At 39.7% G+C, this 124,066-nt stretch overlaps 2 protein-coding genes and 3 long non-coding RNA genes across 12 annotated transcripts in view; 2 read left to right on the top strand and 3 right to left on the bottom strand.

Moving 5' to 3' along the window:
- LOC127526746 (uncharacterized) overlaps positions 1-934 on the bottom strand; it is a 2,143-nt gene extending 1,209 nt beyond the window's left edge. The window contains exons 1-2 of the long non-coding RNA XR_007934177.1: positions 767-934; positions 1-76 (exon numbers count right to left, since the gene is read on the bottom strand). The exon at positions 1-76 is cut by the window's left edge and continues 94 nt beyond it. This is a non-coding gene — a long non-coding RNA (uncharacterized LOC127526746). The remainder of the gene's footprint in view (positions 77-766) is intronic.
- A 2,079-nt stretch (positions 935-3,013) lies between these two features.
- Positions 3,014-4,944, top strand: LOC114646062 (uncharacterized). Its single transcript, XR_003715256.2, has 3 exons — positions 3,014-3,203; positions 3,899-4,068; positions 4,514-4,944. It is a non-coding gene; the product is annotated as an uncharacterized LOC114646062 (long non-coding RNA).
- A 10,457-nt stretch (positions 4,945-15,401) lies between these two features.
- On the top strand, positions 15,402-27,491 carry LOC114646061 (uncharacterized). Its single transcript, XR_003715255.2, has 3 exons — positions 15,402-15,511; positions 22,637-22,712; positions 25,299-27,491. It is a non-coding gene; the product is annotated as an uncharacterized LOC114646061 (long non-coding RNA).
- Positions 15,502-67,193, bottom strand: si:dkey-92i15.4 (uncharacterized). 3 transcript variants are annotated; one of them, XM_051923271.1, is made up of 7 exons: positions 66,905-67,193; positions 40,699-43,639; positions 34,878-35,073; positions 29,243-29,341; positions 27,569-27,827; positions 25,333-25,458; positions 15,502-17,572 (listed from the first exon to the last, which is right to left on the bottom strand). In XM_051923271.1, exons 2-7 carry the CDS (start codon positions 42,996-42,998, stop codon positions 17,418-17,420), a joined length of 3,135 nt encoding a protein of 1,044 aa, XP_051779231.1. In that variant the 5' UTR covers positions 42,999-43,639; positions 66,905-67,193; the 3' UTR covers positions 15,502-17,417. The 3 variants fall into 3 exon arrangements, with proteins under 3 accessions (XP_051779231.1, XP_028649876.1, XP_028649877.1); XM_028794043.2 differs by having other exon boundaries at positions 25,333-25,461; positions 66,905-67,190; XM_028794044.2 differs by lacking the exon at positions 66,905-67,193 and adding an exon at positions 49,923-50,730 and having other exon boundaries at positions 25,333-25,461.
- A 15,741-nt stretch (positions 67,194-82,934) lies between these two features.
- The window catches only part of ubap2l (ubiquitin associated protein 2-like), a 298,828-nt gene continuing 257,696 nt past the window's right edge, over positions 82,935-124,066 (bottom strand). For 3 of the 6 annotated variants that reach the window (XM_051923264.1, XM_051923265.1, XM_051923267.1), the window contains 4 exons: positions 97,309-97,458; positions 95,679-95,746; positions 95,088-95,282; positions 82,935-83,849 (listed from right to left, as the gene is read on the bottom strand). In XM_051923264.1, coding sequence (XP_051779224.1) covers positions 83,754-83,849; positions 95,088-95,282; positions 95,679-95,746; positions 97,309-97,458 — 509 coding nt within the window. In that variant the 3' untranslated portion in view covers positions 82,935-83,753. The remainder of the gene's footprint in view (positions 83,850-95,087; positions 95,283-95,678; positions 95,747-97,308; positions 97,459-124,066) is intronic. The other 3 variants (XM_051923268.1, XM_051923269.1, XM_051923266.1) reach the window with 2 other exon arrangements.

Raw genomic sequence — 124,066 nt, 5'->3', positions numbered from 1 at the left:
CATGGCACACATCTCTCCATCCTTCATCTTTAACTGCTGCCCCATAACACGACCGGACTCTTCTACTTCACTGTAACTGTTAAAAACATAAACACAGTAGATACACAATGTTCACTCACGGAGTTCAAACATTAACAAAGTGTACCCTTACTTCTTGTTCTGCCACCTTTCTTGGTTCACCTGTAGATCAATTATTACCAAAGTAAACCATCATAATAGATAAAGTTCTGCTTAGAGTCTAACTAACAATATTATTTTTAATTACTGTGGTTTTTTTGTTGGATTTTGAAAGAACCCCAACTTAATTGTCCTTATATGTAGCATCATTTTTTTACTTTTACATTATGCATACAGTAGACATTGTGTTACAATCCCTGTATATCTGAACTTTTAATGTGCAGTGCTCAGGTATCATCACTTACATGAAAACATCTTCGTTTTTCTCTCCTGCCTTAGTTTTGTTTGAAGTTAAAATTAAGTCTTGGTTCTTTCAAAATCCAACAACAAAGCACAGTAGCTTAAGAAAATAAATGTTATTTTGCAAAACAGAACAACATCCCTGTTTAGTGACTGTTGGTACTGATGTGCCTCAGTCTCTGTGATTGCGAGGATTCACACTCTGAGGCTTTCCTGTCTAAAATTAAAAAGCCAAGTTATTTACTGGACAGAGTGAGCAGACGTAGAGGTCAGTATTCAAGGCAGCAAAATATTACAGATCAAATAATAAATATGGGGAGGCTTTGCAGGAATTATGCAGTAGTCTTACCTCTAGAAGTAGCAAATCTAACATGAACTGCACATCATCTCGAATTGGGAATCTTAAAAGCAGAAGAAAAGAACATCCAATTGTGTCTCAGAATTTGGGTACACTGGCATCTGTTGAGCCACAAGGTAGGCTGGTTTCCACTGGGCATCCTGTAGGGTCAAGAAAAAAATATATAATAAAGGGGCATTGTTTTTCTAACTACAGCAATAAGAAATGTTTTTTCTAAGGAGCAAGCCTTCTCCATTATATTCAGTTAAATGTATGTGTGTGTGTACTCCTCCTAAGCCAACAGCTTAAACGATAAGCTAATGACATGTGGCAACAGCAGGCGCCCAGCCTGTCACTGTGCCACATCAGACACACACCACAATACTCTGATGGCTTTGGACATAAATTTTAAAATTGCCTGTTTTGTGCCATAAAAGTTTTTTCTACCAAACAAGGTTAAAGAAATCCATTTCAAAATTATGATTAAATAGTAGCCAACTTACAGATTAATTCATAAGTATGACATTAATTTATCCCCGAAATGTAGTTTTTGTACAAATGAAGACAAATCACCTCTCACATTTCTTACTTCTGCTCCTATTCCAAAATATTTCATAAATATTTATTTCTGTTATAGTGTCTTGAATGACAAAACAATATCTCACTGTTTAATTCTTGTTCTTGTTCTGTTTACAATTTTGAAGACTAAATGTTAGAAAATGCAGTAACTGTGGTTTCCTTGCTTCGTAAACTTCCTATTCATAAGTGTAAAGTTCAGAATGTTATACCCTTTGTTACGTCTTTCTGTATGGACATTAATATGCTAGAAATAGCTTTAAAAATGGAAAACACACTAAAGCAATTAAAACGTGTAAGATTCTGAGCTGCTTCATTAACAATTTGTAATGCTATTATCTACATCTCTCTTTCTTGTAATAAGTTAGTTGTTGCTATTTTCCTATGTAATTTAGCCTTCATCGAAATACCCTTGTATTGATGTAATCTGATAACAACATAATAAAAAATACCGATGGCTTTGGAGGGCACACTTTACACCAGTCGAGTGTCAGTCGTGCACTCCTAATTCTATTCCTAATTCGACACCTCGATTACATTGTTTTGCTGATGTCATTTATTTCGTAACACCCAATTAGCATTTGGTGGTGTGTTTCTTTTAACATTTGTCCACATTTTTTTTACCTTAAAGAGTGAACGGCGTGCTAATTATTAAGAAAAACAATGTAATCGAGGTGTTGAATTAGGAGAGCACGTCTGACACTCAACTGGTGTAAATTGTGCCCTCCAAAGCCATCGGTATTTTTTATTATGTTGATATCAGATTACATCAATACAAGGGTATATCGATGAAGGCTAAATTACATACATAGATAGATAGATAGATAGATAGATAGATAGATAGATAGATAGATAGATAGATAGATAGATAGATAGATAGATAGATAGATAGATACTTTATTAATCCCAATGGGAAATAGCAAATAGGAGAATAGCAACAACTAACTTATTACAAGAAAGAGGGATGTAGATAAGAGCATTACAAATTGTTAATGAAGCAGCTCAGAATCTTACACGTTTTAATTGCTTTAGTGTGTTTTCCGTTTTTAAAGCTATTTCTAGCATATTAATGTCCATACAGAAAGATGTAACAGAGGGTCTAACATTCTGAACTTTACACTTATGAGTAGGAAATTTATGAAGCAAGGAAACCACAGTTACTGCATTTTCTAACATTTAGTCTTCAAAATTGTAAACAGAACAAGAACAAGAATTAAACAGTGAGATATTGTTTTGTCATTCAAGACACTATAACAGAAATAAATATTTATGAAATATTTTGGAATAGGAGCAGAAGTAAGAAATGTGAGAGGTGATTTGTCTTCATTTGTACAAAAACTACATTTCGGGGATAAATTAATGTCATACTTATGAATTAATCTGTAAGTTGGCTACTATTTAATCATAATTTTGAAATGGATTTCTTTAACCTTGTTTGATAGAAAAAACTTTTATGGCACAAAACAGGCAATTTTAAAATTTATGTCCAAAGCCATCAGAGTATTGTGGTGTGTGTCTGATGTGGCACAGTGACAGGCTGGGCACCTGCTGTTGCCACATGTCATTAGCTTATCGTTTAAGCTGTTGGTTTAGGAGGAGTACACACACACATACATTTAACCGAATATAATGGAGAAGGCTTGCTCCTTAGAAATAACATTTCTTATTGCTGTAGTTAGAAAAACAATGCCCCTTTATTATATATTTTTTTCTTGACCCTACAGGATGCCCAGTGGTAACCAGCCTTCCATGTGGCTAAACAGATGCCAGTGTACCCAAATTCTGAGACACAATTGGATGTTCTTTTCTTCTGCTTTTAAGATTCCCAATTCGAGATGATGTGCAGTTCATGTTAGATTTGCTATTTCTAGAGGTAAGACTACTGCATAATTCCTGCAAAGCCTCCCCATATTTAATAGTTGATCTGTAATATTTTGCTGCCTTGAATACTGACCTCTACGTCTGCTCACTCTGTCCAGTAAATAACTCGGCTTTTTAATTTTAGACAGGAAAGCCTCAGAGTGTGAATCCTCACAAACACAGAGACGGAGGCACATCAGTCCCAGCAGTCACTAAACAGGGATGTTGTTCCGTTTTGCAAAATAACATTTATTTTCTTAAGTTACTGTACTTTGTTGTTGGATTTTGAAAGAACCAAGAATTAATTTTAACCTAAAATAAAACTAAGGCAGGAGAGAAAAACGAAGATGTTTTCATGTAAGTAATGACACCTGAGCACATCACATTAGAAGTTCAGATATACAGGGATTGTAACTCAATGTCTACTGTATGCATAATGTAAAAGTAAAAAAAATGATGCTATATATAAGGACAATTAAGTTGGGGTTCCTTCAAAATCCAACAAAAGACAACACTAATTAAAAATAATATTGTTAGTTAGACTTTACTCTAAGCAAAACTTTATCTATTGTGATGGTTTTATTTGGTAATAATTGATCTACAGGTGTACCAAGAAAGGAGGCAGAACAAGAAGTAAGGGTACACTTTATTAATGTTTGAACTCCATGAGTGAACATTGTGTATCTACTGTGTTTATGTTTTTAACAGTTACAGTGAAGTAGAAGAGTCTGGTTGTGTTATGGGGCAGCAGTTAAAGATAAAGGATGGAGAGATGTGTGCCATGTTGAAGTATCGGCTGGCTCTCCTGCCCGCTCTTCTAGAATCCTCCATCTCAGTCTCTGGTCTGATTTGCTGTGCCTTTGCCAAGTGATCAGGAGGTATTGGCCTATTTTGTTTTTTTTTTCTTCTGAAAACTGTCTCGGTCTCATTACACTGGCCGCCTGTCTCATATAGAATTGATTTTAAGGTTCTATTAAATAAATAGAAGGCTTTGAGTATTTTAGACCCTGCCTGTATTTTGGAGTGTCTGCTCCCAACATTTCTTTTCTCAAATGTTACTTTGCTTTTTATTCCAAGATCAACCATAAAAACCAACAGCTTTCTGTACTCGTGCAACAAAATCTGGAATGCTTTGCCAATAGAGAAGTGCCAGGCTACAAATGTCAAGCATTTTGAAAAACTTCAGCAAGCCCACTTTTCTAATTTGGCTTTTTCTTAATTACTTGCATTGGTTGTAATAGATTAGAAATGGTACTGTGTACATTTTGTAAGCTCTGCACTGGGCACTAACTTCTGCTGTTTTTCTCTGTTGTTTTTTTCCAGTTTATTGCAGTGGTGCCCCCTTGCGTCTCCACCGTCTGTTACATCAACTCCAACTGCCTGTGACAGAAGAAAAGTTCACAAGACGTCCTGAAATGGAATTGTGATTGGAGTGAGACGGCCACAATCATGTATGCTGGTATGTGCAGAGGGGGCTGTTTGGGCTTTGGCTTGGGACCCCCAGAGGTTTATTATCTCCATTGTCCTTGAAAGCTGCAAGTTTGTCTTTGTCCCCAGCCATTTGACCAGGCAGTGTATTTATTACAAAGGACAAGGACTCCTCCATTTACTTCTTATTTACTTTTATAATATCTTCAGTTTTCTTTGTAACTGTATATTTTTGTGGAGCTTTTTGAGCAACACTTGTAAGCAAAGGTGATATAAAAATATTATCAGTGAACAAATATTAAAGGACAGATAAGGAAAAATGTCAGTTTAAATAAATATTAAAGGACAGATAAGGAAAAATGTCAGTTTAAATAAAACACATTTTTTATGGAATATTGCTGGATAACAACTCTTTGACTCTGAGTAGCATCTTGTTCATTAAGCTAAAATATCATTTTTCCTTTTTTGACAAATTTAATGATTCACTTTTATTGTGTTCAAAACCTTGACTAACATTTTTTTTTAAATACTAAGGTAAAAATCTGTAAATATATTTGTGTTCTCCTTCCCTAATAGTTTTTAACACCTCCCCTAGTTGGCCATTTTCATTGTAGTTGTGTTCTAGTTAAATGCATTTACCATTTATATATCTTTTATGATTACTGAATTTTCAATTCATAATATATATACAGTATATATACATATAAATATGGATGTGTGTATAATTATTTTTTTGAGAAACATTGTTCACAGATCTTTCACTTTATTTTTAAACATACCATTTATTTCTTCAATAAAAAATGTATGAATAAGTGTATTGTATTTCTTTTTTTTAAAGTTATAAAAATGAACTGGCTCTGTATCAGTATGTGTGAATAAAACCATTGACATGAGATGAGTCTGCACACAAACAGCGGTGTGTTATGTTGATTAAACTTGTAAGAAAGAATATCACTGCCCTCTGTCTACATGGTGTTCATCATAAACTGAACTATTTCATGCTGTTTAAATTCTGCTCAGTGGAGAATATTTTATTTTACAGCTGTCAAATTCAGTTTTATTATATTAATAGGTAAGTTGGTTTCTCAGCGGGTTTTACAGAGACACCTTGAAATAACATTAAAAACACATCACTAAGAACAAATGTATTACAAGTATGAACTATAGCAGCAAGCACTTACTGTAAAAAAAAACTAGATCACATGGATTGATTCAAGTGATAACAGCTCACTTCCTTAATTTAAGTCTGTGGATATAAAGTTAAACTTCTCTGTAAGACTAATAGCCATTGGAATAAATGAGGATTTGAACCAGTGGCTTTATATTCCTGATTTCTTCAGCATCTGACCTGATTGCACAACTGACAACGAATTAAAGAATTTTAACAAGTGGACAGTCACAGTTAACACTAAGGGGGACAGTCAGCACAATGCAATGCAACGCAACACAGTGTTAATTCTTTTCTTTTTTTGAAAAAGGACCATATATTTCTATAAAACTGGTTGGATACATTAGGTTTTGTAAACCTGACGTCTTAAGAAAAATGGCAATTGTATTAATAATAATTGATGTCTAAAGATATTTTTAAACAAACATAAGAGGGAAATTGCCACAATAGATCAAAACGGAAAGGAAATTTTATATGATTTATTACGTGAGTGGGAAAATAAAAACACTACATACTTTATATAACATAGATATAGTACCTGCCAAATAATACAAAGAGTGCACAGCATGTGTTTCAGTTGTGCACACCTAAGCTTCCTCTTACGGCGATTGAACATTGGACATCAACGTTACGATGCAAAGGGTGCTTCGTTTATTTTGCAGGATGAATATTTTCATTATGGTCAACTAATGTGAAACTAAAATGAATATACCGTAATGTCAAGTTGTACTGCATGCACAGTTCCGATCGGGCCGTGCCGTAAAGTGGATTTTTTTGTTTTTAACGTTTTTTTCATTTAGCGCATATGCCAAGATATCAAAGGAGTGGCTTCAGGACAACTCTGTGAATGTCCTTGAGTGGCCCAGCCAGAGTCCAGACTTGAATCCGATTGAACATCTCTGGAGAGATCTTAAAATGGCTTTGCACCGATGCTTCCCATCCAACCTGATGGAGCTTGAGAGGTGCTGCAAAGAGGAATGGGCGAAACTGGCCAAGGATAGGTGTGCCAAGCTTGTGGCATCATATTCAAAAAGACTTGAGGCTGTAATTGCTGCCAAAGGTGCATCGACAAAGTATTGAGCAAAGGCTGTGAATACTTACAGTGGTGTGAAAAACTATTTGCCCCCTTCCTGATTTCTTATTCTTTTGCATGTTTGTCACACAAAATGTTTCTGATCATCAAACACATTTAACCATTAGTCAAATATAACACAAGTAAACACAAAATGCAGTTTTTAAATGATGGTTTTTATTATTTAGGGAGAAAAAAAATCCAAACCTACATGGCCCTGTGTGAAAAAGTAATTGCCCCCTTGTTAAAAAATAACCTAACTGTGGTGTATCACACCTGAGTTCAATTTCCGTAGCCACCCCCAGGCCTGATTACTGCCACACCTGTTTCAATCAAGAAATCACTTAAATAGGAGCTGCCTGACACAGAGAAGTAGACCAAAAGCACCTCAAAAGCTAGACATCATGCCAAGATCCAAAGAAATTCAGGAACAAATGAAAACAGAAGTAATTGAGATCTATCAGTCTGGTAAAGGTTGTAAAGCCATTTCTAAAGCTTTGGGACTCCAGCGAACCACAGTGAGAGCCATTATCCACAAATGGCAAAAACATGGAACAGTGGTGAACCTTCCCAGGAGTGGCCGGCCGACCAAAATTACCCCAAGAGCGCAGAGACGACTCATCCGAGAGGTCACAAAAGACCCCAGGACAACGTCTAAAGAACTGCAGGCCTCACTTGCCTCAATTAAGGTCAGTGTTCACGACTCCACTATAAGAAAGAGACTGGGCAAAAACGGCCTGCATGGCAGATTTCCAAGACGCAAACCACTGTTAAGCAAAAAGAACATTAGGGCTCGTCTCAATTTTGCTAAGAAACATCTCAATGATTGCCAAGACTTTTGGGAAAATACCTTGTGGACTGATGAGACAAAAGTTGAACTTTTTGGAAGGCAAATGTCCCGTTACATCTGGCGTAAAAGGAACACAGCATTTCAGAAAAAGAACATCATACCAACAGTAAAATATGGTGGTGGTAGTGTGATGGTCTGGGGTTGTTTTGCTGCTTCAGGACCTGGAAGGCTTGCTGTGATAGATGGAACCATGAATTCTACTGTCTACCAAAAAATCCTGAAGGAGAATGTCCGGCCATCTGTTCGTCAACTCAAGCTGAAGCGATCTTGGGTGCTGCAACAGGACAATGACCCAAAACACACCAGCAAATCCACCTCTGAATGGCTGAAGAAAAACAAAATGAAGACTTTGGAGTGGCCTAGTCAAAGTCCTGACCTGAATCCAATTGAGATGCTATGGCATGACCTTAAAAAGGCGGTTCATGCTAGAAAACCCTCAAATAAAGCTGAATTACAACAATTTTGCAAAGATGAGTGGGCCAAAATTCCTCCAGAGCGCTGTAAAAGACTCATTGCAAGTTATCGCAAACGCTTGATTGCAGTTATTGCTGCTAAGGGTGGCCCAACCAGTTATTAGGTTCAGGGGGCAATTACTTTTTCACACAGGGCCATGTAGGTTTGGATTTTTTTTTCTCCCTAAATAATAAAAACCACCATTTACAAACTGCATTTTGTGTTTACTTGTGTTATATTTGACTAATGGTTAAATGTGTTTGATAATCAGAAACATTTTGTGTGACAAACATGCAAAAGAATAAGAAATCAGGAAGGGGGCAAATAGTTTTTCACACCACTGTATGTACGTGTGATTTCACAGTTTTTTTATTTTTAATAAATTTGCAAAAACCTCAAGTAAACTTTTTTCACGTTGTGATGGGGTGTTGTGTGTAGAATTCTGAGGAAAAAAATGAATTTAATCCATTTTGGAATAAGGCTGTAACATAACAAAATGTGGAAAAAGTTATGCGCTGTGAATACTTTCCGGATGCACTGTAAATCACCAAAGGCACATTATGAACAATAGCTGCTTGATTTATCATTAAATACTACACTAGTTATAACAAAATGTCAGCATCTTGGTATTGCAGCAGCAGGAATATGATCCATTTCATTTCTGTTTCAATCAAAGTGCAGAGTGTAGGGCATTTTTTGTCTTTGAGATCAAGAGTGTGCTGTGCAATGCGATGACACGCTGTAATGGCACCCAACAAATATAGTGTCTAGATGGCCAATGGAAAGACTGTGCAGGATAGTTTGGATGCATGAAACATATCAGGATGTCTGATTCCGCTTCACTCTTGTCACAAATCACACCAGTCCATTTTTCATCATCCATGCACCCAACATAGCCTTCAATAGGGCACTGGTCTAATGTCAGGGACACATCTGATCCATTAGGAGTGTGATTGGGAGAGGGCAGGATCTCAGCTACTGCTTCAGTAGTGAATACTTGGACAGTCAATTGACTGTCTTCACCAGACACCTGGCCATCTTCTTTAGGGATGTAACAGTGGTATTCTCGAGTACCAGGTACTCTTTTGGCTGTGGAGAATCACATTCTCTGCTCAGCAACATGAGAGAGGTCATCGTCATTTGGTATGAAAAAAAGTTTGATATTTTTGATAACTTACTGACTGAAAACTCAGTGATTACCATTATTGATACATGTCACGTTCAGCCTATGTTTAGGATGGAAAATAAACATGAAAGATTTGCTAGAGAAAAGTAAGGTTTGTGTTTTGAGAAAGAAGGAGCAATGTAGAATAAATGAAAGATGTTTAAAAAATCATTTGCACATTCCCACATGCTGTAAGGGTGCTCTGAAAATGAAATCCAAAATGTTTTATTTTTGATTTGAGAGGTCTGTTGTTCAAACCCTGATAGTTACTTTTCTGTTTATTGCCTTTTCAGAAAGCCTACTTATCTGAATAAGGAGGAAAAAAATCAAAGTCTGTGTTGGTTACAACTATGTGTTTCTGAGGCCGACACATACTGTATCTAAGCCAAAAACTCAAATTAAATTTTGGTCAATTTCAAGGGGTTGTTTTGACCATGCAGGGTCATCTGGACCAAATGTTTTAATTTCGTCACATTCTATACCAATTAATGTACCAGTATGAAAAGTCTGAGCCTGTTCAGTGGTTTGGTTCTTGAGCTACGGACTTGTGAAAAAAAATGAGGCTGGATAAAATTGACAAAAACCCAAACCCCCACCCCCACCCCCCCAACCGACTGTATCTTGGAAAGAATTGATCTTACATCAGAAAACTTTTACAGGGTGGTTCGTCGTGTTGTGGGTGCAGCAATGTGCTATCGGCACATGTTCCCATCCTCCCTCTCTCCTGACTAACATGGGTACACCCTGTAATTTGCATGGGCCATTGGTTGATATGACATGGAATGACCCCTTAGAATTGTATATGTTACCAGAAAAGGTTGCTGTTAGGCACAGGTAAGAAAATTGGTAAATGTCATGTCATGCCCCCAAGACACCTCTTAAGTTCTGCAAATGCTCAACTGTTGCCTGACTGTTCACCAAGCTCTCATGGATGGATGGTAACTGACTTGCTGCTTTACTTCAAATCTGCCTGTTGACACCAATAATATCACAATATTGTATTGCTGGGGAGTATGTCCACTTAATAAAGGGTCCTAAAGTCACCAGATGCACTTGAGCAGGCAGCATCTTGAGGTTTTATGTCTTTATTCGTGTATGAGCTTTCTGGATTTTAGGACTTTTGCTTCCACATCTAACAAAACTTAGTTTTTTGCCTATTGTTTGTAACATGCTGGTAGCCTGTCCTTCTTCCAGTTACTTGACAGCCTCTGTGGCTCTTAAATATGCTGGTTCTTTAACAGAACTTTGCAATTCTTTATTGGGTGGTGTGATTCCTTTAGCAATTTAGCATTCCTTTGTGTGAAACTTTATAATATGTGACTCCTTATTTAACTATTGTTTGACAAAGAACCATTTCATTCTAGGAAATGTTCTTTTCATATAAGCTTGGTTCTTTGTGGTTTGAAAAACTTCCTAATATGTAGAAGAAATCTGAAATCTTTCATGTATGGTACACTACCTAATGGGACACTACAGATTAAGTAATTTGGACTGTTTTACTGTACATATGTGGCAAGAGTCTTTTTAAAATTATGTCCAAGTGGTGTTTCACAAATCTGTTACCATCTCTTTATGGTTATTTACTATATGAAACCTGTTAAATATTTAAATAAATAAGGTTCTTTCTGGAACCTTTATGTGGATGGGTCTTTTTGGAACCAAAAATGGTTCCCCTATAAAATGTCTCTGAAGAAGAACCACTCTGGCACCTTTATTTTTAAGAGTACAGATAAACCTGTCAGTCCATTTTACTCTTCTTCTGTCCTTTCATCCTGAATTGCTTGGTGGTGGACTGCGCAACAGCAATGTTAGGAATCACATATTCATATCCACTATTTGCCTTTGGTGAGTACTGCTTTCTGATGCAACACTTGAGCCCTCCATTTTCTCTTATTGTACTTCTTCCTGAAAAAGAGCAAATCTGAAGACTATGTTGTTGATAGTGTGTGTGTGTGTGTGTGTGTGTGTGAAAGTTATCCAGTCAGTTAAGAAGTGACAATAAAATGCTTCGAAAGTTTTAAAAGTTACTTTGTTACACAGTGTTACTTTGAACACAGTCCGGAGCATCATTAAGAAGTCGAAGATGTTTGACATCACTAAGAACTTGCCTCGACCATGTTGACAAAATATGGAACAGACTGATCAGAAAAGCCTCTCGAATCCAGCAGCTGTATGAGATTTTGCCAAGAAGAAAAATACTTTTCGAAAAAAGTCATCATTGAGTCATTTTTAAGGTATGCAAAACAACACTGTGGAGATTCTTATGTAATGTGGAAAAAAAAAAGACTAAACATTTTGGCCTTCATACAAAACATTACATTTGGTGAGAATCAATTGCAACATGTTGCCAAAAGAGCTCTATCCCCAGTGTAAAGCTTGTTGTTTTGGTAGAGGAGTGTTTTCTTTCAACTAGGACATGTGAAGGTAGAAGGAAAACTAGACTGAGAAAAATATGTGTATGTAGGTTTTTGAAGACATCCTACTGGTCTCTGCGGACACACACACACACACACACACACACATACACAACTAAATATGAGAAAGAAAGTCTACATTTCATTATAATGATAACACTAGGCAAGCAGCCAGAGTAACTGTGGAATGTTGGAAAAATAAAGTAAATCTCTTAGAGTGCCATTTAAATGAAAATCTCTAGAACGGTTAAAAAAGTGCTGCCCATTAGTGTCCACCTTGAAATCGGACTGTGGTTAAACACCCTTGAAAGGAAGAATGGTCAGACATTTCAGGCTCTAGTTGTGATTTGTCGTATAACTCGGTATAGAAATGCTTCAGTACTATATCACTAGTGTGTATACTTACCTAATGGTTTTTAACCTTATACAAAATTTTCTGAAAATATGAGCATTTGGTTTTTACATGGTAGTATGTAGACTGTTCAAAAAATTAAAGGAACACTTTGAAAACACATCAGATCTCAATGGGAAAAATATAATCTTGCTGGATATCTATACTGATATGGACTGGGGAATGTGTTAGGAATGAAAGGATGCCACATCATTTGAGGGAAATGAAAATTATCAACCTACAGTGGGCTGAATTCAAAGACATCCCGAAAATCAAAGTGAAAAAATGATCCGCCAGGATAGTCCATTTTTCCGAAATTTCATTGCAGCAACTTAAAATCGTACTCAGTAGTTTGTATGGCCCCCACATGCTCCTAATGAGACAACAGATGGTGTCCTGGGGGTCTCCTCCTAGATCTGGATCAGGGCATCACTGAGATCCTGGACAGTCTGAGGTGCAACCTGGCGGCATTGGATGTGTGGGTGGGGTGGTGGGACTAGCAAGTCAATTGGCATATCACAGGATCCTTCTCCTTGCTTGAGACTTGGGGACATTATCATTTAACAGCTCCACCACTGCTGATGTCCCATTTAAATTTTTCCTTCTTAGAGTGAGCTACAATTCACCTCTGTGGCAAGCAACAGTAAAAGTTTATACTCTGTGGTAAAAATGTAAGCAACTTGTTATGCTTCTGTTACATTCACAGCTGACACAACTATAGTATGCCTCCAGAAGTTAAACATTTAATTTTTTTTTCTGCTTAAAAGTTTATAAACTATAACATTAATTGGAAAAAGTGTTCAGCATCTTAGAGTAAAAGCTCGGTTAATGTCTCTCTATTATAATAAAAAAATCCTGCGACAAGACGAGACTTTTTGGAAGATGTTTTCAAGTCACGCTCTCCTCTCAACCACAGAAAACCACGCACATGGTACTTTCACCTCTCATTCGTGTGAATGCTTTTGATAGACACATTTTCTGCTCTCTCAGCTCTTATAAATCCTAACGTTTTCCTCACTTTAAGTTCCCAATTAAAGAAGACATATTATGTCCATATCTTATTGAAGGATATCATCACAAAGGTTTATCAACAGAAAAAATGTGTACATGGGCAATCCTAGCACCGAGACACGAGGAAGTCAAATGAATTTTCTCCAAAAATGATGAACGGTTACACTGCAAACTGGTTAAATGCGTATCAATAGACTATGCTGAAACAGTTGTTGGTGATTGCGTGGAAGATGAAAACATCAACTTACAATATACCAAAGAATATCTACAACCGTTAACACCGTCCGGACTTTCTCCACATTACTGTAGAAAGAAGGATGTATCCATGAAAGGTAATGTAGCACATCTTCCGAGGATAACATTACACAACAAAGGAGATCTTGACATGCCATTCGTATTAAAATGTTAACAGTTTCCCATTAGAATAGCTTTTGCAAAAACAATTTACAAATCTCACAGCCAAATATTTGAAAAAGTCATTTTATTTAATAGAGAGAAAGAAACGAAATTCAGTCACGGGCAGTTATACATGGCGTTGTCACGATGAAAGTCCAAACACAGAATCACAATTCAATGCGATATATTGATGAAATTTTAATTTAAAAAATTGTTTTTACTTAAGCTTTACAGTAAAAGTGTAAGTTTAAAATGTTTTTACGTGGTAATTTCAAAGCCAAACAGAACGAAATCGTATAACGCAACGAATACCTCTAACGCAACATGAAACATAATTTTCTTTCAATTTATTATGTTTTACTATGGTTAATTACTCACAGTAATGTAAAATAGTAAATTGTACATCCGCATCCCCATACATAAGCGGCAGAACTGCAAAGAGGCTAGCGCGTAGTGCAGGCATGGGGGTTGGCGAGCAAAGCGAGCAGGGGGCAAAGCCCCTTAGTATTTTTATATATTGTCAGACAGGCAAGCTTAGCGCATGCTTTGTGGGTATGGGATTGGTTAAAAATATGAGAAGGAGTTTGAATGTAACACCCGCTTTAACCTGATTTCCGTTTGCTATAGTGTGGAGGAGGACCTATCCAAGGTCCTCTCACACCACTTCAGCTCATCGTCCCACCAATTTCACCTCTGCCTCCATAAAAACCACCTGGCCTGAGACGAAGTCATCATTTGTGACCTGGAGCTTGTGAGAGACAAACATCTGCAAAGAGCTGCCATATTTTGTGTCAATACAATGTTACTAACCCAACGCTATTTTTTACCAAAGTTTTCCTTTTTTTTCCTGTACATTTAATGGGGCCACCTCAGTGCCATAACTTTTTTAATTTGCTTCAGAATCATATTTACAATATATACATTTTGATATTCATATACAGTATGACTCATATGTCTATTTAAAACACTTGTTGCCAATAGGGAACATCTCGGGACCCCAGACTCTCAACACAACTACACAAACAGCAGTCACAGGTTTAAGTAACTCTTTATTTTATGTTTGTACCACCACTAGACAACTCACAAGTCGTTCCTTCCTCTTTCTCCCAAATCTCCTCCAGTAAGGGTTGTCCTGCACTTGTCAACCCCCCAAATGAGATGAGAAGACCCCATTTATGCTGGACCTGGATGCACTTGTGGTGCCACAACATTGCACGAAGGAAGTACTTCTTGGTCAGGCAGAAGCTCTCCCTGGCGGCATTTACAGAACCCAACAGAGTTGCCCAACCGGACTACAGTGCCCAGTATGCTCTAAAGGAGTGTGCATTGTTGAACAGCTCCAGGGACACGACTATCTAATGAGTCAGGGAAGGATACAGTCCTGGAAGGCTGTATCCTCTTGTCCATCCATTTTATAGTCCTGTGCAGGAAAGGGAACACTGTCATATTAATCCAGTGTCGCCTCCCATTACATACTGCAGTATAGCCTGTAAGGGAAAAGACTTTAGTTGAGCCTCCCTTTTTGGCCACTTGGTTTGTTTTATGTTTGTGTCTTTTTGTTCTATTTTTTGTCTATGTTTGACTTCCTTCCTGTTTTTTAATTACACTTTGGATCACTGATTTGAATAATAAATCAATAAATTCTCATCATTTTTCTTCCCCTGCCTATTCACACTCACATTTCCTGCTGAACTTGGCTCCTCTTTGTTATGTCAGAAGTCAAAGCGAAGGTATTGCCATGGGTGTGCACCTGTATCTGAAGGCATGGTTGGCCAGCATGTTGCTGACACATATTTGCAGTAATGACGAATGTGGTGATCAGAGAGATAAGTGAAAAAAAAAAAAACTATGCAGACTTTTGCACTTTGATGAACCCATTTTAATGTGAAGTAACCACTGAATGGAAAGTCTGTACAGAAGCAAAAGGTCTGCGGTGAATGCAGGACAGACTGAGGCAGTGTCTGGAAGAGAAGGTATGGTTGATATCGGTAACATGACCTGTGTGGTACGTGGTTTGCATTCTGTGTGTGAGTAACTGGAAGGGAAACTGTAAAAGGGGGTAGTGGGTAGAATGCAAGTGTCAAAAACACAAAAGTGTCTGAGAGCTGCACTGGGCAAGCATAAGCTTGGATAATAGAGATGGGGTTAGTTTGGAAGAAGTAAGAAAATTCTGCATTTTAGGTAACATTATGAATGTGGATGCAGGTGCAGAATCTGTGGTAAAACCAAGGCCGAGGTGTACATGGAGGAACTGCCTGGAGCTCGCCTCTACAAAGTAGTCAAATTGCTTTTGTTCAGCTTTGAAAAATTAGTTTCACTTGTTGCCATTGGTTCTTTTAGCAAATTGTAATTTTGTGCCAGATTAATAAATAAAGATATTAACATTCATATATCTGTATATTTGGTTCATAACATTAATTTATCAGTTACAGTTATTTGAGAGTATAAGCTTGTATAGTAAAAATAATGCAGAAAATAGAAGCCTATCTTGGCAGCACGGCACTAACCCTTCTTGGATAATGGACCCATTCCTCACAGGGCACACACAAACAGACATACTAACACTGGGGCCACTTTATAGACACAGGGGAAATCTGCAAATTCCACACGCTAAATACAATACAGGGTTCAAGCATTGGGTAAAATAACCATGAAGCTGCAAAGCTAACCTCTGCACCACCATGTTTTCCTTCAGTAAAAACAACCTGTGGCAACAGTAACTTATAAAAGGCCTGTTGAAAAAAAAAAGTATTGCAAAGCCTTAAACTCAAGAGGTCCTTTCTGTGAAGTTTTATTGTAGTTCAGTATTCTAAGGTGAATTTGTTTCTCTGCTGGATTCACTGCTGAGATAAGCTGCCAAAATTAGATTCAGGCGAGGAGGACAAATTATTTCAAGATGAAATGCATTATTTATATTGAAAGCAGATCAGTACTGAACACATGGCAAGGTGGGGCCATTTTTTAAACAAGTAATGGAAACACAAAGGAAAAAAAAATATAGATCACAAAAAAAAAAAAACACAATACAGTACCTCTTAACTCCCCATGAGTGTGCGGAAGCTAGATAAGGTATTGACATATCTGATAAGTTTGCTCTGCACCACTTGGAAGCCCACTACATTTTGATTCATTAAAAATAGGAATAGATGCTCTTGATAACAACGTGCATGAACATTCGAGTGATTGGATTTATGGGAGCTGAGGCTATCTGGGACACATGTGGTCAAAATGAGGCATCAAGTGACTTCCTTAAGCTATCTAATAACAACAGTAATGAAACCTATTTTTTCACATAATAATTGTCATGCAGCATCCGAAATGCACTTCAAGTTTTAATGAAGGTTTGCATTGATCAGATGCAGTCACCCCTGGCTGGTAGACTTCATTCATAGTTCGAGCACTGAGTAGAACTGAGCACAGGGTAGAAACAATTCTTCTGGTACTTGTTTGTTTTGAGTGCAGCACAGTTCCAGTTTGTCATTTGTTCCCTTTGGTGAAGTCTAAGATAACAGGCCTTTATGCTTAGTATATAAATATGGTACCAAATAGGATATTGGCAGGCATTTTCTGACACTTTCAGCTGTCCATGTTGTTTAACTTTGGCTTAATAAACATCACTCATGCAGTCATTGTGAAGATGAGTCCACCATACTGGGTCAGATGATGCACAGACTAATGTTGTTCAAACTCCTTTTAATAACAAGTCCGTTTCTGTGACATCTTGAAATGTAAGGAAATTCAGACATACTTGACTGAACTAAGGAAATACTGACTGTGCACCCCAAGCATCTCTTTAGACGGCCAGAACTTTGTTGTGAACGCTGTAGGTCAGCAGTTTGTGCTTTTTTCAAAATTTGACTTCTGACCCTCCAAACTTAGTCAGGTTTTGGATTTCTTTTTCAACACAACCTTCACTGGGGCTTCAGGCAGAGATTTAATAAACTGCCATGCTTCCAAGCGCATGAGTCCCTGCATGCTCTGGCCATGAATCTCTAGGATTTCATCTCCAGGTTGGACCAAGTCTACAGGACCACCTGCAAAAGTGAAACAATACAAAAAGAGAGATTCAGTGATTAAATGTGCTCGGTGACCAGAGTGTGTTGTTCTTGCACAGAGACATTCATATACAAATGCTTTATGCATATACAGCATGGAGAAATATTTTGTGCAAAACAGAATAAATAAATAAATACACAAATAAATAAAAGTATGTGAGTATAAAATAATTAAATGTGTCATAAAATACATATTTTGTGGCTTGTTTGTTTATGCTTTTAATTATGCATTTATTTATTTCTGTGAAATAAGCCTGAAATAAGTCCTGAAGTGAAAACTGTCACTTTCACTGGTCAAAGTTGAGCTGGCAGGTTTAAGCAAGTACTGATTTTTGATTAGTGAAATATTTCAGTTTATCCCTGCCACACTCTTATTATGTCAAGTCTGATAGGATTTTTATTTCAATCCTTATTGTACATAAGAAAAAGTAATACAGTGTGCTGTTTTGGCTACACTGAAAATGATTCAGTAATTTTAATATGTAAATCAGTGCCCTAAGTTGGAATGGCACTTCATCAATGGACTGGTTTTTGCCTTGCACCCGTTGCTAGCTAACCTGACTCCCATGTTACTCTGTCCAGCAAAAAGCAAATTAGAAGATGGACAGATGAATGCAACAACAAACTGCTAATTGTCAATACTTACTTTGGTTGTAATAGTATTGTTTTATCCCAATGAAAGCAGTAAATCTTTCCAACAAAGTATTTCTGAGGCTTGTCTGCAAGAAATACTCAATAAGTTTCTTGTGACAATTAACAGATTACCTGTACCTAGGTAACCTACCAGTGTGCCACATTTAGATGGTCCAATGTTTTTTTAAAAACAAAAATATGATCTGTAGAATCAGTACTTTAAATCTTAATATGGAGCCGCACTCTCAATCTGTTGTGTGTTGTTGTTTTTGCTTCTTTCATAAAATGTGTACCTATTCCCAAACTGTACCTGTTTTTGGACTAATTAGCCTGCACACAGTATTATGACCAGAGGGGGGTTTCCTAGGATTGATGTATCTTGGAGAGTTAAGAAAAATAAACTAAAGAAGGATGCAAGTAAAGTTCCTGTCACTTTTGCTACCATTTCATTATTTGTAAATTTCAAAACACAGAAGTACTAGGGTGTTGTACCGTGTTAGCCATTATGAATGTAGAGAAAAGCCAAGCAAAATGACACCTTTTATTGGCTAACTAAAAAGATTACAATATGCAAGCTTTCGAAGCAACTCAGGCCCCTTGAAGAAGGGGCCTGAGTTGCCTCGAAAACACAGTAGCAAATGCTTCTTGAATCATCCCCTGCATCAGAATGGGAAAATGGGAAGCTTTTTTGTTTTCAAATGTTTGTTAAACAAATACAAAAATACAAATTAGCACAAACCAAACACAACAATGAAAACATCAATACATATAAAATACCTACCCCATGGCATTCACACAGGAGACAAGTTGTACTTGGGACTGGTAATTAGAAATACTGGGTATGGTTGCACCATTAATTCTAGCAGGAAATAGTTCAAGAAGGATAAGGCTGTAGAGAGAGCCAGGAGATTGGCAACATGAAACTACGACCAGCTTTGTAGCAAATGTGCCCAAAGTGAACAGTCTCTGCTAGAAATAGAAAAGACAAAGAGTAGAAAGATCCAAGAGAAGGAAAACTTGAGCAGTAAAAGGGGGTGTTACAGGAAGGAACAGACAAAAGAAACTGTGACACAGCTCACCAAAAGCATGAGACCTTAGGACATTCCCTGTAAATATGTAAGAAAGTTCTTGCAGGTAAAAAAGATCAAAGAAAACAAGGTCATCATTAGAAAGGCCCATAGCAAAATATTTATGAGTTGTGAAGTACAGGTGATGCCTAAATTTCACTACAGTACATTGATGATTAGGATTTTCAGAAGCAACAGTGGTGTTCTAAAAAACTGGGCCCCAATTATGAGGAATAAGCAATGATAGATCACATTCCCAGACTGATTGAAAGGTCAAGGGCTTGGAGGCAGCCTTGCACAAAAAGGCGAAAGTATTAGAGGCAGGTTTAATTTTACAGGACAGAGAATGAGAAAAGATTAAAAGAGGGTGAAAGTAGTGCTGAGAAAATAGACAAATACTACAAGACCTGTTAACAATCTGAAGTTGGAGGTGAAGCAAAAAAGTGGAGTAGAAAATGTGGACCTCAGCAATTAAAACATTCTGAGCCAACAAAAATATCGCTGAGGGTAATGATGCCACACTGTTCCAGCCTGGGAATGAGACAGGGTTACCTCATTTATGAAGACTGGGGTTATGAAAAATGAAGGAGTGAGAATTCAGACTTGTGCAGGAACCTACATGTTTATCTAATTTGCACAAATCCATGAGTCCATAAAAGATTAATAAACCTTATTTAAAGGATTGTTGTTTTAAACTCACAGAAGTAAAGGGAGGACGTTAAAGAGTTAGTTGGAAAGCCAGGTTAGATTCAATTAAAAAAACAGAATGGGGGGCTATCAACACCAAACAGATGTCAAGGCAAACAGCCAGTGGTAGAACTATAAATTAGGAAGGGCAACTCCTTCTACAGACCTGTCACACATTAGCATAAAGTGTTTTTCCATTCCATATAAATCAAGGTAGGAAAGATCTAACTTTTTGCCAACATTTCATGGGGGAAAGGAAACCAAACCAAGAGGCAATAGTCATTTTAAAAACAGCCAGTCTAGAACAGATGGATAGGGGCATGTGAGACCAGGAGGACAAGGAGTCTTTAGCACTCTTCAAAATGCACTGGTAATCAATTGTACTGATGTTATGTAAAGTGGAAGAGATGTCGATCTTAGATACTTCATGGAGTCTGCAAATGGGAGAGTAAGTGAGGAGAAAGATTCAATGTCAGAAGACTTAAGAAGGACAAGAGAGGACTGGGTCCATATATGTTTAGAACCAGACAGGGCTTCAAAGAACTAAAAAACTGAGGATACCAAGATCAGAAAGGTTGTTTATAAGAAACAGCAAGATGTCATCAGCATACACAGAGATTTTGTAGTGCATACCACGTACAATGATGCTATGACTAGCAACCATCAGAAGAAAGTGGACAGCCCTGCATGGCATCTTTAGAAAGCTGAAAGGGTTATGATATCACTGAATTAGTAAGAATGACTGCAGACGAAGACTGATGGAATGTTTTGATCATATTAATGTAGTATGTGCCGAAAACCTGATCTGATTCAAAACTTGCAAGAGAAACCTCCATATGATCGAGTGCCTTTTCAACATCTACAGAGGGCAGAGCTGGAGCCCAAGGAGGATTAGGAACAGTATCAATAATGTGCAATATACAGCTTATATTTTTTACTCCTTGATGAGAACAAACGAAGCCTCTCTGATCTATGTGAATTAATTTGGAGATTACTAATTGAAGGAGATGCATCAGGAGCCAACAAATTTGTGTCAAAATTCATCAGAGAAATTGGGCAATAGCTTGAATAATCAGTGGGGTCTTTGCCTTGTTTTAACAACAAAGTAAACATTGCTATGTTATTGGAATTGACCGGTAGAGGTGAGGACATAGAAGCTTTAAGCATTTGATAAAGCAGTGTGTTTACATAATGCTGAGAAGAGTTCTTGTGGAAATACATCAGGGCCAGGAGGCTTCCCATAATGCAAAAGATCAAAAACCTCCTTAAGTTCAGTCATAGTAATAGGGACAATTGCGGTCTGGAGAGGGGTAGTTTAGTTAAAAAGGAATCAATTTCATCACAGAACACAAAATGGTTGTGACATTATGAAAGTAACAATAATTTTTATCAAGTGTTTGAAAATGAACAGAAAAATATGGTACAAAGTTTAATCCAGCACTTTCAAACCTAAATCACAACAGCCTTTTCTGTGTGTTTTAAGCTCAAGTTTTCACGCAAAGCAAAGCTAATAAAGTTTATGCTTCAATATAAATGGATGTTGAAAAAATTTCACCTTACTTGTGTTGCATAACTTTTAATCCAATTGAAGACCGGACTCTTGGCCAATGAATTGGGGAAGTGGCAGTCTTCTATTTAAAAGTGCAACCCTGTGTGAAAGGGTCCTGGATTGTGTGCTACTTTTAATGGAGGAATCGATTTAACAAAAATTTAGAGAAAAGTGCATGTGTTTTACATGTTTTGGGTATTCAGCTGGATGATTTTACGTGGATTATATGACACTGAGATTTTCCTGTGGATATTTTGATATTTTTTTTTAGTGTTGGCCACTGTCTACTTACATTGAAGCATAAACTTTGTTAACTTTGTTTTGCAGCAAAACATTAAATTACATTTTTTTTCAGCCACTACTAGAAAGTACTCAGGATAAGTAACACAAAATGTTATTTTTGGATGAACTATTCCTTTAAGTGAACACCTGGATCAAACTCTAAAGTTCCTGCGGCCCTTGATACTTCTACAGTACTATATGCTTTATTTTTATAGGAAGATTAAAGGCAGATTTTTGTCCTAAGTTTTTGTGTGTTTTAGTTAATTTGCTTGTCTCTTCCACCCAAATCTGCTTTCTCTACATTAGGGCTTTGGAGAGCCAGTAGCACCTGATGCAAATGAAACGACCAATTATGGATTTGACATCAAATCACCGCAGGGAAGACTTGTACACACACCCACGCTAGTGACATCTTGAGTCACCAGTTAACTTAATGAAAATCTCTTTGGGATGCTGAAGTATACCAGAGTTATCATAGAAAACCAATGTGGAAACAGTGTGTACCTTAAAACATCATACATATATGGGGAGAAAATCATAATATTATCAGTAATATATGTTTTGGCAATAATCAATGAGCATTATATAGAGACTGTATTCCAAATGCCCATTTATGATTTCAGTTTTATATGAAAGGCTAATGTAATTACTGGTAATTATTTACCAAACAATAAAAACACCTTTGCTGTATGCCCCATTTTACACTTTTCTTGGATTAAAATTTCATTTTTCTAGAATATACTGCATAAAGAATAAAAGTAGAGTGTTGTCTTTTTTAATTTTTTTGTTTTCAAAGAACCCTTTACAATGTACATTTATTTTAAGGCCAGCAAGGAGATCCAGTGTCCTGGTTTTTAATCCCATTTCTTGATGTTGCTCATGTGGAGTTTGCACATTTACAGTAAGTGAATTTTCCCTCAGGTACTCCAGTTTTCCTCCCACATTTCCTAACAGGCTGATTGGCAAGTCTAAATTGGCGACATTGTAAGCAAAGGTGAATGCATAGGCATGAAATGGCGTCTTGTGCAGTGCTGTTTCCTGCATTGCACTGAAGCTTCCAAGTTAAGCTAAATCTTCCCGTGACCCTGAATTGAACTAAACCGGCTTGAGAATGTTATGTTGCATTCACTTTATATACTACTAGCCAACCCGCGGCATAGCATACGCCGCATAATTATGTATTGATGGGTGGACACTTCCTGAAAGACACAGTTGTCCAAATGGGGTTGGTTTTGAGGATACGACTGAAGGTGAATGAAAAGATGGAACTCTGGAGAGGGCAACATACAATACAGCGTTTTACACGCTGCATACATCGAAGCATAGACACTGCTAAGACCATGGGATACCCCTCGCAAACGGTTTTACACGCCGCATACAGCGATAAACATCCGTGACAAACTGTTTTACACGCTGCATACAGTGATTCACATCCGCAACATGCTTCTTCTTATGGGTTTGAGGATACAACTGTAAGGGAACTCTGGAGAGAGCAACATACAATTGTCCGTGACTGAAAACTGGAGAACCGCCACCGCGCCCCCACCTCCCAGAGCGAGGGACGGGGCTGGACGGCAGTCGTGCGCGGAGAGCGGAACGGGGTGTGAGGGGAAGGACGCCCAGTGAGGACGATGTATTGATGGGTGAACAGTCATCTCTTAGTCAACGTTCAGTACGCACTGCCTGCTCATGTGCCCGCCCCCAACTCCTTACCTGAATTGGTTTCATCTGTGTACAGTCCACATGCACTTGTGAATCATGTTGACTATTCATTTTCCAAACACCGCCCCAGTCGGTTTCGCATCTGCTACAGTCCACATGCACCTCTGAGCCACATTGAATTTTTATTGTTCTGTTTGTCCGGGCCGGGTGAGGTTTCCCGTGTTGAGTCTAATTAAGCCAAAGGCTCCACACCTGGTGGTGCCCTTCCGTCAATTCCTTTAAGTTTCAGCTTTGCAACCATACTCCCCCTGGAACCCAAAGACTTTGGTTGCCCGGCGGATCATGGGAATAACGCTGCCGGATTGCCAGTCGGCATCGTTTATGGTCGGAACTACGACGGAATGTGTTCGTCTTCGAACCTCCGACTTTCGTTCTTGATTAATGAAAACATTCTTGGCAAATGCTTTCGCTCTCGCGCGAATTGTTGGTGGGCGGAGCTCTGACGTGTGTGTGCCATGGTCGGCTGCTTAGTAAATTGTTGCCGTGCGTGGCTCTGTCGTGCGTATCACACGGTCTGTCTTGCGTGCTGCTTCTTGCATGCCCTGGTCGACAAACAAACTGTTTTACACGCTGCATACAGCAATTCACATCTGCGATAAACATACCGGCTGCCCGGCGGGTCATGGGAATAGCGCTGCTGGATCGCCAGTCGGCATCGTTTATGGTCAGAATTACGATGGTATGTGATCGTCTTCGAAACTCCGACTTTCGTTCTTGATTAATGAAAACATTCTTGGCAAATGCTTTCGCCCTCGCGCGAATTGTTGGTGGATGGGGCTCTGTCGTGCGTGTGCCATGGAGACGAAAGCGACTTTCGTGGTGTTTGTTGCCTGGAGAGCGAGGGTGGATGCGGGCCGGGGAATAAGGAGTACTGTGTAGACAAACGTTTTCTGTGTTCCTGCAGGACCATCTAAGAAGAAGCATGTTTGTCGCGGATGCGAATCGCTGTATGTAGCGTGTAAAACAGTTTGCGATGGTGGATGCGGTCGTGCATTGTAACCGAAAAGTCAATGTGGCTCAGAGGTGCATGTGGACTGTAGCAGAGGCGAACGCGAATGACGCCGTGTTTTGTGAGTTGCTGCATCCGAGTTGGTGGGCGTGGCTCTGCGAGTTGTCGTAGTATCCAATGGTCTTAGAGTTGGTGGGCGTAGCTCTGTCCTGCATGCTCCATGGGTGTCTTGCTCGCTGGCAGCTTAGTGAATTATATATATAGATGTGAACTCATCCACCTGACCATTTGATTTCATATATTGTTAAGGATAAATTTCAGACAAACAGATGTTTTTTTCTTCACACTGAGAACCACAGACATGTGGACAGTAAACAGCAAGACTTTAAGAAACTTTATATCCCACCCCAATGTTATTTTGGACAAATTAGGCGAATAGGATTGGCAAGCTTTGTTGGTTTAAAAGAACTGCTCTTAAGAAAATTGTTTTCATGTTCTAATATTAAATCGAATGTATTCTTACCAAGCTTCGAGTGTTTCAGTTTTTATTTATTTTTGTTTGTTCACAGTATTTATTTTTAAATACCAATGAATACCAAAAATCTGCACACAATAAATGATTGGGGATTTTCAGTCTGTAGTAGCCTGCATCAAAGGAATATTTGCACATTATATTGGAATGCTGATATGGCTCTTCACATAATCAGGAAAAAACAAGAGACATTTTATTATACAAATCAATGTTAGAAAATGACAAGGGCATCAAGCATTTACTAAAACTTAAGATGATTCTCTTCCTTTTATTTTTTCCTTCAGATAAGAAACATAGAACCAAGGAGTTTTGTCTTACCCAAGAAAACCTTCTTGACTGTGAGAGGTCGATCACCCTGGCTCGACTGCTTGCCCCCTTCCAGACTGAAGCCCAGCCCAGATGACCTCTTGGCGATTTCCACAGTGACCAGCTCTTCTGATGGCTCTTCTACGCAGAAGGAAGGAAAGAGATAAAAAGAGAAGGTTCAGTAAACCAAAAGATATGTTTTCAATAATAGCCACCTTAATGGGGATAAATTGGGGAAAAAAGGACAGTGTGATAAATGTTAGGAAACATTTCTTCACACAGAGGACAGTCCTGACATGGAACAAGGCTCCAGTAATGTAGTTAATGTAGCTGAAAGTAGCACTTGAGAGTATTTTATGTCTTATAGCCTGATCTCATCAAAACTGTGTTTGTGTAAAGAGAATTTCAGGCCTCAAATCATAGAATATTGGGAAAATTAGATGAATGCTATTGAGGAATAATTTACTGCACAGTTGTAAAAAATCCAATTCAAGATCCTGGGGGTTGTAGCCTATCCTGGCAGTGCTGTGTGTAACGAAGGAACCAGCCCTGAACATGACCATTGTGAGATCCACTCAATCACACCCACACAAAACTTACTTGGAATTGTCATCTAACCTTACATACACATATCTGTGATAATTCAAGGGAAAAAATGCAAACATTAAAACAATTTTGACAAGAATGGATCATTTATTCCAACAAACAAATCATTCCTATTTACTTTATTTTCCTGAAATAACAATGTGAAGAATATGCGCAAATTTCACCACAAATAATCAGAAGGTGCCAGATTTAAATCATAGCGTCAATCACTGTGCTGCTCAATAAGTCTAAATAATGTCCTCTTATCCTCAACTGCCATTTGATGCACATAACCTGATGAAATAAACACAGTGGCCACACTAATCTTATAAGGATGTTGTGAAAACATTGCAAATCAATTTGCTACCTGAAAAGCAACAAGAGATCAGAAATAAGTGAAGCAGCAAGTTATGTGAGATAGCACAAGGATAATCGTGGTGGCAACAGCTACAGTAAATATAAAGGTGAATACCAGTAAGCCAAATATTTGTTTGGCATACATGAGACAGGAATGTGACACATGCAAATCTCTTCTCATAAGTCAGTGACTCTGAAAGGGATGTATTTGTGGGTTCTTGTTTAGCAGGTACTGTGACAACAACAACTGGGCAAATCTCCAGAGTGCCTAAAGAAACTGTTTTGAAAAAGAAGAAAGAATAACCGCTATCATCTAATAGCAGACAGTGGAACTCCAAAACTGTACTACAAACGCTTGTTTGTGAAACACAAACACAAAAGTGAACAGGCATAGAGCTGACAATAAGACCTGTTTTTTGGTACATGCAAAACAAGCCAAGAAACAACATTACCCATCCATGTTCATGCTGCCTCAGTAACACTGGAAATTCAATGTCCCACAGTTTTCAATTTGGACAGTCATAGGACTGGAGACGATTGTTGCTATAAAAACGCCATTCCTAATGTGATAATGCAGTGTGCAAAGAGCAGAGAAGACCTTCTTCATCACAGAAAAACAAACAGATGAGAAGCTTAAACAGTGGCTCTGACTATAAGGTTTCTGTTAATTCCACTGGGAAGATGTGTTTGTGCTTAACCACTTCTTTCAAAAGCTGAGTTGATGGTACTCAGTGCACCACCATTTCAAGAGATTACCCATATGCCACAGTTTCATCTTGCATGGTGCAGTATTTTCTAAGACAATAGTGCTTCACAATTATCCATCCTTCCTTGCCCTCACAATTATCAGAACTTATAGCCCTTCGATATTGCAGAAGTGGCATTATAAGAAATGCCATAATGAGTAGGAGTCATTCCTAGATGCTAGAGTCTACAATACATTACCTTTTAAGATATGCTGGATGAATACCTCCATCCAACCTAATGGCAATTTATTGATATTTGGCTATTTCCTTCCAATATTTAACTTCACATTTAACTTTGCAACTATGAATTTAACACTGTTACTGCCTGTTATCTTTGTATGTTTGCTACTACCTCTGTACCTTATTGCTTTCTGATTTATCATTCTCTTTGTTTTTATTCTATTAATGTTGTTTAATTTCAATGAAAGGTGACCTTGAGTGTTAAGAAAGGCGCCTATTAAATAAAATGTATTATTATTATTATTATTTGTGACTAATACATAATATTTTAGCAAATTAATAGCTGTCAAAAAACCATAGAAGGTATGTTGTTCACTCACCTTGTTCACATTTAAGCTTTATGGAGCTCTTCACAACATTTTGGTCCACATTAAGTGTCTGCACATCATTTGGCTCAACCGGGCCCTGTTTCTGCAGCACAATGATTGCCTGGGCAAGCATACGGGACTTGCGCAGAATTCGTAGTGCCTCACTGTGTGTACAGCCCTTAAGTGAATAGCCATTAACTGACAGTACTTTATCACCATGTTGAATTGTCCCTTCCTGGGCTGCCAGTCCATTGGGGAAAACCTTGTGAACCTAAAGAGGAAGACACAGACGTCTTTTTCAGATATTTCCACTATCCACCTGTTTTCTGCATTCACATATCTTGGTTCAGGGGTAGGGGGACCAGAACCTATCCCAGAAACATTGAGTGCAAGTCGAGATGTAACAGTGATTAACATTTCAGTGCATTGCAAGGCACACACCCATACTCACTCAGATCTGCCTATAAGAAACTAGGTAAACAAAAATAAGAAGAGCTCAAAGTGAACAAAAAGCCGAGGTCTAAACTAAATGATCAATCCTACCAAACATCACATTTATAGAACATTTATTTGCTTAGCAGATCAGGCACTGCCTCTTCCTTCTGCTCAGTTAATTTCCTGGTCAAAACATTTCACAAACCTTGAGTAACTGTAACTGGTTTGTAATAGTTGTCTGTCCAGAGTGATTTGTGCTTTCATTATGCACCATACTTTGCTATGTATGGAAAATGCAAAACAAAAAACACAACCAATCAACTTTGACTTGTAATCTTTCAAAAACAGTATAAAGAAAAGATAGTTAATGTTTAGTCTGGTCAATTTAATTTTTTCATATGTATACATTCATTCTTGCCATTGAGGGCCTACAACACATTCCAAAAAAGTTGTGATGGGGCAATTTAGTGCCTATAATGAGTTAAAAAGAAAATAACAATGTGAATACTGAACTGTAGAAGCAGATCACATTCAATAGGTGATTGTAATCATATTTTGGTATAAAAGCTGCATCCAGGAAAGGCCTAGTCCTTTAGAAGCAAAGATAAGCTGAGGATCATCAATTTTCCCATAAATGTGTGAAAAAATCATTCAGAAGTTTAAAAACAATGTTTCTCAAAGACAGGTCAGAAGGAATCTGGGTATTTCACCGTAAACAGTGCGTAATATAATTAAAACATTCAAGGAATCTGGAGAAAGTTTGGTGCATAAATATCAGGGGTGCAAGCCTAAGCTGACTGCCCCTTGACCCCCCGATCTCACAGATGGCACCGCTTCAAGAATCATCATCAATAAGTAGGAAGAAATCATCACTTTAAGTGTATTTTCAAAGCTTTATGGCATGAATCGGTAGCTCACTGGTCATGTTTTCTGAGTAACTTCAGCAGCAATTCATTTCATGTTTTGTGACATCCTGAAGGGTAAAAGGTGCTATGATGCAAAAACCATATGCAAAGTTGGGGAAAAATCGATCATTTCCACCTCAGCAGTATTCCCCAATGTATGTGGTCACACCTTTATTCTTGCTGTCACTAATGATAGTTAGGAGTGAATAACATTATAAAAAATGTAGGCCATGAATATTATAAAGAAGATACATGTTTTATATGAATTCTCAAATTCTTACATGGCTAAGCTATTGTAATTATCTTTTGAGTGACTAAAGTTATTTCAGCCGCAGAACTTGCTTACCGTGACCGGTCTGCTTTGGTCGGCGCCACCAGCAATGCTGAATCCCAGGCCAACCCCATCCTCTTTATGCAAAACAACAACGTGAATGTCTTCATAGTTCTACAGGGCAAAAGAGGAAAAGAAGAGCAACCATTAGGCCAAAAAGTGTAATAAAAATGAAAACAAAGCAGAAGTGACACAATGACAAAATTGTCAGTATAGAGAAGGACAAAAAGATGATGAAAGCGAGAGACTAGTAAAAGAGGATTTACAGATGTAAGGGAAAGCACTGAAGCTACAGAGTGAGGTTTTTTTTCCCATTTTGGTAACAGGGTAAATTTTCTGACTTCTTCATCAAGGTTAGCAAATCTTAGTTTTGTCTAAATAGAAACCAGAACTGTAAATATTTTCTTAAAAAAATTCCTTGGGGGTTTTAAGCTAGGGGAAATCCAGACTGACTGAGGAATGATACAGATTTAAGTCTTTATGAATTACGGCTTATTTAATAAACTTGTGGTTTTCTCTATAAGCAAAACAGAAAGATAAATGAATCAACTCCAAATAAAGGGGGTCAGTTATTTCCATAAGTTCCTCATCTAAATAGCCTTCGAAAAATAATTTAAATGTCACATCTCACATTCCGTTACATAATTATCCATCCATCCATCCATCCATTTTCCAACCCACTGAATCCGAACACAGGGTCACGGGGGTCTGCTGGAGCCAATCCCAGCCAACACAGGGCACAAGGCAGGAACCAATCCTGGGCAGGGTGCCAACCCACCGCAGGTTACATAATTAAATATTTTTAAATTGTATTTTCTATGTCATTAACAAATATGGAATATCAGGAAATGATGTGCACCTTCTGCGGTGTTTATTTGTTAAATGAAAGGTAATATAAGGACAACTATGAAGAATCCTTACAATTGTCATCCATTTAGCAAAAGATTGAGAAATAAAAAATAGCATAGAAATGCTGGGTGGTGCAGTCAGAGAGTGGTTAGCACTGCTGCCTCACAGATTCAGCATCCAAGGTTTGAATTCAGTGCCTACTAGCTGTCTGTGTGGATTCTGAATATCTGGATTCTATGCCAATTCAATTTCTCTCCCCTATGGCAAATATGTGCATGCTATATAAATCTGCCGCTCCTGTGTAAACACTTGTGTGTGTGTCAATGGGTCCAGCATGGACTGGCTCCCTGTCCAAAGTTTGTTTCTGTGTTGCGTCCACGTCGGGGATGCACAACTCTGAAATGGTTTGTGCCAGCTTAAGAACATTATGTTATAAAAAGATCTCAGCCTTAGCTTAGGAAATCTCATTCTAAAGTTCTATTCACACCAAGTCCAATCATTTTGTGAAAAAAAATATTAGGTTGTGTGGGAGGCACGGTGGGGCAGTGGGTAGCGCTGCTGCCTCGCAGTTAGGAGACCTGGGTTTGCTTCCTGAGTCCTCCCTGCATGGAGTTTGCATGTTCTCCCTGTGTCAGCGTGGGTTTCCTCCGGGTGCTCCAGTTTCCTCCCACGGTCCAAAGACATGCAGATTAGGTGCATTGACGATCCTAAATTATCCCTATTGTGTGTGTGTGTGTGTGTGTGTGCGCGCCCTGCAGTGGGCTGGCGCCCTGCCCGGGGTTTGTTTCCTGCCTTGTGCCCTGTGTTGGCTGGGATTGGCTCCAGCAGACCCCCGTGACCCTGTAGTTAGGATATAGCGGGTTGGATAATGGATGGATGGATATTAGGTTGTGTGCTTCAAATTTAGTCTCAATTTTATCAATCCTGAAACGCCATCAAGTTTAACTGTCGACCACTACTTAAAGTAGGTTTAAGCTTTGCCTTTTTCATGAGTGAAAGTGTACTAATGGACACTCAGATTGCAACACTGTTTAAGTGATTTCCTTTAGATACAGAAACACTAAATTCACATCTAAATCCAAATCCATTCTGCACCCCCTGGAGTTAGTAGCGTAGGAGAGAGTTAAAACAAAACTGTGGGCCATTATGAACAATGCTGCACATTCCCTCTCTGACACACTAACACTGAGGACTTTCAACCAATAGATCATTCAGCAGAAGTGTGTCAAGAAACGCTAATAGGGCTCCTTTAATCAAATCAAAGTTTTCTTTTCTTTCTTTTTTTCCCTGGGCACAAATAAAGTATGTTCATATAAGGTTTGTTCTATCTATCTAAATCTAATCTAAATTAAACTTAGGTAATGTGCATAAGGCCACACAATTAGCTTGGTTTCCTTGCAGCTCCTGGAGACTGGCTTGGTCACTGTCTGTGCAAACTTAGCATGTTCTTCCTGTGTTCATATGGGCTGCTGTCTGCCTCCCACAAACCAAAAATATACTTTTTAGGTTAATAGCTAACTGTAATCTGGCTCTGTATAAATGATGTGGGCGAGTGTGTTTGTGAGTCCTGCCATGTACTCAGCCCCCTTTACATGGACTGCTTTGTGGTCAAAGATGTCAGGATAGGCTCCATCACTGCACAACCCTGAAAATTAATGAATAAATCAGTATTCATAATTATATAAAATGTGTATGCAGAGAGCTTACTGGTGTTACAGTACCTGCTTTAAAAATCTATTTAAATTAGAAGATAATTGCAGGCTAAATGCTGTTTTTTTCCAGTTTTGCACTGTGCTTCAAATACTCAAAAAGTCTGAGTGTTAATATGATTATATACAAAATTATAGCTTAATCGCCTCGCAGTTAGGAGACCCGGGTTCACTTCCCGGGTCCTCCCTGCGTGGAGTTTGCATGTTCTCCCCGTGTCTGCGTGGGTTTCCTCCGGGCGCTCCGGTTTCCTCCCACAGTCCAAAGACATGCTGGTTAGGTAGATTGGTGATTCTAAATTGGCCCTAGTGTGTGCTTGGTGTGTGGGTGTGTTTGTGTGTGTCCTGCGGTGGGTTGGCACCCTGCCCAGGATTGGTTACCTGCCTTGTGCCCTGTGTTGGCTGGGATTGGCTCCAGCAGACCCCCGTGACCCTATGTTCGGATTCAGCGGGTTGGAAAATGGATGGATTATATCTTAATCATCTGTGCTTAATTCAGTGGAAATAAGATTTTGTTTTCTTGTATTGCCTGATCTTTACCCGTATAGATAATTTTTAACCGATTTACATATTTCAGGCATCCCTGAGCACTAGTTCACCATTTACTCAGTGATGTCTGTGTGTCACAATGTGAGGCTCTGGATAACTACAAAACAAATTGCTCACAGTTACAAAATGCTAAAAGTGTATTGACTTTAAGCTAAATCACCCCAGTAGACTTTTCCTTCCGTGATAATGATTTTGGTTTTTTTAAGGCAGTACAAATAGGGAAAGAGAATATACATTTTTTATAAAAATAATCATATTTTTTCATCTCATTCCACCTAATAAAATCTGCAATGCTTTAATTATAAAATCACAGTTTTATGTGGGCATGGTTATGTGTGGAGACATTCATTTATTTGCAAATTTGTATACCTTCCTTGAATGTCTAGCAATGACTCTGTACTTTCAGCTGTAAGAAGAACCTATCCTTTGAATTCAGCCATTTCCTTTTCACTTTTTAATTATGGAAGACCACCCAGCATCACCTTTTCCTTTTTCTTTTTAAAGATGTGAATACAATCAATTAATTCTTAAAGAGAGTTGACAACCTGTTTGATGTTTCAATATGAGTTTTTTTTTCAGAAAAAGCTTTAAAAAACTTGGTGTGGGAAGACTATTTATGGAGTGACATAATGCAGCATTGTAACAGCAGGGCTCAGCATCCAAGGTCATTGTGGCCAGTGCTAAATGCATCTTCTATAAAGCTCAAGCAATGTGGCGCAATGCTTTGGACCAATGAATTACACAGATTCATCTTTGTTAAAACAACTGTGCCCTGCCCTGGTTCACAGGCCAATACTCGTCATTCATCATCAGTGGCCAATAAATCTGCTACTGCTTGCCATTCCTAGTCAAAGGGAAAGGGAAATTGTTAGGCTTGACTATCAAAAACCTTAGGAATAAAGGACAATGTTGAAAAGTTGCACTGTTTGGAGATTTAACGTCCACAGTACAGCATTTCCCTTTGGTTCAACTGGATTTCTTTCTGGCGGTGCTGACTATTGATAGATAATTGTCATTTCTTACATTTTTGCTTGTTTGAACATATCTTTGTATATTCCTTTTTACATCTCATTTGATAATTTAGAAAATAAACACTAGAATGTATTTTATGCTAAAATTTTCTAAAAGCTAGGGCACAGTGGTTTGAGCTGCTGCCTCATGGTACCAGTGTCCTTTGTTTGAATCCTTCTCCTCGATGCTGTCTGTGTGGACTGTGCCATGTGATGGAAGTGCACCTCATTCAGGGTTGGTTCCTATGACCCTGAACTGGATAAGCAGGTAGAAAATGGATCGGTAAAATGCAAATATTCATAATTAGTGGCTTGTGGTCTCATTGTCTGCTGACAAGAGAACAGATCATTTAGTATCATTTTGAAAATGACCAAACAGTAATTTGCTCTTCAGTATGGTTCTAACTTCTTTTTTTTTAAATATCAGTTCTTTTTTTGGTGATGTCAACTACATGGCTTTGACCTGTCCCCTATCTGTGTGGATTTTGCATGTTCTTCCCATGTTTTGTCCGGATCTTTTTGTTTCCTCTCATATACCACAGATACGCATTTTAGGCTATGGGGCACTTGTAAATTGGCAAGATATAAGTGAAAGTGTGTGTGTGTGTGTGTGTGTGTGAGAGAGAGAGAGAGAGAGAGAATAGGTGTTCTTGTAATAAACTGAACCCCAGCCAGGACTGGTTCTTACCACGCACCCATTGTGGCCCAGATAGGTGCCAGTTCCCTGTCATCTGTCATGTAATAATCCAAATCAGATCATGATGGAGGATAAAATTTAGTATACTGGTTCAAAAGGTACTAACTGAGCCTCTTCTCTGTTGGATACCTGCCAGTTGGCACGTGTGCTTGCTTATTACTGGCTGATTAGGTGATGCCAAATTAATGACAGCAAACAGACTTGTGCACTACATGCCATGCCATAAATACATACTGCATTTAATTTTCTTGTAAAAGCAGGTCAAGCACAGTTTGCTATCTTGGATCTGCATGCTCATAAAATAAATAAGTTATATAACTGACATAACATGCTCTAAATTAAAGAACAGTTGTGAAGAAACCTAACAGTCACAGGGGCAAATTCTTCAGTTTCCTCAGTTTTAGTAAACATTTTAGTTTTGCTCTGCAATGACTTTGAAGGGTTTGTTTCTATGGCATCAGTCCTTGTTGATATAGTGCCTTTTGTGGAAAGCTTCACCACAAGGTGCTTTCACAGAGCAATGCAATGCAGAACTTCAAACAAAAAGTACAAGAAACAGTAGGATGGTACATCAACAAAAATGGTGAAAGAATAATATTGGTTGCCAAATACTAAAGGCACCATTTGAAGGAGAGGTGAAAAGGTAAGTCCCCAATTAAAATGTTGGGAGTGAAGGAGCTTCACAAGCACAGCGTTCCTGACACACAGGGTACAGTACTATAAACTGAGGCTTACTTCTGAATGAATAGTGCGGAGTTCATCTGATGGCATCAAGTGAAAACCCACTTATTGGAAGACCCTGCTCTGCATTGTAGATAGAAGCTCTACAGCTACTGTACCTGCAGCACATCCTCCCTCACTCCCTGCACATCTTCAATCATCCTGTCGAGATCCTCCGAAGGGATAAGGGAAACAAAGGATAAGACGGACATATTGGAGCCAAGGGAAGCGGTGCCATCCATCAGGTTGCCCTGAGCTGCTTTGGGATCATCAGGGTGGCATAAATCCAGTCCAAACTCACGCAGCTCAGCCAGGCTAGAGAAGGCAAGACAATAACACAAAAGGACTTACAAAAGAAAACACAGGCTGTGAGAAAGCAAAACCACAGGAGAGTATTACATTTATCTGGGAAGTGCTGAAATTAGTAAATAAGAGGTCAACTAAACCAGGGGTTTGATGAAATAAATATTCAAACATATGCCGCACAACCTTAAAGTGGATTAAGAGGTTTGATAATGATAAGTTATACACAAACAAGTATTATTTTAATATATAGCACTTTATACATGACCTAGGAAGCCTCGGATAGAGACTAGTATCTGAGAAAATCACCGCTGCACTGGAGTTGGGCATTACTCTTCTATCGGATATGGTGCTGAGCAGATGTGTAGGGGTTTAAGGCAGAACTTTACACACAATGACTAAAATCCCTTTATTATATGTTATCAGCATTTTTAGTAATACTTATTGTATTCTGCACAGATGACAATACTGTTACACTTACCACACCTGCTATTTCTACCACTACTACTACCAATCCAGCAGCAGGACCCAGCATCGCAGTTTTCAAGAAGATGTCACTGATAACCCGCCCCATCCCAAAACAGACAGCTAAAAGATATTTATCACAACAGGAAACCCACTCACACAAAAGCAGTTTTACATCGCCGTGTTATCTTTTTCAGTCAAGACTAAAACATATTTTAAGCCTTTAAATGATACACATGAAAACTACTCAAGACTACGATAAAAATGTGAAAGAGGGGGCCGGCACAAGGACTAAACCATCATGGTGTATCTTCTCCATTTTGTATAATCATTTCAAGTTAATAAAACATGCCATTGCAATTGGTAAGAATAAATCTACCCCACTTATATCTCCACCCCAGTGGTTTGGGCTCAGATATTGCGCCTGTTCATCATCGGTATGGAATTTGCACATTATCTGTGTGTCTGTAGTCCTCCTGCATCCCAAAAGATATGTTGGTTAGGCTGACTGATGATTCTAAAATTGCTGTGTGTGTCCATGTCTTATCCTTGTGCGTGATGCTGCCAGAATATTCTCCATCCCTCAAGGCTGATTTATAATTCTGCATTAAGCCTATGCCAAAGGTACGTCGTTGCCTGAGTAGCCGGATGTGCACATCCTCAAAAATGTGATTATGTGTCACATCAGCGCAAACCCTACCCAGACCCCCTCAGCTCTGATTGGCCAGCTTGGTAAGAATGTATCTAATGAAACACATTTACATTCATCTTCTAGTTTGGAAGTCGATGAATGTATGAAGAAGTGAAAAAAAGCTAGAGAGAAATACATTCGCTTATGAAAGAAAATCAGTAGCAAGAGAAGTGGTGGGAAAATGCTGCCCTTTATATTAATGGATTATTCACATTTCTTGTGTACTACAATTACTGCCAACTAGCATTCAAGTATGTGCCAAAATTAAACTCTTATCGACGACGTAGTCTACAGTGCAGCCGTTGCGCATCACTATGGCGTAGGCTCGATGTAGAAGTATAAATCAGTCTATCAAACTACCTATTTTCAAACCTGTCTAATGCAGTTTTTGGAATTGTGGAAAGCCAGAGCTTATTCCAGCAGCACTGGACTCAAGGCTAGAAAGGGTCCTGGGCAGGACGCATTCACACTCCATGACATCCTAAATTAAGATTACACACAAATGTGATAGGAAACCAGATTACCCACAGAAACAACATGCAGTCACAGGGATAACATGCAGACTCCAAACTGACTGTGACCCAGTGTGTGATTCAACTCCAGCCTCCTGGAGCTGTCAGCCAGCAGAAGTGTACTTGGCCACTGCTATGAACTTAGTTGCAGTGTTATAATAATTGAGAGCATGATGGCTTGGAGAGATGAACAGCAGACCTACAGCACTGAATATTTTTTTTGTTATTAATGAAGATGCCAGAATTGTAAAAGTGTGGCAATGTTAAAGAATGATTTTAGTAGAATTTACTTTGTTTTTATTCTGTTGTCATTGGGAGGTGGTTACAGGAAGGAAGGCAGTGGAAGTGACGGTGTCAGCTTCTGCTTTCTTTGACTTTTTATTCATTGTTTCAAAAGTCAAATGTTCTGCCACTAAATTATAAAACAGAAGCAAAATAAATAAAAACTGCATGTTTAAAGCTGCATCACAGGAGTGTAAGAGGCAGCCAGACATGCAGTATGGGGGTGGCCATGTTGGGCAGGTCGGCTAGCAGAACAAAGTAAGTGTTCATCTGTTTTATTGAGATGACTTTCTCTTTAAATTACATGAGTCATCTTTATGGTTGTACAAAACTGGCTAATTTGCTAGAAAGTCACAAAGACATATTGTTTTCCTCCCCAACGATATTAAAGTTCGGCCAATTGTCCCACAAAATTGAGGCAGAGTAGTGGCTGTGAGGCTAAGAATCTGTTCTGGCATCCAGAAGGTTGCCGGTTCGAATCCCCATCACTGCTAAATGAGATCCTACTCTGCTGGGCCCTTGAGCAAGACCCTTAACCTGTAATTGCTCCAGGGGTGCTGTACAATGGCTGACCCTGCGCTCTGATCCCAAGGGGTATGCGAAAACTAACAAATTCCTAATACAAGAAATTGTATAAGGCGAAATAAAGAACAAAAAATAAATAAATAAATAAAAATTATCATAAAGGGTCAAGTATGGTGCAATGCTTGATGGCTTGCTAAGAGTATACTGTGGCCTGTGACATCTTGGAAACAAAGAACCCTAGCAACAACTGTTTCAACCACAAGAGTCCTGATTCATCCTAATATGACTCACCATTCATACAGTTTTGCTAATGATAACAAATGAACACAATCCGGTAAATAAAGAGTATTTAATTACTGAGCAATGTTCCATAATTCTGTACTGAACACTTAAGTTCAAAAGAAATTTCAAAAACATCTCAGCAGTGCATGACGCGGCTCTACAAAAAGCAGGAGAAATTTTTGCTGCTCAAAATTTTTTGTCTATTGCACCTGCAAAATTCTGAACTTTCATTTTAAGACCACAAAGACTAGTAGTTCCTTCTTTGCTATTTTTTTACACTTCTGAAATTCTGGTCATGCAAAAAAAAAACACCTATAAGGGTTTTGGGTTCAGTAACTTTAAATAATAACGGCATGGTTCTTGAGAAGGCCCTGACATTAAATTCTGCTTGCCACTTTCCAAAGCTAAAATACATGTCACCATCAAATACATGTACAAAGTGACATGTTTTAAAAACAATTTTAAATTTAAGTAGAAAGTATGACTAGCTGTAAAATATCAAATTTCTTAAACCACATTTTGTGCATATTTTCCCTGGGGGTACTGGTGCTTCTTCATGGATCTAACATCTGGATTTCAAATCCCTCATCTGGTTTGTCTTTTGGGTGACTTTGAAAGCTGTACAGCTAACCCAAACAAAATGATGACAAAAGTGTGCAAAATTATTGACTTACCCTCATATACTGTAGTTATGAATATTTCAGGAGGTACTCAGCGCACCTTAGATTTGTTAAGAGAAAGAGCACTTGCAGGATTTTGTATTCTTGACATGAAATGTCTGTGGGGTTATTCAAGAGGAGGGCTTGTTTCTCCTGATCAAATGTTGGCATTACCAAAACCTGCTGCTGATGTCCATCGAGAGTGTGACATATGCAGAAATATTGAAGGGGAGTGCCCCCTTGGACGCCCATTCCAAATCCTGCATGCACGCAGCAGAATTCTGGCCTGAACATCACTATGTAGAGAAAGTTGTTATGGACCTCTGGTAAAAGTCATGAATCTGAACCACTGATAGACTGCATGAGACTAATTGTTGTATGTTTCCATGAGTTTTTATTTGCATATGACATTGATTACATGCTTTTTGTGCCTGGTGACAGGTATATTGTCTCAGTCACCTTTATTCATAGGTATTCACTATGCAGTGGCAACTGCTATGAGTTCCCACGAATATTTAGCTATTACATTTCCATCAAAACATATTTGGATTTAGCACTAACTAATAAACAAAGACAATTTAGGAAATGTACATGAACGTATTCCCACCCTGAACCAAACCCTCCAATGCTAATTCCTCACCTATCTGCTTGTGTTTCTAAAACACCAATTAGAAAGCAGTGACATAATGGGAACTGGCAGAGGAAAATAAGATGTCACACCTACCCTGTTATGTGTGCTCACATTGTTATGAACAACGTCTTTCAGCATTCTCAGTACTAAAAGACAAAGAAAGACAAGCACCAGTCTACTGACAATTTGGCTCACACTCCTACAGTATCTAAACATGACTCTCTCAGTCCTCGTGGCTCAGAATTGGAAGATCTTGGCAAGAGGTCAAGTTGAACGATAAACTGACTGTGTCTGAAGATGCAGCCAGTTACTGTGCACTGTGCCGTCTCTTGTTTTGTATCTCTTTTGATGATAGACTTAGAAAGACCTGCTTGTCTATGTTGTTGGGCTCCACAGAAATAAAATCCTTTGCTATCTCTGCGAGCCTTAATTACAGGGTTGGACAGACATATTTAAACATTTAACTCGAAGATGTGACAATCCCTGGACAGAAGAACAAGGGTGACAACTTTGGGATTGAAGAAGGCACTTCAACACTATTAGTATTGAATGAATTTCTGTCCTTTATTTCCTGCTGTTCTTTACGCTGTATTGTTTTTGTCACTAAATTGTAGTATTATGTTGACTGACTGCTGGGACTGCATTTTTTAAGTGGGTGAAGAAGAAAAGAAATTTAGTTTCATTTGCTGCATTAGACAAAATAAACCTGAAACTGCAAAATGGAAATCTTCATCATTACAGCTGTTCTGCAGCAGATATACTGTAGCAACCCATCCATGCATTTTCTAAACTATTTAATCCAACTCAGGGCCTCAGGGAGGCTACACTGTCTAGAGACAGCCCTGGATGGAGCGCACTCCATCGCAGAGCACAATCCTACACACTCGCTAAACAAGTTAACCTAACATACATGGTTTTGGGATGGGAGAAGAAAGTCCACCCACAGGGAGAATGTGTAAACTTCACACAGGCCATGCTGGAACTGGGACTCTAAGCTAGGACATTTGAGCTGTTAGCTAACGTACTAAACGCTGCACCACTGTGCTACCAAAGTGTGCTTTAACAAGAAAATAATCACAAAAACACATGCATGGCTGAAGAGCAGTTAAGCAGGTAAAACCTAAAATGTGATCATTTTTAAACGATTCAGAAAAGGTAGTAATAATGATAGTAGTAGTAGCAGTGTCACATGTACAGGGCACAATAAAATTCTAACTGAACAAGCAATATGCTACACACTTGTCACTTTCCAGCACCATGACAAAATAAAACTCAAAATTGCTCAGGCTAGACTTGCCATAACACGGGATGTATGACAGAATAATAAGATAACACAGTATATCTAATGTTTTTAGGAATAGCTTCCCATGTTTTCTTTGATTACTTTATTCCAGTTTTTAAAGATTGCTATTCTCGTATTATTAATCTGCTTGGCAAAAATGCAATCAATTGTTTATTGTCAACCATCTTCCGTGGTAGCCATTCTATGGCCCTGCACTCATTGGTGTTCCATTACAATTAAGAGGGATGCCATCCATTGCATACCTAATCTCTTAATGACAAGATATTTAAAGGGAGCCATAACTTTACCTTAAGGAGAAGCTTCTGGTATCAGTCTGACTGAAGTCACTCAGGGAGGTCAGTACTGAATCAGAATCCTCTTCATCAGATGAACTGTTCTCACCCAGTTTTGACGGTAGAGATGGATGTGTTTCAAGGGGACACAAAGGATTGTCAATTCCTCTCTTTCCATTGACCTGGCTGTACGCCACTGGGGATGAGGAACAAAGTGGTGAAATGTTGGAAGAGGGTGCCCTGCCATGGGGCGGACTAGCAGCTGGGTGGACAGCAAATTCCTCGTTATTGTTTTTCAGCTTATTGGAGGAAGCGCAGTCCAGATATTCGGTGGACTCTGCTGGTACGCTTTCCTGCTCAGTGGTTGTCAAATCAGAAACCACCTCAAGCCGTGAATTGGTCAGATGAAGCGCACCTGGTGGAAGACAGAGCCAGTCACCTATCAATGTTGTTTTCTTCAAAGGGTCTTCCCGAGCAACATCTCCTATGTCTTTTAAATCGCATGGTTTTTCTACATTCCTGCTATTTGCTTCTAAATGAGGGTGAAGGCTGCTATTTTCTTGGTAAACTGCATTGCTTTGAACCTCTCGTCGTCTGAATATGTTTTCACTTGAGTCTTTGGCTGTCGCCCTATTGCAATCCATTCGCCATTCATCTCCCATCAAACCAGGACTCTTTGGAACACTTGGCGATGTCCTGCCACAGGTGTCCTGGTTGATTTGTTTATTTTCCGCAGGGCAGGACCGAGATGTGTTTGGCCACTCATGTCTTTGAAGCCCTTTAGAAGCTGGATAAATACAAGAGGACGGAGCACTAAAAATGCGTGAGGAGGCTGGTCTTTGTAATACAGAATCTGACTTTCTAAAATTCTCCTTCCCATTGCCTAGCATTTCAAAGGAATGAATTCTGCTTCTCACGGATGGTACTGCACTTAGCAGCTCCTGTTCAAAGGCTGAACAATGAGTTAGCAGGGCAGATCCTGACCTGGGCATCTCTGTTTGGCATCCTGGATTTACTGTGTAAACATCTCCTGACTTCATCTGGATTCTGTCATGGAGGCCATCCTTTCTCAGACTTGATAAACGCTCTTTGACTTTGACTGTAAAAGGTGTCTCTACACCCCCAGCTGCATTTACAGCATCATGGTGTCTGCCATAGTTTGCAGCAAGACTTTGGATTAGGCTTTTGGGGCATTTCCCATATTGCTTCCTGGTCCAGCCTTGCTCAGTCTCTTCTCTTGACAGGGCAGACTTTTGCTGCCATGCTTTTTGCTGGCTCAAGCTGCTTTCATTTGATCCATCCTTCTTCAAAGATTGGCTTCTATTGTGTTGTTGGCTGCTTAGTAACAACAGGCTGCCTGAAGTCCCAGTTACTTCTGACACCACTGGTGGATGAGAGTGGCCGGCTTGATCTTGGGAAGATGTGCACCTTGGTTGTTTTGAAAATGCATTTCCATTGTCTATAGATTTCCACTCATTCCTCCTTGAGAAACTCCCAGTATGGCTGCTGCGGTCCATGGCCTCACTCATGAAGGGCTTGTACTGAAGAGCAGTAGCTTCTCCTGGAGGGGTGTTTATGAACTCCTGTGATGAAATGTTGGTGTCTGTCTCCATATCTGTGCTGGGTTTAAATGCCAGCTTCTGGCTGTCTCTCTGTGGATTCAAAGTATAATTATAGCATATGGCCTCTGCATCCTCATTAACAGCTAAAGCCTTTAATTTGTTTTGCTCAGTGCCATCCCTGAGGTCACTTTTAGATTCTTTTCTTAGACAGAAGTCACATTCCTTTTGGACACACTCATGGTCCTTATACCTGACAGAGTTGGCACATTCAAATGTCCTAAGAGCACTAAAGGCAGACTCAGACTGCATCCTTTTCTTTACTTCATCAACCCTGTCTGCCGTGGGCTTGGGTGGTATTGGTGGCGGCACAGGTTTGCCCAAATGTTTCAGCCTTTCCTTGCTCCATGTGGCATCACTATGCCTGCAATCATTACTATTACTTCCATCTCTGCTGCCACTTTTCCAAGTTGGAGGCTTGACAGTACCATCACAACCCTGCTCAAATATATTCCTCCTTTCCTGTAAGCTGAATCTGCGTAAAGAGGAGGTGACCTCAGGAAAGCGTTTCATAGTGCCGGCAGACCGGATGGAGAACTGAGTAATTTTGCCTTTTTTGTTGTCTTCGGAATCCGCGTGGACAGCACTGTCAAACGATACCATGCAGGAGGTGTCTGATGCTCTACCAGCCCTGCGAAAAGGCTGGGCTGTGGTGATCATCAAAGAAGACAAGGAAGATTTGTCATGTAAGTCCATCCTCCTAGGAATCGTTTGCTTTACCTTTAGCACTGTAGAGGTCAGTTCTTGTCATATTCTGTAAAAGCTGTTGAAGGAACCTCTTGGGACAACTGGTTAGCCACCAAAAAAATGTGAAAAAAAGTCTTCCAAAAATAAAATTAGCATACTTTTCTTTTAGCGGTGACCTTCATTCTGCTTAATATTAAATAAAGGTCTGCAACAGCTTTAATTGAAGAAACAAAATTCCATCTTCAAAATTCTGCAGGGAATTTCTGGGTTGAAATGTCTATAAACTGAAAAAAAATCCATCTGAAATAAAGGCCCCCCTCCTTATACTCAGAAAACAAAAAACAACAGTGGCCTTTCCTGAAATCCCATAGTTTGAAGTTCACAGGTTTAGACAGAAGTTCAGAGTCCATCCACAGTCCAATCCACTCGCTCTTCAGGCCTGCATTTTTGTGGTGCTGATTTCTTTTGGAGACACTGACGCCACTCGTCAGAAGGAAAAAAAACGGAGATGCCAGAGAGGCTCTAAAACTTCTCCTGAGTCTCGGCGCACACTCTGCGGCTTAATACAAAACAGATGCCACTCATCTTCCTTTTAATCTCCAAGCCTCCCCTCCATTCCACTCTTAAAGATTTTTTTCTTCATACAAAACCTAAAATTATAAAAAAAAAGTCGAGTTACAAAAGTTAATGCAGGTTATCAAAAGGCAGACTAAATAATCTGAGCCGAGAAGAATTCACAGACTTCATCATTGACTAAAGATAATTTATATCTTTAATACGCCAACATTGAAAATGGGGCACTGGAATTTCAGTCTGTTTAAATACAAACTCACAATTCCATCAACCCATCCCTGAACCTGCTAAACACGGTGTTAATATTGCAGGGTGCCAAAGCCCATCCCAGCGACACTGGGTACATGGCATGAACCAGCCCTGGACAGAAGGCCAGCCCTTCATAGATTAACTCAGTTGTCATTTTTTTCTTTAAATATGCACAAAATCTCAACATTTAGGATCAATAATCCTCAATCTGAACACCTTTTTATAGTTTTAGCTGTGGTTATGGCATCACTAGGCTTCTTCTCCTTTAAATGCTCATGTTTTCAAATGTTGCGCTAACCTGATGATATACATATTGTGTATATATATATATATATATATATATATACACTCCATCCATACATTTTTTATATAATCGTGAGGATACATTGACTATCCCAGCAGAACAGTGTGCAAAGCAGTTGCAACAGTCCTAGATGATGGTGCCAAGTCTTTGCACTCATCCCACAGCAAAATTGTCAGTGTTAAATGAACTGTTACACTGCTAAAGTACCTCTTAAAGGTGTATATATGGAAAGAGTGTTTCCATAAATACACTTTAAATATTGCTTTAACACTGGGGAGTTTTCTCTGCAGACTCACTCACATCAGACAGATTTAGAGCTACCAATCAATCAAACACAAAGGTCTTTGGGATGTAGGAATAAGCACAGAATAGCCAGAAGAAAACCCATGCAGACACAGGAAGAACATGCAGACTGCATAAGGATGGGCTACCACTAACCTGTGTGCTGCTATGGCTCTCCAAACACAAGATCATATTTTTTAAGATTAGAATTAGGTTATTACAATCTGCAGTCATCCTGAATATATGACATAACAAAACTTGCTCATATCTGTTTATCAATTGAGACACACCATCCCAACAGCACTGGGCCCAGGAAAATTACCAATCCTGGATGGGATGTCCATCATATAACTTTATATGTATTTAAAATATGTGTGCATATGGACCAGTGTTTTGCACAGCACTTACAGCCTTTTCTATTTTTATTTTCTCACCAGTGTAATATTATCTAGCTGAAAGTGGCTGTGACTATATCCTTCTGTGAGACCAGGAATTTTCTTTGGTATACAAAGAGACATTTTGTCCATTGTCCATGATGCTGTCTCTAAATAAGAGAACAGAATCTTAGCTGTATCACATTCGCACTCACTACCCCAGTGTAAAAGGAAGGTGGCTACAGTCAGCGCTGAGGGCTTCTGGTTCTCCATTTGTTTTTTGCAAGCATAAATGGATGTATATTATATTAAGCCAACACAAATTAAAAACAAATACATGTCCATTGTAAAATAAGGTGGAGCACTGACAGCCTGTTGACTCACTGTTCCCCATCCTCAGGGCATGCCAGGGAGTGAAATTAGGTAGTGGGTTGGAAGCAGAGAATAAACGTTTGGGAGGCTGGGATTAAGCAGCAGTGGATCAGTAAACCCCGCAGATAGATAGATAGATAGATAGATAGATAGATAGATAGATAGATAGATAGATAGATAGATAGATAGATAGATAGATAGATAGATAGATAGATAGATAGATAGATAGATAGATAGATAGATAGATAGATAGGCACACGCTATAGTCTGAACACACACCAGAATGACTGAAAAGGAAGAAAATTAAAAAGAAAGAAAACATCTGATTTGGCATCTAATTTGTTCACTGAAAGTCCTCAGTGTGTTCTGAGACCAGACCAACCTGTCATTGATGTGGAACCCCAAGTACTGGTAGGAGTGGACCACCTCTGTGTCCTCTCCTTGAATAGTGACTGGACATAGAGGCTCTTTTGTGTGGTTGAAGTCTATAACCAGTTCCTTGGTTTTGCTGATGTTAAGTTGCAAATATTTTTTTCTGAACCAAGGAGCAAAGTTCTCAACCTGACTCTTATACTCTGTCACATCCCCTTTATCAATACACCCCATAAGTACAGAATAATCTGAGAATTTTTGCAAATCACATGACCTGGTATTGAGGTTACAGGTGAAGGTGTACAGAGTAAACAAAAAAGGAGACAGGACTGTTCCTTGTGGTTCGCCTTCATGTTTTTAACACCATGGCACGAATACATCCTCTTCCAAGATGGTATATTCTCCACTCCTTGCTACACCAACTGAAAACTGAGAGTGGTCAGACTATGAGTGTACCAACGCTACAGTAACCACTCACATCCAGACCTACTTGAGAAACTTCTTAAAATAATACTTAAATAGAGATTTATAAGCTATTTTGGGCTGAATGGCCTCTAGTTGTCTAAACATTTATGTTTGTTAGTATGTACAGATTTTGTATAGACATCTCTGTATTTAAACAGATACAGCAGTGTGAAATGCCAGAGATCATTACTGATTGACCCAAAGTATAAAACTCAGATCTATATTGTCTAAAACACTGCTGGCACTGGAGACTTGTAAGATCATTTGACTCTGTGCAGCTTACATCATGTGTGACATTGTGTGGGAAATCTCTGTGACAAGCCATTTTAACATTAATCTCGTTTTGATATCAAAGTTCATAACAACAATGTTTTTCCTTTTAAATTTGAGGGGGATGCTTTTACTTTTGATTTCAGATTTCTGAATCTCAACCCCCACCTTGTGAACTTTGATAGTGCTCAGTGCCTGCATTCAGAGGGAAGCACTATTTAAAAATAAACTGCATTAAACAGTGAAAAGCTGGAGGGAAAGAAGAAGTTGATTCTTAAAAATAAAGGTGCCAGAGTGGTTCTTCAAAGTGATGCCATGCAGCAGTGTTTCCCAACCTTTTTTTTTTGGTGGCACACTTTTTGTAACCAAAAATATCCCAAAGCACACCACTATCTTACTAACCACAAACATATATATATATATATATATATATATATATATATATATATATATATATATATATATATATATATATATATATATATATTGTAGAAGATAGCTCGGCTACAGACAGACAGACAGACCCAGAATGTCCAGAACACACACTTTTATTTATTTAAACTGTCCCGCACACAATACCGTGCTCTAATACCCAACTCCACACTCAATCCTTTCTTCTGCCACCTCCACTCCTCACTCGCAACCTCGTCTTCTGCCTCCCGACTCCAGCCCCTGAATGGAGTGAGGCGGCCTCCTTTATAGTGCACCTGGAAGTGCTCCAGGTGTCCCATGATTAACCTCCGGCAGCACTTCCGGGTGTGGCGGAAGTGCTGCATAGGAACCCCGCTCCTCTTCCGGCAGCATTTCCGGGTGTGGCAGAAGTGCTGTATGTCCAGACTCTGGAGCTGTCCAGGTGCTCCATGGTGATGACCACGGACCCCGAACAAGTTGAGGTTCTACGCTCCAAATCCGTGGCCCTGATGTAAAACCAGGGGGCTGCCCTCTCGTGTCCCGGGGGAGGTACTCCTGGTAGTGCGCCCATTCCCCCGGTCTTCTCATATTAAGGGTGTCCCATCTGGGCAGGATCCCTAGCCATCCATTAAAATATATATATATATATATATATACTCAACTGCCCGAGGACTACCACAGAAGCCGGTCAAAAACAACTCCGTGATCAGCACTCGCACTTAGTGAGTACTTTGCTGGCATCTCCCAGCTGCTTCATCCCTTTGCCCACCCTTCTCTGCCTCACAGGTAACTCATATGCTCACTATCCACTAGCCCTGTGAGGCTCTCTGGTGACCACACTCTCAGGGCACATGGACTCTAGCAGCCTGGAGACACATCTTTATTGCTCTACATGCTGTCTCTGCAACACAGCGATCACGGAGCTGCTTTTATGCCATCTTCAAAGGTAGTCCTATCCTCCTCAGACAGGTCTCGACCACCCAAGGAGGTTGTCCCTCTCAGGTTCAGACCCAAGTGCACTACACTATTATTTCCATGGCACACCAGGTTAGTTTTCACGGCACACCACTATGCTGCAGCACACTGGTTGACAAACACTGCCATTTTTTGTCCCCAAAAGAAGCATCCAGAAAGAACCATTATTTATTTAGATCAGTAACAGGTCCAATAAATAGCTATGGATAAATTATAACAAATTTGTAAAATGCTAATGGGTCCTAATTTCTACTGCCAAGCTCAGAGAATATAGATTCAGTCTCCTACTGTCCAAATGTCCATTCATCAGTTTTCAGATCTCCATATACAGCACAGGATTCCAAGGAGACGGTACCTATCTAGGTAGTATCAGGCTATGATGGAATGAACTACCTTTTCTCATCACATCTTTCTCTCACATTCCTATACATGATGCTTGACTTTCTCTGTCAGATGCTGTTCTAGAACATTTATAGAAAACCCACATGAGCATGGGAAGAACATTCAAAATCCACAGAGTGACCAGGCTAGGATTTGAACCTAGCCTCTTGAAACTGCCACTGCGACACTCCCTAGGATCAATTATCAGGAGTGCTAAGAGAAAGAAATATGCCACCCTTGGGCTCTGAAGGTAACTCAAAACTATTCTCTCATTCTTGTTACCCGCACCACCACTTTGCACAGTTAATCAGTCACATTTGTTTTAATGAGAAAACTAATTACGTGGTTTAGGAAGTCTTCCATTTATTTAAAAATAACTTAATTTTTTGCCTTATTTGCACATACAGTAGCTGCATTTCAGAGTGCATAACCAAAGGATCTGATTGTAGTGAATCTTCTTCTTCTAAAGCTATTCCTACTCTTATGTGGGGTGGCTACATTCGACCAGCCTCCTCCACTTTCGTCTTTTGTTCACTTCCTCACCTGATACCTTTTTCTCCCTTTGCTCCCCCTTCACACAGTCTATCCACTTTCTCTTTGGTCATCCTCGTTTCCTCCTCTGTCCCAACATTTTCACATCCATGATTCTTTTCCTCATATTGTTTACCTCTCTTCTCACGACATGTCCAATACCATTTTAACCGTTGTTCCTGTATTTTCATTGAGATGTCATCAACTTTAACTGTACATGTGATTCTCTCATTCCTGATCTTATCAAGCTTTGTTACTTCACACATCATCTCACCATCCTCATTTCTATAGCGTCCAGTTTCCATTCAGGCACCGTTTTAACTGCCCTGGTGTCTGGCCCATACAACAATGCTATTTTATACACTTTCTATTCACTCTTGTCCTGATTCTTTGGTCACATAACACTCCTGGTATCTTTTTCAAATTTTTTCAACCTGATTACATGTGTTTATTTCTAAATCTAGCTCTCCATCCTTGTTTATCCTTGACCCTAGATATTTGTACTTTTCCAACCTTGTAAGCCATTTTCCTTGGAGGTTAACTTCTCTATCTTGTTCTTGTCCTTATAATCTTAGGCATTCTGTCTTTTTCCAAGTAATCTTAAAGCATGTGTCCTACATAGTTCTTCTCCAATGCTCCAGTTTCACTTCCCACATTGCACAATGTCACCCCACAACAACTTGGATCATGGGGCCCCATCTACCCTAGCAGTAACATCCATAACAAGACTTAAAAAGACATGGGCTTGATTATGATCTTTGATGTAATTCAGCCTTAACTGTATCTAATGAAAAGTACTGTAATAATATGAATTTAAGGACAGATGGTTTGGTTTCTAACTGATTCAGCTGGCTTAATTTCCAGCTGCTTGCGACCCACTTCAGTGGACTCAGAAAATGACTGGGTATAGATACATGAGCATCTTACATTTTTATGTGTACTTTTTGCAGTACAAGCTGGTGGGAGGTCAGGATATCCCCTGGCAACATCTTGTATATGGCAGGAATATGCCTTGGATGGAATATAAGGTGCACACGAAATGATTCATGCTGGATCCATTCAGAATACAGTATATGGGTGAAAACAGAATACACAGAGAACACCATGAGGGGAAGGAGAAGGTGCAAACTCCACAGAGACAGATGCCTAGACTGAAAAGCGAACCCAGATCCCTGCCACCGTTCTTTTAGATAACCAATATTGGAATATTGACAGAATTCGAATTTCCATAAGAATTTCTAAAATGTTTTGCAATTCTGGAAGTAAACAGAGATGCAATTACGCTGATATCTCAGAGCAAGAAGAAAATATAATGATGGCATAAAAGAGACGGCAAGAAGAGCTACTGCAACGTAAAGAAATCTCAATTCTCACCTAAAGGTGGGCACACAGATGCAATGCTGGGGGTCGCATCGCTGTCCATCTCTCACACTCTTGAGAGCCGAGGCTGTCCAAACAAGACGAATAGTCGATTTGCACATCGATTCAGCGAAAACTGGCCACGGGTGCCCAGGTAATAGTGTACGGATGATGCCCCAAATCTGTGGATTACAACCCATCGACTGTAGCGGAGCTGCCCATGGTTTGCAAAGGTTGGCACTGGAAACCAGAAAAATCATTCAGCATGTTGAAAAGCTTAAGAAGACGAGAGTCTCCAGAAACAGAGACACCCCGCGTTGGCTTTCTCCTGTTCTCTTCTTTGCTCTGCATTGAATTTCATTTTTATTTCCTTTATGAAGAAACCAGCATAACCAGTCCCTTCTTTTCATTACTGCATGTACTCGTGAGTTTCCGCCTTCCTCCCTTTCACTAGCGAACAAAAAGGAGAATCCCGTTAAAAAGGGAAGAAAAAGCCCCCGTGAAAGACGGCGAACCCAGCGGATGAGACGAGTCGTGGGCGGCTGCAGAAGTCCTGAGCCCCGCACCTGCCACCACATTCCGCCAAATTCTTATCCAATGAAGGCGGCATTAGCTCTGTTTCTCTGTTTAAAAACAACGGCTGACAGGACACTGGCTCGGACTCGGCTGAAGCTTTGGGCTCAGAAACTCGGAGAACTTTCGAGGGGGCGTGTCTCTGTTCTGTTTGCGCCCCGCCCATCGCGAGTCCAGTCGACGAGTTCTGGACGCCGGAGAAGTAAAACGACCGCTGAGAATGGAATTGTTGGCGTCATGTCGGCTGTTATCAGAAAAGCTAGGAGAGAAAGGGTACTAGGGTGCTTGGAAGTCTCGGTGGTCGAAGACTCTAAATGCGACTACGACTGGCGACACGTCCAGGTATGAATTAGATATCAATTAGGTATCAATTAGATTAGGAGGGTTCGAGAAGTGAGATGGGAGCTCTACTTGCTTCGGAGAACCAGCTGTTTTTATCTTGGAACAAAAATGTACAGCTTGCTGAATATGCGTCCACTCATTAAGAAATATTTTTAGAAAATGGTTGAAAAAAATCAGAATTAATCGTGAGGAGTCTTAGCAGAAAGTGCCACCTGTTTGACTCTAATAAAAACCTCTTATTTCACTGTTGATATCTATTTCAGGCTGCCTGAACTCCATACAATTTAAGATGCCATTATAAAGAAATTACCAAAAAAGTTATTTCATAAAAATATGAGCCATGCTGTACTAACCAACTGTTCGTGTTAATTGACTCTGCAATAAAAATGTGCTCATGAGTAATTCTTAAGCTGTCGAAAGAAATCTTGCAGATGTTTACATTACATCCCTCCATCCCCAGCCACTGGTGTAACAACAGCTGTGAGCTAAGTTGGTGAGGCACTGTTTTCCTTTTGGCCAGGCATCCACATTCAGTGTGCCTTGTCTTTCAATTTTGGGGGATAGTAAGTGTGACCAATCAAGATGGTTTAAACGTCCTGTAACATGACATCTTGTACGTGCCTGTTTAACTTGGTGTGGGACCCACTCTGAAAAGTCAAGAACTCTGTGATGTACAAACCAGGGTTACAACGAGTGTGAACAATGTGCAGACTTTTCTAAATGTAAATATGGACTTTTAACGTAGTTTTCCCAAAGAACATTGGCAAGGGACTAATGCAAGCGATCAGTTTTATATAGCGCCTCTCTGTAGTGGACATCGTATGATTTGTGGCATCACAAATTCGGAGTGCTGTAATTATGTTATTTACTCCCATCCTCATGTTTAGCCTTTAATCTAATTTTAGAGTCTTTCCTGATAGTATTGCCCAACAAAGTGTAAAACATCTCTGATCTGTGCGCCGTCCATCACAGGACCCATTCACATACAAACACACACCAGCATTCACACACACACACAAACTGGGTCAATTGGGAATAACCAATTAACCAAACCTCAGCAGTGGATTCAGAAAGTATTCGGAGCCCTTCACTTTCTGCACAATTGACTGTATTTTAGTTTTAATTGGAAATGGACAAATTCGCCATTTTTCCCATAAATCAAAGCTCAATGGCCTATAACGAGAAAGCAAAACACATTTTCAGAAAGGTTTGTAAACGTATTAAAAATCAAAAACTGAAATAATGCCAAGCAATCTTTATTTTCTAAAGCTCCTTTTATGGTGAGAGCTCAGGTCCAGTCCGCTGTAGTAAGTACGGTGACATCATAAGCGGAAGACATATCGCGGGTCGCCGCTGTTTTGCGTGTGTTCAACAGCTGACCTCTAGAGGTGGCAACTGTTTTATTCTGGCAGTCGATTAATTGCGGGCGACGGTTTCATTTTCTCAAGAGCGTTTTACGACAGGGAGGGTAAAGAGGACGGTGGCAACTGTTTTATTCTGGCAGTCGATTAATTGCGGGCGACGGTTTCATTTTCTCAAGAGCGTTTTACGACAGGGAGGGTAAAGAGGACGTCACACTTTGTATTTATTCTCGGCTCTGCTTCTCGTTATCCTGCCACGCGCTGATTGGTACGCGTGACAGACACACCCCTTTCTACATCCATATTAATAAACTTGCGGTCATGTGATCAGAGATGCAAGCTGTCTTGACACGTGAACTGTAACTTTGATTGCCCGTGTTGCAGTTTTCGCAGTATTTTCTGTCAGAGTTCGGGTTTTCTGAGTTTTCTTCCATCTGCCTGCATGATTTAGCAGGATTCACCTTAGCGATTTTCCTCACTGTTGGTACGCTTTCGAGATTACGCTGGAATCAGTCCAAAAGAACGTAACGGTCTCAAACCGCATAATCCAGTTAAACGTTTACGGAGGAGCGGAGTCTATCCCAGTACTGGACAGGTGCCAGTCCATCACACACCCCCGATGTAGTCGCCAGTTAATTTAACCTACAGATGTATGTAGTTAGGCTCAATCATAAAGTTCATGTTTGGCCGGCCACCATAGCTTCGATCTGCCGCGGCTCTGATGATCTTTTCTCCTCCGATCGTCGGACACTAGTGGACTTTAAACGTTGAGTGGTTGTAATCAGTGCTGCTTGCTAAGTCATTTAACAATTCTCTCAATTACCTTATGTTACGGGTCTTGTGGTAGGTAGGACAGGGCTGGATAGCCAAGTGCTACCACATAAGGAAGGCGTATTAGATGTGTATTTCTTTATTTAATTCGCTAATGAAGATATTCTTGATTTGCTTAATTCGATGGTAAAGAGATTGCAACTTTCTCTGTCTCTCCCATATTCGCTTAAAATGGCTCTCCTCCTAACAGTGCCTTTCTCTTTGGTCCGTGTGGCCTACCAATCTCGGCATCACCAAAATTTTATTTATTTATTGTTAGTCGATTGTGCTGTTATGAGATTTAAATACACAGTATGGCTTTATGTAATGCGAAGACAGATTAAGCGATATAGGGAAGCTTTTTTCCACCACCCAAAATAAATTATCCCATTATTTCACATTATTCAATGATATCCATATCGTCACGTACGCTCATGCTGTTAAGTGACAACAATTACCAAAAGTGTAACAACGTAATTATTCTGGAGACCGAATAATGGAGTTAACCACTTTTCGCCCATTGCTGATGAATGACCCTTAACAGGACCATTGGCTTCTTTAATGGCAGCTTCGGCCTTGCCGCTCATATCTTCAGAGGCGGTAAGGTCTACTATCTGCTTCATTCCATCCATCCATTATCCAGCCCGCTATATCCTAACTACACAGTCACGGGTGTCTGCTGGAGCAAATCCCAGCCAACACTGGGCGCAAGGCAGAAAACAAACCCCGGGCAAAGCGCCAGCCCACCATAGCTGCTTCATTCCTTTTTCCGTTAATATACGCCGTCCGGCTCTGCCTCACTCTGCTCAGTTGGGGTCAGACACAACGGGTAATCCTAACAATCGGGGCCGATGGGCTTTAATGGATGCATCCGAAGTGCTCCAGTGATGGGCTACCCGTGAGCGATTTGTTCTTATTAAACAACACTTTTCAGCGAATCATCCTAATCAATTTGAGAGCATTAAATAATCGTTTCAGTGAACTTCAACGGGAATTCTAAAGCGCATGCGTATCCTTCATGCTGTCCTCGGCGCCTTTCATTTTCCTGATGCACAGAAGCACCTGAATCATGAGTCTCAACCCGCTTTACTTACGATCTTCTGAGTTCAAGCAATATAGTAGCCTATTTGCGAATGAAAACGCTGTATCTAACGATTGTCTCATTCATCATACAGTAACAATACATTTATATTAAAGTATATTCATTGTTTTGTTTAGTAAAATTCACTATTAGAATAGTTTTAGATTGAATGTATCATCAATATTAAAACTAAATTATTGTGATTTCTAACAATTAATTACTTTCAACTTTATTTTAGTGTACACCTTTTTACAGCTCATTGACTGATTCTTTTGAGTTGGAACTGAATCATTACCCATGCTTTGGGTACTGAAACAGGGCAATATCATATAAATTATCATTGTGTTAAATATATAATTAATATTATATCTATGCATATAGATATATACGTGTGTGTATGTGTGTTATATACAGGAGCTGGTCATAAAAATAGCATATCATGATAAAGTTGATTTATTTAAGTAATTCCATTCAAAAAGTGAAACTTGTATATTAGCTTCATTCATTACACACAGACTGATGCATTTCAAATGTTTATTTCTTTTAATTTTGATGATTATAACTGACAACTAATGAAAGTCCCAAATTCAGTATCTCGGAAAATTAGAGTATTGTGAAAAGGTTCAATATTGAAGACACCTGGTGCCACACTCTAATCAGCTAATTAACTCAAAACACCTGCAAAAGCCTTTAAATGGTCTCTCAGTCTAGTTCTGTAGGCTACACAATCATGGGGAAGACTGCTGACTTGACAGTTGTCCAAAAGACGACCATTGACACCTTGCACAAGGAGGGCAAGACACAAAAGGTCATTGCTAAAGAGGCTGGCTGTTCACAGAGCTCTGTGTCTAAGCACATTAACAGAGAGGCGAAGGGAAGGACAAGATGTGGTAGAGAAAAGTGTACAAGCAATAGGGATAACCGCACCCTGGAGAGGATTGTGAAACAAAACCCATTCAAAAATGTGGGGGAGATTCACAAAGAGTGGACTGCAGCTGGAGTCAGTGCTTCAAGAACCACCACGCACAGACGTATGCAAGACATGGGTTTCAGCTGTCGCATTCCTTGTGTCAAGCCACTCTTGAACAAGAGACAGCGTCAGAAGCGTCTCGCCTTTGGACTGCTGCTGAGTGGTCCAAAGTTATGTTCTCTGATGAAGGTAAATTTAGCATTTCCTTTGGAAATCAAGGTCCCAGAGTCTGGAGGAAGAGAGGAGAGGCACAGAATCCACGTTGCGAGAGGTCCAGTGTAAAGTTTCCACAGTCAGTGATGGTTTGGGGTGCCATGTCATCTGCTGGTGTTCGTCCATTATGTTTTCTGAGGTCCAAGGTCAACGCAGCCGTCTACCAGGAAGTTTTAGAGCACTTCATGCTTCCTGCTGCTGACGAACTTTATGGAGGTGCAGACTTCATTTTCCAACAGGACCTGGCACCTGCACACAGTGCCAAAGCTACCAGTACCTGGTTTAAGGACCATGGTATCCCTGTTCTTGATTGGCCAGCAAACTCGCCTGACCTTAACCCCATAGAAAATCTATGGGGTATTGTGAAGAGGAAGATGCAATATGCCAGACCCAACAATTCAGAAGAGCTGAAGGCCACTATCAGAGCAACATGGGCTCTCATAACACCTGAGCAGTGCCACAGACTGATCGACTCCATGCCACGCCGCATTGCTGCAGTCATCTAGGCCAAAGGAGTCCCAACTAAATATTGAGTGCTGTACATGCTCATACTTTTCATGTTCATACCTTTCAGTTGGCCAACATTTCTAAAAATCCTTTTTTTGCATTGGTCTTAATTGATATTCTAATTTTCCGAGATACTGAATTTGGGACTTTCATTAGTTGTCAGTTATAATCATCAACATTAAAAGAAATAAACATTTGAAATACATCAGTCTGTGTGTAATGAATGAATCTAATATACAAGTTTCACTTTTTGAATGGAATTACTGAAATAAATCAACTTTGTCATGATATTCTAATTTTATGACCAGCACCTATATATAATTTATCAAATTTTAAATTATAGGCCACTCTAACCACTACATTTATGTACCAATGTTTAATTCTAAAAGTGAATCAAATTAATCAATCAAAAGAATCAGTTCATAGGTAGTTTGAAAGAATCGGCTCACTTATGCAAACCAAAATGCTCTTCACTAAGGTGGTCTGTAAGTGCTGTGTCTGTACCCCTCCACTGTTCACAGGGGTATTCCCACCCCTCGGACAGTCGCAGCCACCTGAGGTGTGTCCCTTTCAGGTCCAAACATTACAGTATGGTATGTTTAGTCCTTAGTGTGCTGATTAGTAACTCTTATCCACTGTGTCCTTTTTGTTTTGGGGTGGACTTAATGAATCTGCAGCTTCTGAGAGGAGGTGTCAGGACCGGATTAGCTTTTGATTTTTAGTATTTCTAGTATTTCCATTTCTTCAGACAAGTTAATTTTATTTCTTGCCTTTTCAATTTTGTTATCATTCTGTCTTTTGTATTGACATGTGGCCTGTCCCTGTGAGATGTGTGAATTCATCATGAGTGCAGTTCAAACATTGACCAACAAAAGGTAAACAAGTAGCAGTTTAGGACACTGATTCTGGTTTTATCTTGACTGTTGGTTTTGGCCTTGAAAGTACTGGCAGTGTTTGGACTGATCATTGTTTAGGACAGCATTTACAGCTCATTTTACTTGGTAATCTCTTCCCAGACATGTTTAGAATATTCATTACACAACAGGAGGAAAATGTGTAGAATAGAGCTCAACACCAAAAAACAAAAGGAGGCCGCTTTAGGAAACCATTAACAATTGTGAAACTAAGAGTCACAGTTTGGCAGTTATGCAGAAGGAGAATGAAATTAAAATAAGAAAAAGATGATGGCCTGCAGGCGGTCAGAAGATTGCAATCTTGCCCATGTCTTCGTATGTTTGGCATATATATCACATCTTAACCTTTATTTTTGAGCCTGACTTCTATTATTAACGTCTGTGTGGTTCAACAGCATGCTCTTTCATTTTCTTTTTGCAGATTTTCAGTTAATTGCTTAGTTCAAATCAGGCCACCAGGGCAGCTGACTTTCTCTTTGTCACTTATCTGCAGTTCTCTTATCAGCCACATTCAGCCGTATTAGTGCAGAATGGCTGGAAGTTTTCATTGCAAAATATCTTTCAATGATAGGCAAACTCCGTTTTCTTCTGAAATCTTTGGTCCATCTGTCTGCTTGTTGTCCAATTATGTGAATAATGGAGTCTGTTTTATGAATATTTTATGTCTGCCCCATGGTTGCCAGTGCTGACCCAATGGTAATTGTATTCCTCTTGAGGTAACTTGCTATCCTTAGAAGGACGACTATGGCAAGCCAAATTATCATTTAGAGATATCTTTACATATTTAGTGATATCGTTAAATGTTTTCAAAATATCTTTAAATGTTTCAAAGATTTCTCTGAATGATAATTTGGCTTGCCACAGATGAGTCGCTTAAGCCACGCTAGTTAGTGAGCATGCAACTGTAGCAGGCTTCTCGTTCTCAGGCTCCCCTGCATCTGGCGCTGAATCTGCTTGTTTGGATGATGAGATACCAAATCATGTTGCTGCTGACTTAGAGCTGATGCAAAACTCAGTGCTGTTACTTACAGTATGTTTAGTAGACCACCCAGGTCACTCTCTGTGGGGGTCTTCACCAGTTTTCCTCCCACATCCAAAAAACCTCCTTGTTAAATTAGTTAGAAAGTTGAAATTTGTCCCAAAGGTGTGTGTGTTTGTGAGTTTGCCCTGTGATGGACTGGTACCCTGTCCACTGTGGGTTCCATGCTGCCAGGACTGGCATTTGCAGGGTGGTAGAGGTGCTGTGGGGGGAAAAAAGGGAGCTACCCCATCTTAACTGCCCCGTCCACACTGTTTTCAGAGAAGAGAATTTTTTGAGCACTTTTGCTTATTGTCAGCGATCAGATAACTAAGCTGACTAGTGACGGGCGGACAAAGCACCTTGAAGCTTGTGAGGCTTCTTCCCGATTGGACCTGAAAAATATGTGTAGTTTCGACGATAGTGACATCTGGTGGATTACAGAAATCATAGCAGGCATGAGCTCCACAAAGCCAGTAGATCAACCAGGCGTACAAGCCCTTACTGACTGCATGGTTACAATCGGAAAGATGAAAAGCCAAAGAACGCTCTGTCTGCTCATTTTGATCTAATGATATGTATATTGTCACTGAAATGCTGCAATAAATGCACATATTAGTATGGGCAACAATTTTCTACAATAAAATTATGTTTAAGTGTGTTATCCTAAAGAGGTCATTTATTGCCATTACAGCAACTTTTATGAGTATTGTAGCACTGCACAAGTGCTCACCTGCCCTGAGTGCCATTACTGTTTTGGGTGGCTCACTGTCTTTAGAAGGACCACCAGCTGTTGCCACACTAATTGGAATTCATTTGAAACTTTTTTTAGAGGTACATCTGCTGCTGGCGCTGAAGCTGCTTATATGCACGACGGCATGTCCGCTCATCATCGCTGATGCAACTTGTCACTGCTGTGGCAATCTTCTATATGTATAAAAGTCAATGTGTGTGTGTGTGTGTGTGTGTACTTGTTAACGGCTGGAACGATTTTGATGAAACTTGGTACACGTGTTTCTCATTGGTCGACTAAAAATACTGCAAGGTAAAATCAGCCCTAATCCACCCGCTTTTGGGTAGGGGGAGGGGTAATCTTATGGTCTTGTATGCATGTTATCATCCAGTTGATACTCGGAACGACCACCAGAGGGCGAACTGGAGGTGACTGCCAGCATTCTTTATGTTTGAGCTCCACTGCCGCCTATTGCTTTTGACATTAAGTAGAGTTGGCCGGTTCCGAACGTCATCTGGATGATAACATAAATTCAAGACCGCTAGACAAGCACATGAGTGAGTCTTCATTGTTTGTTATTTTGATTTTTAAGGTTGTGCTTTTTTTACATTTTATTTTTCTCAAACAATTACAAAAAAAACCCACTTTATTTAGATAGATAGATAGATAGATAGATAGATAGATAGATAGATAGATAGATAGATAGATAGATAGATAGATAGATAGATACTTTATTAATCCCAAGGGGAAATTCAATTAATAGCAATATAAACAAGACCCCAGTTGCACCCATAGCCCTGGTGAAACACTGTGATATCAGCCACCCTGATTGATAATTATGTGGCAACTTGTTCATGTCATTTTTGCTGTGAAGCAGTGCGATACAATAATCATTTATCATCAGTGTTTGGGGAATATTGCCCTAAAGGGTAAAGGGGATCATAACAGAGTTTAGGGCATGTGCTTGTGGAACAGGGCACTTATAAGATTAGATTAGAAAATGTTCCTCCAGTAGACTAGAGCAGGGATTCTTTTTGTTGCAACCCAATCTTCCCTTCTTAGTGTCTTAAAGATCCATTCCTTGACGACTGTTATGACTGAGCCGCCCTTTGAGAATCGCTGCAATCATTGGAGTGGGTGGATCAAGGAAGGTCGCTAGAGCAATGTAGATAGTTTAATCAACTCATTCACATAAAATACAACAGTGATTTGTAACCCACCGGTGGCAGCCCCCATAGTTTAAGAAACCTTGGATTAGAGCAGTGGGTCTCAACATTCAGTACTGGACGCCCCTGTGGCCGCAGGTTTTTGCCCCTACATCACTTCTTCTTTTAATTGGACTCATAATTTAATTATGCAAGCCATTATTTAGCAGTTTCAATGTTTTTTACATCTATTCAGAAACTGGTAAACTGGTTATGCCAGGAGTTCCCAGCTCCGGTCCTGAAGTGCTCAGTTGGTTATAGCTTTTCTTTTTCTTTAATTAACTTCTTTTCCCTTCATTTTCATTGACTTGTTTTTTAAGATTCAGTCCTCTGAATTTCTCCATTTTTTCTTAATTAGCATCAAAACAATCATTTTCTTTTAAATATAGGGCTTCGCTCTCCAACCCCCCAGCCTGCAACTTCCCGTCTCTGCCACTCGCCTATGTGGATTTCACTTTTACCAATCAACAAATCTTTTATTTCTCGCGGATACGCCTCTTCATTTTGAAGAAACACTACTTTCCCAGATGGCAACACCAATTAGACGATCTACAACCCTCCGATTTACAGTTTAAAGCCGAACAATATCTACATACTTCTGTCATATCACCTATGTCCATATATTCAAACTCTTTTTGCTGTTCCGTTATTTCACCGAGTCATAATTTCCGTTTGTTAGCGCTAATGCGATCTTTTCTTAGCAAAAAGTCTCATCTCGAGGGACTTGAAATTATCTCTGAGAAAGTCTAATCTGAGGATTTCCTTTTATAATAGAGAGATATATTTTTATTTTTGAATGTTCTGGTTATTTAAACAATTATCTACTACTACTAAGGATACAGGTGAGTAGCACTGAAAAAGCTGCTCCTTTCCGAGTCATATATGTGCAGGTGTGTGCTCTGTTCAACATTAATTAACAGACAATTAAGAAAGCAAACTTCACAGAAAAACTGAATTTAAAAAGTAAGCAATACAGAAAAGAGAAAAATGTGTCTTAATTTCTTATATGAGTAAATCTGACACAAAACTTTTTTTATAACATTAGCTTTCAAAGATAGGTTGAAATCTTAGTAATCAACGTAAACCTCAGCATTAACCTTCACATTACACCATGCAAAGCACAAGTGTCTGTTGTATGTCATTTGATATGGGATTTGTAAAAGCATTGTTAATGCTTGTGATGTGCCATGTTTTGAAATGACAGAAACTCAGCCAACGGACAGCACACGGACACTTGTCCTCTGATTAAGGTGTATGTCAGACACGCCGTCAGACCATCCACGGTGCTTCAGTGACATTTGAAACTTCGGAAGTCATCAGTCAAGCGGCAATGAAGCTTCTCTGCACTGTTTTGACAAAGTTTGCCTCATAAAAGTGAAGTCAAATGTTTCGTCGCTAAACCAATAAATGCTGCGTTCCATTTGAAATGGGAAGTTAGAATTTTCTACCGGAATGCTCTCACAAGTCTGATTTCATACTCGGAAAATCAGGGCTGAATTTGTAGTTCTCATTATTGTATTTGTATTTATTTACAATTTAAAAAGTCGCGTTTGTCTTACTTCAGATCATAATGTCAATCCAAAATGGTGACGTACACAACGAATTTTACCGAAAGCTGTAAAATTATATCATTTATTAGCACTTCTGTTTGTGTCTCATTGAATAACTCGTACATACAGTACTGGCCAACGTCTATCTGTGGATATGCTGCTACTGTGTTTTGGAGACGCAAAATACCGTGAAAAGCTTTGTTATCAACTTCTATTTATTCCAATGGAAAAACCACAGCAAACGTTTTCCTTGACGCTTCCAAGTTGTTTTTCCGAATGTTTTACTGGAACGGGATCAACTCGTGTGTGACGTCATTCCCAGCTCCGCCCTCCGAGGTAAATGGAACGTATCTTAATTCACACTGAAAGTGAGCGTGCAGCACAGAGGAAGTTTACCTGTACATCAACTCCGCTCCTTATTGAAACGTTAAAAGTTGGGGAAAAAACGGGCAGCCTGTCTCAAAGTTCATGAATCGTTTAAGTGGTAAAGTGCATTAGCAGCGGCTGTTGTTGTTTGGAGTCTTCATGATTTGTTCAGCAAGTAAATTGAGCTTCGTAATTACAATAGTTGTGCATCTTTCAGGCACAGCGCGCTTATCTAGCTTTAACATTAATACAGTATTATAAATGCGCAGCCCTGGCTTAAGGTATGTTATCAGTTCAATTTAAATGTAACTCATTTTATAATTCCTAGTGAGTATTAGTGGGTTCTTCATTGATTATTGGCATTGAAAGTGAAAATAAATTTCTACTTGGGTAGCTGCAATGGCTCTGTTTTTACTAAAACATCACTGCCGCCTCTGAGACAGCAATTTCAGACGCCCCCTCCCATAGATTTTTTTCCCTGTCCACCTAATGCAAATTTTCTTAAACTATGGGTCGTCTACTTTGGTTCGCGTAGAGTTTCCTGTCTTGAGAATGGTTTGCAGAGTGTGCTGTGGTGGGTCACCGCGGGTCGACATTACTCCGCTATGAATGCTGTCGGTAATTATCAAATTGGAATTTGCTAGTGACCCCCACCCGCCCCCCAACTCTGATGATCTGCGGCGATTCTCCAAGGAGGAGCTCCCCTCCGAGCTCTGTCAGTCGCCATGGGTCTCGAAGACACAAAGGAGAGAAAGATTGTGTCGCAAAAAAAAAGTTTAACAAACCCTGTCTTAATGGGTGTGGATGGATGTTTAATATTGTGATTTGAAAGGCTGTCTATTTCTTTCTTGAAAAAATATTATTGATAATTAATTAGCCCAAAAAAATTGATAGGCATAACGGTGACCAATCATATATGCAGTGCCTCTACAGAATAAGAATGGATTTATATCTGCAAGAGTTTTGTAAAATGTATCCGCACGCTGCGAAAAATGCGGTCGGAATGAACAAAAACCGGTCAGGAGCACAGAGCGGTGTGCAGGTTGTCTCAGTAAGATGAATGTTGTCAACAATTAAAGTTCTATCATTGCTATCATTTTGTTTTTAATTTACAGCTTAATATATCCAATCATACCAACTCAAGTTAAATAGTTCAGTGATGTAACTTTTATTTTGTAATATACCCACAACAGACAGTTCATATACCTGCATGAGATTACCAACATCACGTAGCGCCATCAAAACAAAAAAAAGAGGTCAACAGACATATACAGTATTTGTAATCTTTGGATGTAACCCAACATTTACAGAATATTATTTATGTTGTGCAGTGGAGAAGGAAACCTTGTTTTTTTGATGCAGGGTGTCCTACAGTTTTGCCAGTATATCGAAAATAATTTAATCATAAATCAGCTTCCATAACCACAAAAAACATTGAGAGCACATTGAGAAATGATTGTGCAAAAACTATGGCGCTTATAAGAAACAACTTGCTGCTTTTGCTGCAAAGGGAGCTTCCCGCTTTAGAGTGCTGTACGATTGTGAGTTTACAGCAATTCAGTTATTCATAAAATAGTCTTGCACATTAAAACAATTGATATTGACCGTTAAAACACTTCTGGATTTATGTATTTAATATCATTGTTTTTACAGTTTACTGTACAGTATTACTGTTTTTTTTAATTTGAACATTTACAATTAATATAATGCATTTTTTTTACAGTGCATATTTAAACCTGTTATAATGGCATGAGGGTGGTGCAGTGGTATCAGTGCTGCCTTTGCCGTAAGCAGACCAGGGTTCACATCCCGGGTTCTCTCTGTGTGCAGTTTGCATGTTCTCCCCATACCAGCGTGGGGTACTCCAGTTTCCTCCCACCTTTCAAAGACATGCAGGTTAGGTGGATTGGCATTACTTAATTGGCACAATGTGTGTGTGTGTGTTCACCCTGCAATGGACTGGCGCCCTGTCCAGGGTTTGTTCTTGCCTTGTGCCCTATACTGGCGGGGTTAGACTCCAGCACCCCCCGCGACCTTGTTCAGGACAAAGCATCCTTAGAGTTCCATCATGAGAAGCTAAAAATGTGAGTGTTTGTTTGGGTTAAACCCGTCTGAAAGTGTAGAATATGAACATTGAAGAGTTCATTAAAGCCGAAGATGAAGGCTACTCTAATGGTTGTGCTGTTAAAAAAAAAAAAAAAGAAACATTCGAGCAAATAGATGTGCTATGGATCTGGACATGTTTAGTATATTAAGATGGTGCTATATACAGTCATAAGAAAACGTTTGGGAACCCCTCTCAGCCTGCATAATAATTGACTCTACTTTCAACAAAAAAGATAGCAGTGGTATGTCTTTCATTTCCTAGGAACATCTGAGTACTGGGGTGTTTTCCGAACAAAGATTTTTAGTGAAGCAGTATTTAGTTGTATGAAATTAAATCAAATGTGAAAAACTGGCTGTGCAAAAATTTGGGTACCCTTGTAATTTTGCTGATTTGCATGCATGTAACTGTTCAATGCTGATTACTTGCAACACCAAATTGGTTGGATTAGCTCATTAAGCCTTGAACTTTATAGACAGGAGTGTCCCATCATGAGATATAAAGGTATTTAAGGTGGTCAATTGCAAGTTGTGCTTCCCTTTGACTCTCCTCTGAAGAGTGACAGTATAGGATCCTCAAAGCAACTCTCAAAAGATCTGAAAACAAAGATTGTTCAGTATCATGGTTTAGGAGAAGGCTACAAAAAGCTATCTCAGAGGTTTAAACTGTCAGTTTCGATTGTAAGGAATGGAATCAGGAAATGGAAGGCCGCAAACACAGTTGCTGTTAAACCTGGTCTGGCAGGCCAAGAAAAATACAGGAGCGGCATATGTGCAGGATTGTGAGAATGGTTACAGACAACCCACAGATTACCTCCAAAGACCTGCAAGAACATCTTGCTGCAGATGGTGTATCTGTACATCGTTCTACAATTCAGCGCAATTTGCACAAAGAACGTCTGTATGGCAGGGAGATGAGAGAGAAGCCCTTTCTGCACTCACGCCACAAACAGAGTCGCTTGTTGTATATGCAAATGCTCATTTAGACAAGCCAGATTCATTTTGGAATAAAGTGCTTTGGACTGATGTGACAAAAATTGAGTTATTTGGTCATAACAAAAAGCCCTTTGCATGGTGGAAGAAGAACACCGCATTCTAAGAAAAACACCTGCTACCTACTGTCAAATTTGGTGGAGCTACTGTCATCATGCTGTGTGGCTAGTTTTGGGACTGGGGCCCTTGTTAAAGTCGAGGGTCGGATGAATTCAACCCAATATCAACAAATTCTTCAGGATAATGTTCAAGCAAGACAATGACCCAAAACACAGTTTGAAATCTACAAAGGCATTCATGCAGAGGGAGAAGTACAATGTTCTGGAATGGCAGTCACAGTCCCCTGACTTGAATATCATCGAAAATCTATGGGATGATTTGAAGCAGGCTGTCCATGCTCGGCAGCCATCCAATGAAACTGAACTGGAGAGATTTAGTATGGAAGAATGGTCAAAAATACCTCCATCCAGAATCCAGACACTCATCACAGGCTATAGGAGGCGTCTAGAGGCTGTTATATTTGCAAAAGGAGGCTCAACTAAGTATTGATGTAATATCTCTGTTGGAGTGCCCAAATTTATGCACCTGTCTAATTTTGTTATGATGCATATTGCATATTTTCTATTACTCCAATAAACTTAATGTCACTGCTGAAATACTACAGTTTCCATAAGGCATGTCGTATATTAAAAGGAAGTTGCTACTTTGAAAGCTCAGCCAATGATAAACAAAAATCCGAAGAGTTAAGAGGGGTTACCAAACGTTTTCTTATGACTGTAAAATAAATGTGGTTTGTTTGCAAAAAAAAAACACACCTTTTTGGATAATTAAGAGAGACAGATAATCTCGTAACCTTTTTTTTATCATCAGTTCAACTGGATTCGTTTTAGACGAGCTGTGTAAAATGAATGACTGAGTGCGGACCCCTATCCAATTCTGCTTGTGCTCCTTTGTGTTTGTCACTTGGTTGGATTCCAGTTTTACTTTTATTGTTTGTATGTGTGACACCTTTAAGTCAGGGTGACACTGTGTGTTGGAGGACAGGTGCTAAAGGAGTAACTCTGAGGTTTAAAGCCACTCAACTGCACTGCCTACCTAACTAAGTAGAGCAAGTGGGGAAAGTGAAGTGAAAAGCACAAGAGGACACTCACTTGTCACATCAGTTAACTGCCAATTTCAAATGTAGTATTGACTGCAGTACATGCTGGTGGATTGAACTGAAACTCCAAAATGAAGTGAAAAATTAAAAAAATGTATGGAATGAGGAATTATAGCGGGGAGCAGCACTGCTGTCTCCTCGTCCCCGGACAGTAGGCCCAAATCCTGGCTTGATGGCTCGCTGCCTTTGGTTTTGCTCACTTGGTTCAGTATGGGTGTGTCATACAGTGGGCAGACCCCCAATTCTACGAGCCAGTTCTGAAAATGGATGGATTTTATTCAAACTAAAGAACACTGAATTTTTTTTTTTTTTGTAATCATAAAAATTGATAAAAACTGTAAAATAAAAGATCCCTGAAATGCTGTGATAAAGAAAAGTTATCCAATTTTAAAAATATTTTCACTCTCCTTTCCAAACGTCTGCGTAACCGTGAATTGGATCGAGCACATCTGGAACTCTTATGTTATTTGTGAAGCTGGCTGCTAGTAGCACATGTCGGCCGTTATTCTTCTTTCAAAGTGAGCAAACGCTTCTTTCCGCAGGAAGTTATTTACTGAATTGCTCTCCAACGTCAGATTCTGTTTGATTCGTTGCTTTCCTTCATTTCCAAGCTCCTTTTAGCACAGCATTCCACAAAGGGAAGTCAGTTTTCTTTATCTTTGTGACTGTGTGTCATGGCATTATTATTATTCAGTCCGGTCTGGCTGGCTCTGTTGGTTCTGTGCTGCGGGAAGGCAAAGGAACAGCAGCAGTCATCGGACCATTCCTGAAGCCAGGGAAGAACGAGCCTGGACATGGCACCACACTCCCTCATCTGCCATAAGCATATTTATGGCATGCAGACACGGGGAGAACAAGCAAACGCCAGACATGCAACCCAGGAGAGGAGCTCTGAGGAAGCGATGCTAACCACTGCAGCGCCATGCCGGCCCGTACCTCTGAGGCTTAGTTTCACATCTGTCTCAGAAGTACTGGGCACGCACACGGCGGCACTCACGCATTAACCTTAGGGCAGGCTAATCACTCTTTTCAGAATATACTTTACTTCTTATCTAATGGAAGCACAGAAAGAGGCAGACAAACACCAAGAAGCTCTTACCTTGCGTGTGTCCGAACAGGCAGAGTCCCAATGTGCGTCTCCTTATGGTAGCACTTACTATGGAGGCTGCTCTTCAAGCTGCTGAAATTTCAAGCACAAAACTACAATTTGCTGCTCGTGTTTCCTGTACGGGCGATCAGGTGACTGCTGTGTGGCTTTATGAGGGGTAAAGAAAAAAAAAAATGTCATTTTGCTGTTAGTTAGTTTTCAGCCAAACTGCCACAGGAGACAGCTGCCAGGCTGTGCCACTTCCTGTTATGCACTCATGTGCCTCCCCTCAGGAGCTCTGTCACTTCTTGAGAGTGCAGCACAGAGAGGCCCTGGCACCAGGGTTGAGCGGGCAGGGCTGGGGCTCCAGCAGGAGGAAGTGAACTTGAAGAAGCAGATCACTGAATCAGAATCTGGCCGCCACTGCAGACCTCGCCGAGGAATCCCATGCTGCAGATATGGCTGTCCAAGTCCATGCAGCTTTTACAACAGGGACATTGAAAGGTGATGGCCATCAGCCACAACACCGGTAGGGACCAACAAGCTCACGTGTGTGTAATTCAGAATAAGAACGGGCAAGAATGAAGACTTACTTACTTTATGTGACTTTGGTTGCCTGACACGTTGCCTTGATGGGCTTGACAACATCTGAAGTATACCGAGAATGGAAGAATATCCAGCCAGTGACCTTCATCTCATTAGGACCATTGTGTAGATGAAGGTGGATGATAGTGACCAGCCTGACATGTGCCGAGTAACAAAAGAACTGATACAGGTCCATCATCACAACGCATCCTGTCCTGGCAGACAGCAATTGAACAACAGAGAAGCAAAGAGATGTCATGTGGGCTGATGAAGGCCGGTTCTGGGTGGGTGACAAGGTGAGGGCTCACTAAATTAAGCGAACACTGTAGGCTGCTGCTTCTGATGCAGTCGTTTGCAAAGCATTTCTTCACTGTGACCCATGCTGTATAGACTGATGCAGGTTGGTTTAAATTGCACAGCATATCTGAACATCACTGCTGCTCACGTCTCATTGTTTCTGTAAATGTGTGATTCCCAAATTGAGTTCAGTATCTTTGTACATTGTGAAGGACGTTGTTTTATGCATTTTAGCCTACAGTATATACTGTATTTGTATGTACTCTATCTTTGTATATAAAACAAGTGTAAGCTTTAGTTACACTGAGAGAAATATATTCTTCTTTCTAACGGGTGCATCACTAGGATGTAATGGCTTTGGAGAGCACAGTATGATTGATCACTCAGCTTAGTCACTTGACTCGCGGTGCTGGATAAGCAGTAAAATGGTCCAAAACGAATCGGCACGGTTTATTTACCACGTCTCGAGTCATTGTTTTAATTAATGTCTTTCAGATTGGCTCTGCTATTAACCAAAAGTTCTGAATGAGTTTGCAAACTGGTCAATAGGTTTTCATTTAGCAATTCAATAAACTGAGTGCAAAAGGTTGTGTCATTTAACGAAATTATTCCTAATGATATATACGCTGTTTGTATTTTATTTGGGTGAAAGGATAAATCTTAATGAACAATTCCGTGACGAGCCCAGTCTGAAGTCTTTCTTTTCTCTCCCTTTTGATATTTTCCAGTGTTCTTGCTGTTCTCAGTGGTCCAGTAAGCGCGTCCTTCACACCATCGGTTATCATGCATGTGTGCCTGGGGATCTTCTGCGGGGCTCATTAGAGGTCAGAGAGAGGGGGCGCTCACTCACTCACTCACTCACTCACTCACTCACTCACTCACTCACTCACTGACTCACTCACTCACTCACTCCTCACTCACTCCTCACTCACTCCTCACTCACTCACTCGCTCACTCCTCACTCGCTCACTCACTCGCTCACTCGTTCACTCACTCACTCACTCACTCACTCGCTCACTCCTCACTCTCTCACTCGCTCGCTCACTCCTCACTCACTCACTCACTCACTTGCTCACTCCTCACTCACTCACTCACTCACTCGCTCACTCCTCACTCTCTCACTCGCTCGCTCACTCACTCACTCACTCACTCACTTGCTCACTCGTTCACTCACTCACTCACTCGCTCACTCCTCACTCTCTCACTCGCTCACTCACTCACTCACTCACTCACTCACTCACTCGCTCACTCGCTCACTCGTTCACTCACTCACTCCTCACTCGCTCACTCGCTCACTCACTCGCTCACTCCTCACTCACTCACTCACTCACTCGCTCACTCCTCACTCGCTCACTCGCTCACTCACTCCTCACTCGCTCGCTCGCTCACTCACTCACTCGCTCGCTCACTCACTCACTCGCTCGCTCACTCACTCCTCACTCAGTCACTCGCTCGCTCGCTCACTCACTCGCTCACTCGCTCACTCGTTCACTCACTCACTCGCTCACTCCTCACTCGCTCACTCGCTCACTCACTCGCTCACTCCTCACTCACTCACTCACTCACTCGCTCACTCCTCACTCGCTCACTCACTCGCTCACTCCTCACTCGCTCACTCACTCGCTCACTCCTCACTCGCTCACTCACTCGCTCGCTCACTCACTCGCTCACTCGCTCACTCACTCCTCACTCAGTCACTCGCTCACTCACTCACTCACTCACTCACTCACTCACTCACTCACTCGCTCACTCGCTCACTCGTTCACTCACTCCTCACTCGCTCACTCGCTCACTCACTCGCTCACTCCTCACTCACTCACTCACTCACTCGCTCACTCCTCACTCGCTCACTCACTCGCTCACTCACTCCTCACTCGCTCGCTCACTCACTCGCTCGCTCACTCCTCACTCGCTCACTCACTCGCTCGCTCGCTCACTCACTCACTCACTCACTCACTCACTCGCTCACTCGCTCACTCGTTCACTCACTCACTCCTCACTCACTCGCTCACTCCTCACTCACTCGCTCACTCCTCACTCGCTCGCTCGCTCACTCACTCACTCGCTCGCTCACTCACTCACTCGCTCGCTCACTCACTCGCTCACTCGCTCACTCACTCCTCACTCAGTCACTCGCTCACTCACTCACTCACTCACTCACTCACTCGCTCACTCGCTCACTCGTTCACTCACTCACTCGCTCACTCCTCACTCGCTCACTCGCTCACTCACTCGCTCACTCGCTCACTCGCTCACTCACTCCTCACTCAGTCACTCGCTCGCTCACTCACTCACTCACTCACTCACTCACTCGCTCACTCGCTCACTCGTTCACTCACTCCTCACTCGCTCACTCGCTCACTCACTCGCTCACTCCTCACTCACTCGCTCACTCACTCGCTCACTCCTCACTCGCTCACTCCTCACTCGCTCACTCACTCGCTCACTCACTCCTCACTCGCTCGCTCACTCACTCGCTCGCTCACTCACTCACTCGCTCACTCCTCACTCGCTCACTCACTCGCTCGCTCACTCGCTCCTCACTCAGTCACTCGCTCACTCACTCGCTCGCTCACTCACTCACTCGCTCACTCGCTCGCTCACTCACTCACTCCTCACTCGCTCACTCACTCCTCACTCAGTCACTCGCTCACTCACTCACTCGCTCGCTCACTCACTCACTCACTCCTCACTCGCTCGCTCGCTCACTCACTCACTCGCTCGCTCACTCACTCGCTCACTCACTCCTCACTCAGTCACTCGCTCGCTCGCTCACTCACTCACTCGCTCACTCCTCACTCGCTCACTCGCTCACTCACTCGCTCACTCCTCACTCACTCACTCACTCGCTCACTCCTCACTCGCTCACTCACTCGCTCACTCGCTCACTCACTCCTCACTCGCTCACTCACTCGCTCACTCACTCCTCACTCACTCGCTCGCTCACTCACTCGCTCACTCCTCACTCGCTCACTCACTCACTCGCTCGCTCACTCACTCACTCGCTCGCTCGCTCACTCACTCCTCACTCAGTCACTCGCTCACTCGCTCACTCACTCACTCACTCACTCACTCACTCGCTCACTCGCTCACTCGTTCACTCACTCACTCACTCCTCACTCGCTCACTCGTTCACTCACTCGCTCACTCGCTCACTCACTCACTCACTCACTCGCTCACTCCTCACTCGCTCACTCACTCGCTCACTCACTCCTCACTCACTCGCTCACTCACTCGCTCACTCCTCACTCGCTCACTCACTCACTCGCTCGCTCGCTCACTCACTCGCTCACTCGCTCACTCACTCCTCACTCAGTCACTCGCTCACTCGCTCACTCACTCACTCACTCACTCACTCACTCGCTCCTCACTCGCTCGCTCGCTCACTCACTCGCTCACTCCTCACTCGCTCGCTCACTCGCTCGCTCACTCCTCACTCGCTCACTCACTCGCTCACTCCTCACTCACTCACTCACTCGCTCACTCCTCACTCGCTCACTCACTCACTCGCTCACTCACTCCTCACTCGCTCACTCACTCCTCACTCACTCACTCACTCACTCGCTCACTCCTCACTCGCTCGCTCACTCGCTCACTCGCTCACTCACTCGCTCACTCACTCACTCACTCGCTCACTCACTCACTCCTCACTCGCTCACTCACTCGCTCACTCGCTCACTCACTCACTCGCTCACTCGCTCACTCACTCACTCACTCACTCACTCACTCCTCACTCGCTCACTCACTCGCTCACTCGCTCACTCACTCACTCGCTCACTCGCTCACTCACTCACTCACTCACTCACTCCTCACTCGCTCACTCACTCACTCGCTCACTCACTCGCTCACTCCTCACTCGCTCACTCACTCGCTCACTCGCTCACTCACTCGCTCGCTCACTCACTCACTCGCTCACTCCTCACTCGCTCACTCACTCACTCACTGACTCGCTCACTCACTCTTACACAGTTGGCTGTGCCTGCAGAAAGGCGTCTTATTTGAGACCCGAGCCTGCGTGACCTGGAGCTAATAAAACCTTTTTACGTTTGTTGTTAGAGTCTGGATTAGCCGGCTTTCTGTTGTGCCTGCGTGTACACCAAAGTTTTCTTTTTATTTCGATTACCGTATATACTTGCGTTTAAGTTCTCCCGCAGATAAGTCAGGACTTGATTTTACCGTATTATTTCCGGTATTTTATAATGTCGGTCATATAAGTCGAATGCGGAAAACTCACACTATTGGTTAAAGAGATTATGAAATGCTAACACCCACCTGAGAGAGTAACCACGGAGCGCACTGCCTTTATTTTCTACTAGACAAAGAGCCCGTTTCGACAACGTAAGATGAAATGGGCACGAGTGGAATAGTAATAAGTATAAGCACCACAAACCTGATATAGGTGTTTTGAATGAATGTGTAATTAGGTCTCGAGCTGTAGTCGAAATCGCCTTTCAGGCCTCTAGAGCTTTAATCGAAGTCGCCTTTCTCCTTGAATTTTCGCGGCCGTAAATCCGCCGCATGCCTCAATGTCGGTCTCGTAAGGTTTTTCTGGCAGCTGCACAGAAGGCGACTGTGCATTCTGCTTCGGACGGACGTGAGTGAGTGAGTGAGTGAGTGAGTGAGTGAGTGAGGAGACTGGCGAATTATGTATTAAGATGTATTGTGCCTACGTGACCACAACGTAATACCTGAACTATTCCGAAGCGACGTTTGCACTGATTTCTGTTTTTTGTATCTCACACCCTCATACACCTTTATCGTAAGAGCATCCCTTATCTACGATGGAACGTTCGATCAGAAGGAAATAAGAAGCTGATTTTAAATTAAATGTCATTGAAGCAGTGAAAGAAATTGGTAACTGCACTACCGCAACAAAATTTGATGCGTCTGAGAAACTGATGCGAGATTAGAGGAGGCAAGAAGATGTTAAAAAAAATAATAAATAAGTGTCGCATTTCTGAACGGGCGTACAAGTCGGGGTCTGATTTTATGATCGATTTTTCGGTTTTCAAGACCCGACTTATACGCGAGTATATATGTTAAATGAAGCTGGTCATACAGAATTACGAGGAAATCAAAGCATTTTGTCGACTTTCCTAATTTAGGAATATTATTTGCAACAAATCGCGTAAGTTACGTGACCGCCCCATCTAAGCGAAGCAGAAATGTGGCGTCAGCCGAAATTTAAGTTTTGGTATTTTGGTAACTTACATTACGTGTAAAATGCAGCTTTGCTGTAGCGATGATTACCAAATTTTGAACATCCTTACAACTTATAACTCATGAGACCTGACTTAGATTTACAGTATACATCTCACCACCACTCCACGTGGAGTAATGTTAAAGCAAGCAGCATTTGTGCAAATCGGTGCACACGTAAAGATCATTGACCCCAAATGTGGATGAGCACGCGTATGTGAATCACAAGACTAGGTGGGCATGGATGTTACCCTGAGGATAAACGGCCTGGATGGGTTAGCCAAGTGTGACACTGGTACGCTAAGATCTGCATTTCACAAACTTCTGGAACATTCGCGGTACACGTTACAAGCCCGGGAAGGTTCAAGAGAGAACGGCGGGGACCACCAGGGCACAGAACATAAGCAGACACGTCATGGCTGGAGCACTGTACTCTATAGCCAGGGCTAGTTTTGGTGTAACTTCTTGAGCCATTTCACATTGGCCAAGACATTGAGAAAGTGATTCTTCTGGAAGTACGGCTGTGGATCACATTTTGCTAAATAAAGGTGCCTGTTATGGAGTTTAACTTTCATTCAGTGTGTGTGTGTCTCGGTTATTTCCATCTTAATATTAAGTTGTTGCAATGTTTTAGGATATTCTGCAAAACTGCATGTAATTGCTAACTTATGTTTTCTTCTTCCCCAAATCACATTGAATGTTATTGTTCTTGTTATCTTTGTGGTGAAACCTTAGCGTTAGTATCAGAAAAGTACAAAACACCATCATGAGTGGTGCCACTTGGCATCTTGGGTGCCATAAAACTACACGTAGTAGGCATAGGACACTTCATAAATAGATCTTCCGTCCTAGTCAGACTTTTAGTGCCATTCCAAGGAGTATATTTTGGTATTTGGCACACTGAGTAATTCTGAGACGCATGATAAACATGAGGACAGGTCAATTCTGCTCCCTGTAAGGACCTCAGTGAAGTTCATGCTATCACCCTGAACTGGTTTAAGCTGCTGGAATCGCCAAGAAAGACGTGAGATATCAAAATGACATTTATTTGATGGATTACTTATGATACATGATATCCATGATTAGAAGTACAGCTCAGTCGTGCATGCAGAACACACAGTAATCACTCTTTGGTGTATCCATCTTGGACAGAAATAACCTGTTGTTCATGGTCTGGTATGGGCACAGAGACCCTGAATATGTTAGTGAAATGGCATTCCATGCCATGCAGCCTCTACTGTACATGCCCAAAGTTCATTTGCAGTAACCGCTGCCAGTCTTGGGCATGCCAGTTGTCATTCTGCCATGTTCTAGATATGCTCAATGGCAGACAAATCCAGTGAAGATGCAGAACTTCCAGGAAGCATAGATCTTGGGCCACATGTGGTCTATCATGGTTCTGTTGGAATATGGCACCAGGGTACCCATGCAGATAGGGTATTGTGATGTATCGAGTGGAATCCAGTGGTAGCCCACATAATAACACCCGGTGCTGTGCCCACATGACATTGTAAAATGCATGCCACCTCCAGGAGCCTTTCTCCACGGTGCGTCCATACATGGATCTGCCAATTCATGGTGCAATAAGCTGAACTGGGCCTCATACAAAAATACAATGGGATGTCAGTCATCTTGCCATCAGCAGCATCGTTGGCACCATTGTAGATGCTTGTGGTGGAGGGTCGAGGATATCTGAAGCAATGGGTGGTGAGCAAGTCACCTGCCGACATGATGTGACAGACTCCAGCTGTTGGGCTGGGGTGTATGATGTGTCTGATCAGCGCTCATTGATGCATTGCACACTCTAAGACCCCTCACTTTACCCACTGACATCATTCTGTCCAACATGAGCGCCGATGTCCTGGAAGGGTAACCTCTGATCAAAGTCCGAGAGCTGGATGTGTAGCTGCTGTCCACTTTACTGGAAGATGTTTTGTTCCCCAGGAGTACACTAAGTGTCAGTAGTCACTCGATGAAATGCCCTTTGCCAGCACCCTTCCTATTCTCTATGAGGGGCAAGTCCAGGGGGTGGCACTCGCACACAGTGTTTGCATATGTGCTGCTCTTGTAATCATTTTCACTGTTCTCCCTGACCTGTCCAGGCTGCATTTTATGTTTGTGTATTCATGCTGGAAACAAAGTTCAGTCTGGCACAATGAAGATCCCCCTGAACTGGAGTTGTACCCAAGCAGCTATCGGCACAAGCGACTGTCGTGTAACCTCATGACGTGTGGATGAAACTTACCCCAGAATCGAAGGGCGGCCCACCAGGGCAGTGTGAGCAGAAGGCCGCTGTGTCCCTTGAGGATCATTGTGGTCAAAGTGATGCAGCCATTCCTCGCGTGCTGGGGATGAAGTCTGAAATTCACTGATTACTAAGCTGTATTGCACGAACAGGACTCTGACACAGTAGTGACATGGACTGGTTTGCCAAGATGGTATGAAACACAAGGGAGATGACATCTTACATTTTAACAGTTGTTCCAATATACAAAGTGGAGGTGGTCCAGGAACCTCATCACTGGTCAGTAATCGTTGAGACGGTGCCCTCTTCTTCGGCACAAGGTTGGTGGTTTTGAAACTAGTGAAGAACTAAGAATGCCAGCTAATTGTTAACTCCATGCTTTTAAAATGAACCCCAATGTATTATTGGCATTGACTAATTTGAAAATCCACCTTCTGTCAGCACTGAAAGATGAATGATGTGGTGCCACGGGCACTTGCAGTAAAGGTCTTTTGTTTGGGTGGCCGAATTGGACGTAAACACATTGCATTTACACAAGAAAGAAAATGTGGATGAAGGCAAAGAGGCTTTGGTTTGGAAGTTGTGCGTCTCTGTATGCCGACAGTATTGTGGACGCATCACAGATGTTGCTCTATTCAGTTTCCAGCTTAGCCAAGGTATTGACATTTGGCACCCCTTATACAAAGAACCATTGCAATGTCAGGGTCAATGGGATACTAAGACCACCTGTGCAGCAATCAGTCCTGGATGAAAAGTGGGTGCAGATTCCACCACCTCCTCTCATACACAGAAGGCCATTTTACAACGGCCAGCCTTTTACTATATTTAGGGGGTTGGAGAACACAAGAGTATCTGCAGCCAGAGAGATCACAGTAGAAACAGGCCAGGGTCTTTAATTCCAACACACACCACTCTTCAAGGCATCATCTGTTTTTGTTTTGCCCCCTCTGACCACACATCTAGTGGTGTACAGGGGTCCATGTATGTCTAACTAGTGTGCTGGAGATCTGTCATCTGCTTCAAAGTAGAGCACTGCTCACTTCAAGCTTCAAAAAACTTGGTTTGAACCTTGGTGTGCTCAATGGGTGGTGACCAGGCTAACACACATAAGCTAAATGAGAGCCTGGCGAGGTCTCCTGCGCCTCATGCCCAGGACACTGCCCACATACTGTACAATTACAGCCTGACTGTACTAAACTGGTGTGAAGCCGGAGACCTGAGCCAGCAACAACGGCACCTCCACAGCGGTGGAAAATACCAATGTGGAATGAAAAGCAAGAGATTTGTAACATGACCACCACGATGCTAAACGTGGAGCATTCAGCACTCTTAGGAAACAAAGAACCCAAATTAAAAAATATCCTATGGTGGTAGGAACCATGACAGATATTGTCCCGACATTCACCCAATCACAAAAAGCTGAAAAGGTCAGTGGACGAGCGCAGCCTCAGAACGATTCGTGCTCAGCAACTTGAGAGCTCTAAAGCCACAGTTGTTGGTCCCATAATGGATTTCTTCTGCCATCTGCTGGGAAGATCCATTAAACACAGCGGATTAAAGAAACTCACTCACTGTAGAGAAACACCAAGCAAAATGACACCTTTTATTGGCTAACTAAAAAGATTACAATATGCAAGCTTTTGAGGCAACTCAGGCCCCTTCTTCAGGCAAGATCTTATCTACTTACTGTAGAAAGAACTGATCTGCCGAATTGTCAAGGCTGCTTCCACTGCATGGCCTGCCTGCACAACGGCAAGCTAACAAAACTGCAGAGAACGAGGGGACAGGTGACGTACAGATTCTGTGGCCTTGCTCATGGAGACAAACTTAGCCCACCTTGGTGACTGACGTGTATTAACAGCCGATTCTCGTTCTACTTTACATCAAAGTCCTCAGAGTCACTGCACATTTAGCTTTCAGAAAAGCAAAACACAGCAATTACAGCTTTAGTGCCCACCTTCGGTTTAACTTAAGTGAAAACCACAGCCAACAGAGGGCATCTGCCAATGTCACAAAACACAATGGATGCACTTGTGGGCAAACGCTTAAGCAAACAACTTGTCACCCCTCAAGTACCTTTAATAAAGCAGCACTGCAAAAACAGAAGTGTTTCATCAGTAAACAGTTCATCTTCATGTAATATTTGAGAACTACCAAACACATACACACATAAAATATACACATTATATATATATATATCACTATTATAATAAAAAAAATCCTGGGACGAGGCAAGACTTTTTCAGAGTGATACTTTCACGTCCCGCGAGACGAGACCAAGAGATTTAACCATGCCTGGAGCCAGAAATAAAAGACAAAGAGTAGATGACAAAGTAGAACATCGTGAAGATTTCAAAAACATTGGCACGATACACACGCAGAGCAGGTTAGTGATAATGAAAGTACTAAAATTTGAAAGTCTCAAAAAAAAAAAAAAAAAAAGATAGTAAAGATCACATTAGCGCAAGCAAAATGGAAATTATTACTTGCTGAAATAACGGAACAGCGAAAAGAGATCGAATATATTGTTCGGATTTAAGCTTTAAGTCAGAGACTTGTAGATCACCTAATTCGTGTTGCCATCAGGGAAAAGTAGTGTTTCTTCCCAATGAAGAGACTTATCCATGAAAATTAAAAGATTTATTGTTTGGTGAAAGTGAAAACTAGAGACGCGAAGTGGCTGGTGCATACCGCAGTCCAGGGGGATTGGCAAGCGAAGCCCCCTAGTGTGTGTATGATATATATATATATATATATCATACACACACACACACACACTAGGTGGCTTCACTCGCCAACCTCTCCCCCACCCCACACCTACCTTGCCAGCACAACGTGCCATTGTGAAGAGGGGGGATGAATGCCCCCAAGGAGACGCGGCCACTCTTCCGAAACCCTTCTTAAACGGTGATATAATGGGGAAATATACTTTTTTACCTCCTCTTTGCTCAATCAGCTCCTGGCTTGCTGCTGCTGCGTGATCTGCTTTTTGTGCGGCACTTCGAATGTTTAAAAGCCTGTAAAGCAGCTGTCCTTTTGTCTCACTGCCTTGTCTCTCTTGTCCTCCAGACATCCTCAAACACTATGCGATCTCTTTTCACTGTCCTGTTATTTCACCGAGTAATATTTTCCGTTTGTTTTTTTTCTCACTAATGTAATCTTTACTCTTATTTGAGACTTCTGAATTTTCCTACTTCCTTTATCTCTAACCTGCTCTGCATGTGGATCACAGGATTTGCTTCCAAAGGTTGCAAGTATGACGTGACTTGTCCATCACTGTCTCTCAGTCTCTCTTCCAAGGATGACATCTCATCTCAAGATTGATTAATTTATTTTAATTATATATGCATGCACACACACCCCTGTACATACACACAGTGGTGGGCAAAAGTATTCAATCCCCTTGAAAGTTATCAGAATTTTCTGCATGACAAAAGATTTGTACACACATTTATTTATTTAGTATTTTTAATGTGAACTCAAGCTGTAACAATACATTTCCAAAGTCAAAATAAAACATTTTCTGTAAATAGTTAAGTGAAGAAGAAAAACTCAAAAGTTAGTGCATGCACAAGTATTTAAACCTCTGTACATTGGAAGCTAAGCTCCAGGTTTACAGAAATGACAAACTACTCACAAACAGCACAAATGTGACAGTAACTTGCCCATAATTAAACCTGAGTACTACTTGCAAGTCCTTTCTCGATATAAAAAGCCCCCTTTGTAAGGCCATAACCTTTGTTAGACAATCACTGCAAAAATGAAGACAAAGGAGCATCTGCTGATATGAGAAACAAAGTCATTCAAATACAAAAAACATCTAGGGGTCTGAATGTCCTGTTAGGTATCCATCATCAGAAAGTGGAAGGTTCATCATAGCACCCAAACTCCTATCACTAACACAGGCTGTCCCTCAAAACTAAACTTAAGAGCAAGATATTGACTGGTAAGAGTGGCTACCAAAAATCCAACTGTCACTCTCAGGTGTCTATGGTGCTCTTTGGCTGAAACTGCAGTGAAGATCCATTGGTTCACATTTTCAAGAGCTCTCCATAAAACAGGTCTCCACAGGACGATAGCAAGAAAGCAGTAATTCCTTAAGAAGTTCCATATAAAAGCAGGTGTGGCATTTGCTACAAAGGAGGAGGAAGACTGGGTTAAGATGTGGGAGAAGGTTTTTCAGTGAGATGAGACCAAAATGTAACTTTCTGGACAGATTTCAAAGAGGTACGTGTGATGTAAACCTAACACTGCCCATGCCTCAAGAAACATCATACCTATGGTGAAATGTGATGGCAGCATCATGCTACAGGGATGCTTTTCATGTGCTAGGGCCAGGACAACAGAAAAATACTGCGTAACATTGCATGGCAACTTGTTCCAGTTTGCTATGAGCCTACAGCTCCAGAGAAGAGTCCCTAAGTATTAGGCCAGCCAATGTGCCACTGGAATGGCTCAAAAACAGAAAGGTGAATGTTTTGGAATGGCCAAGTCAAAGCTCTGATCTTAACCCTGTTGAGAATCTGGGGCACAATTTGAAAACTGCTGTCCAGACTCTCCATCACACCATCCGAGAGGAATGTTGAAGAATCACTCGTGAACCACGTGCAGATCTGGTACACACTTAAGATACCCAAAGGAATGCAGGATAATGTTGCAGCAAAATGTTTCTCAATAAAGTATTAATGTGTGGCTTGAATACTTAATACAAACACCAACTTCAGAGTTTTGCTTTAGTTAAATATCTACAGAAAACGGTTTGACTTTGGAAATGAATTGTTGCAGCAAGAGTCCACATTAAAAATATTGAATTGTACACATTTATCCAATGTTATCTCATGCAGAAAATTCTGATACTTTCAGAGACTGAAAACTTTTGCACACCACTGTATACACATATACAGTATGTACACAAACACTCAAATATTCCACTGCCTGCTTAGTTGAAAAGCAAAAATTTGGCTGGGTGATACATCTAGGGCAGTTGGCATCTGCAAAGAAAGGACATTTCAATACCAATATTTGGGGGGTAGAAAAACTAAATACCCCTAAGTCTCACAAATGCTTTGGTGGATTTTATATAGAAAAGAGAATTGGTACTTTTAAAAAAGTTGATAAATTGTCTATCAATATTATGCTGACAGCATGCCAAATGCAAACTTAGGATGCAGCAGAAGTGATTGACAGGACACACAAATAGCACCATTAACCTATAGGGTGGACAATGATGGGGTGGTGATCCGCACAGTAAAAGATGTACAGTAATCCCATTATGAAATGGAAAAAGATGACAAGCTCAATGGTAAGCAAGTGCTGTATTTCTCTTGATTACCAGCACTCTTGGATGCATACTGGCTTTCATCTCGGTTATCTGCTCCTCTCCATTAACCTCCAGCCCAGTCATGGCGCTTAAAACTACAAGGACCACCATCCACTCCACCCCAGCTCTTTGACTGCAGTGCTACAAAACTCTTTGATTGTGGCATTTAAATTGCACAATACCCTAGTGTCATGATAGTCTTAAGATAGTGGCACTTTAATTTTTTAACAGGGAAGCCACAGAAATTCTATTGTTAATACTGGAAGCTACTGCCCCATGTGCCTCACCCACATACATCAAGTGTAACACAGTACCAGCATGTGGATATCCACTTCAAGCACCAGTTTGCATGAACATTCACATCTGCAGGATTTAAAGGGGACAACAAACAAATGAAAACACCTAATAAGGATTTTAATATATACTCAAATTTACATTATTCATACTGATTACCTGTTTCAATAATAATAATAATAAAAAAACACTTTCCTGTATATTTTGCAAAGACCACCAACAAAAGCCAAACCACTAGGAAATGCAGGGAAAGAAAAAAACAGGAATTGATCAAACAACATTGTGTACACATATTCAAGAGTAAGTAGCTGCAGAGACCTAGTAATAATATTTGCTTGATGCCTTTATTCAAGGTGACTTGGAAAATTTGTGGTACAGGCAGGTGAAGTGACTTGCTGGCGGTCACAGTGTCTTTAGCAGGATCTGGACCTACATTATCATGGTTGCAAGTACCAGGCCAAAGTCCAGAAGGCCTACACCACACTACCTGCCAATTAATAAATATTGGCCCTTGGTAGAAAAACTTACAATAATGTATACAGAAAAACACTTTGTGTTATAGTACTTCTGACACATTCAATTAACCGACAGCTACCATAACCTGCACCCGCTGAATTGTGAAATTTCCTGGACATAGCTGGGTAATGGCGCTGTTGTGTGTATAATTTATATACATTTGTCACATGAATATTGATAAAATGTGTGGAGCACAGCCAAAGAACAGGCAGGTCTTCCTAGATAAGCAGGGCTTAAATGTGTACGGATTGGTAGCTTAACAAGCTGTGGCACTGCAAGACCTCGCCTGACTGGCATGATGCTCACAGGCAGGCTATTTGGTAAATCTCTTGCTGTTACAATGCACAAGTATCCAATAAAAAAAATTAGATCTTGTTGAGACTGGCATTACTACTATTCCAAGTTCATATTTTCTTGGGAGCAGCCCAACACATTTTTTTCAATCCTGACCTTCCAAGCTGTGTCCTGGATCAAGATGTCCTCAAGAGTTAATGTTCAAATCGTACCTGAACATGCACCTTTTTTGCTTATGCACTTCAGACTGCCTACACTTTTTAAAACCATTTTTGCACATCTCCACACCTGTTTAAAACAATTTCACAGCCAAATGCCTAGTGTGCACACCAAGGTATGTAATGATCAACTATTCCTGTGAAACCTTCTTAAAACATAAGCCCACCATTACACTTCACAAAGCCCATGCTTGGTTCAACAGAGTGAACTTGCCTGAATATAGTAAAAAAAAATAAAAATAAAAAAATCTCATGTATATTCCATGTAGTTTTAACTGTTCCAAGAACAGTGTCCCCATAATAGTGTTAATTTTACCATGAAGGTGTTCAGCTTGCCTTTATCAACTGAACAAATAAGAGGGAGCTATAAACTTTTCAAAATGTGTAATTAATCTGAACTTAAACATCTACAACCCAAATGGCATTTGCATTCACTGTGAAAATGGTGACATTGATATAAAAATTCTATGTATTTTTATAGTAAAACTGGGATTTAATCTTGGGGTTTCAATTCAATTTCCTTATACACTTTTTATAGAACAAAGGAAATCAAGTATATGGACACAAAATAAAAATCTCGGGAGAAAATTAAGAAAAGTATATAACAGGAAACGCACTGGAGATTTAAAAAACAAAAAAAGAACAAACATACTTTTTAGACTCTAAACAGTAACTTAAATAACATTACAATAAACAGTGCATCTCTTTGGGATGTAAGCAAATTTATATAAAGCATATTTTCACATATCAAGAATTACAGTAGTAATATGTTAAGTTTCTACCTGACATCGGTGAACCAAGATAAACTAAATAAGTCCACCATTGGTGGAAAAATAAACCCTTATGAACAGTGTAACTTTGACCTCACACATAAAAAAGGTCAAAACGTAGGAGGTGAGAAGGGAAGTTTTAATAAGACTTTGTGTGGTTTTCTTCAGTCAAGTCTGGAATAAAATATATAAAAGAACCTGATAAAAACAAAGGACAAATTGTCCACACTGACCCAAAGTCATTACAGTAAAACAAAAGAGGGAAAACTTTCAGGTTGCGAAGCCTCTATTAAAAATACGCACATCACTTTGTGACTTTTATTTGTTTGTAAATAACCATATTTTTCCAGACTGAAGTGTCTATTAACGCAAAATACAGAATTCAGACTGCATAGAAAAAAAGCTGAATATACTTACAGCGTTACGTATTTCAACAGGGAAGAGAAAAAAAAAAAAAAAAAAAAAAAAAAGGATTTTTCATTGAATGAAAATTTCCTGCCCCAACCCCCCCACACCCCCAACCCCTCCTCTGGTTACAAAAGAGCTACATTTTGTGGGTGAGAAACAAAAAAACAAAAAGACTACAGTACTTTGTGTTTTTATATATATATACAAGACAGGCTTATCCATTTAAATTCAGAGCACAGTACAAAAAAAACACTTTGACAAAGTCATAATACAATGCTGTCCATATCAATTAACTCTTTAAGATTTCTAATAAAAGGTCTTCAAAAATGAACAAAAGAAAACAAATTAGACTTTATTATACTTTTGTATTTTTCTTCATTTTCCTGAGCTCCTATATCCCTAGGATAGGAAGCTAGAAAAAGAAATTCGAGCATAATCCGAATGGAGAGGGGGAGGGGAGGAAAAAAAGGACGGGGAAGAAAGAGAAAAATACAAAGTCTATATTACATACAACAGATAAGGTGGGCAAAAACTACAGACACAAACGCAGAGCTTAACTTTCTTGCTAGTTTTGAAACTTGCACAGATTTTTTTCTCTTTAATTTAATTTAAGTTGATTTCATTTCTCTCCTTCTCCCATTTAGCCAATTGGCCTTTAAACCTGGGAGGTATGTTTTGATGGAAATTTTCAGCCAAGCTATATCATTTTCTTCTTTCAGTTGGCGCCCCAGTTGTAGCTATTGTAGGCTGACTTGTTCACCTGGGCCTTTTGCTGGATAGAGTTCCCCTGGCTACGCTGGCCAGTGCTGCTCTGGAAGATAAGAGAAATATCGGTGTATTAGTGTAAGAGATCAAAGAAGAAAACAATCAACAACAATGAGCAAGTTTGAGTTTTAAAGACTCGTGTTTTGAAAGAAACCGTATAAACTGGTTAACCATAAACAAAATTAAATAAGTTAACACTTTTAAAATACTTTGAGAAAATACATATTTAGAAACCCATTGCATACCTCACACACACACACAGAAATGCCTTAGTTAATAAATCCTCTGAGACACAACTTCAAGTGTGAATCTGCTAGAGTGCTGTAATTGTCCATCTCCCTTACAGAATAGTCATACTTAAGTGTAGCTCAAAATTATTATATGTAGAACACCTTGTTATATTTCACAGGCACTGTTGTAATACTCATTTTTCTTAAAGTAATAAATATCATTTGCCCAGTACGTCACAAAAAAAAAACAAGCACCTTCAGAAACTAAAATGCAAACATAAAAGCTGGAGGGAAAATACAGCAGAATCAATGGGGCTTGCAAGCAGTCATGAAAGCAGCTGATGCAGAACTTAGACAAATGGTCATGGGTAGAGAGCTCCTACTCAAAAGCACATCAGAGATGCTACTCTGCAGCTGAACTTCATCAGTCTGGGTGCAGGGTCACTTTCAAGTCATCTTAATAATTCTGGTATAGATCATCTCAAAGTGTAGAGAAAGCGAGACAGATGGTGTTGCCTCAGAAGGCAAATGAGGTTCAAGGTAGAGACTGTGATCAAGGCAGATGGAGCTGCATGTAAGGAGCTATGCAAGATCAAGCTGTCGACAGCAGGGTGACCAAGAAAGCAGACAGCATGAGCCCCATGACACTTTCACAAACAGTATTATATATACACATATACACCAGAAAAATTGTGGTAAATGAACTAAGCAGTGAATACCAGGACAAACTACCCCACTAGAGGAGCAGCTACACACAATGTTTGACTGAATGTGCCAAAGATCACGATAAGGCATAGTTGTTAGAACTGTGCAGAAATCTCTGAACTCAACTACACCCACATGTAACCCAGTACTGGTTTTGGAATAATTCTGATTGGCACTAGGTTTTAAATTTGTGCTACTTGTATACACATTTGAAAATTTGTAATGGCCATGTGAACCATTGCTGTGCTTTACAAACACCATCTTTCAAATTTAGGTCCTTTTGAAAGACTCTGGTTTTTGGATACATTTGGACAAGAATTTCCAGGTTTCATAATTGATAAACAGTTGCTCTGTCGCTTAGATCTTGGTTTAGGGAAGCAGAGTACAGATTGATGATACCTTTTAGGTACAGATAAGACCTGTACTGTCAGTTACTTAAAAAGCACCACCTTGGGAGTACAAATTACATTTTCACAGACATTAAAGACTAAATATGTTTTTGGCAAAATTTATTAAAAGCGCATGCAATGTAGTTTTGATGTCTTGATACTATATACATTAAAAATAAATTAATGCTGTAGCTGCATTTAAACCTGAAAAGCAAGAACAAAATCCTGGCTGAATCAGGGGTGGTGTACAACTTAAAGAGACAAAAATTTGACTGTGACTGACACTGTAGTGCTACAATTTTTTTTAAAAATACAGATGTGGTTTTCGAGTCATTTTCTTGTGTGAGAGGGCTGAATCTGGTTGTGTTTTTTCCTTTATATTTCTATTTTTCTTTTTTCCTTTCTGGATTGTTTTTGTAAGTAAATTGCTATATTGGTTATAAAATAATTTGTTTGATCAAGTAGTATGCCATTGGAATTTTTCTGCTTCTCGAAAATAAAATTAAATTTAAAAAAGATGCAGGGTTGACATTTACATTAAGACCATTCAAAAATTAAGTCTGCTCAATTGGAAATGAGCAACGTCTTAGTCTGGACATTTCAATTCAGCAAAAAGTAGAAAAGATTGGCTTACCATTACAAGTGACTTCAAGAACCCATAAGGATAAAAATATAAAAAGTACCACTTTCCCTACCTTTCAAAGATCCAAGAGGACATTGGGAAGAAGGTCTCTTAATATATCAGAAAAGGAGTGGAAGGTAGCAAAGCAGAGAATTCACTCGAGTTCTATATGCGCAAAGCATAGAATTATTCAACTAAAAATTATATATCGAGCTCATCTGTCTCGCTTAAAACTGTCCAAAATGTTTCCAGGCCAGGATCCAACCTGCGAGCGCTGCAACCAAGCTCCTGCCTCACTGGGTCACATGTTTTGGGCCTGCACTAAACTAACATCATTTTGGACAAAAATTTTTAAGTGCCTCTCAGACAGCCTTGGTATCACAATCCCTCCTAACCCATTAACAGCTGTGTTCGGTGTTCTTCCAGATGGACTTGAATTGGAGAAGGACAAGCAAACTGTGATTGCATTCACTACACTTTTGGCACGCAGACTTATTTTGTTAAATTGGAAGAATCCTAACTCTCCTCTGATAAGTCAGTGGGAAACCGATGTTTTATATTATTTGAAATTGGAAAAAATCAAATTTTCAGTTAGAGGATCTGTACAAAATTTTTTCAAAACATGGCAGGATTTAATCAATATTATTTTAGAATAAGAGAAATAACTATTATCGCATTTAACTCCCTTCTCCATCTCTTATTTACATAGATATTTACTTCTCCCTTTCTTTTGTTTAATGTTGCCTTATTAAAAAGCCTTAAGCAATTTTCCTTTAGCTAAGCTCTCCTTCTCAGGGGTGGGGTTTGATTAGTCTTCAAATTTGTTGGGTTATAAATTGATCTGTTTGTATGGAATGATTATAATGAAAATTAATAAAAGAAAAATATTTTTTAAAAAAAGTAGCACTTTATAACAATATCAAAAAAGGCAATTTAGAGTGAGATGAAGACATTAACTACCCAAACATTAACTGGGAGCATACGGGCACAAACTTTATACATTTAATCTGATTATTTAACACAATATGTCAACCAGTAAGAAGCCATCTGGTAACGCATGTTCTTTAGTAATCCTGAGAACTGACGGAATAATTAATTTATCATCATTTATAGTTCTCTCATTAACTCATTCACCTTACTGCTTATGCCTTTTGAGGCACAGCCATAGCTGCAACATGGCACACAACCCTCTGACAAATTCTGCTATAGTGCATATTCACTTTTTTTTTTTTGAGTCACTTTTTCCCCTCCAAATGCAAGGCATCTCATTTCTCCTGACAGACAGAATTAAATCACATTCTAGGCACTCTCTATGGATTTTCCTAAATTAGTGACTTATTTCTTTGCACATCCTGAACATTACTTTTACTTTTTAGTTTACTGTAGGTTAAGATGACAGACCACTTCAAACTGACCTGGTGTGACTAAGCATGTGGCTGTATGCAAATGTGTCCAGCAACTGAAGATCCGGAAATGTGGTGATATACAGAAAGCTCATCAAAAGGACAGGTCTTGTAACCCAAACCCCAAATACAGGTTGGTAAGTGGGGCATTCTTTGCAAGAAAATGCTAGGGTTACCTAAAATGATGAACTCCAATATTTTATTACTAATGCTGATCTTCTATCTCAGTCATATATATCTGATTCTTTTTAAACAGAGCTATTACTAAGGGCCGAGTCAGATTTGGTTCCCTAGTGTCTTCACAACACTGAATGTAATACTGCGTTCACATGCTCTTGGACTATTCAGAGCTCTGAGTTTCACCTTACAACTTCAGTATGTTCATGTGAATTACATATACATACATATACATACATACACACATACATATACACATATACATATATACATATACACATATATATGACTTCATTTGAAGCAAATAACATTCCACACAATCAAGTCAAACTAACCAAAATTCAACCCCCAACCAAGACAGGAGAGCCAACAACCAGAGCAAATCTTTAAAAGTATCCTTTTCCCTTTTATAGAAGCTTACTCTAAAATATTATTGATTAAATCCTGCCATATTTTAAAAAGTATATCCAACAGATTCTCTAAACGAGGATTTGATTTTATCCAATATCAAACACTATAGAACACCAGTTACCCACCGACTTAAGGAGTGGGGTGGGAATCTTCCAGTTCAGCAAGGTAAGTGCCAGTAGTGAGGTAAATCTGGGATTACACTAAACACAGCTGTTATGGGTTAGGAGTGATTGTGACACCAAGGCTGTCTCTGTCTGAGAGGCATTGAGATTTTTGTCCAAAGTGATGTTAATTTGGTGCTGCCCAAAACATGTGGCTCAGTGAGGCTGGAGCTAGATTGCAATTTTCACTGGTTGAATCTTGCCCTGGATACATTTATGACATTTTAAACAAGATAAATATGTTTGATAAAAGATTTTAAATATGAATGATCAAATGCTTCTGCATATGGAGCTATAGTGTATTCTATGCATGGGTGCCTTCCACTGCTTTTCTGAAATAGTAAGTGAAAGGTCTATTCCCCAAGATACCTTTGGATCTTTGAAAGGAAGGGACTTAATATTTTTATATATTATAGAGATGCCGAGTGTTCAAGACTGATCAGTTATTTCTTCTGGAATAAAAATAGGTGGAAGGTGAGGAAAATTGGTCAGGTTTTGTTTAGCAAAGTTTAATGTGGGTTCCTGTTCGGAACATTAGGAGAAACACAAGGTTGTTGTTGATTTGTTACTATATGTGCAATTAAAAATAAATGCCATTTTTTGTTGAAGAGCAAAATAAAAGTTTTAAAATATTTTATCACTTTGCTCCAAATACAATTCACCCAAAAAATGACATTTCAGCTGACCAGGGTATATGTTTCAATTCAAATACTTTAAGATGAAAGGCCAGCATTATGTACCAACTCTTGATTATTTAGGTAGATTTGTTTTTTGTCTGAATTGTTCAACTTATTTTCAAGTTGGCAGGGCGTTCAACTCAGCAACTCTTAATTACCACCTGTATGAGAGAACACATGAATACAGCAAATTTCAGCGTGCTCTGTAAAATGATGCGCCCGCTCACAAAGGTCAAAGTAAGCACTCCTGTATTCTGTGGTCAAAGGTATTTAATCAAATTTGTCATGCCAAACATTTTTTTTAAACTGTACAAATAGAAATCCTGTCAATTTCAAAACCACTACAGAAGAGTAGCTACAGTGCGAACCCACTTTTGAGTCTGGTGTGTTAAAACCAATTGTTTAGCATTAAAGTTCAAGAAAGGAGGGCTCTCACTCAAGTCTTCAGAGTCAAGACAATTTTCACTTTATTTTCTATGCAAATGCACTCACCTACAAAATCATTCCAATCACTCTAGAATGATGAATTCCTTGCAAATAGACCAATTCAAGTGATCTGGTGAAATGTATTATGTATTATTTTCATACAATATATATCACAGAAAAACTACTGCACTGTCAGTTTTTTCCAAGATTGTGTAGGTCTAATGAGGATCTGAAAGCATCTCTTGTTGGAAAAGTCTCATCAGTTGGTCACAATGACTTCTTACTGTCTTCGCCAGACATTGTATTGAAGCTACCTATTAATGTCATAAAATGCTAGGTTACACATACGATTTGTAAATAATAAAGTGTGTGCAGGTTTTTTTTCCTGTTCATACTACAAAGTAGCATAATGGCTCCAAAGAAAGTCTAGTGAAATCCTAAAAACATTATTCCAGAACTTTGGGGTACGAACTATAAGAAAGATTGGAAGAATTTAACCATTTCACTTTAACTCTTTTAGGGCGGATGTCGACTTTTGTCGACAGGAGGGGTTGAGGGCGAATGTCGACAAAAGTCGACATCCAGGGATAGAGGGCGACAATCAGCTGTTAATGGCGACAAAACTCACTGTCACGTCGCAGGCATTCCCTCTGTGCTTGGAGGAATGCTAGACTCGTTGACTCGGAAACTAATCCTTGCGTGTGCGTGAGTTGCGAAATGTAAACAATGGCAAGATGGCATCGACATGTCACAAGGGAGCGAAGCGAGAGCAGAAAAGAAAACACTCGGCAGACAATGTTTTGCGCATTATCGCGGAGTCGGACTCTGATTTTTCAGATTTTTCAGAATCGGATTTTATTGACAGTGATCAGGAGATCGAACAAGAGTGAGAAGCCGGCATCAGCTGATCAGACACCAGCCGATGCCGTGCCAGGTGATCCGCTGCCAGCTGAGTGCATTCGCGCAGCCGATGCATCTACGGCAAGGTTCGCGTGGGAGGAATACACAGACATTGATCCGTGGGAGCCGAACTGGCTACCGAACTTCACAAGACGGTATGGCTTGCTGTTAGACACGACAGATCACCAGCTGCTGAACTACTTCAGGCTGCTCTCTCCTGATGCTGCTTTTCAGCTACTGTCAGATGAGACAAACAGGTAGGCAGAGAAATTTTTTGAATCGCGGGCTGCGCTTGCATCGCATTCTCGTTTTTCAAAGTGGAAACCCACAACAAAAGACGAGATGAAGCGCGCTGTGGCATTACAAATAGAGATGGGACAGAACTGGTGATATAGCTTCAGGGAGTATTGGTCCAAATGTGCTTTGTCCAGGTTATGCAGTGTGATGATAGGTACGTGATGCTGCAAAGTTTTATTCACTTCTGTAATAAACAGAAGCAAATCCCATGGGGTGAGCCAGGCTATAACGCCATGCATAAAGTTCAGCCCCTGCTTGACATTGTGGAACCAACATAGAAACAAAAAAAAAAAAAATTTTTGGTGTAGGTCTCTGATGATACCCAATTTTAGAAGTGTGGTTGATACTACAAAACAGTCAACTCTGATTTTGATTAGTGAGTTCTTCAAACTGGTGTTTAAGATACAGTACAATAGCACATGAGGCAGAAAATTATATTTTTGTTTACCATCCGGGATTGTTAAGAAATAATGCCTTACATGTACTTGCGGTTGTATTATCACCAACTCCAAGTTGTATGAACAAAAGGTGAAAATTGCCACATACTGCAAACAACACACTATGTTGTCCTCATGTACAGTATTGTGCATAAGTTTTAGGCAGGTGTGAAAAAATGCTGTAAACAAAGAATGCTTTCAAAAATGGAAGTGTTAATCATTTATTTTCCATCATGCTGGTTTGAAGGCAAAAGGTAGTAACACCAAATATTGATATGATTTAGATTTTTCTTTTGTTCGCTCACTTTGCATTTTGTAAATTGATAACAATAAACAATCATTTATATTTCTGAAAGCATTCTTTGTTTACAGCATTTTTTCACACCTGCCTAAAACTTTTGCACAGTACTGTACATTTACGGACACTTCTGTAAGCAAACTCAGTAGGTTTAAGTAACTGGTTAATTTTGGTTAAATATATTTTCAAAAGTCAGCTATCTGAAAAGTATTTTTTATATAAGAAATATTTTCTTTTCAAGCCAAGAAGGAAACTATTAAGCCTACTTACAAAAAAAAAACAAAAAAACCCTGAATGTTTGTCTGCCTCTAAGCTACTTTCTCCCCCTCACAGCAGCTCTAGAGGGTATTGGGGCATGGACCAACTCTGCCCAACTTGTTCAATATGACATTAGTGCAGTTTAGCAGACAGTAAAATACAGTAGCATTATCTGTGTTTACATCTTTGGTGAATCATCGAAATAAAACATTCACAGTATTACATTTAATATCTCAGTCACTATAGTACACGGTGATAAAGTGATTATATTTCAAAAACAGGACATGCAGCACTTAACTCACTGTTGTTCAGCAATGCATGTTGGTTAAGAAAGAGGAAAAAAAAAATCTGGAGTATATGGTCAAAGATTAAAGAAAAAAACATTATAAATCCCAGCCCACTAATCTGAGATTTTCATGTGTGATCATTATTGACACTGGTTGCATTGATGTTTGAGAATTAGTATATACCTTTAAATACCTAGACAGGTGAACCCAGGGACTTCCCAGGTCACATGTGTAAAAGTGGCTATTGAAATTAGATCACTTCTCACTAAATAAGCTCACAGAATGCCTTTGTAGCTCTACCGTGGCCTTTGTAACTCTACCGTGACAATCTCTGCATTTAACTTCTTTAAATGCATTAAACTTTTAAAATGAGTGATCACGAACGCATTACTATTTAAAAAAAAAAAAAAAAAAACAGAAGACAATATAACTTGTTATGAACTGATAATGCAATACAAATTTACAAAAAGAACCAGTATAAGTAAGGCCAAGATTACTGGAGAGTTCAAATCACCAGTAACAAAAAGTATAATTTTGGATAAATGCAAATTCACATTTTTTTTAGTACAAAATGACAAATTAAACTTGACTAGATTCTGCTTTGTCTCGAGTAAATGACCCAAAAAGTTGTTATGCTTTATGAATAATACACAATATTTTACCTCAAAAATTAAGCAATGCAAAACATAAGCCATGAATTTGGCAAGCATATGCATGTGTGAATGCGTATAGCAAATCTCCTGGACTAATTAACAGATCAAATTCAGGGAAAAAATAGTAGAATGGAGAAAATTCAGAAGGAAACTCACAACTTTAGTATCTAAATCAAATCCATAATCCTGAAGCTATGAGGCTGCAATGCTAATTACTGTGCCATCATGCTGCTGAATAAGGAGGAGAATAGCAATTTTTTTTATGAGATGTGTTCTATTGGTTCACAAACCAAGGCATCAAATGTGAAGGTTTATTGTAGCAAAAAATTAAACTAGATGTAGGAGTTCACTGGAATAATATTGATCATATTCCCAGAGAATGCTGAAATGCTGCATGTTGTTCAAACATCCACATATGAATTTTACTGTACTCTTCACATGTTGCAAACATGAACCTTACAGACTAAGAGGGGCTCATGTATAAACGGCGCGTACGCACAGAAACTTTGCGTATGAACATTTCCACGTTCAAATCGCGATGTATAAAACCTTAACTTGGCGTAAAGCCACACACATTTCCATGGTACCTCATACCCTGGCGCACACAGGTTCTCCGCTCAGTTCTGCAGACTGCCGGCAACCAGCGTCAAAGCAGTGCTACTGTTCCTGTGTGGTTACCCTTTCATTCTTAGATCCACATTCCTGACGCAGCTTTATACTGTAAATACACTGAAACTAACTGCATATTGTTTATTAGTGTAATGCATCTGATTGTAATTAACCTGTAACAATACAATGGTCCAGGGAATAGCCATAGTATTCCAAATATCATAACTGCTTTAGCGTTGTTACTCTCAATGCACCTTCTTTTTCTTCTCCAGCTGCTCCCGTTAAGGGTTGCCACAGCGGATCATCTTTTTCCACATTACTCTCACTGCATCACTTGGAGCATTTATATCACTGTATCCGAGTTTGGAATCACAGCAGCAGCTGATTGGAAAGAGAATTATCGGTATACAGCATCAAGCACACGCTGCCTCAACCACAGCAAAACACTTCAGAGCCTTTCCTCGCGGTTCAGAAACAGTTTCATCCCAAGAATTTTAAACGCACTCAATCAGTCAGTACAATTACCTCACTGTAAACTTGCACAACAGTTATAATATTGCACACCGTGTGGCACTTTATAAAGCGTGTATTTACATATGAGGACGATATCTGAAATGCAGCAAAATATGTTAATTATACAGATAAAACTTTAACTTCATTTAAATAATCCATATTGTTAATAATTAAACATGTGAGGACACGGTGCCGCAGTGCTAGCTAGTTCACGGATTGTTCCTACCTAGTGCTGTATTCTTGCTGGGCTGGCACGACACTGGAAGGACAGATGGATAGAAAAATTAAACACGTACTACGAAGATATTTCAATGTTCCTTAAATGTTTTGTAGAAGCGTTGTTCTAAGCTTACAGATGGCTTAACGTCTATTACGGAGCCGATTGTGTGGCGATTGAGTATTTGGAGAAAGAAAAGCAAGGACAGGAATTGGTGGTTAGTACGTTTGAAAGAGACAGTACTGCTGCAATAAATTATTTCATTGAAGGTCTCGCATGGCGCAAGCAAGCATCTTGTGTGAGACATGAACAATCACTGCGTCACCGTGTTCCCATGTTTAATAACATGCTTTCATTCCTATCATCATGAAAAAGATATCACGTATACATCTCAGTATTTTAATTATTCAGAGAGCTGTAATATCACAAATGTAATGGATTCTGTGTCCTGTCGGAGGAAGAGAAAGCCCGGAAGCACATAGTGAATCACACACATATAGAGCACATAGAAGATCAAATACAAAACAAAGCATTTAACGTGCTACTTTAGTTACGATGGGTTTTGAGAAACTACTAAATTAAACAATTTTACGATGAAGTTTATGATGTTCTACTTTAATGACAAAATAAACTACGTGATTAAAGTGGAAATTCCGAGATTAAAGTTGACATTTCGAGCTTTTTTCCCCACTGTGTGGCTATTTTTTTTCTCTGTACCCTAATAAGCTTTCATATCACACTCAGACAGTGGGCTACAACTCGCCTTTTCACAGCGACTTTGATGTGAGACAACTTTTTTATTTCGGGCACTGTGCTACTTTGTGAACTTGAGTTTCTCCGACACTATATGTCACTCGATCAACTTCCTTTTGTTGATTATATCACTGTTTAAACCAATGAATAGTAAGTTTTTCCTTGCCTCCACTTGGTATTAGCTGAAACTCTTCTATTCTCCTCCGTGCTTTTCCCATTGTCTTTTCACAGAACGCTGAGCTTAAGGGCTATTTATATTGATTTGCATATTCAAAGAGGCGTAATTCTGGGAGGAGTTGGGGTGGGGCAGCAGGCATGTGCGTTACTTTTCATGCTGATCGGGATTTATGTAGCGGAAGAACGTGGAAGTTGGCGAACGCACAGATTTATGCATCTGGATTTTTCTGTGCGTATGCCATGTTATAGTGTAAGTTCTATGCACGGCGTTATACATGAGGCCCTAAGAGAATGGGCAGAAATTTGGCTTGTTGTTGCTACAAATATCAGTAAAGATTATAGAAAAGCACAGAAATCAATGAAAATGAACAAAGACAAATGTTACATCAAAAAAATAAAAGCACAAGTGCTCTCTCTTCAAATAATGTGCAAATAAAACATACAAAGCTAAACAAAACATTTGTGCACAAAAATGTTTTAAAAGAAAACATAAATGCCAATAAAACACCGACATTTTAGCGGTCTCTGCAAAGAGATTCATTCCAAATATATGATGAGCAAAAAACAATGTTATGGGAGGAATTGGGGAGAAAAAATCTGGTCAGATTAAAATAATGAAAAATTCTACAAGTACTTTGTCAATGTCCAATCACTAAAAAAGCAAAGAAGTGAAAAACATTTTACCTGTCCATCTGGCTGAAGGTGAGCATGGAGCATCTGGGAGTGTGGCTGCTGATGTGTTGCCAGAATGTGCATGAATGGGGCAGGGGGGTACCCAGCGGGTGTTGCAGGGTTCATGTGTCCCCCACTGCCAAGAGCTGATGGCAAATTAAACGAAGCTGCTGGCGTGCCTGCATGAAAACCCTGCTTGTCAAAAGACTGCAGGAACAAAGGAAAAAAAATTACAAAATGTTGCCAAATTGTAAAGTACTAAAATCTACAAATAGAAATAATAGAAAAAGAAAGAGTAATGTGGCTGTATGGGGTTTGGAAAGAAAGAATACATTACATTGTAATCCAAATTAAAACTTAACCTATACATTCCTATTTATATAAAAAGACATCAAATGACAAGTACATCTAAAAATGTTAACAAAAATGCTACCTTTTAAAACGAATTATATCACCAATATCATTGTATCAAATTCCCCAACAAGTATAATAAAATCAGTGTATATAGTATATATAAGTGCAAAGGCACTTTGTCCTACATTATGAGCATGTACATATGGGTACACAATCATTTTGTTTATTTAAAAACATTCAAATCCCTACCTGTGTTTTTGTGTAAACAGAGCCTGAGATGTCTGGAACTCCTGTGTTGCTAGATGTTACTGAAACTCCTGGAAAACGACAAGGTAGTCAGCCATTAAGGTCTAAAGAGCTACCAAAAACAAATTAACTATTGGCACTGCATTAAGTGTAGTCTAAACTGAATAAGAAAAAAATTTAAATGGACTTCCTTAAAAGCAAGGGATTCCCGAAGAATATACAAATTCTCACTTCAACAATGACCTTTCAAGATCAGCAATGAGATTCCACTCTTTATATATTATACTGCATCACTGAAACCGTACTAGGCAGGCATTTCTTTCAAATTAAAACTAGTACTTATTTTACAGGTGAAGGCTTAAAAAAAGTGAATGTTCTGAAAAATTACACCAACTTTGCTTTTGAATGATCTGAACTTGAAAAATTCAACAGATAAGGAAATGCACAAAGAGTAACTATCAATTAAGAGGCAAAATAGTGAATTATATACTTGGACCAATGCTACATTTACTAGGCTAGGGGACAAAGAAAATTTGAGATTCCAAGTAGGTAATTTCACCCGAACACCCTTCAAAATGATACCTCCCAGTGGAACAATTTGAAGAGAACACATGCTATTCAAAATAAGCCGAGTTGTAACAAATCAGACTTCTCACCTCATACAACAATAGGGTCATTCAGAAATGGCATTTTGTGTATGTGTTGGTATTTGAAGCAATGTGATAACATGCTTAATTCACTTTGCTTGATGTTTATCTTTTTTTTGTTTTAAAGTAATCTGATTAGATCTAGTAGCAAATCAAAAGTGAACATTTCTCCCAAGAAGAAAATTCACGTGAACCATCACAAATGGTAACTCTTAAACGTTCCTCTGCAAGTGAACGCACCATGTTCAGTTTATCAGGTCTAAGTGCTAAAACAAGGCTGGTCTGTTATGTTTCATTTGCATCTTAATAAGAATTAAAATTATTTAAAATAAAAAACAATTTTAAGAGCAAGTGAAAAACTTTGGGAAATAAGCAAAAAAGAAAACCATTTTACATTATCCTTCACTGTTAAAAAGGAATACTAAAAAAAAAAAAAAAAAAAAGCAGCCAACCACCACATTGTAAAATGTAGTAAATAAAACAATTTTAGTATAAATATTCCCAACCACATAAAACAGTACATCTTGAAAGTGCTGATGACATAGGTGATCAAGGATTATAAACATAATCCACAAGACTAGTGATCCAACAAATTACATGGCCTCTCAGTCTCCTGCCTTAATCAAGAATCACTACAGCTTGACATTATTAAAATGGACATGACTTGGAATGATGTCAGAACGTCATTTTAACTTTATGTTTATATAGTTGCAGAAAACTAACTTCCTCTTCAACAAACTGGGTAAGGCTTTTGTAAATGATATATACTGTATGTATACATGTATATGTGTATTTTCTTCTTTTGGCTGCTCCCATTAGGTATATAAAAAAATAAAAGATGAAATGGAAGAATGCAAAGCCATAAAAGTAAAGATATGCATAGGCAAGGATCTGCAGGGGAAAAAAAAACTGCCACAGCAGAAAAGAGTGTAAAGAAGATGAAAGGGAGCATCAAGATGGAATGGATGAGAGCAGAAGGCACTTACCGGCACCTGGCCCGGTGACAGAAGTGGCAGCAGCAGGCTTGTTTTGTGCAGAAGCAGCGGCAGCGGCAGCAGCAGCAGCAGCGACAGCAGCGCTATATCCACCCTTACAGAAATCCCCCGTGCTGGGACCCTGGCTCAAGTCCTCATAGCCTGGAAACAGACAGATAGCCAAAGCCCTGAGCATTAGAGAGGAGGGGGTGGGGTGGGAAAGTATGAAAAGCAAGGGAGGTGTACAATGTGTAGAGAAGGACAGGCAAATGGAAGCAGGTAGAGGAGAAGGGGACTACTAACAGAAAAAGCCAGCCACAAGCAAAACACAAAGTCCAATGCCACCTCTGCCCAAAAAAGAAAGCCAGTGAAAGGTGTTGTGGTGAAAGACACCAGGCAAAGTTAAACCTCTCTTACAAGCTGATGTGGGATTTGAGCTTTGTGTCCTTACTGCTATGGAGCCCACTGCAGGTTATTAAACTTTATTTTATAAAATTTTCCTTTACTTAAGCCAAACAACATCTACCACTAACAGCTATTAAAGTCTATCAGATGGATTTTTAATGAAGTATTAATGGTAAAAGCTGCCAACAAAATATTGTTCTTAAATTAAAATTGTAAGAATCTCCTCCCTGCCGCCGCCACTCAAAGTTAACTTTGTCATTAAGACATTTCAATTGGTAATATCAACATTGAAATCCTTTCTAATCAGATTTCATCCATTTTTGATATCTAATTCAAATTTTAGAGAAATAAGGCAGCAAATACTGAAAGGTCATCTATCAGCCTACAGAATATACAGCACCCTCCACAGTTATTGGCACCCCTGATTAAGATTTGTTCTTAGACTTCTAATAAATTCTTTTTTTTCCCCCAAAAAAACATAGGCTCACAACCCAAAAAAGAGAAAAATCCAACCTTTAATTGAAGTACATTTACTCATTGGGAAAAAAATCCCACATTAAGAAAATTTTTTACATGAAATCATGTGTGCCATAATTATTGGCACCCCTGCTGTTAACATTTCATACAATCCCCTTTTGCCAACAAGACAGCACTATAGTTTCCTATAACATTTCACAAGGTTGGAGAATACAGAGACGGGTTTTTGACCATTCCTCATTGCACAATCTTTCTAGATTGCCCAGAGTCCTGGATCCTCTTTTATGCACTCTCCTCATCAGCTCACCCCACAGGTTATCAATGGGGTTGAATGCTGATGACTGAGATGGCCATGGGAGGAGCTTGATTTTTTTGTCTGCTGAGCCATTTTTGTGTAGATTTTGCCATATGTGAAGGGTCATTATCCTGCTGAAGACCGAATGACGACCCATCTTCAGATCTTCAGCTTTCTGGCAGAGGCCACCAGATTTTGATTTAAAATGTCCTGGTATTTCAAGGAGTTCATGATGCCATGCACCCTAACAAGGTTCCCAGGGACTTTGGAAGAGAAACAGCCCCATCACAGATCCTCCACCATACTTTACAGTGGGCACGAGGTGCTTATCCGCATACTCATTCTTGGATTCACGCCAGACCCACTTGGAATGTTTGTTGCCACAAAGCTCAATTTTAGTCTCATCTGACCAAAGTACACCCAGTTGAAGCCCCACTTAGCAAACTCCAGACGTTTACGTTTGTGATTGTAGGTGAGAAAAGGCTTTTTCCTTGCATGTCACCCAAACAGCTTGTTGGAATGGAGATAGCATCTTGTGTTTGACATGGAGACTTTGTGATCCCAAGAAACCACTCTTCTGTGCACTTCTCTAACAGTGAGCTTTGGACATTTTTTTTTTTACTTCTCTTAATATCCTCCTCACTGTGCGTGGTGGCAAGGTAAACTTGGGTCCTCATACAGCCTTGTTTGTCAATATTCCTGTTTTACACTACTTTATTATTCCTCCGAGTGTAGATACAGGCAGGTTCAGGCAAGAAGCTAATTTCTTGTAGCCATTACCTGACTTATGAAGGTCGACACACATTTGTCTTACTTGAACGGCATGTTCTCTCGTCTTTCCCATGTTGAACAGTGGCTAAGAGCAACAGGGCTGTCACGTCATATTTATAGCCCAGGGACAAAGGAAGTCGTTAATTACTAATTAAAAGTTCCAATTTACCAGATCTGACCAACTACAAAAATGCTTCAATTACATTTATTTTAAAGGAATTGTTAGGGGTGCCAATAATTGTGGCACACACGATTTCATGTAAAAAATGTATTTCTTAATGTGGGATTTTTTTTCCCCAATGAATAAATGTACTTCAATTAAAAGGCTGGATTTCTCTCTTTTTTGGGTTGTGAGCCTATATTTTTTGGGAAAATTTTTTTTTATTAGAAGCCTAAGAACACATCTTAACCAGGGGTGCCAATAATTGTGGAGGATGCTGTACCTAATCCAACTTTGGAAATCATAGAAATGTAGATCATCCTGGAAGCAACAGGCACAAATGGAGGGTCTGACTGACCATGGCAGTTTTTCGTGCACCACCCAATACTTCTGGTTCCGTTTACTGCTCTGTTTTAACAAGACAAAAAGAGTGGGATATTCAGACTCCCTTCTTACACCTGGCAACAAGATAGTTACAGAAAAATTCACTCAAGGAAACAAATGTCGGATAACGGAATGGTCAAGCCAAAGTCCAGATCTTAACACCACAAGCAGTGCTAAGGGTGATGAGGAACTTCATGGGCTGGAGATGGGGGGAGTTAAATTAGTACTGTGACAAAAAGTGGGCAAGTGGCAAAACTAGTTACTTAAATTAGGGGGATTATTTTTGACTCCCACAGCAGGCAAGTGCATTTGTGATATTTTGATGAATACATAATTGAAATATTTAAGTTTTTTGTTGAACTGGGTCTCCATTTTTTTTCAATCTATATTACTGAAATAAATATTTACACATGTAATAAAAGTGCCAAAACACATGCATCTCTCCATGGGCTTTACTGCACATACATTTTCACAAAGCTGTACTGTTTAGTAGGGATGTCACAATACCAGAAACTAACAAACTTTATAATGCTCAGCTATTATTTAAGTTGTATATGCATTCATAAATATTAAAAAAGCAATGCAGGGCTTCAATTAATGTTCGGCAGAGATGGGAATGCTCCAAGTGCAACAACAAATGAGATATATAATCCTGAGGGGATATAGATTTATAACCTATGACGTAATAATGGACTAAATTATTTTCTGTTCTTTACTGAAAAATACTGCTTAAAATCCATATTAAATACAAAAATGTAATTATATATGTACTGTTGAACTAGTTAATTCCAAGATAATTCTGGATATTTCTATTTAAACAAGCTGGTTAAAGCTGTCTATGTAACATGTTTTTAAAGTCTGGTTTATCAGTGACCCAAACATTTGCAATTTTAAGATTTAATTTGCATCATTAGCTGGTTAAAAAATATAACGAGTAATATTTAATGGATGAGTCAAACTAGTTCAATTTTCAAATGTCAAACTCACACTGCTTTAAATTTTCCAAATCTGTACTTTTTTTTTTTTTTACATCACAATTGTCCCAACATTAAAGCTTCCTGTTTACTTCTGTAAAGCAGCCTTTGTTTTGCTGTTTTCAACGTTTCTTGCATTAGTGATTAGACTTTATTGCTTATTCCTGTGTACAAATCCAGAATCTGAAAAACAACTACAGGATATGATTACCTGTACTCAAATTTATAATTGTGAGACAGTACTACATTCTTCAACATACTATTCAAATATGTAATGTGTGCTTTTACTTAGGAGTTACACTAATGAGCGTTAGTTTGCCTTCAAAACCCAAACAAATAACACAAATTCAGGATTTGCAAATTTGTACTTGCCAATGATGTATGATGTTTTGCTTGTCTATTGACTTACATGTTTCAGCGATTACAGGTCTCTGTTAATCTAGTACACATTTTGTTAATGGGAGATCTGCTTTGTCCATGAAAATACTGAAAAATTTAATTTTTATTTTGTTATTAAACTGAGAAACATGTCATCATCATTGTAGACAAGCCAAAATAGTCACTTTGTCTTGCCACAATGTTTTCTTGCTACACGTTTGTGCTGCCAGTCATCTCATATCCAACAGTCCTACATGAGTTACTATGAATGCGTATGAGGAGCCCAAGCTCCCTTGCCACCCCAAGCGCTACCCTAAACTGTACACACCGGTTAAAAAATGGATGGATGCTTAACTGGTGGACATGAAAAGAATTGCTCATTACAATCAGGGAATGAAAGCGAAGTCTCCATTGATCAGGACTGTACAGGGTACTGCATTAAAAAACTATTGATGGATTCATTTTTTCATCTGCTCTTACAAATGTGTTACAAGTTGTGATTACCGTAGTTATGTCACACTCCAACTGCGCACAAATTTCTAAACTAATTCCATCACACAATAAAAGTGGCAATAATGCTAGGCTGTCTGCGTGATTTGATTTTTTTTTTTTTTTTTAAAGCAAGTATAATTCCTACTCCTGAAACTGTCCAGTGTGAACACAATGCATTTCCCAGGAAACACTTCTGCTTTTTTCTCTTTGGCATGTGTTGATGTTGTGCTGTATCATTACCACAGCAAGCCATTTTTATATGTAGTTTTTACTTAGGTTATCATCACCTTGTAACATTGTATTTTCCGGAGTAATTTGTCTACTTGCAATCATGCACGATACTATAAAAAAGTTCGTAGTTATGCTTTTGGAACTTTGGTATTGAATTAGTACTAGAACCTTGGCTCGTGACATTCCCGATTCCTTAAAGCTGAAAACTGTTGAATGTGAAAAAGAATACCTTCAAGAAGAAACACTAAGCAATGTTCAAGGTTGTTGTGAATAATAAAATTTTGCCTTGCTGTATCCCCCAACATCTATCAAGTTTCAAATCACAGACTGCTATTCTAACATACTCCTGTAAAACGTATTGATATAATTTTGCACTCACTGTTTTCTCTAACAAGCTGTTCATGATCAAGAACAGCAAACCACCACCAAACCACTATGCAGTCTCCACTATGTTTCACAACTGAAATGACTCTTTAGTACCGGTGTGTAATGCTTTCTTTCAAAACTCACATTCCACCCTTCTTTGAAAGTGTTCAACTTTTGCCTCAGCTGTCCACTTAACACTGTCAGGGGTGTTGCAAACTTGAATAGTGTAACAATATTTTTTTGGTAAGCAGTGGTTTTCTCTGTGGTGTTCTTCCACACACACTATTCTTGTTCAGCGTTTGTTTCTATAGTAGATACATTAAAAAAATAAATAAATAAATAAAAAGACTTAGGCAAGCTTGTGGTCTTTGCAGTTCCTTCCCGTTATCCAAAAGTTTTCAAACCTGCTTTAGTACTTTCACATTGTATTGCTGTGATCTTTGCAAGTTGCTTACTTCTATAGGAGTACTGAATTTCCTTCATTTCTAGGAAATGTGTTTTACTGTGGGCAAATAAACATCAAAAAGTTCAGAAATACTTTTGCATCTATTCTCAGCTTTAGGAATCTCTACCAATTTTTTAAGCTATTCATAATTTCTTTTCACTGGGGCACTGTTTACATGAATAGGTTTTACCTGAAAACATGAGACAAAACAGCACTTTGACAATTTCAGAAAGTGAAAGTTCAATCTTTTGTTAATGTCTATCTGTAAAAACATGCTTGAGTAGGGACACCAGAAAACAGAAACCGAGCTGTATAGGGAGGTGCTAGTCGCAGAATTACACAAGTATTTGAAATGGCAAGTCTGCATATTTCGCTAAAAGATCAAATATCAACTTATTAAGATACAAAACACAATCCCCCCGTCACTAACATTATTACCTTGCTACAGGAGACTGCACATGCTTTGTGTAATGGTATATTTATCGTGCTGGAAGTCTCCATCAGAGAATGGATGAAATTGAACCTGGCCAGTAACGATGTTTAGGTAAACCTTGCCATTCAGACATTATTCTGTGGAGATACTGTAACAAGGACCCTATTGTGTAGCAGGAAAATATTCCTTGTACCACTGCACTACCACCACCTGCAGCCTGTAAAATCAACACCAAACAGAATGGCTTATGTTGTGCCCACTAAATGTCCGGTTATTTGTGCTGACATTGGCATGTGATATTGTGTCTAAAGGGTTACAATAGCCAGAGGCCAACTCCAATAAGTGCTGCATGCTTACATGATATTCTGCACACAAATGGTGAATTCAGATGTGATTTGCAGCTTATTTGTTTGTGTGGGCAATTCTTGATATTCCCCATTTGTCCACTCTGATCCACAAGAAGATTTCACACACAACTGTAGTTCCTGGTAAATCCTTGAAATAGCTGTGCATGTACCCAATGCTGACATGTTAAGGAGATGCTAGAACTGACAAACCTATTACAAACTATCATATCACATGCAAAGTCAATAAGTGTACCCATATGCTCATTCAGAAGCTCAGCTGAATGCCAACTTATGTTAGGAATGGTGGTCTGCCTGAATTATACCATTTACACCAGAATCTGTGTGAAGGTGAGGGAGGGATTGTCAAAGTTGTACTCTGAGTTCACCACTGTTTACAACACCAGTGCACACCACTGTATCTGCTGAGGGCAAACTGCATCTGTGAAATAAATGGACAACTGTGTTTTGAAGGGATGTTTTTTCCTAGCTTGGATGAAGACCTTAGTCATTTTTCAAAATCTGTCCAGACTCTTTATAAACCTAAGAATAATTTCTGCATTGTAATAAAGCAAGACTTTAAATTTAATATTTAAGTTTGAGACTAATTCACTGTCAAGAGGTTTAGCATTGTCTTTTTTGGGAGATGTAGGACAATGTGGGCATTGCCCATTCTGCTAGGCTTTCGTGACACACTAGGTTTGTTTAAGTAGATCTAACAGGGATTTTATTTTTTAAAGTATGCATTTTAAGGAAATTTTATTTTAGTATTTTTATGGTCACTAAACAACATGCCCACAAAATTTTATTGAACAGCTAACACCCCAAGGCTTCCATTGTCTGGTTATGCAGGAACTTAGTGTAAAATGTTTTTTTAAAGGGATACTAAAAAAAAAACCAAAAAAACACCAGAATTGGCCAATCCAGTGACATGGAATCTGTATTGGCCTAAAAAAAAAAAAAGGCATTCTTACTGCCAGGACTTCATTTTGTGCCTTTTGGCTCAAGAGAATGATGTCAGGTCACCTCTGATTTACATCAAATGAACTCAAAGGAGAACAAAAATCTATTAAGGGATGACAACTAAGATTGATGGAAGAACTTGCCTATTAGAAAACAATGACTTTGTAATTGGAAGTAATTTTAATCCAATAAGGATAAGTTTCAACTTTCCTTTAAAATCACATGCACCCCATCTCTCAAAGTGAGTGAGAAGAAGCTCCCTGGAATAGTTGCTGAATACTCACTGAACTCCCCGACCATTCTCTCGGACTCTCTCAGGGAAGGGAAAATGTGCAAAACGACCTTTTAATACCTGGTCTCTGAAACCAAAGGAGCTGAAAAGGTGAAATTGTACTCTCTTTGTAACCCTGATGCAGAGACCCACACTGTGAAGCCAAGGCTGTGTGCCAATAGTCTGACAAAACTGAGAAACCATTACTTCAAGAAGGGAACTTCAGCATCTAAACTCTTAGGCCAGAATCAGTAAGGCCTTTTTCCTATGAAGTGGCAAAAGACAGCAAAAGGCAAGCTGAAAAAGCAGGAGCACATCACTGACAAGGATCGTGAAATAAAGAGAAAGACTGCACTCTAACATATGAAGAATCTTCCACTTGAACCCACAGGAACAACTCCAAACAGCCTCCGACATTTTCCATAAAGACTTGGTATTGTAAAACTATCTGTGAACACTAAATACCAGTAAACAGCCAGCCTGCGTCCAATATAAGTCAATACACATTCTTAAACCGTTCTTTCATTTATTAATAAATTACACATTACTCTGCTTCTTAAAATGAGAGTGCTCCAGTTACCTTGACAGAGACCTGCATCCTATAACAGAGAAAGGTAAGGTAAATAAGGTAGGAGCCTTGCCGAATTATTTGGTTAATTATCAGTATTGCCAAAGGAAAAACTGATAATTAACCAAGTTAAAGTTTCTTTTTCAGATTCCACATTATTATGGTGTCCTCCTGGGTGGGCATCTTACTAATTAATAATCAAAATTCTTACAGAGAACAGATGATAAAATCCAGGGAAATTGTGTAAAAGGAATACTGTAACTAGCAATGTTACGTCCTGATGGTCAAGCTAATTGGTAAATACTAATATAAATTAATATATATGGACACAAGCCAACTATGAAATAAAAAAAAAAAGTTACACCAAGTGAAACACGAAAATCAAAAAAGAAAAACAAATGGTTTATGGGAGAAAATAAATGATGTTAAGCATTTCAGCTACTTAAATGCAGAATCAAGAAGGACTTTAAATCCAGGCTAACATGTAATCCCCCAAAACATTTTTTGTGGAAAAGCAGATTTAAAGACTTTACATCCATGCTACACAACACACTATGTGCATGGGCTACATGCAACCTTCAGGAAGGAACTGAATATTAAGCACATTCAGTTTACTTTTCAAAGGGGGTGTCCTTCACATTTCACATACCTTTTCTGTTTAAACGATGTAACATGCTTATGTATCACAGTCCGAAGACGACATTTTAAAAAGAATGGGAAGAAGAGTTTGCATTCACTAAAACAAGCAAAAAATCTGTTTGCGCCCTGTCAGAGAAGTACAGCAGTTACAAAACACAAAATCCACCATCACCATGAAACTGGTTATGCTGATTTTATAAAATTATATCCTCCTCAAAGAAATTTAAGACTGAATAAAATATGTTCACCTCTAGACAACCTTAGCAGCCAACAAAACGTACTATGTAGAAACACAAGCATCAAACATAGTATAGAAAGTAAAATCTGCTTTATAGCTCACATAGTGGTTTGGTATTTTAAAAGCCAGATTTGAAAAAGTGCTTATTATCAGAATAAGTGCATTTTACAACATACGTATACAGGGGAACTATATACTTCTAGTTTGTGCCATATGGAGAGTATACTGTCACATTAACTTGCCAAAAAAAAAAAAAAAGTTCTCCATCCAGTTAAGTACTCTTTAAGTAACATATGAGTTATCATTACGTAAGTGCTTGAGCACATATTTGAAATACTAATTTTTATTTTTCCTCAAGTAAAATATTTTTAGTTGCCAAGTAGAATTTTTACATTTACAGGTGTATGAATAAATTGCTGAAGGCGGACAAAAGGAAATAGTAATTAACATCTTGAAAATATTACATTGGATTTAAGTAAAATCTGCTTTGGAGCTTGCAGACTGTTTTGGTATTTCAAAAGCCAGATTTGAAAAACAGCTTACTTGCAAAATAATTGTATTTTACAACAAAAGTATAAAGAGGAAGCAGTTGTATACCTAACCTGACAATTGCTCCTGGGGCGCTGTACAATGGCTGTCCTTGTGCTCTGATCCCCAAAGGACATGCAGAAAGTCAGTCTCCATTTGGGGATAAACAAAGTATATCAAAAAATACTTCTAGGTATGTTGTGTAAGGTGGAGAGTATGGTATCACGTTAATGTTAGCAAAAAACTGATTAGTTCTGCATCCATTTAATAATATGAATTTATAATCTAATATGTGCCAGCATCTTCTTGCTGAAGACCTAACTCAAAGGCAACAGCTGGGAAATGTTAATTTCCATTGTGAGTTCCTCATATATAGTACCTGCACAGTTATTCACCTCTTGAATTTCTCCAGCTTTGTAAAATTTTGTAATACGAAAATTAAAAACATACAGAGCCGTATATACCTTGAGTTGCAAAGTTTTAGTGCCTAATGCTTAATGGTTATTTCTTAATTATCATCATATTCTTTCCTTTTGTTTCTATTTTTTAACATTTCTACTGGAAAATACTGCTCAATATTACTATTTAAAGAAATTTTCCATTAAGGTGGAAGCAGCAGAAAAAGTGAGAGTGACAATGATATATCAAACTGTAAAGATAAATCTACTGGAATTGATCTTGGCTAGAATTATCTATGCATCTAACAAAAATCTATGCATCCACTTTTATGCTCTCCAAAACCTTTGCTAACTGCAGTAAAATCCATCAGTGAAAAAGGTGAATAAATCAATGATCTAACTGCTATAAATGAATTATCTTGCCGTGTTTGACCGTTCCTCATTTTCTATGCAATAAAAGTATTTTCAGCATTTTTCACCATTAGTTAACCACTGTAGTGAAATCCTGAAAATGTAACCCACCTACCAAGAAAATGCTTATTTTCAGCTTCTGCACATGTATATAAATCAAGATGTTTATGGCTTTTTCATAATTGTAATTGGGTTAGGCTAGCTCTCTTTCTCACTTTGGACAGGAAGCAGATGTGGACAATGGCAGATGGTGAGATGGAGCGTTGTCAAAGAACTCCAGGCCCTCGAGAACCAGATTCAGAAACTCCTGTCCAGATGGAGGCACCTGAGGAAACTGAGACGACGTGAGATAGACAGTCGGAGATTAAGGCGAATTTCGCAGCACTTATTAATGCCACAAAGGAGAGCACCCTGGCTGTGAGAATCTTCAACTCGTGCCCCTTACCTGTGGCTAGAAGATCAGATGAGAATTAGTCGTCTGCTGGCATTAAACATCTGGTGGGAAGGGTTCTTCAAGGGTGAAAAAACATTGGGTTCGTGGAAAACTGGGACCTCTTCTGCGAGAAGCCGCATTTCTTCAGGCAGGATGGTCTGTATCGCAACAGATTCGGTGCCCGGATCCTCTCCAAAAACATCTGTAAGGTAATTTCGTCTCTCTTGACTATGTACTTTTAATCCTAATTCTTTCCATAATGCCTTGGCTTGCTAGGACATAACTCTGTAGCAAACTCTTCCTCAAATGTGCACTGCATCAATATTTTAATAACCAACCTGAGTTCATGTAAAAAAAAAAAAAAAATCCAGACAGTATGGCATAAATGTAAATAATTTTATTACCATTTCACCTCTAGATGTGCACTTTATTAAAAGTATAAAAACAGACTATAGATTAAATAAAAAAATCTGCACAAAGCAGCATTAATACGAATAACTCAATTACCATTTCGAACAGTTGTAACACTCCGACAATTCAGTTCTGCTCCTCTGAGACCTTAAATATGGCCTTATTAAATGTTAGCGCATTAACCAGAAAGATGTTTTTCATCAACTTTATTAGTAATAGGAAAATTGACTAGTGAAATGTGGGTCAGCTCGCCTGTATTAATCGAATGTGCACCTCTGAATTACAGCTTTTCTCATGCAGTTCGCCAAGGTAAGGAAGGCGGTGGTTTAGCATATATTTATTTGAGTCGGCTAAAGTGTAAAGATGTGAGCTTTGATACGTTTGAGTCTTTTGAATATCTTGCTGTTATTCAATGAGTTTGTCAGTCTCTAGTATTGTCTGTGTATAGACATCCTAAATATAATGTGTCTTTCTTTGAAGAATTCTCAGACTTAGTGTCAAGTAGAATAACTATGACAAGTTCCTAATTGTTGGCTACTTTAATTTTCATATCGATAATCAGTGTGACCTGAAAGCAAAAGAATTCATGAACCTCCTGCACTCTTTTGATCTGATCCAGCAAGTTTGTCAGCCAACACACAAAGGAGAGCACACGGTGAATTTGGAGATTACTAAAGGATTAAAAGCTGATATGAGGCAGATCATGGAAATTGGTTTATCTGTCCATTTTCTCTTACAATTTCATATAGAAATACTGATTGATAAAATTAATGAGAAGCGTATTGTTGAAAAATGCTTCTTTGATTCATCTACAGCTTCAAAGTTTACAAACATCTTAACCAACCAGACCGTTTGCAGTGCTTACTACAATAGTGAAAATGTAAATAGTAAGGTGGTAAAGTATAATGTTAAAGTGAGAGCTGCTGCTGACATAGTTGCTCCTGAAAAAAACGGTTAAAAAAAACCCTCCAGCACTGTTACACCATGGAAGATCCAAAGAGTGTCTGATTTAAAGCAAACATGTCGAACAGCTGAGCGTAAATGGAGAAAAACTAAACTGATTGTTCACTATGAAATACTGAAGGCTAAAATAACAAAATACAACAACATAGTCCGTCTTGAGAGACGGTGTTACTTCTCTAAAATTATAAACAATGCTGGTAATCCAAAAGTTTTTCTCTCTATTATTGATCATTTGCTAAACCCAGGTAATCAATGGAATGCTTCCAAAAAACTTCCAATGAAACTTGAGGCTTTTGCTATATTTTTTAATCACAAATATGATTTTTAATCACACATTAGAAATAATATAGTACATCCCCCCCAGTACTGATCCTATTAATCCCCAATATTCCATTTTAAGCAAATACATTTTTCATCAGAATAGATTTACCCGATTAATATAGAATAATCTCTCAACGGAGACCCTCCACCTGTGTCATTGACCAAATACCAACAAGTTTTTTCAAAGAAGTATATGGCATGCTAATTGATGGTATTCTTGACATGATAAATTCATCGCTAGATATTGGGGTCTTCCAATACTGTCTTAAGACTGCTGTTAAACCCCTGCTCAAAATAATCGACTCCTCTGTTTTTGAAAATCAGACCTATTTCTAACCTGCCTTTCTTAAGTAAAATCCTAGAAAAAGCAGTCATTATGCAGCTTAATGATCACTCGAATCATTCTGTACTTAACAAGTTTCACTCAGGTTTTAGAACAAATCAGGGTACAGAAACTGCACTTGTTAAAAGTAGTAAATGACTTGCAGGTAAATGCAGACAGAAGCCGTTTATCTGTTCTCATCCTCCTAGATCAGAGTGCCACATTTGATACCACTGATCACACGATTCTTATAAATTGTTGTAGTCAGTAGAGTAAGCCTCTCTGGTAATGTATTAAATTGGTCTGAGTCTTACTTAACGGGTAGAAAATTAGTTGTGGTAATTATACTTCCAAGACGCAAGATACTCTATATGGTGTTCCACAAGGATCTATCTTGGGTACAATGTTCTTTTTGATTTACATGCTTCCATTAGGTCAGATTATCTCAAGGCATAATGTGAGCTATCACAGCGATGCTGATGACACACAACTGTATTTATCAGTAGCGCCTGATGACCCCGACTCTCTTGGTTCACTGACCCAATGTCTTGTGTTTCTGAATGGACAAGTAGTAATTTTCTCTAACTAAATAATGAGAAAACAGAAATCTTAGTGACTGGCAAAAATGGATATAATGAGGATATTCGATAAACTTGATCCATTAGGCTTAAACGACAAGACAGAGGTAAAGAATTTAGGGGTAATTATTGAATTTTAAATTGCATATTAATCAGATCACTAGGGAAGCATTTTTTCACATAAATACAGCAAAAATTAGATCCCTTATAACTTTGCAAGTTGCTGAAAAATTAGTTCATGCTTTTGTTTTTAGTTGACTAGATTACTGTAATGCACTACTCTCCTCTTCTTCTGGCTTCTGCAGTAAGGGGTTGGCAGAGCAGATCATCATTTTCTATATGTTCCTGTCTTTAGTATCTTGCCCTGTGTCACTCATCACCTGCATGTCCTCTCTCGCCACATCCATAAATCTTCTAATGCCTTCCTCTTTTCCAGCAGCTCTGTCTTTAACATCCTTCTCCCAGTTTACCCAGCATCTCTCCTCTGCACATGTCCAAACCAATGCAATCTCTCCTCTCTGACTTTGACTCCCAACCGTCCAACCTGTGCTGACCCTCTAATGTACTCATTTCCTGTCCATCCCCGTCACACCCAACGCAAATCTTAGCATCTTTAACTCTGCCACCTCCAGCTCTGTCTCCTGCTTTCTGGTCTGTGCCACTATCTCCAACCCATATAATAAAGCTGGTCTCACTACCATCCCGTAGATCATCCCTTTCACTCTTGCTCACAAATTACTCAGAACATTGTTCTCCACCCATTCCACCCTGACTGTACTTTTTCACCTCTCTCCCACACTCCCCAATACTCTGTACTGTTGATCCCAAGTATTTAAACTCATCCACTTTCGCCAACTCTACTCCCTGCATCCTCACCATTCCACTGACCTTCTCATTCACACACATGTATTCCATCTTGTTCCTACTGACTTTCATTCCTCTCCTCTCTACAGCATATCTCCACCTCTCCTGGGTCTCCTCAACCTGCTCCCTACTCTAGCTACAGATCACAATGTCATCAAGCAAACATCATAGTCCAAGGGGACTTCTGTCTAATCTCATCTGTCAACCTGTCCATCATCATTGCAAATAAAGAGCTCAGAGCCGATCCCTGATGTAATCCCACACCCACATTGAATGCATCTGTCACCCCTACCGCAGACCTCACCACCATCACACTTTAATCGTACATATCCTGTACAACTCTTACATACTTCTCTACCAATCTAGACTTCCTCGTACAACACCACAACTCCTCTTGAGGCATCATCATATGCTTTCTCCAAGTCTACAAAGATGCAGTGCAACTCCTTCTGGCCTTCTCCATCAACACCCTCAGAGCAAACATCACATCTGTGGTGCCTCTTTCCTTGCATGAAACCATACTACTACTAGCTAATCTTCACCTCCCTTCCTAACCTTCCACTACTCTTTCCCATAACTTCATGCCGTGGCTCATCAGTTTTATCCCCCTGTAGTTACTACAGCTCTGCACATCCCCTTATTCTTAAAAATCAGTACCAGTATACTACTTCTCCACTCTTCAGGTATCCTCTCTTTCCCCGATTCCATTGAACAATCTGGTTAAAAACTACACTGCCATCTCTCCTAAACACCTCCATGCTTCCACAGGTATGTCATCTGGACCAATGGCCTTTCCATTCTTCATCCTCTTCATAGCTGTCCTTACTTCCTCCTTGCTAATCCACTGTACTTCCTGATTCACTATCTCCACATCATCCAACCTTCTCTCTTTCTCTTCATCAGCCTCTCGAAGTACTCCTTCCATCTTCTCAACACACCCTCTTCGCTTGTGAGTAGGTTTCCATCTTTACCCTTTACAATCCTATCCTGCTACACATCTTTCCCAGCTCAGTGTGGTATATAGTGGGTCCACAGCTCAGATTTAAAAGGCCAGTTTTTTAATAGATAATCGCCGCACTCACAGCTTAAAGAGGGGGCGTGGTACTGTTGACAGAGCGGTTCCCAGGCACATCCATAATTGATGCCGGGAGCTGCTAATCGCCACACCTGATCCACATCCCCGTAATATATAGTAGAAGCGCAAGGCAGATAGGGGAGTCAGAAAAAAGGAAAGAACGGGAATGGAGGTTAAGGGAGAAGAAGGTGGCAGGAAGGAGAAAGCTGGTGCACGAGCAAGTGCAGGCTCGTTGAAGGTTGAATGCAGCTGGTAAGAAAGCCCCAGAGGAGTGTTTGGCCAACTCTCGGGGGGAGCAGATTGAAGCGATCACTCCAGCAGAGCAGTTTTGAGGCGCTGGAGTGACCGGCAGAGGAGTCAACTGGCCATTGAAGGGAGCAGCAGTCGAAGAGGCTTTGGGTGTATTGAGTCCTAGCTAGAGCACCCTGGCTGCTGGGGAGGGAACACAAGTCTCGGTCCGGCTGGAGCCTTACGTAGCTGGGGATCAGAAGGCTACCGGACCAGAATAGGAGGGAGCTGCATTTGTTGGTAGGGCGACTCCCCTGTTGCGGGGCCTGTATGGGAGAAGCAGTGGAGCCACCAGTAGAAAGAAGAAAGCACCAGAGTTTTAAAACAAGACTGCTTCCAGCCATTATATTAACCTTGTTTTAAAAGGATGTATTTATTGGATTTTAACCTCCTCAGTTCACCTGTTTTAATGGATTATTTATTTAGGAACTATTTGAGACACTGCATTTATTTATTTGGACACTGTTTTTGGTTTTGTTTTTAAATAAAAGCACTCTGCACTTTTTGCACCATCCCCCTTGCTTCATTGTTGATGTCTTCACCCTCTAGCTCATTGGTGACATTACCAATGGTGTCAGGTTCGAGAGCTCCCCAGAAGCCTAGAAGGGAGCATGGAGTAGAACCCGCACCATCACACTTGGTCCCCTCTCCTCTGTCTAGCCAATAGGTACAGGTCCTTTTCTCCCTCCTTAGTGTCCAACCTCTCATACAACTCTGGACAATCCAAAAAAAAAAAAAAAAAAAAAAAAAAAAAACACGATTCCAATTAGTGCAGAATGCAGCCGCCAAAATCTTAAATTAGGAAAAAAAAAATCCGAGCACATCTCTCCAGTTTTGATGTCACTACACTGGTTACCTGTGCCATTTAGAATTGACTGTAAATACTGCTTATGGTTTACAAAGCAAAAATAATCTCACTCCATCCTATATTCCGGAATGCCTCTCACCTTACACTCCAAATCCTACCCCATGATCTTCAAATGAGTGTCTGCTTATAATTCCAAAAATTGCTGTTACGCACCCAAAATCTGAAATAGTTTACAGATAGAAATTCGCCAGACTAATACAGTGCAGCACTTTAAAAAAAACTGCTAAAACACCCATTATTTTAATACGGAATTTCTTATAGCTTTCATTTTAGTGTAACCCTGATATTCTGTACATGCATTATCGTTTTTATCATGACTCTGCAATCCGTACTAAACCCCACTTTTTGCTGTTCTGTTTCAGATTTTCTGTGGTGGCGATCTGTGCCACCACCACCTGATCAAGGCACCATGCAGCTGTTACACTGATAGACCGAAGGCCAGATGTCCAAATGACCATCATCTATTTCTTCCATGTGAAGCCCAAAAACCATGAGGACTGACTAAGATCATTTATGTTAGGTAGAATGCCCAGTGGGGTTTAGGTGGTCTCGTGGCCTTGGAACCCCTGCAGATTTTTTTCTCTCCAGCACTAAAGTTTTTTTTTTCTGACCTAATGGCCATTGTACTTTACTTTATTCTTGTTACTTAGCATTTGGCTAATCTTATGTTTGTATTTTTCTTTCTCATCTAGTAAAGAACTTTGAGTTACATCACTTGTATGAACATGTGCTATATAAATAAATGTTTTCAAATTCTCAATACTTATGAAAAACAACCTGCTCACTTAACCAGGATTTAGGAGCTATAAAAAACTTTATATCGTAAAGCTTTCTCTGTAATTAATGTCTAAATTCTGCATTTGCTAATGAGGCATGTAATCTGACCTCTACTACACCTGTTTTTCCTCAAATTTAAAATCAGCTGAAAAGCAATGAACAGCCTAAAATGGAGAAAAGGTAAGCAGTAAAACAGCCAGATGTTTAAAGTTTAGGTTAATGAAAACTTAAAGGAAATTTCAGAATATTACAAACGGACCTTCTTCACGGAACAACTAATAGGTTATAACTTACAGATGTTCTGCAACAATCTGCTTTAAAGCAACTGATGGTCTACGGTTCTTTTGCTGGAGGCAGAGCTAGTGACTTGCACAGAGTGACTGGCATTTTGTATGAAAAGGGTTACCACAGCATTTTATAGCCACACGTAATACCTTCTTGGCCTGCGTCTAAAGGTCAAGGCCGAACACCTACAGTAAGACAATGACCAAAATAATACCTCCAGGCTATGTCAGAACTACATTAAAAGGACAACAAGGTATACTTCAAAACATGGATAGGCCAGCAGAATTTCCACTTTAACCCATTGACTTAGTTTGGGATGAACTGGCCAGAAGGGTGAAAGAAAAGTAACCTACAAGTGCAACACATTTGTACAAACAAACGAACATAAAAAAAATCTGCAGGGGATCCAAGGTCACGAGACCACCTAACCCCCACTGGGTTAGTCCCCAGTGTGTCGGGAAGATCTTTCCACTATAGAAAAAAATGCCACGTGTGTGTTTGGCTGCTATAAACAGCAAAACGTGGCTACCTTGATGAATTAAGAAAAAATTGAATAAAATTTTGTAAACTTAATGAATCCTTGTCTTTTTTTATTTGCGGTTGTTTACTTGTTCTATGCCTTGATTTCATGATACACTTAAAAAATTAAACTGCATGCAATTTCCATAAAAACTGAAAAAACTGAGGTGTTCTAAAACTTTTGACCAGTATTGTATGTAGGACAAAGTGGGCACTGCATGATTTGCTTGGTTTTAGTGGCACACATGGCCTGATAAGACAGTACATTTAACAGGGATGCAGAAATCCAGCTGAACACTTCAATCCTCCACCTGCACTCCCGAGTAAATGGCTAAACTGCAGCTCATAACAATATCAGCCCTATACTTGATTATTGAAGAATAAAATCAGAATTGAGCCGACGCCTTTGCAGAGACTCCTTCAGACAAGGAGGAGCCTAAATGGACAATTTTCTTGGTTTATAACTATGAACTGAACCCTACCACTACGTGGTGTACAAAAATAATGACCCTATAAGTAGTTAATGGTTCCACAACTGGAAAAAACTCGAGATTAAACCTTCCTTCAAAGCTAGCTACAGTCATCTCTCCATTCTTTTCGGGGAGCCAAATAAATACACTCTTTGGGGAGCCTGAAGCTCACAATCTGTTTATTTGTGATGAGAAACCATCCACACTCTGCAGAGGACAGGCCTCAAATTTTCTTTGTCCTTTTCTTTGGAAGCTACTCCCCCATAGAGACTTGGAAAAGAGATGTCCTAAACTAGTTCTAAGATCCACTCTGTCAAGCCAAGCTCTGTGCCCATAACTGAGCTCTTTCTGAGAAGCATTACTTCAAGAAAGAAACCTCAGCACCTACACTCTTGCTCAAGAAAGAATGCTGCTTTCACTATGAAGTTTAAGGGGGGCACAGCAAAGAGTTTAAAAGAAAGCCAAAAAAGGCAGCATCATAGCACATCATAGACAAAAGACCATGCGAGAAAAGACTAAGAGTGCACTCAAACGCTAGAAGAGCTTCCCACTTGAAACTGGAGCAACAACCTCACAAAACATGGGACATTTTATAGACTTATCTAAGATATATATTACTCTAAATTGCTAGTATACAGCTGGCCGTCTTATGTGGTATGATTGCCTGTCTTGCATGTTGTCTTCTATATATATATATATATATATATATATACACATATACATACAGACACACATATACATACACACACATATACACACATATATATACACACATATATATACACACATACATATACACACATACATACATACACACACATATATATATACACACATACATACATACACATATATATCTACACATACATACATACATACATACACATATATATCTACACATACATACATACATACATACACATATATATATATATATACACATATATACATACATACATACATATATACATACATACATATTATATATGTACAGTGCATCCAGAAAGTATTCACAGCGCATCACTTTTTCCACATTTTGTTATGTTACAGCCTTATTCCAAAATGGATTAAATTCATTTTTTTCCTCAGAATTCTACACACAACATCCCATAATGACTACGTGAAAAAAGTTTACTTGGTTTTTGCAAATTTATTAAAAATAAAAACTGAGAAATCACACGTACATAAGTATTCACAGCCTTTGCTCAGTACTTTGTCGATGCACCTTTGGCAGCAATTATAGCCTCAAGTCTTTTTGAATATGATGCCACAAGCTTGGCACACCTATCCTTGGCCAGTTTCACCAATTCCTCTTTGCAGCACCTCTCAAGCTCCATCAGGTTGGATGGGAAGCATTGGTGCACAGCCATTTTAAGATCTCTCCAGAGATGTTCAATCAGATTCAAGTCTGGGCCACTCAAGGACATTCACAGAGTTGTCCTGAAGCCACTCCTTTGATATGTTGGCTGTGTGCTTAGGGGTCGTTGTCCTGCTGAAAGATGAACCGTCGCCCCAGTCTGAGGTCAAGAGCGCTCTGGAGCAGGTTTTCATCCAGGATGTCTCTGTACATTGCTGCAGTCATCTTTCCCTTTATCCTGACTAGTCTCCCAATCCCTGCCACTGAAAAACATCCCCACAGCATGATGTTACCACCACCATGCTTCACTGTAGGGATGGTATTGGCCTGGTGATGAGCGGTGCCTGGTTTCCTCCAAACGTGACGCCTGGCAGTCACACCAAAGAGTTCAATCTTTGTCTCATCAGACCAGAGAATTTTCTCTCTCATGGTCTGAGAGTCCTTCAGGTGCCTTTTGGCAAACTCCAGGTGGGCTGCCATGTGCCTTTTACTAAGGAGTGGCTTCCATCTGGCTACTCTACCATACAGGCCTGATTGGTGGATTGCTGCAGAGATGGTTGTCCTTCTTGAAGTTTCTCCTCTCTCCACAGAGGACCTCTGGAGCTCTGACAGAGTGACCATCGGGTTCTTGGTCACCTCCCTGACTAAGGCCCTTCTCCCCCCAATCGCTCAGTTTAGATGGCCGGCCAACTCTAGGAAGAGCCCTGGTGGTTTTGAACTTCTTTCACTTACAGATGATGGAGGCCACTGTGCTCATTGGGGACCTTCAAAGCAGCAGAAATTTTTCTGTAACATTCCCAAGATTTGTGCCTCGAGACAATCCTGTCTCGGAGGTCTACAGACAATTCCCTTTGACTTCATGCTTGGTTTGTGCTCTGACATGAACTGTCAACTGTGGGACCTTATATAGACAGGTGTGTTCCTTTCCAAATCATGTCCAATCAACTGAATTTACCACAGGTGGACTCCAATTAAGCTGCAGAAACATCTCAAGGATGATCAGGGAAACAGGATGCACCTCCGCTCAATTTTGAGCTTCATGGCAAAGGCTGTGAATACTTATGTACATGTGCTTTCTCAATGTTTTTATTTTTAATAAATTTGCAAAAATTCTCAAGTAAACTTTTTTCACGTTGTCATTATGGGGTGTTGTGTGTAGAATTCTGAGGAAAAAATTAATCCATTTTGGAATAAGGCTATAACATAAAATGTGGAAAAGTGATGCGCTGTGAATACTTTCCAGATGCACTGTATATATACACACACAGTACCGTGCAAAAGTTTTAGGCAGGTGTGAAAAAATGCTGTAAACAAAGAATGCTTTCAAAAATGGAAGTGTTAATCATTTATTTTCATCAATCAACAAAATGCAGTGAATGAACAACAGAGAAATCTAATCAAATCAATATTTGGTGTGATCACCCTTTGCCTTCAAAACAGCATAAATTCTTCTAAGTACACTTGCATAGTTTTTGAAGGAACTCGGCTGGTAGATTGTTCCAAACATCTTGGAGAGCTAACCACAGATCTTCTGTGGATGTAGGCTTCCTCACATCCTTCTGTCTCTTCATGTAATCCCAGACACACTCGATGTTGAGATCAGGGCTCTGTGGGGGCCATACCATCACTTCCAGGACTTCTTGTTCTTTACGCTGAAGATAGTTATTACTGACTTTGGCTGTATGTTTGGGGTCGTTGTCCTGATGCAGAATAAATTTGGAGCCAATCATACGCCTCCTGATGGTATTGCATGATGGATAAGTATCAGTCTATATTTCTCAGCATTGAGAACACCATTAATCCTGACCAAATCTCCAACTCCATGCTTCACTGTTGCCTGCAGACACTCATTGTACCCGCTCTCCAGCCCTTCGGCGAACAAACTGCCTTCTGCTAACAGCCAAATATTTCAAATTTTGACTCATCAGTCCAGAGCACCTGAGGCCATTTTTCTGCACCCCAGATCCTATGTTTTCGTGCATACTTGAGTCGCTTGGCTTTGATTCAACGTCGGAGGTATTGCTTTTTTGGCTGCAACTCTTCCATGAAGACCACTTCTGGCCAGACTGCTCCAGGCAGTAGATGGGTGTACCTGGGTCCCACTGGTTTCTGCCAGTTCTGAGCTGATGGCACTGCTGGACATCTTCCGATTTCAAAGGGTAATAAGCTTGATGTGTCTTTCATCTGCTGCACTAAGTTTCCTTGGCCGATCACTACGTCTACGATCCTCAACGTTGCCCGTTCCTTTGAATCTTGAAACCCCAGTCTGCTTTGAAGTCTGTCTGGGAGAGACCTTGCTGATGCAGTATAACTACCTTGTGTCTTGTTGCTGTGCTCAATCTTGCCATGACATGAAACTGTCTTCCATAACCTCACCTTGGTAGCAGAGTTTGGCTGTTTCTCATCCACTTTTAAGCCTCCTACACAGCTGTTTCTGTTTCAGTTAATGACTGTGTTTCAACCTACGTGTGACATTGATGATCATTAGCACCTGTTTGGTATAACTGGTTGATCATACATCTGACTATAATCGTACCAAATCCCTGACTTTGTGCAAGTGTACCTATAAGAATTGATGCTGGTTTGAAGGCAAATGTTTTAACACCAAATATTGATTTGATTTAGATTTTTCTTTTGTTCGCTCACTTTGGATTTGGTAAATTGATAATAATAAACAATCATTTATATTTCTGAAAGCATTCTTTGTTTACAGCATTTTTTCCACACCTGCCTAAAAATTTTGCACAGTACTGTATATCTATATATATCTATATCTATCTACACAGTTGTGGTTGAAAGTTTGTGAACCCTTTAGAATTTTCTATATTTCTGCATAAATATGACCTAAAACATCATCAGATTTTCACTCAAGTCCTAAAAGTAGATAAAGAGAAACCAGTTAAACAAATGAGACAAAAATATTATACTTGGTCATTTATTTATTGAGGAAAATAATCGAATATTACATACAGTAATCCCTCGCTATATTGCGCTTCGACTTTCGCGGGTTCACTCCATCGCGGATTTTATATGTAAGCATATTTAAATATATATCGCGGATTTTTTGCTGGTTCGCGGATTTCTGCGGACAATGGGTCTTTTAAATTTCTGGTACACGCTTCCTCAGTTGGTTTGCCCAGTTGACTTCATACAAGGGACGCTATTGGCAGATGGCTGAGAAGCTACCCAACCACAGCGCGTATTATGTATTAAATAAAACTCCTCAAATATATTGTGAGCACGGAGGCTGTTTGTACCCCTAGAGGACACGGCCGCTCCTCAAAAAACGCTGAAAGATTACCTTCACTCTGCTCCCTTCTTTGCTGGGCTTACATGTGGCTGCTTTGCAAGCGATATGCTTCCTGCATGGTGCTTCTCATACTTAAAAGATCAAACAGCACGTATTGATTTTTGATTGTTTGCTTTCCGCTCTCTCTCTCGCTTGCTCGCTCTGACATTCTCTGCTCCTGACGGGAGGGGGTGTGAGCAGGGGGGCTGTTCGCACACTGGCCTAGAGGATACGGACTCTCCTCAAAAAAATGCTGAAAAATGCTTGCTCCCTTCCTTGCAGCTACAGTACTTTGTCCGGCGGTGCTTCGCATACTTAAAAGCCAAACAGCCCTATTGATTTTTGACTATTTGCTTTTTTCTCTCTCTCTGACGCGCACTCCTTTGAAGAGGAAGATATGTTTGCATTCTTTTAATTGTGAGACGGAACTGTCATCTCTGTCTTGTCATGGAGCACAGTTTAAACTTTTGAAAAAGAGACAAATGTTTGTTTGCAGTGTTTGAATAACGTTCCTGTCTCTCTACATCCTCCTGTGTTTCTGTGCAAATCTGTGACCCAAGCATGACAATATAAAAAATAACCATATAAACATATGGTTTCTACTTCGCGGATTTTCACCTTTCCCGGGGGGGGGGGGGGGGGGGGGGGGGGGTCTGGAACGCAACCCCCCGCGATGGAGGAGGGATTACTGTATTTGTGAGTGGCAAAAGTATGTGAACCTCTATGATTAGCAGTTAGTTTGAAGGCGAAATTAGAGTCAGATGTTTTCAATCAATGGGATGACAACCAGGTGTGAGTGGGCACCCTGTGTTATTTAAAGAACACGGATCTATCAAAGTCTGCTTTTCACAACATATGTTTGTGGAAGTGTATCATGGCACGAACAAAGGAGATTTCTGAGGACCTCAGAAAAAGAGTTGTTGATGCTAATCAGGCTGGAAAAGGTTACAAAACCATCTCTAAAGAGTTTGGACTCCACCAATCCACAGTCAGATTGTGTACAAATGGAGGAAATTCAAGACCATTGTTACCCTCCCCAGGAGTGGTTGACCAGCAAAGATCACTCCAAGAGCAAAGCGTGTAATAGTTGGCGAGGTCACAAAATACCCCAGGGTAACTTCTAAGCAACTAAAGGCCTCTCTCACATTGGCTAATGTTCATGAGTCCACTATCAGGAGAACACTGAACAACAATGGTGTGCATGGCAGGGTTGCAAGGAGAAAGCCACTGCTCTCCAAAAAACACATTGCTACTCATCTGCAGTTTGCTAAAGATCATGTGGACAAACCAGAAGACTATTGGAAGAATGTTTTGTGGATAGATGAGACCAAAATAGAACTTTCTGGTTTAAATGAAAGCGTTATGTTTGGAGAAAGGAAAACACTGCATTCCAGCATAAGAACCTTATCCCATCTGTGAAACATGGTGGCGGTCGTATCATGGTTTGGGCCTGTTTTGCTGCATCTGGGCCAGGATGGCTTGCCTTCATTGATGGAACAATGAATTCTGAATTACATCAGAATTCTAAAGGAAAATGTCAGGACATCTGTCCACTAACTGAATCTCAAGAGAAGGTGGGTCATGCAGCAAGACAACGACCCTAAGCACACAAGTCTTTCTACCAAAGAATGGTTAAAGAAGAATACAGTTAATGTTTTGGAATGGCCAAGTCAAAGTCCTGACCTTAATCCAATTGAAATGTTGTGGAAGGACCTGAAACGAGCAGTTAATGTGAGGAAACACACCAACATCCCAGAGTTGAAGCTGTTCTGTACGGAGGAATGGGCTAAAATTCCTCCAAGTTGGTGTGCAGGACTGATCCACAGTTACCGGAAATGTTTAGTTGCAGTTATTGCTGCAAAGGGAGGTCACACCAGATACTGAAAGCAAAGGTTCACATACTTTCGCCACTCACAAATATGTAATATTCGATCATTTTCCTTAAATAAATGGCCAAGTATAATATTTTTGTCTCATTTGTTTAATTGGTTTCTCTTTATCTACTTTTAGGACTTGAGTGATATTTATGCAGAAATACAGAAAATTCTAAAGGGTTCACAAACTTTCAAGAACAACTGTACAGTGGAACCTCAGTTCACGACCATAATTTGTTCCAAAACTCTGGTCGTAAACCGATTTGGTCGTGAACCGAAGCAATTTCCCCCACAGGATATGTAAATACAATTAATCCGTTCCAGACCATACGAACTGTATGTAAATATATAAATTTTTTTTTTTTTTTTTTTTTTTTTTTTTTTAAAGTTTTTTAAGCACAAATATAGTTAATTAAACCATAGAAAAAACGAAAGTGTCCAAAAAAAATCTAAACTTCGCATTAGCGCAAAAAACCAGAAATTATTACTCGGAAAAATAACTAAAAGGGGAATAGGGATCGAATATACTGTATGGACATAGGTGATATGTCAGAAGTATGTAACTATTGTAAGGCTTTGAAGTTTAAGTCAGATAATTTCAAAAATGTGTTTTTACCGCGCATGCATTTATTGGTTACTTTGCAAAAACAATTAACTGATGATGATGTAGATCGCTTTGTCTGTGCTGAAATTCCGAACAGAGAAACCTATCCTGAATTATCTCTAATCTGCTCTGCTGGTGTTTGGCCCTTTGTTTTGTAACCTCTTTACGACTTTACACTTTGTTTTCTACTCTTGTCTTTTATCTGTGACCTCGCTTTGTCCTGCTTTTTTTTTTTCCAATGACACCTGGTCCATGGTGATTATTTTCCCTTTTTCGAGTATTAATTTCCATTTGTTTGCGCTACTACGATCTTTACTTTCTTTTTTTATACTTTCTAATTGTCCTAATTTCATATTCTTTAACTTTCTCCACATTTGAATCGCACAAGCTTTTTTTTTTTTTTGAGCCTTTCGAATGCTCTGCTTTCATTATCTGCTCTGCATGTGTATAGCGCCAACGTTTGTGAACATCTTTATGAAGTTTGTCTTTTACTGTCTTAATTCTGAGCCCGACTGGACATGCTTTGTTTCATTTTCACTTGTTACGGGCTTATAATTACTTGCCTTATTTTCTGAATTTGCACCTAGATTTTTTCTTTTTCCTTTCCAGCACTTTTGAGTCTCTTTTCTCTGCGCTGATTTCTTCTTTGCTTATTCGTCGACGTTTCATTTATAACATATGTCCTCATACGATTAATATAGTGGGGCAAAAAAGTATTTAGTCAGCCACCAATTGTGCAACTTAAAAAGATGAGAGGCCTGTAATTTTCATCATAGGTATACCTCAACTATGAGAGACAAAATGAGAAAAAAAAAATCCAGAAAATCACATTGTCTGATTTTAAAGAATTTATTTGCAAATTATGGTGTAAAATAAGTATTTGGTCACCTACAAACAAGCAAGATTTCTGGCTCTCACAGACCTGTAACTTCTTCTGTAAGAGGCTCCTCTGTCCTCCACTCGTTACCTGTATTAATGACACCTGTTTGAACTCGTTATCAATATAAAAGACACCTGTCCACAACCTCAAACAGTCACACTCCAAACTCCACTATGGCCAAGACCAAAGAGCTGTCAAAGGACACCAGAAACAAAATTGTAGACCTGCACCAGGCTGGGAAGACTGAATCTGCAATAGGTAAGCAGCTTGGTGTGAAGAAATCAACTGTGGAAGCAATTATTAGAAAATGGAAGACATACAAGACCACTGATAATCTCCCTCGATCTGAGGCTCCACGCAAGATCTCACCCCGTGGGGTCAAAATGATCACAAGAATGGTGAGCAAAAATCCCAGAACCAC

The sequence above is a fragment of the Erpetoichthys calabaricus genome, chromosome 2 (genome assembly GCF_900747795.2).
Source record: "Erpetoichthys calabaricus chromosome 2, fErpCal1.3, whole genome shotgun sequence".
NCBI classification, from domain to species: Eukaryota; Metazoa; Chordata; class Cladistia; order Polypteriformes; family Polypteridae; genus Erpetoichthys; species Erpetoichthys calabaricus.
Note: the sequence above shows the minus strand (reverse complement) of the source record. Positions and strands in the feature narration are given on the sequence as shown.

Coding starts and splice junctions, on each gene's coding strand:
- si:dkey-92i15.4 (XM_028794043.2), bottom strand. CDS start 42,998: ATGGACTTACATGACAAATCTTCCTTGTCTTCTTTGATGATCACCACA. Junction 29,342..34,877: donor TGAGGGAGGATGTGCTGCAG/GTACAGTAGCTG, acceptor TTTGCCCTGTAG/AACTATGAAGACATTCACGT. Junction 25,462..27,568: donor AAAGCTTAAATGTGAACAAG/GTGAGTGAACAA, acceptor CCTTCTGCGTAG/AAGAGCCATCAGAAGAGCTG.